The sequence below is a fragment of the Callorhinchus milii genome, unplaced genomic scaffold (assembly GCF_018977255.1).
Source record: "Callorhinchus milii isolate IMCB2004 unplaced genomic scaffold, IMCB_Cmil_1.0 Scaffold18, whole genome shotgun sequence".
NCBI lineage: Eukaryota > Metazoa > Chordata > Chondrichthyes > Chimaeriformes > Callorhinchidae > Callorhinchus > Callorhinchus milii.
In genome coordinates this window covers 9,760,897-9,863,044 of record NW_024704759.1, presented here as the reverse complement: position 1 = coordinate 9,863,044, position 102,148 = coordinate 9,760,897, and the positions used below count along the sequence as shown (strand labels likewise).

General features: G+C 43.5%; 2 protein-coding genes across 3 annotated transcripts; both read right to left on the bottom strand.

Annotated features, from left to right (window-relative positions):
• Positions 1 to 6,718: 6,718 nt before the first annotated feature.
• On the bottom strand, positions 6,719 to 55,016 carry LOC103191032 (probable phospholipid-transporting ATPase IIA). 2 transcript variants are annotated; one of them, XM_007911969.2, is made up of 26 exons: positions 54,910 to 55,016; positions 49,742 to 49,850; positions 45,470 to 45,528; positions 44,630 to 44,681; positions 43,904 to 43,998; positions 42,954 to 43,034; positions 42,616 to 42,691; positions 40,191 to 40,267; positions 38,455 to 38,615; positions 36,992 to 37,134; positions 35,796 to 35,908; positions 33,711 to 33,926; positions 24,261 to 24,422; positions 23,089 to 23,181; positions 22,022 to 22,105; positions 21,174 to 21,344; positions 20,675 to 20,773; positions 20,030 to 20,119; positions 18,666 to 18,810; positions 16,310 to 16,374; positions 14,463 to 14,618; positions 12,952 to 13,016; positions 12,624 to 12,732; positions 11,855 to 11,912; positions 10,817 to 11,020; positions 6,719 to 8,011 (listed from the first exon to the last, which is right to left on the bottom strand). In XM_007911969.2, the coding sequence occupies exons 1-26, from the start codon at positions 54,967 to 54,969 to the stop codon at positions 7,875 to 7,877; spliced, it is 2,880 nt and encodes a 959-aa protein (XP_007910160.2). In that variant the 5' UTR covers positions 54,970 to 55,016; the 3' UTR covers positions 6,719 to 7,874. The 2 variants fall into 2 exon arrangements, with proteins under 2 accessions (XP_007910160.2, XP_042197796.1); XM_042341862.1 differs by lacking the exons at positions 6,719 to 8,011; positions 10,817 to 11,020; positions 11,855 to 11,912; ... (1 more) ...; positions 12,952 to 13,016; positions 14,463 to 14,618 and adding an exon at positions 15,724 to 16,060.
• Positions 55,017 to 68,897: 13,881 nt separating this feature from the next.
• sall4 (spalt-like transcription factor 4) lies at positions 68,898 to 77,409 on the bottom strand. The gene is made up of 4 exons (XM_042341949.1): positions 77,310 to 77,409; positions 74,081 to 76,729; positions 70,900 to 71,213; positions 68,898 to 69,705 (listed from the first exon to the last, which is right to left on the bottom strand). Exons 1-4 carry the CDS (start codon positions 77,407 to 77,409, stop codon positions 69,280 to 69,282), a joined length of 3,489 nt encoding a protein of 1,162 aa, XP_042197883.1. The 3' UTR covers positions 68,898 to 69,279.
• Between the last annotated feature and the right edge of the window lie 24,739 nt (positions 77,410 to 102,148).

Below are 102,148 nucleotides of genomic sequence, written 5' to 3'. Positions count from 1 at the left end.
TTTCCCAATCTATATGGCTGAACTAATCACTCAATACATTCACTGAGCCAGCCATCAGGGGAGTCACCCTCCCTCTATCCCATTGAATTTGCGCTTTTCCCATAAAACCTGGCTGTGTTGGGAGCAGGGCTGGCAGTGGGGCAGTGGTATAGAGTTCATAGTCATTATTCAGCTCCCTGGTGACACTGAAAACATTGGGATAAATAAATTACTCAAGCTGAATTGATACTAGGAAAATAAATGATCAGCTATGGACTCATAACATTATTTCATATACGAAAGGGTCATAAAACCCATAAATGTTGAATGTAGAAACAGTTACCGAATCTTTTCCCCAAATAGTCTGGATTCAGTCCCCCATCTCTAGATTTATAACAATCCTTACATTTGATATAATGCCTCATTCTGTCGTCGAAACATTTCAAAGTGCTTCACAGGATTTACTCTAAAATGTAGTGACTGTACTTTGTAGTTGAATCCTGCAGCCAATTTATACACAGCATTGCCCTACACACAGCCGTGAAGCCAGCAACCAATTTTACTTGGGGGATCCACAAAATTGGATCAAAGGGCTTTTAAGAGACCATTTTTGAGCAGAGGTTAAATTAATTTTCGCTGGTCCCATTTATTTTGCAGCATTGTAAATCCATGTCAACAACTACGACAACAACTTGGATTTATGTAGTGCCCTCCACGCCAGGCGGCGTCTCAGAGCGCTTGTCATCTGATGCATGCAAGTATCTCAGTCAATCCCTGCAGGTGGACACCAAAATGAATCTGCACACTTCAAACCTCTTTTTATCCAGTGCTTTTTGCAGCTATAGAAGCATTCAAATGGTATCTGTAAGCTCGCTTACCTGTGAACCTATTTCAGATTGAAAGGCAATATAATAATAATAATCCTTGCATTTGATACAGAGCTTTTCACATCTTCCAGACATCTCAAAACGCTTCACAGAATATAAAGTGAATTGACAGTATCGAAACGCGGCAGCCAATTGCACACAACAGTGTCCCACAAACAATTGTGGATTGAGTGAACAAATTATTATTGTTTTTTTTTCTTGAGTGATTATTATCCCCGGAAAGCGATCCGCCAATCGACTAACAACTGGGTTCCTACTTGCTGCTAGGTAAACAGAGGCGTGTGGAGTAAGGAAACTTGCCCAACATTGTGCCCTGCCGGGAATCAAACCCATATCTCATGTTTGCAAGGTGAGTGTTCTAACCACTGAGCTACGGGACTCCATTGTGTAAGGAGGTTGCTCGGAAAGCTTATTTATATTTTCTTTATGTTACCATGTGATGTGGTGAAGAGGCAGAGCAGACGCTGGAGGTGACATCGAAAAGGATAACGTCCAAATAATTTTAGAGAATACCCCAATAGGAAAATGGTTAAATTCAAAGTATAACAGGGTTATTTACGCTAAAAGGTTTAATGCATTTCATGTTTTGCATGGTCAAGCAAGTGGCATTGTCCTTAAACAGCTAATAACACATACAACGTTATATATTAGGATGTTCCAAAGTTCAGCTCCATCTACTGGACTTGTGCGTAATAACCTGCAAAGCCAAAGCAGAAAGATTATAGAATCAATGAATTCACCATCTGTAACCCTATTATACTGTGATCTGGATTAAATCCCAGTAAACTCCTCCAACTGAGATAAAGACAACTGGGGTTAACCAGTGGTCTTTACGTGCGTTAAGTGGACAATAGTGTTATTAAATCTGGTCCTGCGCCCCAAGAGTCTCTCTGTACATCACTGGAGATTAATGCAAATAGACAAAATAGTGCAACAACACACAATGCACCCATATCCCTTCCCCACACCAAATGTACCTCTCTGTGTATCTGAGCGAGTGTTTTTCCATATCCCCCCGTCCTGTTATGAAGCTGGTGACTCATGCTCGGGTAGAGTTTCCCAGGTATTGGCAGTCCTCCACTAGCCTCGCCTCAAGTGGCCATTTTCCATGTATGAGCATAGACAGTGAGTGAGTTAGTGAGTGTTGGCAAGCAATTTAACCACGAGAGAGTGGGAAGGAGAAAGGCAACAGCCGTTGTGCCTAATCCTGTCCTCACCGGATAGTCAGAACTATGAACTTTTCAGCAAGGAATCAGTGGATAATAATTAGGAGTGGGAACCCCAGTTGACTTTTGCACCTTTGCAGTACAGGGATAGAGAGACTAATACAGTAAAAGCACATCCAACACATATCTGGCCAGCATGTCTTGAAGACGTGATAACGTGCTTTATTAAATGCAAGAATTATTATTATTAGAAAACTCAGCACGGACCATGGCTTGAACCTGCCTGGTCTTTGTAACTCACGACTACTGATCCACGACTCTTTTTTAAAGAAGAGGTGAGGCTCATCATCGAGCATGGGTCACTGGCAACATGCAACATTACAGATTATATTTAACACGTCACATAAATTTTTTAAACCCAGGATATTAATGTATTGGGAAACATGCAACAGCTTGTTCTTAAAAGTCTGCAAAACCAACTTGTTTGTGTTGTCCAGCTGTTGCTATTTGGTTCAGCTTTGCACCTTCAATTATCAATCATCTTGTTGGAGTGCGTCAACCTTCAAACGCTTTGGTTTCCTTTCGCACAGTTACTCTCCATCCTCACATCTTAACGCCACCCTGCTCTGGCAGCAACAATGTGCCTTATCACAGCACAGTTCCCGTGCCACCATATCTGATGTTGTTAAAACTAACGCATGACCTAACCAAACTACAGGAAGTCAGATTCTCACCCAACAAATACCAAAGAAATTGGCCATACAACTTGGACTGAAACTTAAGATACGTAAGCAGGTACTTAAACTTGCATTTCAAAAATAAAAATATGCCCTTGATTGTGTAAACTTCTTCTTTTTAATTGAGCAGGCGCGAGACGCCACCTAGCGGTGATTGACGGTTTCAACAACAACAACAACAACAACAACAAGATTCCATTTATAGAGCGCCTTTCACGTCAGGAGGACGTCCCAAGGCGCTGCACAGTTGGGTCATGACCCGAGCAGGGGGGAAATGGTCAGGGTGAGGGGAGGGAAGGGAGGGAGAGAGGAGGGGGAAATGGTCAGGGTGAGGGGAGGGAAGGGAGGGAGCGAGGAGGAGGAAGAGAGTCGAGAGGGGAGCTGAAGGCTCGGTCAAAGAGAAAGGTTTTGAGACCGGCCTTGAAGGAGGAAAGGGAGGAAGCGGCGAAGGCACTGGGGGATGGAGTTCCAGAGCCTCGGGGCTGAGAGGCTGAAGGCCCGACCACCGATAGTAGGGCGGTTGGGCCGGGGGACGTGGAGCAGACCGGAGCCAGAGGAACGGAGGGTACGGGCAGGTAGGTAGGGGGATAGTAGGTTGGAGAGGTAGGAGGGAGCAAGGCCGTGAATGGCCTTGTAGGTGAGGATGAGGATCTTGAAATCAATCCTCTGGGGGATGGGGAGCCAGTGGAGGCGAGCGAGGGTGGGAGTGATGTGGTCCCGAAGCCTGGTGCGGGACAGTACACGAGCTGCAGAGTTCTGAATGACCTGCAGCTTGTGGAGGGAGGTGGCGGGAAGGCCGGCGAGGAGAGAGTTCCCATAGTCCAGCCTTGAGGTGACAAAGGCGTGAACCAGGGTTTCAGCAGCGTGAGGGGTGAGGTAGTGCCGTAATCTGGCGATATTCCGGAGGTGATGGAAGGCGGTGCCAGTTGTGGTGCGGATGTGAGGGAGAAAGGACAGCTCAGGGTCGAACAAAACGCCGAGGTTCCTGACTGGCTTTGAGAGGTGGAGAGTGCAGCCTTGGATGCTGATGGTGTCAGCGCCTGAGGTGCGGAGGCGCTGACGTGAGCCAATCAGGAGGGCCTCGGTTTTTCGCACGTTGAGCTGAAGAAAGTTGTCTCTCGTCCAGGACTCGATGTCGGACAGGCAGGCTGTCAGGACATCGGTGGTCGTGGAGTTGAGAGTAGAGGAGGAAAGGTAGAGTTGGGTGTCATCCGCATACATGTGGAAGTTAACCCCATGTTTGCGGATGATGTCACCGAGGGGGAGCATATAGAGGGTGAAGAGGAGGGGACCGAGGACAGAGCCCTGAGGGACACCACATGAGACAGTACGGGGGGTGGAGGAGAAGCCATTCGTTGAGACGAAGTGAAGACGGTGGGAAAGGTAAGAGCTAAACCATTCAAGGACAGTGCCTTGAAGGTTGAGGTGGGAGGACAAGCGGTGGAGTAGGATAGCGTGGTCGACCGTATCGAATGCTGCCGATAGGTCGAGGAGGACGAGGAGACAGAGGGAGCCCTGGTCACAGATAGTCAGGATATCATTGGTGACCTTGACCAGGGCAGTTTCTGTGCTATGAGCAGCACGGAAACCTGACTGAAGGGGTTCAAAAAGAGAATGGGTGGAGAGGAAAGAGCGCAGTTGGGAGGCGACAACTCTTTCCAAGACCTTGGAGAGAAAGGGGAGGTTGGAGATGGGCCGGTAGCTTGATAGCTGCGACGCATCAAGGGAGGGTTTTTTCAGGGTGGGCGTGATGATGGCAGTTTTTAATGGAATGGGGACAGAGCCAGAGGAGAGGGACAGGTTTATGATGTCAGTGATGTGTGGGGCAAGAAAATGGAGCTGGGAGATAAGGAGTGGAGTGGGGATGGGGTCAAGGGAGCAGGTGGTTGGTTTTAGGGATAGGATGAGTTCAGTGACAGAGGGTGGGGAAACGGGTACGAAGGTGTGTAGGGGAGGATGGGTAGGAGTCGGAGTGTGGGAGGGCAGGGGTAGGTGGTGGGTGGAAGTTGGAGGGGAAGTGACCGCGGAGCGGATTCCCTTGATGATTTCATAGAATCATACAGCACAAAAAGAGGCCATTCGGCCCATCGAGTCTATAATAGTAATAATAATAATCCTTGCATTTGATATAGCGCTTTTCACGTCGGGAGGACGTCCCAAAGCGCTTCACAGAACACACTGTAAAGTGAATTGACTGTATATTTGTGGGCGAACGCGGCAGCCAATTGCGCACAGCAATGTCCCACAAACAGTCGTAGATTGAAAATGACCAATTTGTTATTGTTTTTGGTTTTGGAGGGATTATTATTAGGCTCTGTGTGGAGTAAGGAAACTTGCCCAAGGTTTCGCCCTCTGCCTGGAATTGAACTCAGGTCTCTCACTTGCAAAGCAAGTGCTCTAACCACTGAGCTACAGGATTCCAGTCTGTGCCGGCTCTTTGAAAAGAGCAATGGAGACCCCTGGTTGAGGCTGACGCTTCAGGGCAGTGTTGGGGGAGACAGCTCTGTGTAAGGTGCCATCCTCAAATGAAATGTTAAGTACCTTTTCACTCTTCAGACGGATGTTAACAGTCCCATGGCACTATTTGAAAAGAGAAGGTAGTTTCTCCTGGTGTTCCGATCAATGATCCTCCAAGTTTAGAAAAATTAGTCATTTTAGCATGAAAAGGTGCTGTGTAAAGGTAAGCAATATTAGATTATCTATCAAGTCAGGGAAAATCAGCGCAGCTCCTAAAATGACACCATTAACCACAGCAATCAGCCAGACAGGTTGCAGTCTCTAACTCAGATCCTCTTGAATTTTCAAAGAAAACACCTTATTCACTACACACCATTCAGATGAAGGCAAAGAGTTTATCCTTGACATAGGAATATATTGCAAATACAATTACTGGACTTACAGTATTCACACTCGGTTGTCCAAATTCACAAAAGCTACAAAAGGTGTCAGCATCACAATAAATACAGTTAGTTATACCTGTATCAGACACGCCAATGGTACACGTTATTCAAAAGGCATACATATACATTGCCCACATTAGGCAACAATAAATACATGTAAACTGTATTGGGCTTTCGGAGAAACGGGTTCCAGGGATTGTGGTACTGGGAAGGTCCAGCTAGGACATCAGAAATTCGTGCTTACACAACAGACACCGCAAAGCTGAGAAAGACATTCACGATCCAGCATTTGCTGCTCAGAAGGCAGCCAGTTTAGCTCTCTTACAGAAAATATGTTTATTTTGTTTTAAAAAGAAAGAAATGGAATGAAATCGAGCAATGTTGATCACACATGTGCACGCGAAAGAAAAATCACGCTTTAGAAAAATGCCCTTAATGTTCCATGAATAATTTTTTAAAAAGAGCAGATAATGTACACATTCCCAAGATGTCTTCAGTTTCACGGAACAGCTAGTCAGTATTCAGTGCCCAGTAAAATGGTCATCCAGTCATGGCATGTAAATAGTTATGCTCTCGGGAGTCTGATTTGTGCCAATTTCCGATGGGATTCCTTTTTTATAAATTCTTTCTGATTTAATTGGAAAAACATCAGTCACACCTTGCCGACTCACAGGAACATCGCTCAGGAAGCACATTCTGTCAGAGCGCACTTGGCACAAGTCAGCTTTATGCAATTAATCCTTCCAAAAACATAATAATAATAATAATGTGGTCACTCAATCCACGACTGTTTGTGGGACACTGCTGGGTGCAATTGGTTGCCACTTTTCACCCACAAAATACACAGTCCACTACACTTCACAGTATATTCTGTGAAGTGCTTTGAGATGTCTCAACGATGTGAGAAGGCGCAATATCAAATGCAAGGATTATTATTTTTATTACTTCCTGGTTTCCTTTTTTGCGGAATTCCATTGGAAATTTTCACCTCCACGACCACATTGTCTTCCAAGGTCATAACTACTTGTTCTCTTTCCCCACCCTCTTACCAGCTGAAAACCAGATGCAACTTTACCCAAGTTAGAATTAAAAACATGTTTTTTTCTACATTATTATCTAAGTAAACTCAAACCTCTTTGCACAAACCTCTTCTTTATTCCAGTTCTGCCTGATCCCAAATCAGGTACGTTTTAAAAAGAACGTTCACAGGACATGATTATTAATACCATCTCATCCCACTAAAAGCAGTTTGAAAAGAACAAGATTTTGCATTTAGCGCCAATGAGAGGTTCAATCTTACTTAGATCATGTTAATAGCATCAGCTATTTCGGTCATCAAAAGCATTAGGTTCCAGATTAAGACAAGCTGCTCCCCCTCAACAAAATGCTTCGAAACACTGATTAAGAAGGACTGAAAACAAACTGCTACTTTGGAAATTTTAGAGCACTGCATCTTTAAAAACCTGTGAATATAAAGTGTCTATGCGCATTGTGTGTTACTCAATCTCCCCCCTCCTCCCCACTTTTAATTTTATGGGCCAATTCCCCTGCTCCCCACACAAATAACACGCACATATAGTAGAAGAAGATACCGCCTGATTAAACACATCAGTTTCAAGAACAAGAGCTTCTGAAGAACTTGCCCCACACCGTAATCCACATTGAAATGGATCTCAGCCACATGGAAGAAACCGGGGTGACGAAGCATCCAAGATGAATCAGGGGCAATAAAGGGAATATTTTAAAGCTTAAAACAAATATGCTGCTAAGTGACAAATGTAAGGTAGGAGGGTAGTGGTTGTGGGGGGAGAGAAGAAGCTAACAGCTGAGACATGGGGCAATAGAGGCAGCTGAGGGAACAGATTACAAAGAAATAAATAGATGATGCCGTGGTCAAACCATTCTGTTTCGTCAAGTGGTCGATTGGCCCCATTTTCCAACGTGAATCAGTCTCCTGCCTACCCTCCTAGTTTTGATCAGCGCTGCCATTCCCTTTTTGTTAAATCCTATTATTCTACAGCAGCCGCCTCTCTCTGTCGTCCCCCCGATGGTCACTTTAAGCCAGTTATTATGCGAGTTCTCAGTAGTTGGCCGCGACTGGCGACTGTTACAGTACCAGTTTAGTCCCGTCAGTAGTGCTTGCAAATTGTCAGTTGAATACCACAAAGCGACTCCCTTGAGGAGCTATTGTCCGTGTTGCGGGGTTTACGAGGTAAGCTTGGAGTAACTTGGTGGAGAGAATCTCCTTCTGAGGTACTTCAATATGTACAGCGGAAGGCAGCTGACAAGAGTGATGACTGTCACCTTCCACAGGAAGGACAAAGTGATGATAAAGTAGACATCTGTAACAGAAAGAACGTGGTGCATCAGTCACAACTTTTATTAGTGTCCGTCCCAAGGGTTTTGTCCCTGTCGATGCAAGCAGATCAAGGTGAGCTACACCACAATGACTGAATACTGGATAAGAAAAAAGTTATATTGTGTTGCTCCTTCTGTGCTCTCTCAAGATGTGGTCACTCAATCCACGACTGTCTGTGGGACACTGCTGTGCACAATTGGCTGCTGCGTTTCGCCCACAGAAACACACAGTCAATCCACTTTACAATGTATTCTGTGAAGAGCATTGAGCTGAGATAAGGTACTGTGTCAAATGCAAGTATTATTATTAAAAAAATGTGTCGAAGGCATCAGCCTGGACATGTCGACAGTGTGACTGACTACTAATATTTATGGTCTGATCAATGGCTGATTAGCTAACTGCCGTTCAGTACATCAGTCAGAAGGAAAATGTCAAATAAAAATAGAAGACAGAATAGGAGGAAAAACAATATTCGAGCGCGAGTAAAAAATGTTTGAAAACCAACATTTGTAATTAATACTGCAACAACAAAGGTGGTGCCCCTCACTGAACACCCACACCTTTCAAGCACACTCCAAAAGACACCTGCAATGAATGTGACACTCAGAATCGCCCACACCTCTCGCTTTCACGCTCACAGTGAGGGATGGGGTGGGGGGGGGGGGGAAGAGAGCACTCTCAGAAGCACCCCAAGCTACAGTTTACCGTTTATTCAGGTATTAATAATAATCCTTGCATTTGATATGTGTATATATAGAGAGAGCCTTATTATGTCTTCGAGACGTCTCAAAGCTCTTCACAGAATATAAAGTGAATTGACTGCATATTTTGTGGGTAGAGAGAATGTTGCTTATCCTGGTAGGCTGTCCTGGTTAATGACCAGTTTAATTGGTTATTCACCTCAACGTTATATGTGGGTCGCTGTGGCTACTCCATTTGGCTACAGTTTACGAAAATAAACATCCTCTTCCTGAGAGGAGGAGTGGAACCTTACTCATTTCAGAACTGCCTTGTGGAAGTGGTGAGGCTGTCAGCTCCCTGCACACCTTCCCACTCTCAAGGCAAATGCATTTCAGCTTAAATCTTCTCGGTCAAATCGCTGCCATTTGTCAAAGATACCGGGCGCACACCTTGATTTTTAATATAATAAATTTCACCCCCAACCGTAACCCGTGATGTAAGCTTCGATTTCCCCGGCGAGACAACAGATCATCACATTTCTCGGCTTGCTTTGCCAGTAAAGCGTGAGAAACAAAACCGCTTCCACTTATGCGAAGAAACAACAAGTGAATGTTTCTGCGAAGTGAAGGGAAATTTCCATTTGTCGCCGTTATTTTGGTTCCCGCAAACACGGCAGTTTTTGACTGCGTGAATAAGCACACAAGCTCTCAGTGCATGCAGTTTATGTTTGCTCCCTATTGCTTTCTGCAGGGCCAGCCTTCTCTTTCCTTTCCCTTGACCTTTGCTGCACTGCTGATGCTATTAACATGACCCGCAAACAAACTGTGCTCGTGAAGGATATTGAACTATCACCCTGTCACAAGTGTGAGTGTCAAAAGGTTAAGAGGCTTTGCACGTTCTACTCTTACACACACTTTGCGACTTGAGGGGCAACAATTGACCATAAATGCAGAATTAAGCTTCCATTTGGCAATCTTGGGGCAAAATAGAAATGCACATTTAGCTTACAGAGGGCACATTGCAGAGTAATCATAGTGGTGCAGTCTCCTCCAGCACTGTGGTATATCACCCCGTCAATGTATTTAATTAACTTGATAAATGTAAAGGCAATAGAGGGGCAATAAGGGTATAGGAGAGGGGAATATGTGAGGTTAGGGGCTGGTGGCCATTGGTTGTGGCCAGTTTCCGTGCAGTATCACAGAAGAGTAAAAGGCCATCTCTGGGTTCACCCACAAAATACACAGTCAATCCACTTTACTGTATACTGTGTGAAGCGATTTGAGACGTATCAATAAGGCGTTATATCAAATTAAAGTATTATTATTATCATCATCATTATTATTATGTAACTCTATGGAACCCAGATATGGCCAAAGGCCACTTCCCCAGAACTTTGGCAACACCATCTGCCTTTGGTCGCTGTGGTCCAAGCTCTCGCCACAACTAATCAGCGATGAGTTGTACCTGTTGGTTGATTGTGCAGACTTTCCACTGTGACCAGGAGAGAGAAGGTCCTCAGCCAGAAATAAAGCATCTCAATTCACAAATTCAATGCGAAAGTGCAATCACCTTGGTTCTGTGAAACTTCCCTCCTTCCCACCGTGTAAATGAAGCAAACATAACAGAGTGTCTCCCGGGATATTAATTTCTATTACAAGCCACTGAGCAATGCAAGCAGAGACCATAAAATAAGTTTATGACTCAGTTTACGGTGTGGCTCATCAAACCAGCCTCTGCTTTATGATATGAGTCACTCTGAACTTAGCCTCTCTTCTTCCACTGGCTGCTGTCTTAAACCAGAAAAGGCGCAAACTTTCTGCGTCCGAAGGCAGGCTGCGTTGTGTGGTTTCGAGTCGATTCTGGTCTTAGGTTTAAAAACAGAGTTTGCTAAACATTAGAAATCTCTTCAGGAGATTGTACAACTGCAGGACACCCACTATCTTCAATGACATGAACTGCCAAGACTTCAAATGCAAGGCAAGTTGTCCACCACCACCACCACCAGGACAACAACTTCCATTTATGTATGAAAAAAAACGGCTCACACCTCAGAAAGATGTCCTAAGGCTCTGGGTCTAAATCAGCAGCCCGCGTTTCCAAAACTTACCTATAAACTCATGCAAGAAGACGAGAGAGGCGATGTAGGAGCTGAGGCTGAGAAGCTCTGCAACCACCATAAGCCAGTGCCATGTCTGGATTGTGAGCGCTACCATCAGTAACTCAGTGAGAATGAGCGAGGTGAAGGAAATGGCCACCACATGTACAAACTCCGAGTCGAACAGCAGCAGGGCTCCGTACATTATAATGCCACCTGGAGGAGCGAAGCAGAAAAGGATGGAGTTACAGGATATCCATGTTGTACAGGAAAAGAGATTCCCAGGTCCTGGCGGATTCCCCGCCAGCCTTTGAAATGAGGGCGAAGCAAATCAGCCTCTGGATCAAGGCATCGCTTTGGTCGAGGGATTGGCATGAGCCTATGAACCCTGGTGGGGAGAGGCGCGAGTGTGTTAACACAACTCACAGCTCTTCCCCTTCCCCCTTTCCCCTTATGAAAGAGTCTCTCTTTCCCCCTCCCTTCCTCTCCCCCACCATATGGAACAGCCGCCACGTGAGCCTGTACAGTGAGGCTCCCACGGGAAGAAATACAACAGGTTGAGGTGGTGGAGCATTTTAATGAGCTGCAATGGTGGAATACCTTCAGCTGCTCCTCAGCATAAGTTTTTGGAAAGAGAAGGAAACACAGGAGTAAACTGTTTAGGACAAAGTTCTGCTAAAATTGTTTTTGATTGCTTTGGGAGGCAGTAAATTCTGCTTGGTGAAGCAGGTGACCGAAATCACACAGTCTTCTACATAGGTGTAAGCCAACCTGGAATCAAAATTGCCTTCCAGTCATCAATCCTTAAAGATTGAATTATATGGACAGGGCATCAACTATTATTTTGAAACATATCAAAATCAATCTGCTCCTGCTCCTTACTCAGACCTGGGGTGGTGTGTGATCTGTGTGCTAGCATTCCTTCGACCGTTATGAAGGCATCTCACGTATTTGTACCCAATATATGGGTCCTCGGCCACCCCCACTTTTGCTCCCCTCTCTACCCACAGGCTCCGATATTCAACAGCGTAAAATACGCAATTTCCATACCTTGGTATATGCTAATTAAAACCCATATCAAAAAGGTTTTGAAGCAGAGTGGTCGACCCTGAAAGAAAGAAAAGGACAAGGTCACAAGCCTGAAAATTCTATAAGTTGCCTCGGTTCAGTTTAGAGAAGACCTCCTATGATTCAACTTGGGGTCAATTTGCACCATTTGCAAAGTTCCTGCTTGAATTGCGATTTACGGGAATCGACTGTATTTGAGGGTTCCCGATCCGGAAAGCAATAAAGGCTTTTTTATTCTCCGATCTTTTGACGAGCTTTCAGATCTTTTCTCAGCCTGCACACAACCTGAAAACAAAACACTGTCCTCGCGAGTTTTAGCCCAACACAAGATGCAATCACCACAATAAGGTGTCACGCTGTCCACTCCCTGAATTGGTATCAGTTTGTCCGTCTGCAGCAGAACACAGTTTTCTGGGATTAATCCTTCAGCAATTACCAGCAATGATTAGTCTTGCAACCTTATAGCTGTTTTAAATAATCAAATGCAAATGGTAGCCCCATTGAAAAAAATGAGCAAGAAAATTTCTGCACTTGGACAGTGCTTTAATCAGAATTTCACCAAGATACTTGTCTACCACGAAAACACCCTATCTACTGTCCAATCTCAGAAAAACTATGATGAACAGTCCTGATAGTCTGGTAAAGCACCCGTGTGCACAGGTCTGTAAAAGGATGTTCTTCAACAACATGAAACTGTATATTTGATCTTAGCGCAGATTAATTGCAGGATGGTCGCTTCCTCTCTGTGTACCTTAGTAAGATCTTTGTAGAGTTCTGGATACAGCATTGCCACTTCAGACTTGACATCCTTGTCCAGCACCAGAGAGAAGACTGGGAACATTGTATAAATGGTGGAATAGCTGGAAAGATGCAAACAAAACATTAGCTTCCATTTGTCCATCGCACTTTTCTCTGTTAGCGCTCTATCTGCCCTTGGGATGCACTGGATAATTAAGTTTCTAGGAGTAAATCTTAGTCGCTCTTTACTCTTTAACGAACAGCATCTTTACAGTGGATCTGGGTAACTTTAATAAGGATTGAGAACATGCATCAAAACGTACTTAGCTAGACCTACTTACCCAATAACGAGGAATCCTTGGTACAGAGGAATGGATGCAAAATAAAATACTGAAGAGAAAACAGCCTGTGAAAAGATGAAGAGTCAGTCACTGAACTGAAAATAGGACAGTATCGGTTTCAGAGGCAGACTGTTACTCTGCTACTTGATGCAGGACTGCAGTTAGGTCATGTTAGACTGGTATTGGATCTGGACCAGCAACCGAAGGGATACCAGTCTAGGTCTATCGCCAATCATATAACAATACAGGCAATAGACTAGTGCATTGGTGTTTGTGCATTAAAGTTTGGGGCTATTCGATTCACCTATATGCAACACATCTGTCCGAACATATTTGGAGATTATGACTTTAATTCACTGTTAGGTGCGATTCTGATTGAAATATTCTGTGTAGGACTCAGTATATCAAGATCTCCTGCACTCGATGACTGCAATTGTTGCTCAGGATGTTTAAGCAGCACTAATCTGAGTGAACAGCATTTTTGCTCATCCTAAAAATTATACAAAATGTTCCCATAAGCAGCGGAAGGTGCTACCGTTCTATGACATCCAAGGAGCAAGCAGTAGGGGAAGTGTACAACAAAGGAAAGGGACAGCGTTGGCAACTTTTTCCAAAGTTTACATTAATAATCCCAACAGAAAGTGACACTTGTTTACAAAATTTTAAGTTTTTGTAGATAAAAGGTTACATATTTCTCACGATAAGTCAGATCCGATTCTTATATTCTCTGACAAAGGGCATAGAAAACAAAAGGCTGTCATCTGGAACTCAAATATTTGCCAGTGGCCTTTTTTTTAAAATACATACGAAATGTCACTCTGATTTCCTCTCTCACGTAGTGCACATTTGCTGAGTCGCTGCCAAATTTGCAATGAGCCTTGCACTGCCACGCATCTCGACTGTCAAAGGTCATCAATGCAATGATCTGCAGTATGGATTAGTCATGAGCTTTTTTATTGCTTTACACGCAGTAGAACCCAAACTGCCAAAGTGGAAGGAATTCAGAACAAACGCTTGGTACAATAAATCATTGTGCTTCCGTTGACAGTGGTTCCAAGCTAATGTGGGCCCGTTAAGAGCAGGCTCCTGGGTTTCCGAATATTAACCTCCACATGGTCAATTTTACGCTGTTTGGGAAATGCACTAACCTCCAACTCCTTACACATTTTTCCTGTTAGAAGCGCACCCTGTTAAAATGAGTACGTTTACATTTATTGACCGGCAACAAAAAAAAACACACCTCAAAATCCCCATATGAAATTTTTAGACAACCGCTTTTGAAGACAAGTTATTCAGAGCCAATCTGTGGAAAGAAACTAGTTTTTTTTTTGCTCTCTGCTCTAGATTCACTTCCTACGTGATTCTGCATTTTTAGAGATATCGCCTTGGTGTCCCTTGCATGACAAAGAGATGTTAAAGCCTTCTCTATGTGGAACATAAAATGCACCTACATACAGTACTTCACATCTGGTATCACAGGACAGGAACGAGATGCACAGAGCCTGGATTACCTGCATTGTGCTGATACACAGGCTTCTGTGAATCACAAACTGGCTGAGCGCAGCCGACCTCTTGTAGCTGTTGCGTCCATGAACCATCAGTAATCTGCCCAGGTGTTTGAACTGAGTGATGGAGAAATCTGACGCTAGGGAGGCCTGCTTTCCTTCCTGAATGAGAAAAGAGAGAGAGAGAGAGGTGGTAACATATTAATGCCACGTTTTACGGGAATGTCTCGATGTTTCACAATTGGTTCTACTGAACATTATTTCTAAAATGACTTTAGCCCAATTGGTATACAAATGAGGCATTCAAATAATAACGATTTACATAGCGTCGTTAAGAGGGGAGTTCCAAAGCATTTCGCACAGCTGACTGGGATCCTGAGCTGGGAGAGGGGAGGATTGGTGAAAAGTTGGAAAGAGTTTTGAAGGCGGACTTTAGGGGTGTGGAGAGGGGGGCGAGGAGGTCAAAGAATGATCCGTGACTCACTTGCAATGGGAAAGAATGCAAAAAAGTCTTATTGCAGCATTTATTGTCTGCCTCAGAAGAGATGTTAAGAACGACAGCATTCCATTACCCCCAGTGTTGGGAAGCACACACAAGCTGCATCGGATTTGCCCCTGAACAAACTTTACATCTTGGGACAAAAAACCCAAGTCTCACCCTTGTACATTTCTGGATTCTTTTCTGAAAACAAAAGCCATTCCGCCTTCCTTGTGCATAACGGAACATTCACATTTTCAATCACGTCAAACAGATATCTAAAATCTCTTGCAGTCGTTACAATGTCATGGGTTAAGTGCTATATTATTCCCCATGTATTGGACACACGACTTTTTAAAAGATAAAATGAGAAAGAAAAAGAATATACACAGGAGCAGATGATTAGAGGGTTTGTTTTAGTCCAAGGCAGAGACATAGGCAAGAACACAAAAAAACAGACAAGTGACAGCAAGAAGCCAGAGACAACAAGAACAGGCTGCTTCATGTCCCATGTGTGCTCCACCCCACGCTTGATGGGTAAACCTTCAACCCCTCTATCCCCATTCTTTGCAAATTCATCCCCAGAGTCGCCTTCAAACCACTCTCTTCTCCACAATTTGGCCACCTTTCACACACACACACACCTCTCCCCCTCCCCTCCCATATTCAGACTCTAAGTCAGTTGTGTGAAGCACTTTAAGACTTCGTCAACGTGAAAGCTGCTGTAGCTAAATGCTGAAATGCAGATTATAAGATCATCTATGTTTCCAATAAGCCAGTTTCACCCTCTACCATGCAAGCCGACTTGTATAATTGCTAATAAAAACAAAGCACTTCTCAAGATCGTTTGATCCGAGCAGTTTTATTTGAAATCTGTTCTTCGGTCTGTTTCCACAAAGCCTCAGAAGTGACAAAATAACGAAGCACTGAAATTGTTCCAAAGTGACCTTCCTTAGGGCTTTCCTTTGCTTACAAGCTCCTGCCAGGGGAACATTACGCACATCTCCTTTTCTCCTTGAAAAACCACCTTCCTCTGTCCCGGGTTCCTGTATCTTGTCACCCCTCAGCCTCTCTGGACAGTGGCCTTTATCTTTCAAAAACATTTGTCTCTCCTCTTGATTTCTTTCTGTGAAAAACCGGAGTCTCGTACGTGAGAATTGTATTGTGTTCGATCAACTGCATTTCTTGTCCAGCACCAACCATTCAAATTGACATTGGGAGTGAATCAAGTTCAAATCAGCTGGGTTGGATAGCGATTGCAGCTCAGGCTTAAAATTGTTTTCCAGTCAGTCCAGCTTTCACACAGCAGTGCGAACAGGCATTGGAATGTACTCAGAAATGGAACATGCCATCGAGATAATTCCAACACTCCTACCTTGCCTTCAATCCCCACTCCGCAATCAGCCGCCTGGATCATGCTGACGTCATTGCCTCCATCGCCTGCCGGCAAAAAAAAAAGACACACACCTGCGTCAGACCCGCAACTCTTTTTTAAACCCAAGTCATGTCGGTTACTGTACAAAAAGTTATGCGTTTTTCCAGTCTCTGGCAACCTGGCACGTGCTGAGCAAGACTGAATTAGTTTAATTGTCAATAGCAACCCGTCAGCATAACCTTTTACGCACTGCGTGCTCATTCTCAAATTGAACAAATAATTTACAGTGAAGACAGAACGAGCTTAGCGGTAACATCTGTACAATCAAAGACCCCACTGTCCAGGCTCGTGTGTAGAATAGCTGATTTGAGTTCATTTCTAGAGCACAGCCAAGTGCCTGAGGATCCAGTAAATTCAATCTGTGCATTAGAACACCACTGATTCTTGGCTAGCCCATACATCTTGCCCAATATAGCAGAGACACTGAGTGCTTGCTAGCTCAGACATCCTGTCCACTGTAGCAGAGTCACAGAGTAATGGCTAGACCATCCCATCTGCCAATAATTGAATAGTCACTAAATCCTGGCTAATTCGTACACTCTGCCCACCATGGCAGTCACTGAGTGCCAGCTAGCTCATTCATCCTGCCCCCACTATACCAGAGTCACCGAGTGCTGGCGAGACCATACACTTTGCCCATCGGCTGAATACATCTCGATCTCTTGGATACAAGTTGCGCAGAGAAGCAAACGCACACACACACACACACACGACAGAAGCACTTTACAAGCGGGTGACAATTCTTACAAGTGTTGCTCGAATGTTCAGGGTGAGGTTTAAGCCTGGGGGCAGTGGGAGCTAACCCGGCAGTTATAAGTGTTGCTATCTTTGCTCTGTCCGTCAACAACCCCAACATAGGCGAAGGCTATGATCGCTAGTCATACGGCGTGCAATGTTCAGCCTGAAGGGTGACATCGCCATCTAATGGTCGTTAAGAAAACTGTTTCAAAGCAGGCGAGCGATGAGTTTGCGTGCCAGTGCAAAATATTGATCCTAATAGTAGGGCTGTATTTACATGCGAGTGTTGACTAATGTCGGGGTGTGGTTGTGTGGATTGTGGTTGCTCTGTTAGCTGCTTGCCCAATTGCCAATTCACAACTGATCTTAAACACTGTGGAGTCGATCTCACTAAAAATAGTGGATTTTTGCTAAAGTCTTACAATGGAAAATCTCACGCATTAAGCTTGATCTTTTACGAGTTCTTTCTCTCTCTCTCCCCACCCCATCCGCTTCCTAAAGGCAATGATTCATGTAGGGTTACATTCCTCCATCCAGAAATATGGTTCCACCAATGCCAGTCACCATTCAGTATGAGTGACCGTTTCTCTCAAATTTCCTTATGAAGCATAGCAAGGTGTTTTTTTTTACCATGGGGGGGTGATCTCAGCAGAGTCCAATGATGTCCTGTACATGTTCTTTCAAAGAGAGATCGCTGGATGGCGATCAGGAGATGGAACTCCCAAACTACCACCTCTCTAGCACAGAAGCAGAGGTCAATTGTTGCTGACAAGACTGCTGGCCCAGCAGATGTCAGCTAACAGACAGGGCACGAAATCAGAGGAAAGGTCTGTGTAGCTCAGTCTCACACCAACCATTAGATTTACTAAACGATCATGAAGATGCATCTAGAGATGTCCCTCTGGAAACACTTCTGTTCGAACAATTAACAATAAGGTCTGAAATCTTCTGCTGCTCTTAAATGCACATTCACTGCACCGGATAACAACTCACACTTTTTTTTTAAAGAGTCGTTTCAGCATTAAAGTGTCTACCAGATGGAAGCTTAGATTTATTGTGCCCATAATGAGTTCAGTTTATGCCTTACAGTATCTCTTATGCGGTCTCCACAGAATAATAATAATAATAATAATCCTTGCATTTGATATAGCGCTTTTCACGTCGGGAGGACGTCCCAAAGCGCTTCACAGAACACACTGTAAACTGAATTGATTGTATATTTGTGGGCGAACACAATTGAAATTTCATAGCAATGACTGAAGACGCTAAAGTAACTTTGAAACCATCCTCAGAGGGTGTACTATTATTAGAGGTTGTAGCGTTTAGCGGGTTGTAATCTTTGACGAGCGACAAGATTGCCTCATTCCTACGAGGCTGTTTGACATAACCACTAATGCAGCACACAGCAAAACCATTGAACGTAAAGGAGAGAGAGAGAGAGAGAGAGACAGAGAAGCTATATGACTGAATGTTTTCTTATGGTCTGACATTCACTGTCTAAGCATCTAAGCCACAATGGAAAAAAAAGAACAACAGCAGGAGGTTTGTGGTTTCTTACCCACTGCACACGTCAGTTTGCGAGTCCTCTGCTGCAACAACCGAATGATCTGGGCTTTCTGGGTTGGAGCGCATCGACAACAAATGACCGCAGGACACTGGCAGGCCAACTCCATGAACTCGTACTCGTAGAACTTCAGGCACACCTGCAAGAACAAAAAAAAGCACAAGGGGTAAGGGAAGGAGAGGTGCTTACGACAGCAGCTATGACGGTATAGTGCATACCAAGGCTGTGATGCTTCCACACTCAGTCCAGGGCCCTCCTCGGCTTGGCTGGCCTCACTGGTTGAAACTGAAATGCAACCAATTATTTTGCAACAGCCGCGGTCTGTCCCCATTTCACACCCGCAGCCCCTAGCCCCACTTTCAGGTCTTGTACAAACGAACGCAGAGAGTAAGCGTGAAACCCTCCCCCCCCCCCCCCACCCCAAAAAAAAAATCAGACTCATTCTGCTATTCCGAGGGAGGTCCCTAAAAGAACGTATTGTTTGTTTTTAAGCTCTGACGCTTCTTGAGTTTACGCAACAGGGACCTCACCAGACCTCACCGGATCCAGGCGTTATTAACAGTCGATGGCTTAGTAGAACCACACCCCAAACCTCCAAACGCAAACCATCCGAGAGGAAAAAGTATCTCAGCTAAGCTCTCTCTCTCTCTCTCTTTCTCACTCTGCCACTCCACCTCTTCCACCTCAGCTCAGGCTTGGCTTGACATCAAGTTCGCTCCTTCCAGTCAACCACGTGGGCGAATGAACTGGTTCTCTCGCCTTAATTCCCAATAGGAAACAGCCGGGCACGAGATTTCCCAATCCCGGCTACACCTACTCCATGGAATTCAACCCCTGAACTCTCGATCCCAGATCTCTCCCGGTCACCGAGACACGGCTCACAGTTTTAGGTGTGTTTCGGCCTCGCAAGCTCAAATTCTGCTGAACTGAGGAACTGAATTATTAGCCAAAAATACAGTTTGTGAGTTTTGCTTAAAAAAAACCAAAATATACTGCAACGGCAGCAAAATCTCCTTTTAGAAATCTAGTGCAACCCTGTTAAAATACACTTTACTATATCAGTTATAACGAGGTTGGAACAAGGATCGCATTCACAATCCATACTCGCAGCAGGCCTGCTCTCTACCCATGCGCCAACTGGCTTTTCGCATTAAAATGGCCAAGTTCCTGGTCATTAGGTCACCTTTGATGTCACGTCCTGCTTTATTATGCATGCTCGAATCAAGCAAGTGCCATCTACGGCGATCGAATGATCCAGAAGTCGGCCAATCAATTTGAGGGCTTCGGGAACCTCACAGCAGAAGGTGAAGGACCAGTATTCAAACTGATATCTACTGGGAATTAAAACAAACACTCACCTCTAGCGAGTCTCCAGATATTACCAATGCACAATCGTGTTTCCTCCTGAAAGCGTTCAGTTCCAGGTGAGCTTCTCCTCGATTAGTAACCTAAAGTTTAAAGGCATTAACGGATAAATGACTGAACATTTCGTCAAATTAAAACGGCTGACACCAGCAGTTTAGCTCACAGTCAGATCTCGTAGCCTCCTGCTGGCTTCTCATCAACATAACCAGATGGAAGATCTGGTGGGACAGTCAATGGAACCTGTTAATTGAAGACCATTTTCTTTTATCAAATGGGCATCAACTCTCAAAAAAAAATGTTGTTTCGTTTTGCTGGTGACACACGAAGATTTCGGTCTAGAGAAACGGTACATTCCACCTTATAGAAGGCTGTCGGATGCCTTTGTTAATCCAGCTGTCATATCAAAAATCCATGCCAAGGAGAAATAGTGACAATAATGACCATTACACATTGACTATCGGAGGATATCTCAAAGCGCTTCACAGGATATACTGTCGAGTGGGGTGACAGTGTTTTTGTGGGCAAATGCAGCAGTCCACTTTCGCATAGTAATGTCCCGCAAACAGCCATGAAATGACTGAGCAATTTTATTTGCGGGATTGTGGGCCAGGAACGAGGCAATTACAAGCAATACTCACAGTCCGGAAGATGTGGATATCCTGATTCCTGGTCACAAGATGTGCATTCTTTGCCGTACAAGTTGCCGTTTCAAGTTTGTCCCCAGTGAGCATCCACACCTGGAAAGAATGATACATATATTATTTACACACATACACATATTGTGCCTTGATAGAAGACACATAAATGACACCCATCTTCTACATTAGTCTATTAACAGGGAACCGACCGACGCAGGGTGTTTGTGGATTGTGTTTGAACAGTTGGGAATGAGTCTTTAGCTCAACCCTCTTCACAACAACAAGAAATTACAGTTGTACAGCGCCCTTCACGTCAGGAGGACATCCCAAGGCGCTGGACAGTCAGGGCTCCGCACCTGAGCTGGTGGTTGGGATCAGGAGTGGTCGAGGGCGGGGAGGGGAGGGGGCAAGAAGGTGACCGAAGGCTCGGTCGAAGAGGAGGGTCTTGAAGGAGGCACAATGCACATTCTGACGGTCTCTCAGGGCCTGGTTATCCTACCTTTATCCCCGCGTTCCTCAGCATCTCCAGGGTGGGCCTGACGTCAGCCTGCAGCTGGTCCTCCACTCCAGTCAGACAAAGCAGCTCCATCTCCATCTCCAAACTCTCTATCACAGTCGCCACTTTCAACGAGCGGTCGTGTACGCTCAGCTTCGCCTGATTGTAACGGTTCTGGGGGAAAAACATCAAGGAGACTTTTGTTCTTAAGATTTTTTTTACATAGAAAAATCACAAAGCTGCTGGTAAATGGCCAAAAAAAAAACCCCCACCTGTTCGCAAGCACACCTCCACATAACCACGGGAATCGAAGCTCAGCGCAATTTGTTCCCTCCCATTCAACAACAACTTCCATGTATATAGCGTCCTTCACATCAGGAGGACGTCCCAAAGCCCTGGACAGTCAGGGATCTGCATCCGAGCTGGTGGTCGGGATCAGGAGGTGTGGAGGGAGGGAAAGGGGTGACTCAGGCTGGGGGGGGGATTGGGGGTGTGCTTCCACTGGTGCCAGCCGACAAGTCACCAGTTGCTTGTTCTTCAGGTGCAGTTCCAGATGGCCAGCAGGGCATTCGACCTCTGGAGTGGGGAACGGTAAATCACACCGGTCTCGGTGCTCAACACTGTCCGCATGTGCCCTTTACAGCAATGATCATTGGATAGTGGCCAAGCGAGGCACACCACAGCTGAGAGCAGTTAGGTCAAGCCAGAGCAGGAAATGAACCTTGACCTGACATCAGGCCCGCCCTAGGTATAGCTCGGTTTATACACAAAGTGCTGGACTCGTAACCAACCCACAAAGGGTCGTGTAACCCTGACTTCCTGACAGTGGATTCAAATGGAAGTGGAATTACCTCAAAATCCTGATACTGCTCCTCTGTCAGGGACTTCTTGGCCACCACTAGAACTCGGAGACCTTCTCTGGCCATGTTGCCGCACTGCAATCAAACATTAATCAGAAGATTAACGAGAAACTAGCTCTGTAGCGACACACTTTTAGAAACTGCGTACGTCAAAGATTTGCTTTTTGGTGCTGACTGGCCAGTTTCCACATGTGCAGGAAGTGTGACCGGCCACCACTTTTATTTCACTGTACGGAAAGTGTCCCCAATCTACCGAGGCTATCCATGAACTCACGCTATGCAGCAAGTCACATTGCAAGGGTTGAACTGTGCATTTTTTAAATTATAATAATGATATTAACAATAACCCTTACATTTGATACGGCGCCATTCACGTCAGGAGGACGTCTCAAAAGTGCTTCACAGGATATACTATAAAGTGGAGAGACTGTGTGTCTTGTGGGCAAATGTATTTATTTTATTGCTCATCACCCAACTCCATTGTTTCCACTGTGCCAGCAATTCTTGCAGTGAATACTTATCTGTGTGACTTGTGTGCTTAAGGCAGTAATTGATCTTGGTGGGATGACTCAAGATTTGCTACTACGATACAAGGCATTGGTAAAACCTTCAGCCTAATATATTGTCTTTATAGTACGATCACTCTACAGGAATATTACAGAGCAGCAGTTTTAGTAACAGCAGAGAAAGGCTCTTCCACATCCGTGCCATGATCAACTCTACCTTCGCCCACATCTTCTCAAACTTCTGGTATCAATATAGAAGCACTTCAGCAGAACACAAAACAGAAGTATCACGAACATTATGGAGAACGAGGTAGACCGGTAACTCAGCCCGACAAGTATTGGACTTTTTGTCTCTCTGGTTCTGTATTTTCATCACTTCAAGTCACTTTCGTACAGCCATCAGAGAACATAATTTTTTTAAAAAAATTCTGAGAAAAAGTACAGAGCATCATATTTCCAGGAATATTATTATTATTAATATACAAAGCTAAAACCTTGCTGCCGTCTTTGCGTCAATCTTTGTTACGACTAATAACAAATTAGGACACATACCTCTTCTTCAAGCCAGTCATTGTACTGAACAATTCCCATCATCACCACATCAGCTCCCTTCATGTAGAATGTAACCTCTCCCGTTGATTCATCCTAGTCAAGAAACAGGTACAATAACGATGAGGGTGAGGAACTTAGAACAGCCCCACCATTTTGCTCAAGACTGAATACCTCAGTTTCGCAACTTATTATATATAATATTTATATTTGATATAGTGCCTCATCACATCGGCGAGACATCTCAAAGTGTTTCATACAAATTAATGTAAAGTCTCGCGATTGGGATTTGTAGATGAACAAAAGTACTAATTTATTTCTGATTTTCAGATATTTATCTAATTGCCTCTTAAATGGTGATAGGGAATCTGCTTCAACTACAGTTCCAGCTAGGCACACTCCATGTCCTTACAAAAAATATTCTTCTAACCTCTCCCATCTGCTCTTTTGGTAATTGCCTTAAATCTACATGCCATCATGCCAGCTTCTGATAGTACTATAGTACTGTCCCTGTCTGTTGTTGCTAAGTAACAGAATCATTGGCGTGTGTGACTTTTATACCTCTTAAAATCACACCTTGCGCTGCCAAAATTTCACCAGATTGGGATTGGTGCATCGATTCATAGAACAGGTTTTGTAGAAGTTTGGCACAGTAAAAATTCACAGCAGGGAGAGGCATGTGAAAATTTGTCTGGAAGTTAAATAATTCAGCTGAAGTATCAAGTAAGGGCAGAATTATTCCAGTTTTGGTCCAATTACAGAACAGGAAGATAGTCTGTAGCTTGTGCTGAAGCATAGACCCTGCAAAGATTAGCAATCAAACAGCTCATCGGCTGGTTTTTTTTCCACACACCGCAAAGCAGCAATACAGGAAATGATATTGTTCTAAAAATATTAGCTGTATTATGTGAGTTCTGTAAACGTGTGTGTATAAGAGTCAATTACAGGTGCCCTAAAGTATGTAATTAATCAATGTAAAGGATTACAGGGACTTGACACTTGTAAACCTTTTAATTGGTTGTTAATTACACAATTAAGGGCACACAAAAGACAGACACATGGTCTCAAGAGGTGCAAATGTAATCAGCTGCTGTAATACCCTCATTTACGGACAAACAGTAACTGGTTAACCGAATCTGTACGAATTCAACGTTGAATCATTTTCCTTCGCTTACTTTGACAATAATCCCCATCCGCTTGCTCTCGTACGTAAACGGAAACACCTGCAGGATACTAAAATTCAGAATCTGGCCACCAGGCGTCCTCAGCTGCATGGAGGATTGGTCCCGGCCGACCAGAGTCAGGCCAATGCTCTCCGTCCACTGCACCAAGGCCACCTGAAACACACACGAGAGAGGCACAGATCAGCCAGGCGATCGGAATTCAGAGTTCGAAGGTTACTGAGCTGAGCGGGTGGGGGCAGCTCATTGGAAGTAAACGAGTCACCCAATAAACACCAATTGTAACCGGACAGTTCCTTGCAGGATGTCCCCGTATTGTGGGCAAACGGCCTCCCTCGCTCTAACACTGTAATTTCCTGAGGGTGATCTTGAGCCGCAAGTGCAGCCGTTAAACCATTTTCTTACAATTAGCTGCAGAGACGGAGCAGGGTATAGAGCGGCCGCACGTTCACGCGCACATTTTATGTCACTGCGTCCAGCCCGACCTGCTGCAAACAGTGAAAGTTTTTTACGCTTGAGGTTGCAGAGCGAACCGTGGGGAGATCAGAGTCTCAGTTCAATCGATCGTGCAGTAGCCAAACTCAACTCGCCCAACTCAAAAAAGCAAAACTCATAACACACTAATAATACAAATAATATTCCACACTCCAACAATGGAGAGAAGGGGTTCTGGTGAAGGGAATAAACCTCAGCATTATATTCTAAATGATAATTCCTGAGGTAGAATCGAATCTGAGGAATCGAGAAGATTTTAATATTCTATTTCCGCTTCACTGGAGCAGTGATAGCTTACGGCACCATCTTTTTACTGAAATAGTCCAAAGGGATATAGATAAACTGAACCTCACTGCAATTGGTTCTAAAGCAAACCACCGGGTTATAATAGGAAACGACAGCTTCACAAACTGAACGGGCTCCAAGCACAGAAGAGGGAAACAGTTCAACTGCAGCCGCTGTACACACAAAAATGTAAATGGAATGGAGTCAACATTAAAACAGGTACAAAATTATACTACATGTGCCATTTCATATTTTCTTCCATTTGCCAAGCCTCCATTGGCCAGGCAGACTACCAACAACGACAACAAGTTGCACTTATACAGAGCCCCTCACGCAGGGTAACGTCCCAGAGAACTTGACCGTGGCAGAGAATGACTTCTATCACAAGTAGAAGGCTGGGTAATCTGTCAGGTCCTAGACATCCTACAATGACAATAGATGCAGGAGAAGGCTTACATTCTCGAATTCCTTCCTTGTTGTTGGGCAGTGTCAACTCTCTAGATGCTGACAACATGACCATCCATGTACTATAAGCAGGGAGTTATGGGCTGCTATTCGCAAGTCCCAACTGCCCGCAACATATACGCAGTCCAGTTGCATCCATTCATGTTTATTTCCATTGCAATGTTCATCACACACCAAAATACCTCCGTTAAGCCATTTCAATAACGCCAAACTCCTTTCTCAACTTGAGCTTTCCATTCGTAACTGATAGAATGCTGTCAAACATCATGAACAAAGGAGAATGGTTTTGAAGCTAATTTACTAAGAATGGTCTTTGAAATCTGACCACAGCCATCTAAATAGTACCATATCCAGGTTTTCCCAATTGTACAGTAGCTCTGTAACACATGGTAGGAATCCTGAGTGTAGACCTGGAGTTCACGCCTCAGGGAAACTGATCAATCCAGCTTCCTGACCTCAAAGTTGGGTGCATTCTGTCACAGCTCACGACAGAATGGGTAGAGATTGAGATAGACTGACAGAGGGTCATGGACCCGAAACGTTGACCCCACTTTCCTTTCTCCATAGATGCTGCTTGATCTGCTGAGGGTTCCCAGCGATCTTTGTTTTTGTTTGAGATAGACTCGTTCCTTTCATGAAGAGGATACTCACATCGATTCTCTGAATCTCACTACTTCACCAGTGCAGAGCACCAATGAACCTGGTCAAACAGAGACCTGGACAACTTAGGCTACTCCGCGCAGAGAGAAATATTCGTAAAAAATTGTCAGCCGAATGTGCAGTCAACGTGAGCATCAGTCACAGCGTGACATTAATATGGAATAGTCTATACTATCCGGCATCTTCAGCAATTGATGACCACATCAAAGTTCTCTCCCACTCACCCTCTCTTCAAAACCATTTGCATTTGCACCACCCCTTAGGTTTCCAGATGGCAGAGTGAGGACCGTCACTGAAACTCTTAAAACTTCCTTTACTCAAATGAACAACCAGGGTCCAGTTACAGGTCACGGCCACTTTTGTTAATAAATAACATTAGCCCACTTTGCTTACATCTTTGACCTCTCGCCCTACAACCTGACATTTGCCTACCCCAAGATACTACAATGCAATGTCAAGTCAACAAAGGCCATCTTGAATGATTGCGCTGACAGATTAGGTTGCTTACTGGAAGTGTGACTTTAAATAGCAGCTCTCGCATGCAGTCAGCCATGCCTGGTGAATGGTACGTTTGTCTTTCCAACAAGTTGCTGGTCCGCTCTGATATCACTCGCCCAACTCCACGGTGCTTACTTACAGGTGCAAAAAAAACCACGAGTCCAACGAGGAATATTTAATATTATGGTCAACGTTATAGGTTTCAACAATGGAAATAGCCTCACATGGATATCCGCAAACTGTCTAAAGTTCTGAAAAGGTTTAGCACATGGTTTGCATTCTGCAGCAGACAGTTAAGAGTTTGTTAAAGTTGAGTGGGAGAAACACTGGGAGAAAAAGAGAGGGAGGGGGAGGGAATGAAACACTAAATTCTTGAACACACTAATTAAAGACCACATATTGAAAACCACATCCTTCAAAGAAACCATTAAGGAATAAGCGGTACACTGGAATTCAAAGAATCTTTACACGTTCAAAATAAAGTGATCGAACCTCTCAAAAGCTAGAACTGGGGTGCAATTAACCTTTCTTCTTCACTAATTTCCTTTTTTTAAAAAATTTTTGTGCTCAATAAAACGCTGCAGATCCATTCTCCAGCTAATGATAGTATTGAATTACCAAAGGTCAAGCATAGTCTGATGGTACGTACACTCTCCCCCCTCCCCTATTTGTACCACCCAGATTCATCCAAGCTCCAGCTATCGCACAGCTCTCTCTCTCTCTCTACTGTACACATCAGGCATGGTCATTAGTAATGGACCATAAAATGCTCTTTGAATAAGATGGGAAATATGGTAATTTGTGAATAGTTTTGTCCTGTGGATTCTAGATCATATTCAAGCCAAAACCACTGTGCTGGAGTGTTTAGAGTCTTTTTTCAAATCAACAACAACTTGAATTTATATAGCGCCATTCACGCAGAGTAGCGTCCTGGAATACTTGACAGTAGCGAAGTCTGAGCCTTCATTCAAGAGTCACTGCTTCCCTGAAACCCGACTCGGTTAGTAGAGCAAATGGGCCGACTTCCCTCGACAATCTCCCCTGCAGATCAGTAACATCTGTGGCTGAAACATGTCCAACACTGCAGCCGCCCGCCACCTGCATCTACTCAGGTCAGGAGAGTAGGGCAGCTTCTTCTCCCCACAGCCTTCAGCCACTTGCTGTAACCCCCAATGCTTTTTTGTTTGGTAACTATTCAGAGGGGGATGGATAAGGGAATGATTAAAACAAAATAATCTAACAGAAGAGTGTAAATAATGTGCTATCGTACCAAAATGGCTTGGCTCTGTCCATTTTTATTTGCACAAAATATACTTAACGAGTTTTGTGAGGGGTCGATTTATTTCGCTGTCAATTTGCTTTTCATTCCTGTTACCAAATGACGTGAGAGTTACATTCGGCGAAAATACTTGACTCAGTTGGTGAATGTAGGCTGCCTCCCCGTACAATAAATGGACATTATTATTACCAAAATCAAATCTGCAGGTGGTTGCCGGGAAGTAACACACTAGTTAGTAAATATCGGAAATCATGGATGAGTGGTAGAATCGTAGAATGAGTAGCTGCCATCAGTTGAAGAAATACAATCTCTTTAAATAAGAAAAGCCTGAATCATCTCTCCAGTTATAAACGACTAGTATTGCCACATATCAGAACTGTGCACTGTCCACACACTCATTCAGAACATGCTCTATACACAACACGGTGGATACTGCTGCAATACTGAAACAAGGATTGCAATAGGCTTTCAGGTCTTCAGCTCTTAAAATCTGGCCAAGAAAACAAACCCAGTCTCAGTCAGCTGGGCTTTCTTCAGCAGCATCTCGAGGTATTACCGATAAAGACATTAGGTAAGCGTTTAATCAGGAAGCCAAATCGCTTCTCGGAAACATGAAATCATCTCCACACACACTGGTCGCACATTCTGTGTTGCGTTAAATTTTTTCAGACGCTTTTAACTCCCGTTGAGCAAGCCTCCTACAAGATGAAGGACAATTCCATCTTATAAACTGTAGATCACGTCATTGTTCTACAACGATCACCTCGCAAACCCCTGGCCTTGTAGTTATCCTCCTGTTTGGTGTGATAAATACTCAATATCTTAGAAAGTGAGTGAAAGTAAAAATCGTAACAGTAATCTCAAAAGACTTCTTTCGCACACTTCTACTGGCTAATTTCAATGTCATTACAAATTTAGTAAGGTTGCCACCTGCTCATCTCCCTTGATTCGCCCACAAAAATATACAGTCAATTCACTTTGCAGCATACTTTGTGAAGAGTTTCAGACGTCTCAAAGGCGAGGATTATTATTAATATTGATTGGCAATAAGAGCATGGCATGGGATAAGACATCAAGGAGAAAGGGAAGAAAAATCTGAATACCTTGAAGAAGTTTCGCCTGCAAAGTTTCAACCAGAAAACGGATATGTTTTAAAACTCTCTCATCTTTAATATATATATATATATATAAACACACACACACACAGACACACGGGGCTACTTAGCTGGTTTAATGAAGGAGCTGCAAATGTGCTCATTACTGAGACTCATGCAAATCATGGCCTATACAATAATCTTGAATGTAGGTTTATCAGTTTTGCTTCCCGCACAGAAAATGGCCATCTTCTGGGATTAAATTATCATTAAAGATCAAACCCAGCCTTTCACCTTTGACCCTGCGGTGCCAAAGATTTGAAAAGGCACTGAACATTCAGATGACCTTTTACAGTCCAGTTCCTGACCTCTGCACTCCGCAGTCGACTTACACAACTGCTTCCTGCCCCGTCATCCATCACTGAAACCAGGGTATTGAAGCTTTCTCTCTAAATGCGACTCGTGTGTCAAGCAGGAATGGCATTATTATGATTTCACTGTAGTTTAGCCAGAACCCTGAGGAGATATCGTATTTCTGACCTCTGATACCGCCCGCTGATTTAACATGCAAAAGAGGCTCGTTCAGTCATCTCTTTAAACAATGTCATCATCGGTTGTCCATCCTAAAAAAAAAGATATGTACTAATGTCTCTTCTCGTCTTCCTAAACTAACTTACAGCCTCCTCTGACACCAAGCTATTTAAACTTTGTGAACAAATCGACAAAAGCCCCTGTATTTTCTTACGGGCCATTGATGCTACAGTTTGTCATGGCTCAAGGCCATTTTAGAGATCAGCAGATAGTTGTGCGAAACTGGACAGGTGAGATCAAATGGGCTAAGGGGTGATTTATCCAAATCGCTTGTAAAAAGGAGAGGCAGCCGATTAGGAAATGTGCAAAATGGAATACTGTCCAACTCTGAAGTATCCAATCGTTTTGTTATCTTCAGATTTGGGTTTCCACGCTCAATACTGCCAACCCCATACATATATTAATAATATAATAATGCACTTCTGTACACAAATGATTTAATCACCACCTTTAAGATCAAGATAAGAGGTTGATGATCGGAGACTGTCAATTTGTAGTTAATTCTGAAGAGTTTCAGGAGTTAAAGGCACATCACCATCAAAACACATCAGAATCCAGTCCCAATAACTGAAGTCAGGCTGATCACAGGAATTAAGACCAATTGCACTGCATTAACCCTTTGAGTACAGTGCTCATTTCAACCATTACAGTATAACTAAACTAAAAGTGGAACTCTGACCACGAAAAACTCTACGAAGCAGATGTTCTGCATTCGTCAAACGCTACGAACTACCAATCAGAATTAAGAAAGCATTCTCGCCAATATTGTTTTCCCTACAATTAAAAGTACAGTCAGTGGGTTAAAGGGGTTAAACCTGCGGCGTCCTTCAGGGGAAGATGAAAAGGCAGCTGGACCTCTGCACAAAGATTCAGCCGTTAAAACCTTTCAAGGACATGACTGCTATAAAAGGTCACGGTGGACTTTATTGCCATCTTTGATATGTAAATTGGTCAGTCACTTCACAAACACAAACTTCTGTCTTTTCATAAGGTGACTAATGTTGGGGAAGGGCCTCAAAGGGTTGCTAAACCCACCTCCAGTAAAAAGACTCTCTACATAATGGCACAGGGAGTTTGTAGAAAGCCAGGTCTCCTTTAGATACCAAAATGGACTAAACAGATAGAATGGGAGTGTTGCGTTTGCAGAGCTATTGACAACTCCCGATAGAAAATCACAGAAATCCTTCTATCTATCAAATCTGGTGCAAGCACACAAATACAATGCATCTGTGCTAGGAACAGCAGGTTGGGATGTTCCCCCTCTGATTGCAGCTTCCCCTCCCTCTCTGGTCCTTCCGTCTCCTTTCATTTGTTTCTTACAATCTTAACCCCACTGTTAATAAAGTTTCAGCTACGAAGCTGCCAACAGAGGACTCCAGACATGTCACAGCTTGACCACCGGGGACTGCTCCTCAAGTAAGCATACGTTTCATTTGTTGCAATGCACACCGAGATAACATTTTCAGTCCACCCCTACAGTGAAGGTGCTGTTTACAGCAGTGTTATTTATTGAATAATTGCTTCTCTTCTTGTCAAAGTGAGGGTCTGCCAGTCAAAGCAGCGAAGGCTCACTCGATTTGGCCTCCAGCCACCACAGTGGTGCCCCATTTTCATACAGGGACGTAATCCACGTGTATATGACCGGCCACAAGCAGTAACTCTTATTCTTTGAATTAAAAAAAAGTCAAAAATAGAACGGTGATTTTGCCTGTGAATGTGCTGCATCTATTTCAACCATTTGGCCATTGCCAAAGGTTCTGGAAATGTTCCACTGTTCTGACACTAACTTATCTGCACATGGAGGGTGGGGGAGGAATTAAAATCAGACAACAGATGCTCCCATTTCCCACAACCGAAAAGTATTTGTGTCTGAAACGTCCAAGACTCAACAATGCATTCAAGCCAATGTAAAAACACCAGATGATAGAGCTTCAAATGGATTCCCACAGACACACCTTATTAAGTGGGGTCAGGACTCCTTATTAAGTAGAGTTTCCTTTCAGGAATCGGAAGCACATCAAGCAGGAACTCCACTCTAGATAGCTAATGTGGGAGCAGAGTTGCAGTGGATCAGAGTGACCCACTTCTGCTTTCCCCATTAAGGAATTCCGTTACAGACATTTTCGCATGTTGCTCCTCACGGACTCGAGACATGAAATCACCGCCGTACAGTAACAGGAGCAAAAGCTTTTTTTTAAAAAAACAAGTGAAATTATCTTTGAACAAAAAATATGATGTCAATTCTGTTACCTCCACCAGCTGTTTAGATTTGCAGTTCAAAAGAGTTTCTCAAACCTCTTTTCAGTGCATCTAATTTGCTTCGCATTTCTTTTGGAAACGCACTGTGCAGTGTACCAAAAACAAGGTCGTTCACTAGACTCTTAAACCGCATAGTCCATGAATATTTACCACTTTGCTCCATCTTTTATAGTTTAAGAGGTCTGTGCAATGCGCTGAAGTTTACTGGCGTGGCTGTAAATAGCCATTATATGGGCTCTGTCTGTGTAAGCCTGTTTTCTGTGGGTGACATGGGAGGCCACACAGGCAGATTGCTTCCAACATTCAAAAGTTGGCGGCTGGAACAAAAAAAACGCCTGGTTTAAAAACAGGAACTGTAATCAATTATATTTCAGCCCCGTAATTAAAATCAGCATTTCACCGTAGTCTATCGGTTATACACCACCTCATAGAAGTGTGGATCGATTGCATTCACTTAAACAGAACGCTAGTGGCAAGAGACACAGGAACAAGCAGAGGCTGAGTGAGTATTTAACATCTGGCTTTAGAGATATTTAAAAAAAAACAAATAATCTGCACATGTCTGGATTACTTTGTTCTCCTCCATCTCATCAATGCAAATCAATACACTTAGGTTTGAACAATAAGTCTCCAGAGGGGGTGTGGCACTAAGCTGCCTACCAGAACTCACAGTAACTGGTGTCAGCAAAGTACTTTCAAAGGCTGACAGACAAAGTCGTGCACAGCTCGGGATTGCTGTGTTTGCGAAAAAAAAACATCTGCACTATCCGAACGCAACTGCATCAATTATAGCCTTTGTATTGGCTTGTGGGAGGAGGCTTTGCACTCAAAAGAGCGTGACTTGTGTGCACAGGGTTTGTACTCAGTTCACCTACAAAATATACACTCGTCACGCTTTACAACCATCTCTTGTGAAGTGATTCGAGACCTCATCTCGGCATGACAGGCACTATACCAAATGCAGAGATTACGATTTTATTTTCCTCCTGCTGTTGGTATCAAACACTCTCTGGTAAGGCGGTACACTGAACGAGATACAGAGAGATTGAGCCTCCTGTTACATCGGAAAATCAGATGCCTCGGCTCAGAACAGTGCCCCCTTACTGCAACGTAGAACTATAAAGAACACAAAGAGGCCATTCGATCCATCCCTGCCCTCTCTCTCTCTCTCTCTCTCTCTCTCTCGAAGTAATCCATTCAGTCCCACTTTTATCCCAAACCCTTTTGTGTCAAAGAATTCGTCCAATTTCATAGATGTTGCGACAATTCATAGCAAAATAAAGTCCACGGCTTCCACCTCGAGAACAGGGTCATTATCCTCAAAAATTCTAGAGCACATTTCCTTCTAGAGAAGCTGCAAACTGATAATAATAATAATAATAATAATCCTTGCATTTGATATAGCGCTTTTCACGATAAACGAAAGAGATGACTTCGAACAATGAAGGAAAAGGCCTAGATACAAGATCACCACCAACAACAAATTACATTTCTACAGTGCCTTTCACGTCAGGAGGACGTCCCAAGCTGCTGGACAGTCAGGGATCTGCACCCGAGCTGGTGGTTGGGATCAGGAGAGGTGGAGGGCGGGGATGGTAAGGGTAGGATGGTGACCGAAGGCACGGTCGAAGAGAACGGTCTTGAAACGGGTCTTGAAGGAGGCAAGTGAGGGGGCGAGGCAGAGGGACTGTGGGATGCAGCTCCAGAGGGTGGGGGCACAAACAGAACTTGGTGTCAAGACTTGAGAGGGATAAACTGCATAAGGAAATCTCTCTCTCGCACACACACACACACACAGTTAGGTGAAGGAGAACATACCTCATCAGGACTAGCTGCTTGGTAAATACGACAGGCATCTTCGTAGTTTTGTTCAGCTTCAGCTTGGTCGGTGCACTCAGGTCCGTGGGACTCGTAGACGGGGGTGACATTGTGGCAGAGTGCGATGGCTTTCACTGCCTCGTGAACACGCACGCTCACCGTTTTACGGATCTTCGGAGCTGCCGAGGGGGCCTTATCCTGCGATGACACAGGTGGCTGCAAGACCAGAGAAAATTTGTTTTGTCACGTAAACGTAAAGTGTACCATTGCGGCTCACCTCTCTCCTCCTGAGGAGGCTGCAGTTTCACAGGCTCTGCTACCCTGCTCCCAAGCAACTACTGGTCATGTGTTAGCCTTGGCCGCCAGTGTTGGCAGGAGATTGATCGAGCAGAAGGAATTACAGCCAAGCCTGACCTCTCCCCACTTGACTGCCACCCACAAGCACTCCCAGTAGAGGGCGCTTTAGAGGGACCAGAAACAGATACTCTGGTTGGCTTCCCTCTCCCCAACTCCAGCTCCACGTCTCATTAAGCCTCAGCAAACTCAGCATAAACCATCAAGCTCCTGGTCTGTGAGCTGAAGTCTGTATCCACTAACAGTATCAGAGCTATATCACTGCTCTCAAAGGTTCTGGTTTTATTTGACACTGTTTCTATCAACAGGTCATACGACACTAAATAGGAATTCAATTGGATCCCAGATACAACAGCAATCATTACGGTTTCAACAGATGCACAGACCACCTAAGAAAACTAAAATGCAAACAGGTGCCATTCTGTTTCCGAGAGTGGTGTAATACACTGAAAAACGCACATGTAAATAGAGAAAGTTAAAAACCACTTGCTCTGGTTCCCATTTTACTCTGATCTGGGGTACAACGACATGCACACTTCAGTTCATAGAGGTGCAGTCATTTTTGCTTGTTGACCATAGTTTGGTCAAAGTTCTCTGCATAATAAAGAGGTTGAATGCAGTTGAATATCGGGGAACTCTATAGTCATGGAACTGGAACTTCCCAGGGTCTGTTTGGCAGTTTCGCTCTGAGCAGCGGGTTTAAACAAATGAGCCATCAGAAGAGCTGGAAATACCTTTTCCTTATACATAATATAAAAGTAAACTTTCAACACAAATGATGCAGACATTAGAGAAACGATCAGCTAAAGGATTTTTTTCCCCACAAATGCTTTTCGTTTGTTAAAGCCACAGCTTAAGAGTATTGAGGCTTGATCTGCAAACTATGCTTCCTGTCAAATGTGCAGCCATCAGAACCGATATAGACAGCAAATTGGGCAAAAGTTATGAGAGATTGTACCAAGGGCACTGAGTAAACAAGGATCAAATCCGTCTGACTAGCTCAGCAGCTCTCAATTTACAGCATTGTGGCTTGGTACCCTGCAGTATAGTTAACCTGGCAGTAATAGCCGTGGAATCGATTGTTCGGTTTTTATTATACATAAATGTTTTATTCTCTGAGGACGTCATCAATCTGCCCAACAGATGGTGGTGGAGCTCACAGCTGAGGAAAGCTTTAGGCCAGTAAAATTAGAAATTTGCTGTCGGGTTAAGTCAGTCATGGCTAGGAACCTCCTGCACAAGCCACCACTATCCAAGGTGGGTGGGAGGAATGGGTGTGTAAAGATTCACAGTAAACACAAGGTAAACAGCTGATCCACAAACACAGCTGCTTCCTCTTACAGCAATTAGCCGTAATGGGAAATGAAAGCCACCAAACCAGAACTCGTATCTAATGATTGTTTTGATCAATTTAGAAATCAGCTACAGAAACGGAGCCAAGGAGATCTCGCCCAGATGGTGAGTATTGTAGGAATCCTCACAGGGACGTCTGAGCTTGTCGACCCCTGACCAGAGATCATTGGATAGTGATGTCTAAGACGATTCTCCTTCCTTGTCCAGTTATCGTCCACCCCTGCCACGCGAGCGAGTATAAGCAAAAACTGATTCTGGGACCTTCATGCTCTATGTAGTCACAAACCTACACAGTACTTTCCAAGACTGTTTTGAGGTTTGTTGACCCCTTGCAATGCGACAATTTTAACCACAAACCATTCATTAACAAGTTCTCACCTGTGTGTACGCACTAAAAATGTGGCTTTGCACCTCGTCCATGGAGTCCATCCCGTAGGATACGGTGCCGAGGTGAAGCCGCCTGAACACCATCTCATTCTGGGTAAGAGTTCCTGGAGGAACGGAAGAAACTACAGTTAGACTTTCAGCCAACTTTCCCCCACCCATCACCCGGTGAAGCGCTTAGGAGGTGTCTTCCCAATGCAAAAGACATTTCATGATGAAATGCTGTAAATTGTTGTAGAGTGAAATGGAAACGAGTGGATTTTATACCCCGTTTATACTTTAGCACTTCCATCGAGAATCTACTGTTGCAACTCCACTTCAAAACAGCAGAGCTTTCACACTGGTTCCATTCCTCTAAATCTTCAGCAATCCTGCAACCTTTCCTTGTCCCCTCTTATAAAAAAAGCACCTCTTTAGTAGAATATTTTACCCCTGATGTATTTGCTACAAGTGGAAGGGTTTGTTTTTGATTTGCTCATGGCTGGCCTGTTTCCCCCTCAATTGGGAGAGCTCTGGTGAAATGACCCTCTGCACAGTTTGAGTTTTTTTTTAAAAAGTTTAAAAAGCATCGGTTATTAGAACACAGTTTTGGTGATGAAAAGGTTTGTGAATAGAAACCTCTGGAGCCTAGTCTCTCCAGATATTCATCTGCATGCCAAATGCATTCAAGATAAGGCTGTGTGGAATCATATCAGTCAGCACCATTCATACTGCTCTTTCCTTGGGAAATCAGTAATGCGGGTTCTTTCACACAACTGTTCAGTATTGTTTATCTGAACAATAAAGGGCTGGCATCGCAGATCGGGATTTACACACCATTGCACAAACGTATCCTTTTGGTTTTTCGGGGGCACAGAATAATGCTTCAGGGTAACAGGAAGAATGATCCATTCCCTCCCCTACAAATTATTTCCCAAACATAGTACCCACACAATATAATATAATATAATAATCCTCGCATTTGATGCGAATTGACTGTATATTTGTGGGCGAACGCGGCAGCCAATTGCGCACAGCAATGTCCCACAAACAGTCATCGATTGAGTGACTATATTATTTTTTTTTGGGTGGGGAAATAAGCGTATAGAACTCTAGAATGAACGAGTCCTTGGAGAATGGATTCGTTTCCTGAAAGAAAAAAAAATCAAATGTTTTACGGGTGCCATCTCCGAATCCCGAGCCAACATTACCCGTCTTGTCTGTTAGAACATAGGAAATTCTCCCAAGCTGCTCTGGGATGGTGCTGGCACGGACCACTGTGCCAGGAATCTTAGAGTCTCTCCGAATCATCCAACTGTACACCATCTTTCCCATGTCCAGGTTGACACGAATACTGCAGGGGGTCGGGAAGAAATAGAGAAAAATATGGATTAAAAAAAATTGAAAAAAAAGAAAAACATGGACTTCAACTTGGTCATGTAAACAACGGAATGAGCTGAACACAGTCTGGTCACTCGAAATAACATCTGCACCATGTTTCTCTCCAAAGATAATCAAGGGAAGGATTGTTGTAGCACAGTGGAGGAGTGAGATTCTTATTATTTTCATCTCAAAAACCTTTGAGATCGCTCCAACGACAATAAATTAGCAGGATTTATTTGTCCTGATAAATACAAACCCCCTAACTCATCTGCGAGCAAACAATTTTTGGAGCTCAATGGAAGTCCACTCATCACGTCTTTGTGTCCTAACAGAACGTATTTTGCATCTAAATATTTGGACAGCCTGGCTGGGCATGTGAGAGCGACGTGGAGAGAAACCCAAATGAGTCAAGAGTTCTACAGATGTTATTGCAGATGTGCCCAAATGTTTTGATAGATGTATTTAGACTTAATGGAGATTTCTCTAAATATTAAACTGCAAAATGAGTGCAGCTGCCCTGCTCTGCCCTGCCAAAGTCAAATGGCTGGTGACAAAACTGAACCCCTGAACTGATCGCTGGCAATTCATGATCGGTAAATGCAAACATATTTCTGAAACGCTCCTTTAAAGCTTGTAACATTTTAAAATACGCGGAAGAATTTCCTCTCGATGATAAAGGCGTTGAAGGTCTTGCTTGTGCAGACCAGAACGTTCGAAGCAGTTTCGAAAGCCAGCCTGAGAAGAATTGAGGTGATCTCAGCTGGAACACTGAAACACTACAGTGCACTGGGTTGGGAAGAGGGTATGTGAAAAAAAAACAGCCTTGGTTTCCACTCTTTACGAGTGCACTTGTGCAGACAGTGGGTGAAGGCAGCAGGACCGAAGCTGTGATGCTCATCACAGGTGGACAATCTGCCCACAACTGAGGAGTTAGCTCGTGTGTCCGTAGTGCATCTGGCAAATGGGAGCAGAATCATGAATGTGCTGCAATCCTGATGCGTGTACAATTTTACTGAGGTCTGAGCCACCAGAGCCCCTGTTGTACACGTCCCAACACTGGCTCCGAGAACAGCATCGGCACAAACCCTGAGCGAGTTGCCTTGCCGACCTTTTTAATCTTGGCAAACCTTTTGTTTGGCAAAGCTGCCGGGCAGAGGGGGCTGAGGAAGGGAGAGGGGAGGGGGGAAGAGGGGAGCTGGGGAACGGAAGTGGGGAGAGAGAAAGACTTGGGAGGAGGTTATAAAAATCACCTCCACTCGGCACACTGACTGATTTCTGGGAGCCTCCCTACCTGATGGGGACGATATGGGAAAGCAGAAGGATGAAGCGACACAAATGGAGATACCAACGACCCCGGAAATGCTGCAGGGCAACCATTACAAGGGACAGCACCACCAGAGCCACAAACAGGATCTTCATCAAACAGTTCACCTCCAGGTCAAACAGCCCCATCTAGAGAGAGGGGCAAACAAACAAACAAAATAAAATCTCTCTCTGCATTTTACGTCCATGGACTTAAAAGTCAGACACGTCTTATTCATGAAAACGATGGAAATATAACTTAGATTAACGGTTTGGGGGTTTAATGTGTACATAAGCTTCTTACAGCTGTTGGGGATACTTAATAAGACTACACAAGGACTCCCAAGGTAAAGTAATTGAGCACAGGTCACCAGTGAGCCCAAGACATTCCTGGGCTGTGCGTCTCAGACTCCAGGGGATCAATTTACCCATCGGGCGATGGGGGAGCTGTACTGTTCCTTACAAGCAACACCTGCTGTTACCAATAGCAATGTCAAGTTGTATTCAAGACGGAAAGTCAATGGAGTCAGTCATGCACTTCACTGAATGCCTGATTCAAACCCTTCGTCAATAGAATCTTTCTAAAGTGATTTCTACAGGAGGCTTCACTGTTTCAATACATCAAAAATAGCATCGCTGCTCCATGGATGGTTTACCTCAGGAATTTTTGGCTTGCTCGGCAAGAAATTGTACCTATTTAAACTCTAAATCAGAAGTGAGCTATTATTTTCTCATCGCGTACATTATGGGAAGACTCTGAAATATGTGAAATACACTCGGTTAACTTCGCAGTCCTAAACCTAGAATTTTTAAGCCCTTTTTCCAATAGCCCAACATGGAGACAATACTGGCACGCTGCTTTTGTGGCGGATCTTAAATTCCTCTTTAATAATTCCTCTTTCATAAAGTTAAGTGATTGACATATTTGCAGCATTCAGTACACAATGCAGTAACTGATCCAAGATTTGAACCTTGAACCATTAGCTTGGTCACAAATCTCACCAGCTGAGCACAATGGGTTGTTAACTCATGCTCTGTGAAATAACATCGACCTCAATACAGGGAAACATCACTATACAACCAATATCCCACAGACCGCGTTGTTAGTGAGGTGCGCAGGAAGCTGAGGCATTATACGCAGGATGTGCCACTAGAGTCATTTCCTGTCCACTTGTTCACGTATGCTACGCGCAGAAAGTACCACTGACAGCGCTTCCCTCAAAAAATGTGCAGGAAATGATGTCAGCAGTAACCTGACAACCTGAAGTTGGCTTTATTTTAAAAAAAGTGTGGGAAGACAGTGAATCAGCACCGGAAGCCGGGGCACCATGTTTCTGTCGGTAGTGTGGGTCCACAGTAGAGGCAGCAATACATTGAGGGACAAAACAGGATCCCCCTGTAGTTTTATTTCAATAGAGCAATTGCTTAGATTAGCCGTTGCGAAAGTATAATTACATAATTGAAAATGGATCTACGATAGCATGGTAATGAAGCTTTACAGCCCATTATAGCAACATTGAATTTCACCAGCACTGGAATAATGAAGCTATTATTATGGAATAATAATGAACAAAGGTACTGGAACTCATTCCTTTTGAAATTGTACAACAGGGATTGAAGTTCAAAAACACGAGCAAAATTAACTAACTGTTCAAAGGAGTGAGAATTGGGGGTTAAATGCTCATTCCTGGTCGATCGTGTTATCAGATGGGATGAGTATCGTACCTTATTCTTTGGGTTGGAGGTATTCATCACACTCCTCATCTCTTTTCCTGTGTAAATGACAACTCCCACAGCGGTACCTTGGAGAGAGAGAGAGAGAGAGAGAGAAAACACACAAAATGTTAGGGTCAGTGACAGAAAAAAAAATTGAGCATTTGATTTGGGCTTACAAACATCAAGTGAAAAAAATTCAACATACGTAGAATTAAACAAAGTAAATCTCATTATCACCAGGGGCAGCATTTAACTTCCAAGGGTTCGGTTTGAGGGGGCCCTACATTTCAATTATACGATGAGACTAAATACTACCGACTTAATCTGGTGTCAAATCCACATACTTACAAGTGTGAAAGGCATGTTTGCAATAGGTAATATAAAAATAATTGACAAAATAATAACCACAAGAGTAAATGACATCAAACGATAATAAAGGTCTTGAAACACAGATGTTATTTCAGTACATCAGGAAAATCTAAAATCCTTGAACTTATCACCGGATTCGCTCAGGGCCCCTAACGGCGCCCTTGATTATCCCAAATGTTTACAATGCTGTAGCCCCAAATGGCTTAGTGGGTAAAAACCTGCATCTTGTATTTGAAATTGAGCTGGAAAAAGACCTGGAAGGTACAGGTTCAATCTGTGCTGAATTAGTCAGAATGTTACAAGCTTTCCTTTTGCCTTGAGGTAGAGTCCCCATTCCTGATCACTTTCCAGCCACACACACACACACACACAGCACTTAAGACAGAGCTTTCAGGAATGGCTACCGACCTTATTAGTGTATACATGAGAACACTTTGCAACAGACAGGAGAAGGTTTCACATGTGAATGCAGTAATAATAATAAATAATAATAATCCTTGCATTTGATATAGCGCTTTTCACGTCTTCTAGACGTCTCAAAGCGCTTCACAGAATATACTATGAAATGAATTGACTGTATACTTGTGGGCGAAACACGGCAGCCAATTGCACACAGCAGTGTCCCACAAACAGTCGTGGATTGAAGTAATCAATTTATTATTTTTTTCTCTCTTGAAAGATTATTATCTGGCGTGTGTGTGGAGTAAGGAAACTTGCCCAAGGTTTCGCTCTGCCGGGAATCAAACCCAGATCTCTCACTTGTGAGGCGAGTGCTCTAACCACTGAGCTACAGGACTGTAATTTGTGTAACTTCTTTTGTTATTTCCACAAAATCCCACCACGAAACACAGCATTTGCCCAGCAGTGAGTGGTATCAGTGTTGCCCGATACAGAGAAAGATCACAGTTTGTATTTGACCCGATTAACTTTCAGCAAACAAGCATATCAAACTAAAAGGGTATACCGCGATGACTTAGATCATAAAAATAACAATCGGCCAATAAGCCATCAATTTATTCACTTAAATATTTATAACTCAACTAATTCCGTTTATACGATTTTTCCCCCAAAAATTATGAAGCCTCATTCCTCATTGAGCCGCATTGTAACTCACAGTGAGCAGCGAGAGAGGCATCTATAAACAACTGGGAGAAGAGCCAGAGGAAACATGGTAAAATACGTGCTGCAGTATAACTATTTAGATTTAGGGGATCATGATCCTGGCACCACATGTAAACTGGGGAAGGATAACAAATCAGAGAAGATTATGTGTAAAAGTGCACTGAGGTTTAGTGATGCGTAAATAGCTCGAGGTTCTGGAATATGACAAGTGAATAAAGGAAGTTGGAGGCAGGGGAGTTGTCCTTGGGGGGTTCCCATTAGTGCTCGATTTGAGTTTTTTTTTCAGAAAACCCTTTTGACAGTTGACAATTCGCCAAGGAACTCTGAAACCCATATTTGCTGAAGTACTTTGAATTACTAGGGTTTCAGGCATTCAGGAGTGCAAAACTGTTCAAAAAAGTGTTTATTGACGAGGAGATTGAAGTGAACAATGAGATCTAAACCCAGGTCCTCTCGCTTGCGAGGTGAATACTCCAACCAATGGACGAAAGAGCCCGCTGATATTCACTGGGTCTAATAATAATAATCCTTGCATTTGATATAACGCCTTATCACATCTTCGAGACGTCTCAAAGCTCTTCACAGAATATACTGCAAAATGAATTGACTGCATATTTGTGGGTGAAACACGGCAGCCAATTGCGCACAGCAGCGTCCCACAAAACAGTCGTGGATTGAAGTGACCAAATTATTAGTATTTTTTTGAAGGAATTATTACCCCCAGAAAAGCGATCCGCCAATCGACTAACAACTGGGTTCCCACTTACTGCTAGTGTGGAGGCGTATGGAGTAAGGAAACTTGCCCAACATTTCACCCTGCCGGGAATTGAACCTGTCTCTCACTTGCGAAGCGAGTGCTCTAACCACTGAGCGACAGGACTCCATTTTGCGAATCAGTTTTTTTTTGTTAGTTGTTGAGTGAGAAAAGACAGCCTCGTCTTACCAGAAGCAACAACCGTGCTGGCCCAGAGAGTGTTTTCAATGCTTAAGCTCTCATTAACAGGTGGGTCACTGTCCTCCTGACGGAAAAACACAGAAAAATAATTATTCTTCCAAGCAGAATGGAATCACTCGTTCCTGACCACTTGCCGTAGCCCACATCCCAGGCCGCCCATTCCCATTCCCATTCCCTGCTCTTTATTTTGAGTAAAAAAAGAAAACGGTAGCTCACAATCAATCCCTTTAAGACGTACTGATTAAGTACAATGTCTGAACCATTACAGAATTCTAAAGGGAACACATTAACCACATTACATAAGAGTGTATCCAAACCCAACTCACCCGAGTGAAGGTTCCCACAAACCCATGGATATCCAGACTCGGTTCTTCTGCGTAAATGTAAGATCGGATTTGTAGAAGGTCCTGGAGATCAAAATGAGAAGCGAATAAGAAAAGCTGCCAACACTGAGCTCTGCAGAACATCTGGTTTGCAAGCCATAGCCTGAAGCATACTATCAATTGACCACCAAATGTGCAATGTAAAATCGAACCATTCTCCTGACCACACCTGGAGTTGGTTTTCAGGCAGAGAGAGCTTTGCACCTGTGCTGTATAAATGTTCAATTGTAAACTGTACAGGGGCTTGTGGTCATTTGAAAGTTGTCAGCCTAATTGACAGCCAAGAACATTTCACAGGAACAATTTATTTTATTATTATTGCAGAATTACCCACAATTCTCAAATACAATTTTACAGAAGGAACACACAACTTTGGGTGTTCTTTATTCCTCCAACGCCAACCCTTGCTAACAGCTTCTGGCACCAGTAATGGTAAAACTCTCGAGTCAGAAGGTCGTGGGTTCAATCCGCAAGTCGGGATTTTGAACTAACAGACTGGGCTGACACTCCAGTGCAGTGCTGGGGGAACACTGAATTATCGTCAATACACTTCACAGTAAAATTCTGTGAAGGACGTTGAGATGCCTCAACATGATAAGGAGCTGTATCAAACGCAAGAATTATTATTATAGTATTATTATTCTTTATACAGTAAATCTCACACAAGTCTGATCTGTATAAATGATATAATCACCTATGTCTCATGCAAGAGTTTATATTCTATGCAAGTTTGACATAACTCATACTTTGCATAAGTCATATTAAATGGATGGTTCCAACTGATATGATTTATGTGAAGTTTACTGCAGTAATAATAATAATAAAAGTCAAAATATGTCAGCGCATTTTGTGTATCAGAATTTATGAGGCTTATTGCCTCGTGTGGTACTTACTCCCATGATGGGCAATCTCTGTGTACAGCCCACAGGCAGTCGCATCTTCCAGTCAGTCTCTCCATCTAACTGATCTGTGCGGATAAAACAGGAACCTGCAAAACAGGAGGCGTTCATAGAGATAAGAGGTGAAGGCAAAGTTCACAGCTGTGTTAATGCCGTGGCTTGGAATTCAGAAGAAACGCAGCAAGTGCATTTCAAATGCTATATCAAATGCCAGGATGATTATAATAATCCAGTTGTGGAGCTCTGCTTGCACATCTCCTGATGACCTCCTGACAAACCATCTCACCATGTTGGAATTCGTTTTAATTCTCTTCTTACTGCTAGTTTTATAAAATTATCCTTCTCTGGGAAAAACGTATTTCACTGGTAATCGCATGCTTATGTGGCCACATCCAAAATATGGAGATTTTGTTTGTTGCCTTTAATTTGGAATCGTTACCATCTCCACTCTAATATTCAGCAATATTCAAATACACAAAATGTCATCAAATGTCTGAACACAGAGATATTCAACCCAGAAATGGATCATCTTAAACATCACCCAATGGTTACTGCTAGGGTTTAGCTGCTCTGCCCCAGCCCAGTTGGTATCAGAAATACGATGGATGAGACAATTGGCATTAAAATAAAGCATTTCTGTTGGCTTGGACTGTTTATGGTGGGAGGCATTTAGGAGGGAAGCTCCATCAGTTTATGTGAACCACTAGGTGTGTCGCTTACCACTTTTGTCAGATGTTCGGAGGAAGATCATGTCAGCAGGAACCCGCTGGTTCTATGGAAAATAAAATAAAATCACGAAGCCAAGTTGCACAAAAGAACATAAGAACATAAGAATTAGGAGCAGGAGTAGGCCATTCGGCCCCTCGAGCCTGCCCCGCCATTCGATAAGATCATGGCTGATCTTCAGACCTAACTCTAATTACCTGCCCCATCTCCATATCCCCTAATCCCTCTGTTTTTAAAGTAAGCTTCATTGATAACTAGTTTGTCCCTCTGAAAACAAAGCAGTAGAGCAATGCAGAAGATGGATTAATAATTCCTATTACTCATCAAATTGGCCAGGGACTGAAAAATGTTGGGTACAGGCACGTCAGGCATCTTTGTTATTCCAGGGCCGGCTGGTCAGACCACTGGCATTTTTATAACATTAACAAATGGTGCCTTAAACTCACTTGGGACGTCCAAGAACAAAGACCAAATAGATCTACGGCACTGCAGTCAATTTACTATTGAAACTACTTCCTCAGGTTGGTTCTCGGCAGCTGTGCTCCAGGACAACGTACGTTTACACTATGCTGTTCAGCTCCAATCTGTTGTGCTTCCTGCAGCTCACTGATGATCACTAAACCAACTAGTTGTGCAGGAAATTAAATTTGTAAATACATCATCACACTGGATTCATTCTTGAGAAGCACTCTATGAGATTCTAAATCGAGCAAGTTATTTCAACTAACTAGTTGCACGCTTATCTCGATTCCACTTGAAATGTATTTTTAGGTACGCAATTTTCTCACAGGTAGCTCTTATAAAAAGGTTTAAATACAGACATAAGATACAAACCTTATCGACTATAATGAGATCCCCCACTTGAATGTTTGAGCTCTTCACAATCGCAGTACCTGCAGTCACAAAATAAGAAGCATTACCACTATACGTAAGATGCAAATCTAAAACCCAATTTATCCTGGAGTTGCCTGAGCTGTAACCATGTCTCACCTGACACCCACACACAAGGGTTCCTGGACAGCAACCAATACAGCCCCTTACTAGTAAAAAAAAGCCATGAGACTGATTGTACCACTCACACTCTCACCATCTTCATGTTGTGAATGGCTCAGTGATGGATCCAACATGACCACAAGAGGAGCACAAGAATCAACACAAGAGAGTAAAGCTGAATCAATGGAAGGTTACCTGGCACAGTTCAATAGCTACACTACAACTGCTCGGCACATTATTTACATGAACCATCTGCAAAACTACTAAATCTTTCTTCCTCCCTTTTCTCAGTGAACCTGGCAATTTTTGTATGAGCCCCATACAGTGAGTGTTGGCAGACTGTTTAACAGCTTAATACTCCTCAGGTCTCTAAACAGCATCTGCGCACATATGTGCTTGCCAGCAGAAATCACTGGATAGCCACGTTAAGCAGCCAAATAATTTAGATGTAAATAATTTAATAGGACGGCTATGGTGCAACGATTGAACTGCACCAGTAAATCTTCCATTGTGACAGGCTAAATTTCTTTTACTCCCCTTGTCTCATCCAATAGGGCCAAACTTCCAGGTAGCATTTAACCACTGAATTACCAGGAGAGCTCTCACTACAAAACACCTACATCCAGTTGCCAAGATACAGCAAACTGATCCAGGAGAGTGGACATGGAACCATGATGTAGAAATTTAAACACAGGGAAGACATCAAATTGAGAAAGGTGCTGGCCTGAAAACACACTTCCATGGAATCTGTTCTGCACAATATCCTGGAAATGGGCAAATCAATCAGTTAATTACAACCAGATCTTTATTGCAAAGAACAGCTGCCCCAATACAGGCCGTGCAAGGAACGCAATTGGGAATTAACCGGAATCTGCATATACAGTATTTGGATACGACGGTCTTTGCAGATACGTGAATTTGAACGGGAATTGGTCCTTTAAATAATCTTAGCATTAGACGCTAAGGGGGTGCTAATCGTCAGCTAAAAGCATTCTTCATATTAAAGAGGTGCCACATGCTGTAGCAATAGGATGCATCGCGAGAGGACTGGAACTGAAGACTAAAGTCTCCCTCAATGCGGGAGCTTTTATTGGCTCTGTTGCCCTCCGGGTGGATGGACAAGCTAAATGAAAGGAGCACACGCACGATCACTTTAATCCCACAGAGAGGAACATCTGATATTTTTGACAAGCAGCTTTACGGTGCATTTTGATTGGAAGGAACATTGTGCAAGATGCCATGGAGTGGAACCTGAGAGACCAGCTGCAACAGTAATGTGCAATGGATTACATTTATTGCCAGGCGTGCAGCCAGTTCAAGGAGGAAATTAGCAGAAACCACAAGGATCATATTGATTTTATTACTTCAAACACATCATTTACATCTCTTGCAGGATGCAGTTCACGTCACTGCTTCAGATCAACGGTAACCAGTCCATTTCCTTGACAATCCAACAAGTTGCAGCAATTTCCCAACAATTGTGCTTTTTTTATGGTTGGTGTTTTAACAAGGACTCATTATGCCAAATACAGCATCCAAATGCATGGACGAAGAAATTCACACGTCCAGAGAATACACCTTCTCTCTCTAACCACTCCTACCCACGCAACAAATTTATACTTTGAACCTTAACACTTTGTGCTAGCCTTGTCCCTCCGCCCCCACCCCACAGAATCACTACCGAATGGCTCAATTAGTAAAACCACAGTCTAGTGTAAGGTTATCTACAGGGCAGCTCTCTTAGAACTCTTCGCTCAGCGATTGTAAGTCTATTATACGAGAAGCGCTTTATATCTGGCTTCCAGCACCGACTAGCTGCCCTCCCACGCTAATATTCGGCCAATTTCTGAGTGATGTCTCCCTCAGCCGGTTAGCAGAGTACGCTAACTTTGCTGAGGTACCACAGACTCAATTCTCCAGAACGAGTCAGCTCCTTTTGGGGGGGAGGGGGGGGTGGGGGGGGGCCGGAAGAAGTACGGGGCAAACTGGCCAATGAAACTGATCTTTCAATAGACTGAGTAAATAATAATAATAATCCTTGCACCCCTGTATTCAAGTCCTTGCACTCCTCTGCACCCCCCAACCTCTCTGACCTCCTCTCTCCTCCGCACAGTACCCGTTGCCTTCGTTCCTCCGGGTCTGGTCTCCTCCTTGTCCCCGAGTCCTCCGCTCCACCCTCGGCGGCCGTGCCTTCAGCCACTGTGCCCTCAGGCTCTGGAACTGCCTTCCTCACTGCCTTCGTCTCGCTCCCTCCCTTCCCATTTTCAGGTCTCTGCTGAAGAACTTTCTTTTCGACCGCTATATAAATCCAAGTTGTTTCATAAAGCGCTTTTCACGTCTTTCGAGACATCTTGAAGCGCTTCACACAGTATACTGTAAAGTGAATTGACTGTATATTTGTGGGTGAAACAGGGCAGCCAATTGCGCACAGCAGCGTCCCACAAACAGTCATGAATTGAGTGACCAAATATTTTTTTCTAAATTTGATTTTTTGGGTGATTATCCCCGGAAAAGCGATTCGCCAATCGACTAACAACTGGGTTCCTAGTCACTGCTAGGTACACTGAGGCGTGTGGAGTAAGGAAACTTGCTCAACATTTTGGCCTGCCAGGAATCGAACCCAGGTCTCTCGCTTGTGAGGCTAGTGCTCTAACCACTGAGCTACAGGACTCCACATCTATGTGAAATCCCTTCTATGTGAATACATGGAACCATTCAAAGTACGCAGCCTCAACAATTTTCAACTCACACTCCACAAGATTTAAAATACCAACCACAGGACTGACCAAAACTTGAATGTTTTACCAATCCTGGCCTGGACACTGAAGTCAATCTCAGGGACAGAACAGATTCTCTGGAAATGTGCCGACTTTCCTACTAAAACCTGATACCGAGTAAAAATCAGGTAGTTAGAAACATCTTGGTGAAATCGGAGTGCAAAGTCTCACTGCCGGGAACTCCAGGAGACATTATTATTCCAACTAGCAGCACAGTTTGTGTGTGTGTGTGTGTTAATACATGCTTAAATCTCCTTCTTTGTAACACTAGGCTGCTTCACCATTGACAGCATCAGCACCATGCATTTTATTAGCAAAGGTTTAGTGACAAAGGGCCCAATCACATGGGCCTTGGGTTCAAAAACTTTCAGGGTAGAAATGCACCGAAGACCTCAAAGGGATGAATGCAAATTAGTAAAAGCAGATTGCGCTCAGTCCTCTAACGCAACCTTGCACTGCATTTCAGATTGGATTAGTTCCACTACATTGAGATTTCATGCCACTATTATGGCCATCAGTCAGGGTTAAACACAGCAGTCATTCAGCTTATAAAAAGAGAGGTCAGTTCTGAGCCCCGTCAGCACTGTATAATCTTTCAACCCGTTTGGCCATTTGTTCGGATCCCTAAATATCTCTGCAGGTGTCCTCAATCCATTCTGTTCGTTACAGGAAGCGAATGGGGGGGCTTCAGTGAGTGAGGTTTACCAAAGCAATGCAAGATTGGGGGCCTTTTACAATCAGAAATAGGGGGGAGGGGAAATAAAAAAATTCTCTGACCAAAGAGGATCTCTGCAAAGACGAACACATGAATCATCCAATTTTTATAACGCTCCAACCAAGTAACATACGCTTCAAATTCATTTGGCGTGTACAATTTTGCATTTGCTATTAATACACATATTCCTCCTTTACTCCATATTGATCCCAATTCTGAGAATTATTTTTATAGGTTTGTGACCGATGTACCAGAATCTCAACCTGACCTGCGCTTAATTGGGAGTGGGGTGGGGGGGGATGGGAAGATTCTACATTCACTTAACTCGCTTCCGTTAAGGAGACATGAAGCAATAAACCTAAACTAAACTCCGGCCTTTAGCCACAGTCTTCCTCTTTCGGTGACACTTTAGCTATGCAAATGGCAAGACGCATCATAAATCTCCAGGAGTGTTCCAAATGGGCCTCGGATCAGAGCCTGTGTAACATTGCACAAGCTACACATATGCTCTCCATGGTGCACAGCCTTTGATTTTAAATGTTGTTCAATTTAGTTAAACCCTACTGTTTTAGCAGCTGGCAACAGGATATAAGAAGCAGGAGCGAGGCCCTAGGTACTGACCTCTAGCTGTGAGCTTGCTGTAGATCTGCGAGTTTACTTCTTTGTCTCGAACATAACATCTGATCTCCTCCACAGCCTCTCGGATGACTGTGACCCCCAAGACAAATCCCTGCAAGTCAAAAAAAGAAAATCAATGCTTTTCACACATCAATAAAACTAAAATACACAGTCACTACGCTTTGCTGTGAAGTGCCTTGAGACGTCTCGAAGACATGATAAGGCACTATCTCAAATGCAAGGATTATTATTATTACTTCATACCTGCAGTGTCCGAACACGGGGAGAAGTTATACATGTTAGATGAAAATATTCTTTGGGAGGGGGGAGGTGCGGGGGGGGGGGGGGGCGCACGTTGAGTTGACCATAATTCTCTTAGTACATCCTGACCATATTCGCTGCAGACTGCGGAGAGCGTGTGTGTCCATGTCTGTTTGTGTAGCTTTAGTAACCTGACTGCACCTGACCTAAGCTTTCAATGCTTATTCTTTTTTCCCCCCTTTTCTCCCCTCCTGAAGGCAGGTACTCTTCCTGGGGTGCAGATCAACAGGAGCTGCCTGCCCTCCCATATCTAGTGCCAACTTATCATTTTTCACGTATATTGAGTCGAGACAGTGAAAGCCAACCGTGTGTTCAATCATAGGGGATGTCACAGCTGAGCCAGTCTTGTCCTGTCCCGATCTGTGAACATGCCCAGGGCTTACTGGGTAGCTATCAAGAGCAGAAACCCAGGCTTATTATCTCCCCTTCTTTGCTTGCTCAGGTGAATTGTAACCCCCCACACCCCCCAACCCAGACCAGACATGTCCACGCAGATTACAACCTGCAACCTCCTCGTCTACGTTACTTGTTGTGACAACAGGTGGTGTCTTTATCTGTTTGGCCATCAGGGGAGCTCCCATTCATTCCTTTTACAGCCACTCAAGCTGGATGAAGACCTCAATGACATATTCATCTTTCAGAAGCCAAGAGGAACCCACCCATCTTAAATTAAAGGGTAAAAAATGTAACCTTCTTGCGACATCTTGATATTGGGAATTTTCTCCTTTAATCAGCATCAAATGGTCTTCTTGAACTTTGCCTGGAGATGCAGTGGTGTTTCTTAAATGTTTTGCACCCTTCCTGGATTATTCCGAGTGATCCTAAGTCAATACTAATACGACCCATTACTTGTCAGTAAGATAGAAGCACTGCTCGCACAGCCTAATGAGGCATTTAGCTGGAATAGTTTTTAGAGCAACTTGCATTTAATAGAGTCCTTCACATGGGACAACTTCTCGGAGCGCTTAGCAGTGGCAGAGCCTGACGCTGAGCTGGGGGGAGGGAGGTGGTGACTGTCAGCATGGATGAAGAGAAAGGTCTTCAGTCATGCTTTAAAAGAGAAGGGGGCAAGGCGGAGGGATTGGGGGAGGGAGTTCCAAAGCTTCGGGGCTTAGTGGCTGAAAACACGGCCATCGACGGTGCAGAGGAGGTAACGAGAGCAAGCAGGAGGCCAGAGCCAGCCGAGCAGAAGCAGCAGGTAGTGGAATGGGGAGAAAGCGGGTCAGAAAGATAGGGAGACGCCAGGGCATGAAGGGATTTGTAGGACAGCAATTAATAAGTGACTGGAAGTTACATTGAAACTCCAATTGTTTGCGATTATTGTGATGACAGATAATCAGCTTGCCTTCCCAGCTATGCTTCCTGTGCGATGTTTCCTGCTCTCTGTGCTATGCATTAGTGCTTTTCATTAACTGCAGTCTCATGCATTTCACACCAAACTAACTCAAACAAATGCACTTCCCCGCAAGACTCACTAAAACTATAAAGAATACATCTTTATTTTAAAAGAAACACAGTAACGCTTCTGGAACCAAAGTGTCCGAAACAAATATTGACGTTTATCCACAAGTAATTAGAAACGTTATTTAAAGGGTATCAATATGTTGCTTGTTGAACAAATTGCATTACAAATCAATGTTGCATTTTACAATCCTCAGTGCAAAGAGTGACGGTTACAAAATGATTCCAATTCCTCCTCACCGACCTGACTCAGTTGTTTCTCAGTGTTGCATTCCCCTGGAGTCAACAGCACGTGGGTTCAGTAAATCTTTTGCCTCTGTCAATTATCCACTGGAGTGAGGGAGGGCAGGGAGAAAGACTACTTCCTCTCCATTGTACCAGGTAATTGACATTACATCATTTCATTGTCCCCACATCCTGATCACATGCACCTTTAATGGCGTTCAATTATAATTCCATAAAACAGTTAAACAGTAATAAAAATACATTTATGAATTTATCATATTATTTATTTATCGTGGAGTCCTGTAGCTCAGTGGTTAGAGCACTCGCTTTGCAAGCGAGAGACCTGAATTCAATTCCAGGCAGAGGGCGAAACCTTGGGCAAGTTTCCTTACTCCACACAGAGCCTAATAATAATCCCTCCAAAACCAAAAACAATAATAAATTGGTCATTTTCAATCTACGACTGTTTGTGGGACATTGCTGTGCGCAATTGGCTGCCGCGTTCGCCCACAAATATACAGTCAATTCACTTTACAGTGTGTTCTGTGAAGCGCTTTGGGACGTCCTCCCGACGTGAAAAGCGCTATATCAAATGCAAGGATTATTATTATTATCGACTCTCTTAGTTGGTGTCGGTGTCTGATAAATAGCAGCGTGCCAATAATTCCATCTATTTTGAATGCTTTAACGCCTGGAATCCTAAAACCTCCCATTATATTCTTACACACCAGTTATATGAAAATAACCCAGAGGAGTTTTTTTTCCTAAAACAAAATTCTCGTCTGGCTCTTTCGGTTCCCACAACCACTTAGTAGTATTCCTCGGGTCTCAAGGAAATGGGCAAGTATCCTGGCACCAGATCTCATAGTAAAAGGGCAGGGAACTGGTACACTGAACTGACTCCATGGCTGACTTGCTGTCAAGTTTTCCATCCCAATATGGAAATGCATGACCTGCATTTTCTCGCAGAACAAGGTCCCAACCTGAGGCTGTGTAGTTCAGGAAAATGTAAGCATGCACCCACAGCTTTCTCGTTCCATGACAAAGCACTTCATCCACAATACCACCCACAAAATACACAATCAATTAACTTTACGGTATATTCTGTGAAGCCCTTTGAGACGTCTCGAAGAGGTGATAAGGTGCTATATCAAATGCAAGGATTATCGTCTGAACCAATGCAATTTCCTATTGTAGACACTCAGCAAAAAAGCCTGCTATATCTAGCAATTAGTTAAGTTAGTCCATCATGTCCAGGTTCATAAACGATAAATAATCACATAGGCAAACACGCATGGGGCTATCGGCTTCCATGTTTGTTCCAGGATACAATGCAAAATTACATTTGTAAAGCAGCTTTCACGCCTGGAGTGTGCATCCATAGATGCTGACGCTGCCAGTGGCTAAGGTGTGTACGCACTGGCGTGAGCCAATCTGGGGAGCCTCAGTCTTGCTGAAGTTCAACTGTAAAAAGTTGGCTCTCATCCAGACAGTCTGTCAGGACAGCAGTGGTCTTGGGGTCAAGGGTGGAGGCAGAGAGATAGAGTTGGGTGTCATCCGTCAAGAAGTTGACCCCATGTCTTTGGATGATGTACAGGTTGAAGAGGAGAGGACCAAGGACAGAGCCTTGAGAAACACTGCACGAGCGGATTAATTCTACCAAATGCTAATTCAAGCTATGTCCCCTCCGAGATGAGCTTCTTTACTCTTCTTCACTCCCTTAGGTTCTTCCTGAATCTTTGCCAGTTTTCTGCCTCTCTTCTGACAGGGAACCACCCCACTTTGATAAATAATTGAAGAGGAAGATGTATCATAGAATCATACAATTCAGAAGGAGGCCATTCGGCCCATCATGTCTGTGCCAGCTCTTTAAAAAGAGCTACCCAAATCAATCCCACACCCCTGACTCTCTTCCCATAGCTCTGCAAACTCATCCTCCCCAAATAATTATCTTCTTCTCTCTTAAAAGTTGTTATCGAATCAGCTTCCATCATCCTTCCAGGCAATGCATTCCAGATCCGAACAACTCGCTGCGTGAAAACATTTCTCCTCACCTCCCCTCTGTTTCTTTTAACAACTATTTTAAAATCGGTGTCCTCGGGTTACCGACCCACCCGCCAGTGGAAATAGTTTCTCCTTGTTCACCCTATCGAATCCCCTCATAATTTTGAAAATTTCTATTAAGATTCAATTAATTAATATTTTAAAATGTAATATTTCTATTGAAAACTTCTCCTCTTAATCTCTGCTCCATGGAAAATAATTCTAGCTTCTCCCGATAACTGAAGTTCCTCATTCCTGGTAAATCTCCTTTGCACCCTCTCCAATGCCTTGACAGCCTTCCTAAAGTGTGGTGCCCAGAACTGAACACAGTCTCTAGCTGAGGCCTAACCAATGTTTTATAAAGGTTCATCATAACTTCCTGACTTTTGTATTCTATGCCCCTATTTATAAAGCCTTGTATCTCGTATGCTTTTTTAAAAAAAAACAGCTTTATCTACCCGTTCTGCCACCTTAATTGCGCTCAGCAATTATTCTGATCCACGTCCCAGTGAAAACATTTGAATTACAAGCTGGGGGATCTAAAACAACTCAAAGCATAATAATAATAACAATAATCCTTGCATTTGATATATGTAGTACCTGATCACGCCATTGAGACGTCTCAAAGCGCTTCACAAAATATATTGTAAAGTGGATTGACTGTGTATTTTGTCGCCGAAACCTGTGAATAAACCATTTACTACCCCCCCACCCCATTTGGAAAATAAATATTAAAAGTAAAAATGAATTCTGAGTGCCTGACTCCAACCGCCGCCCTTCAATTAAGTTATTTTTAGCTAAACAGGAAGCCTTTAGCAAACAACCTGGAAGCCAGAGACCAGCTGTCCCCTGTAAAGAACAACACCCTAAGCTGTTTGATATACGCAAGCAGCAAATCTTACAAACAGATTAGTTTTAGTGCTTTAGGGCTGCAACCTTACATTTTACATGACAGACTGATTACTTTTATTCAGAGCGTGGATAAATGCAATGCAATACATTGCTTAGGTGTAACATTAGGAGCCTGTTGCATACACAGTGATCAATATCCAGCTTCGAAAAACTGTGTCACAAAGGTCTAGGACGTTACATGATAGTTAGATGACTATTACTATACTCACCAGGGTGCCCAATAGGTGTACAGAGCTCCCAGCCTCAACTCTGGTACAAACTGAGAGCATGCCAGCAGCAGGAAGTACAGGTTGAAGAAGTATTTAAACTGGTTAAACAGTACCTGGAGAACAAGGTGGAGGAAAGAATACATTAAATTGTAACTACAGGAATCCTGCTCAGCACACACAAGAAAGATGAGGTCATTTTAGAGCAGTGGAAAATTGACAGAATTTTTTTAAAGCCAGTTTTCAACCGATAAAATAATCTTTGCATTTGATTTTGCATCTTTCATGCCTGGAACACGTCTCAAAGCGCTTTGCAGGATAAATTGCAAAGTGCAGTGACTGTGAGTTTTGGAAGCAAACACAGCAGCCAACTTGCACACAGCAATGGTCACAAACAGCCATGCAGTGAATGGCTTTTATTTAGGGGGATTGTTAGCCAGGACACCGGGAGACACATTCTTCTTTTTTTGAATAGCGCCATGGCAAAAAAAAAAGCCTCTACAGTACACTTTGAATAATTCTAACGTATATAAATAGAATTAAGGTGAGAATCACTCTCAGATTATTATAGATATAAAGTTTAGCACATTACTGGGCAACGAGATGACACTGCCTGTAGCAGCCCTGACAAGCTGTTGCAAAATAACAGAATGGATACCAGTGCCTCACCCAGAAAAGGATCAATAATTTGGTGGGGGAGGGGGAAGGAAATAAAACTTGCAAAACCTTGTTTCACATAGTGTAACGCTGCTTCTAATCCCTGTTATAAGAGAAGCAGAAATTGTGTAGGAAACGGTATTAGGAGATGCAAGAGTAATGGCAGAAACTGCACCAGGGAATATTTTATTATTTAATGTATGGGAGATACAGACAAATTTCGAGAAAGCTGAACCAGCCGAAGCCAACCTATCAACAGCACAAATAACACACTATGGGCTTTAACTTTACTGGTTTTTCTAAATGGGCTTCCATAGTGAGGATTACAGTAAATAGGAATTCAGCTGTTAATCGATTGGCGGGATTGCTTTTCCGGGGCTAATAATTCCTTTTTAAACAAATAATATGGTGATTCAATCCACCACTTTTTTGGGGCACTGCTTTGTGCAATTGGCTGCCGAGTTTCCCGACAAAATATGCAGTCAATTCACTTTACGGTATATCCTGTGAAGCACTTTGAGACTTCTCAAAGATGTGATAAGACCCTACATCAAATGCAAGGATTATTGTTATTTTTATTATAAATTAAACCGCATTATCCCCTGAAAAATGAAGATGTAGTACCCAATGCTCAATTGTGTTGTTGAAATCGGTCTTTAGCAACCAATTTAAATTATTAAAAAAAAACTAGATTATTCATGTCCATGGGATTTCTTGAACACTTACTCCAGGAAGAAAGGAGAAGAAGTTGTATTTCTGATTGTTGATAACATTGCGGGGATATTTCTGCTCTCGTTTCTCCGGGTGTCCAAGCCACACAGTCCGAGGTTTGAAATCCCTTCCTCCACAGCACCACCCACAGCAGCTGCAGAAAAGAAAGATGCACCATATGTTAAGTACTGATACTAGGAAGACAAGTCTTTATTTCCCTTGTCAAAACCACTTTCAAGCCACGTCCTGTTGGTATCAGCATTACTCGTGTTGTAACAGTTGGCGCCCCTATTCCCAAGAAATGCCCTGCCTGCCGTATAGATAGTGTACACGTGAAGACGCCATCAACTAATTAATAGTGCTCTTTTGCTCGTGCAATTTTGATTGCATTGGCCTGAGGAAGAAACTGTCGAGCGTCAGACAATGGGAACCAAACAATACAATACCAGCTACAATAAATGACTGTGTACTTCAGTGATTGTAGCCGTTTAATTCTCCCCTCTTCCCCTCCACCCCCACTCTTGTAGAAACGGACACATTACTGGAGTAAGATTCTTCAGTTCCTTGCCCCATTTAACCATTCAGTGATGGGTTTTGGCAGGTTGATGCACCCCACGTTGAAGGGAGCTATATAAATGCAAATTGTCGTATTTGGGGCATCAGAGTCAAGGTAGACAATAACAACAACTTGCATTTATATAGCGCCCTTCGCGCATTGTAGCAGCCCGGAGAGTTTCACAGCGGCGGAGTCTGACAACGAGCCGGGGGAGAGGGAGGTGAAAGTAAGCACGATCAAAACGGTAGGTCTTCAGGCGGGATTTGAAGGTGGGGAGGGAGGGGGCAAAGGCAGAGAGATCAATGGAGAGTTCCAGAGTTTTGGTGCGTAGTGGCTGAATGCACGGCCACCGATGGGGGAGAGGAGGGGGCGATGGATGAACAGGAGGCCGGAGCCAACTGAACGGAGGCAGCGGATGGTGGAGTGGGGGGTAAGCAGATCGGATACAGCCCTCCAGATACTACAGGTCACTGAGGACAATTGTAGTGCCCCTATCGCATCCCAGGTTCAATCTGACCCTGGTCTGTGCTGAGTTAACCAATCTCAGCCAGGATGGCTCTGAACCAAATCAATGCAAGGATTATTATTATTATTATTCTCACATACTGTATCAGGGCGTAAATGACTGAAAAGGCATTTCACTGTAACATGTATACAGTTATTTTTAACATTATTTCTACTGTGGTTGAACTGGGTATTAAAATCCAGAAGTATAGGAACATTTTGTAACCTTGCACATCTGACAGTTTGTTTATTATTTTTTTTAAAAACGTTTCCTTTTATAGTTTCTTTTCGGACAAGTCGGTTACCTTGTATTCCTGAACGTTATTGACTCGAGCGTGGGAACAGATACAAATGAAGGTTTTTATAAAACGAGTCTTGTTTTGGCGTTTTCTAAAAGCTTTCAGAGCTGTCAACTTTCTTTTAAAAACTGAAATGTCTTTCTGCTACATTTCTTGTTGCGTTCATTCATTCCTGGCTGTTGTTAACCCTGGTCTATCTCAGTGGCACTGGCTTAGGGTGAACGCAGCTGCCTGGATTTGTTCAGCGGAAATAATCTACCCAACAAACTCCATTGCACCTCCGCATAAATAATAAATATACAGTAAAAATGAAAATGTATAAGTTAGGAGGAAAGTGATTTGCCAAGCGAGAATAAATAAACATGTAGCCTCGGCATAAATGCTAGTATCTATTGGCCACACTAGTATCCTAACCAGAGTAAGAGTTCCGTGTTTGCCATCTACACATGGATATCTGAAACGGAAGAGCATAAAGGCACTATACAAGTGTAATTCTGTATTGTGTAACCCAAACAAAGTGCAGCATTAAAAAAAACTGTACTGAAAACCGATCCCAGGAATCAACATGGAGTTACTTGTGCTGAATCTTTGAAGCAGAAATCTGCAGCTTTGTGGTGTGGCCATTCTTCTAAAGCCGCAGTTCGTATTGACTGAGCAAGTGTGCTTATATCTGTCCAGATCCTGCTGTAAGGACACGAGGATCGATGCCAAATGGGAACACGATCAGGCTTAGCTGTGTTGACCAACCAGTTGATTAGCCCTCAAGCACTAACTGCTCACTCATACATGAAGAACGGTCACATGAGCAAGTTACCAGAGAGCCATTTCTGCCCTTTGAGCTCCAACCCATTGTGTCTTTAGAATATAACAGTCAGGATGTGGGAGGGAGAGAGAAGGGGGGAGGCATCTCCTCATTTGCTCCGCAGAGAGACTACACACTCCAGAACTGGTAAATAGAAACTCTGCTTCTGAGAGTTCTCGGTAGCTGGAACTGGAGGTCCTCTTGTGCACAATAAAAGGCTTTCATTCACGACTGGAGTGTTGCAGTTGCCTCAGTACGCCCCCCAACACCCCCCCCCCCCCCCCTCCCCGGTGGGAAAAAAGTAGTCAAGGTTCCCATTCCTGATCACTATGTGAGAAAATGTGTCTGTTTAGACAGGATCTGTCTAAACAATTAGCTGCCTCATTTCGCCCACAAACATACAGTCAATTCACTTTACAGTATATTCTGTGAAGCTCTTTGAGACGTCGCAAAGCCGCGATAAGGCGCCATATCAAATGCAAAGGTTATTATTATCTGGCTTAATGTGTCGCAAAATACAAAGTAAAAATGTTCAAGGTAAATTCAACTGAAGAACCTGGATCAGACAGGTGGAAAATATTCTACGAGTTGAAAAGCATTGCCTCAAACTTACAAGATGGATGCTTTCAGAACTGGGTACTGGGACGCTGACCACATTGTTCTATTAGAAAATAGCCATCTACGTAAATGGCATTTGCGTGTTGCTATTTGACAGGACTAATGTTATTGTGCCTAATAGCTTTCACTCATGCCAAACAATTTCAGGTCAGTGATACATTTCTGCACTGTATCGCTGCTCAGGGATACATTTCTGCACTGAAAGCATTCGAAGACCGTGCCAACTCATTCGGAATGGCAGCCCTTGACGGTGTGATTTGCACCAGTCATTCAGAATCTGCGCGCCAGAGCCAATCCGAAATGCAAGTTAAAAGAGTTGAGGATGCAGAAGTGAGCCACAACTCATATTGGGAATCCAGAGGAAGGCAGATAGCTTAACAACAATTTGAGGTTTCTTAATGCTCGCAAATATGAAAGCTACTCATGCTATTTGCACCTGGGAGCGGACGGTGAAGTGATGTATGGTCCCCTCTCCTAGATTAAAATGGGCAACATCATCTTCGAGTGTCATGTATCAAAATGTCTTGGGACATCCTACCAATCTGAGAGGCGCTACATAAAATGTAAATTTGCATTGTACTGCATTGTAAAACAATTGTCAAACAGGATATTGTCGAAGTCAACAGCATCAGTTCCTCATGATCCAAACTTACCGAATAACTAGATGGAGGACCCACATTCAGCTATTTTTGTGTTGATTCACTTATTTCTGTCTTTGCCATTTTTCTTATGGTATTCGCAGCTCTTAACAACGCACCTCCCCTACATTCCTTACAATTTGCTTGCCCCTAACTTACTCTCTGCATTCCTGCCACCTGTAACTCAGAGATGAAGAGGGTGATGCTGCAAAGTAGCTGCTGAAATGTTAATAGCAAAGAAGTGCTCCTTTTCGAAATTCCCACCAACAGTCAAGAAAATGTCAATGAAACAAAACACAAAATACTGCAGATGCTGGCAATCTGAAAGCAAAAACAGAAGTCGCTGGGAACATTCAGCAGGTCAGGGGGCATCTATGGAGAAAGGAGAGTAAGTCAATGTTTCGAGTCCACCACCTTTCAAAATGTTGACTCACTTTCCTTTCTCCACAGATGCTACCTGACCTGCTGAGGGTTCCCAAGAAAATGTCCAAGATCAGCTCCTTCACATTTGCCTTCCCCATACCTGCGCTTTCACACGAGTGCGTACAGAACTCTTAACACTGACGCCTAAGCAATTGATACGGGAAGTTCTCACACTGAACTGCGTTGACCGTGTTATTTTATATTGAACAAATGTTAGTTCGGCATTTAAAGGGAAAATGAACCTCAGCAAGTTTCCTTGAGATTATCAAGAATAATTTAAACCACAAACAACAGGACATACAATCTACTGAAAGATGATAACAACAACTTGGATTTATATAGTGCCCTTCAAGTGGCGTAGCGTCTCGGAGCATTTATAATCAACTATGGCTGAGCCAGCTGACCGTTCATATCCCTGCAAGTAATCATTATTGATCTGCAAGTGTCCGCAGGCTAAGTAACCATTGGCACAGAGAAGGTTATGTAAATAATGTAGCCAAGCCCAATCCTCTCCTTATCCAATGCGCAAGCACCTTCCAACAGGTATTACTGGGTAATGATGAAGGGCGGGACACACAGCTCATTTTCTCTGCCCTGATCTGTGCAGCTAAAGCTAATTTTAGTGGCTGTGCTATTTCCCAGCTACCATAGAGCCCTGGCTGAAATTCAACAATGTAGGCAGAGATGTGGAGTCATCCTATATGCTAATTCATGGTGTGACTCCCATCACTGCAAAGCACAATCTGGAAACCACAATCTGAATGGCGTGAGGTGGAGCTGACATGCCCAGCGGTAAGCAGAACGCAGGACTCCCTTTGGCTCCACTTCGCCATTGCTTTTTGGAGTCCGCAGACGTAAACTGAACAAGCTCCACCTCTAGACAAGATCGGAAGTGCATCAATTGTTCAGCAGAGGATGGCAGCAAGTCATCTGCTATTATTATTATGAATGGTAACATTTGATACAGCGCCTTATCACGCCTTCAAGACGTCTCAAAGCGTTTCACAGAATATACTAAACGTGAACTGACTGTACCTTTTGTGGGCGAAACGCGGCAGCCAATTGTGCGCAGCAGTGTCCCGCAAACAGTCATGGGTTGAGTGACCAAATTATTAGTATTTTTTAAAATTACATTTTATTTTGCAAGGTAGTATTATTCACCTATAAAACTTTTTTTTTGGGGGGGGGCGGTGGGGTGGGGGGAAGAGGGTTAAAAAATAAATGTGCATTTACCTTCTAGATCTTACAGAGAGTCAGTCCAGGAGTTAAATTTTTGACATTTTAGTCTGCTCCAAATCTATGATATTTTCACAACCCCCTTCTTGGCATTGTTGTGCATTATCCTGTAACCTCTTTCTCTCTCTCTCTCTGTGTGTGTCTCTCTTTCTCTTATCTCTCCACAGCTGAAAATCATCCTCCACCTCAGGTTTCAGATCATTAAACAACCAGCAAACAGAATTGCTCTCCTATTGATTGATCTAAGAAGTGTCTTTAGTTGTTTTTTTTTGTTTTTTTGGGGGGGAAACATGGGATTTTTGCTAATTTCCCAGGGCAAGAGATTTTCTGAATTGCTACAGTGTTTTAAAGGGTGTGTCTCTTGTCCAATGGAGTCAATCAGGAAGAACCTGCAAGGATTTCCTGGTTTTTCTTCACTTGCCACAACAGCACATCACACAAATAAACAAAATAAAACTCTGCTCTCAATCCCCCATCATCACAACTCAGTGTTAGGGGATCAAGTCACCTTTTACCCCCGGGTCTGACGTTACCACACTCTTCCAGAGCCCTGTTTTGATAAAGCAATTCAAATAATAATGATAATAATAAAAAAAAGCAAATCAATAAATATATCCAATCAATCAATCAATCAATCAATCAATCTATCTTTTTGGGGCTTGCTTTTAATTATGCCATTGCTGGCAGGGATTGGCATGGATAAAAGAGGGGATAGGAATGCAAGCTCCTGGCATTCCCAGTTAGTTCCCCAGGAATTGTTTCTGAGTGTGATATGAACACACACACACACTCACTCACTCACTCACACACTCACTCACACATTCACTCACACAACTGCTGTGTGTGTTACAGTGTGTCCCAGTTGTGGGGCTTTGCAATCCACAAGGGTTTCAGCCTTGTGTGATCCCAGTGTCTGTCTCTCTCTCTCTCTCACACACACACCTGTACTAATGGAGGCCTGAGAGAGAGAAGGAATCAGACTCACACAGAGAGAGAGAGAGAGAGAGAGAGACACTTGCAGACAATTGCCAATAAATGTCCCAGTTATTCCCCAGGGAACAGATACCTCGAAGCATCGGATCATTGCAAACATCGTTTTGAAACCAAACATCATTGCACGACCAGAGAGAGCAAAACACACAGTGAAAGCATAAAAAACATCTCTCATGCAAAGCCTCCCCCATTAACACACACACACACACACCACCAGCAGCAGCAGCAAATCCTTCTTTACTCTCAAAACAAATGATCTGAGGATCAAATAAAGCTGATCCCACAAGGCTGGGCTGCATTTATAGACCAGGGTCTGTTTCCCTGTGGCTGAATGGAAAAAAAAAAGATGCCTTACCCACTTCTCTGCTTGGAATCGTGTCGTTTCTTGTGTCTGACAGGCTGCAGAGGGATATTATCCGACATCTTTGCTGCTGTAATCCCTTTCTCCCAAGCAAGGGAGAGGCTGTGTCTGGCTGGGTGGTGCTCTCTACCCAGCAGCCTTCTCTCTGTCTGTCTTGTCTGTCTGTCTGTCTGTCTGGCAGGTCCTTTTAGAAAGGATCTGCCCACAAAAAAGGGTCAAAGGCAAATCATCCTCCAGGCAAAGCAGGTACTGTTGTCCCAAGCTTTTACAGTGGCCGGCACTTTGAATTCAGCCAAGCGATAGCGCGAGACGCTGACGCGACGCTTTACGGGTCGACAATCTGTCCGTTTGGGGGGCTCGCCGCGCGCGGTTCGTCTCTGCTGCAGGTTTATGTCTCCCAGACGCAGACTCCCCGAGGTGCAGGCCGTAGTGGTTAGCGAGCTCGCCTGGCGAAGCCGGAGGACCCGGGTTCGATTCCCGGGCAGGGACGAAACCCAGGGCAGGTTTCCTTGCTCCACGAGCTTCTGTTTACCCAGCAGTAAGTAGGAACGCGGTTGTTAGTCAATTGGTGGTTCGCTTTCCGGGGTTAATAATCCAATAATTCCTCCCCACCCCCCCAAAAAAAAAAATTGGTCACTCAATCCATAGCTGTTTGTGGGACACTGATTGGCTGCCACATTTCGCCCACAAGATACACAGTCAATTCACGTTGCAATATATTTTGTGAAGCGTTTGAGACGTCTCAACAAAGTGTTAAGGTACTTTATCAAATACAAGGATTATCATTAGAAGTACAAGGTTCTAATGGATGGTGTTAATATATATATATATATATACGCTTCATATACAGAAACACATGTGATCACACTTATGGTTGAAGACAGGAAGTGTTGCTGGCTATATGACTATCACTCTGAGAGACTGATCACAGTATAAAAATGCAAGTTGTTGTTGTTGTTGTCTCTAAGGGCATCATAGCCAAGGGTGACCATATGTCCCCGATTTCCAGGGACAATCCCCGGATGAGGTATTGTGTCTCCGTCCAAATTTGCCCCGTCTTGAGTTCAGCAACAAACTCAGCAAGAACACTAAAATTCTAAAACAGATCCACTCAGAGAAATACAGCCATTAACCCAACAAGCTTCTCCAGTACTGCCAGCATCAGGAATTGTGATGAGTCCTTTTTTTCCAAAAAAAAATATAAGGGTCCCTGGATTTGGTTGACAAAATATGGTCACCCAGTGAGATAGACCAGCCCTTTTTCTGAACTTCATCCAACAAATAGTTGGCTGGACTGCTCTCCATGATCGAAGTCTGCCTGTGTTCTTGGTTTGAAGTCTACCCTCTTGGGTGAGATATTGGGATGTGCCAAATGCCTAAATGCCTGTTGATCCCCACAAATAGACAGAGACTTCCATTCCTGATCCCGCATGGGATCATTATCAAAGACGTGATAAGGCACTATATCAAATGCAAGGATTATTATTATTATTATAGAGCATCACAGCCAATTCAGAGACTGGCAACACGAGCATTTTCAGCTGGAATGACTGGAGAATGATCAGGAGTGGGAACTCAAACCGATTCGTTCCCCTTTCCTAACGCAAGCTCTCTTAATCAGATGTAGGTTCTTCAGTTGTAAGCCCAGCCCCCCACCCCCCACCACCTCTGAAGTGTTACAGTGAAGGATGCTATATAAATGTGAGTTGCTGTTTTTAAAGAGATTCTCTTGTGTTCGACTGGCTGACATAACTAGGCACTGACCAGTGGTAAAATATGATACTTTTCTACTGTCCAAAGCTTGGTTACACACTGGTCAGTGACTTTACTATTTGAACCATCAGCAATCTGAAAATGCATTTTCCAGGACCGCAGGAGAAATTACCCTCTCTTTTCATACAGTGCCATGGAATCTTCAACATCGGCCTTAACCTCGGTTTAACGTTCATTCAAACGATAACACCTCCAACCACGCAGGACTCCCCTACCACTGCAATGGAGTGTCAGCCGATACAACAACAAGATTACATTTGTATAGCGCCTTTCATGTCGGGAGGACGTCCCAAGGCACTGGACGGTGTACAGCATCTTAGACCTGAGCTGGGGTCGGGGGGGAGGGGGGGGGGGGAGAAGGGAGGGGAGGGCAAGGTGGGTGGCCGATGGCATGGTTGAAGAGGAGGGTTCTGAGGCGGGACTTCAAGGAGGCTAAGGAGGGGGCGAGGTGCAGTGATTGGAGGATGGAATTCCAGAGGTTGGGGGCAGAGTGGCTGAAGGCTCTCCTGCCAATGGTGGGGCGGGTGGGTCGGGGGACATGGAGCAGGCCAGAGCCGGCTGAGAAGAGGGAGCGGACGGGTTGGTAGGAGGTTGCAGAGGTAGGGTGGGGCGAGGCCATGGAGGGTTTGTAGGTGAGGACCAGGATCTTGAACTGGATCCTTTGAATGATTGGGAAGGCCGACAAGCAGGGCGTTTGCATAGTCGAGCCTGAAGGTATGAACAAGAGTTTCAGCGGCCTGAGGGGTGAGGTAGTGGTGGAGTCGGGTGATGTTAGAGGTGAGGGAAGGCAGAGTGAGCCATGGCTTGGATGTGGGGAAGAAAAGACAGTTGAGGGTCAAACAAGACACCTAGGTTCCTGACTGGCTTGGTGAGTTGTGTGCAACCATGGAGGTTGATGCTGCCAGAGCCTGAGGTGCAGAGGCGCTGGCGCGAGCCATTCAGAAGGGCCTCAGTCTTGTTCACATTCAACTGTGGGAAATTTTCCCTCATACAGGACTTAATGTCCAACAGGCAGTCTGTCAGGACAGCAGTGGTCCTGGAGTTGAGGGCAACTACATGAGTTCAAAGTCCTAACATGGCACCTGAACCCACTAACATTTTGGTTCAGAGGCAAAAATGCTGCCAACTGAACCCAGCTGACACCTAACCCAAGATCGACTCCTGCCTAACGGATCCAATGAGCGATAACATGGCAAGAAAGGTGCTTGGTCCAATATGAATATTGTACACTAGGTGGGAACATGGCTAGCTCTAATGTTACTTCCCTCATTTATGTCTTAATTTATTATTGGCTTTCAATAACAAAGGCACAGCTTTTTTTAACAAAAGGTCCATTTTCCATGTAAACCATATAGGTTCTACGGATTCAGTCACTCTTGCATCAGTCCACGTACATGTCAAAGCACCATAAAAAAACATTGTGAACTGAAGTCAAAGATATTAGAGTGAGTATCCTGGAAGATTGAGATCAAATGGGCCAAAGTACATCAGAATCAATCCTATTGTACTATTAATCTCACTTTCCAGTTATTTCTTCAGACGACTAGTGTTTAAACACATGTATATATTTATCCACTTGCCTTTCATTTGCCTTCAATGGCAAGCTCAGGTTTTAGTTAACTAAACTCAAGCAGTACCAACACAAACCCCCACCCTCAAGCTTTGGTTCTTACCCATCTGCAGCTCATATTCCCTCGACAGTGCCCTCTGTACACTCACTCACAAGACAAGGGAAAGATTAGATCAATGAGAATTTGATTATATAAAAAAATACTGAATCAGGTTTTACTGGTTTTCCTGAAGTTGTTTGCTAGTTTACAACTATGGTTTCAGCAGCTCTCTAATAATAATCCTTGCATTTGATATAGCTCTTTTCACCTTTTCTAGACGTCTCAAAGCACTTCACAGAATGTACTGTGAAGTGAGTTGACTGTATATTTGTGGGCGAAACCCGCCAGCCAATTGCGCACAGCAGCGCCCCACAAACAGTCATGGATTGAAGTGACCAATTTATTATTGATTTTTTTCTTGAGCAATTATTATCAGGCGTGTGGAGTAAGGAAACTTTGTCCAAGGTTTCGCCCTGCCAGGAATCAAACCCAGGTCTTTCATTTGCGAGGCAAGTGCTCTAAGCACTAAGGCATAGGACTTTAGTGCTTCAACCAGATAATAGGTTAGAAACTGACACTCCATGTTAGCCCCTCATCCCAGAATTTCATGCTAGGCTGGACTTTAACCCAAGTCACAGTCAAAAGACTAGCCACTGTACTCCAGTGGAGTTGTGGGTGGAACTGTCCTTCAGAATAGACATTATATTGAGGTCCTGCTTGTCAGTTCAGCTGGAAGTTGATGAGGAAGGACCAAGCTCCTGAGAACCACCCAACCTATATAGTTCAAGACCACGTCATATAGTGAATTTACCAATTGAGAAATCTTGGTCCCTGTGCAGAACTTGCATTCATCTGCACAGCTGTGTAGATTGGCAAACCAGACGAGTAACACCTAGTTAAGTAGCTTCATTGAGCCTTGCATGTAAGAGGTTTGAAATAAAGGACAAAAGACGACAACGATTGACTGTAACAATGTCAACCTGCATTTATTCCCATATGCCAGAAAGAAAAAAAAATCAAGTTTACATTCAGTAGATGCACTAAAGAGAGCCACTAAAACATTCATGAAAGACAGCATACATAATCATGCCATTCAAGGCATCTTTGACATGATGTAACAAAAGATCCATTTTCCATGTAAACCATATAGGTTCTGCAGATTCACAGTTACCCCTGCATCAGTCCACTTGCATGTCAAAGCACCATGAAAAAACATTGTGAACTAAAGTCAAAGACAAGGCCGATGTGAAGCAGTAATCTCCGAGCATCAAACACTACTGCAAATGGTAGCTTGCTCTCAATTTGGCATTGAAACATCAGCCCAGCTACCGAAAGACCCAAAGTACTGTTAGTAAAGCAAGATGCGGTGTCCGTTTTGTTCAGCACTCCAGTTGTACATTCAGTGTTAAACTATAGCACTCAGAAAAAGAGTCGGAGAATGTGGAACAAAAGTCTATGTGAGGCTCCCAAATCCTTGCGTCAGCGAAACTCTCGATCCGCTACCTGATGCAACCGTCGTCCACCAAAAGCAAGAGAAATGACACCTTCCGACCACGCACGAGGTCAGTTCATGAACAAAAAATGGTCAATAGCCTGGGGGGGGGGGGGGGGGAGGGGAAGGAACCAGCACGACCAAACAACAAAAAAACACAAATGGCAATTTTTTTAAAAAAAAAGTGAGGTAGTTAAACAAAATTACTTCAAGTTCTGGGGCCCACCCTCCCCACTTCCCTCATATGCTACATGTGGGTCTCCTTTGGCCAAAGCACAAATGGTGCACCATCCAGAAATTAAACACATAACCCTGGTTTGAAATCAACCAGGGTGGGCACACGCTCATCAAGAATTCTCTCTTGTTTTTTTTTCTCCCCTGCCCGATGATTTTGCATTGAAAAAAAATGGAGTCAATTACCTCGTTTAAATGCTCTGATCAACTGGTTGCTCGCTCAATTAACTTATTTTTTTTTAAAAAAAATGAGCACTCATTCTCATTTAATTTCTTTTAAAAAGCACAGACCGTGTGCAAGGCACTAAGGTCTCTGTGATAAGAGCTTCCCACCCCACCCCCAAATAATTGGTGACCTAAGCCAAAGTCAAAAGGACAGATGAATCCACAACACAGGCTTTGCGAAGAAATTCCATCTGCGTCTAAATTTACTGTTTATCCAGCATTTCGCAAGTCCACAATTTGGAAAATACGGTCTTAAATTTGAAGCCCACTTTCTGTAAGTTCTTGTAAGACTTCAAAGTTAAGACTGAATTCAATAATTTGCCAAGTTCTGGAAGCTCCAAAACACAAGGGCCAGGTAAAAATTCTCCCCACTGCTGAGATGCTTGGAGCCTAAACACCCAGAAAACTAACAGCCTGATCAGAAATTATATCACAGCCAAATGCTTGGAACATCTGCATTAAAAATGAGTTGCTTTGGCCAAAAACACATTTCTACTGGCCTGGTCGAGGCCAGTTTGATACTTATTTCCATCCAAAATGCAGCTTTTTCTTTGAAGAGACATATAGTCCTACAAATAAATCATTTAACTAGGACTTTTTTTTCCCCATATAAAAAAAAACAAGAGTTCATTCAAGATTTAAGGAATGAATTGTCATCAAAATCTAAACGGATGGCACCAACTGACATTCTAGAATAGTTACCCGCATAAATGGTTTTAATGTATAAACAGTAAATACAAATACACACACATCTTCAAAGACAAAATCTCTATAGTAGTTATGGAAATGATTCATTTCAATTTCTACTAATTATTCCAAAATCTAGCACTCATTACAGAATAGGTTTCAATCTTTGGATTCATAACGATTTTTTGTAGTAAAAAAATTCATGAGAAAGAGGCTGTACACTTCAAAAATATTGTAAACTTAAGTCAACATTGTAAACGCTTCACTTTGCAAGACCCGCTTTATTTTTCTTCTTTAGATAATCCCAGAGTTTTATACACTAAATTTGCAAAGCATTGATTGTACTCGTAACTTAAATTTAGGAGATACCCAGCAATTTTGATATTTAGAGACACAGCTACAGTAAAAATCTATTTTACACTTTTGAGGTTTATTTGAAATTAGTAGCCCATAGTGAGGTTTGTAGTTGTACTTTTTTTCTTCTTCATTTAAAAAAACTAAAGACTAAAATCTAATCTAAACTGCACATTTGCTAAAGAACGTCTCGTTTTTTTTTAATTAACAGCTATTTTACTTTCCTCCACAAAATGGGGGAAGGTTGGTGTTACAATGCCTTCAGGGCTGGCTTTGTCTTCATCAGCCATCACTGGGCTAATAGCAGGTGGGGTTCCCTCAGCTTTGGAGACTGCGGCACTGTTACTCAACACAGAACTCCCCATGACACTAACAGTGAGGGGAGGAATGCCACCATTCTGAATCACGGAGATCTCGTTGGTTTTCATGACTAATCCATTGGTGAGTGAGGTGGTGTAGTGATTCCATAGCGTCGGCTCAACCTTCATCGCAGGAGCCACTAGATCTTTGGGGAACATCTCAGCGAACTTCTTTGGGTCATTGCCTATTAATACCATAGGACCGTCTAACGAAAGACGCCTCCCACGTCTGGCCGAGTTATTCCACATGTGAGTTCCAATATGCACCTACAATACAAAGCAAAATATTTTTTTTTAACATGATTAGTATTATTGTCGTTGAGGCTTCAAGCAAAGTCGCAGATACCAACTCGAGAGGATCACTACATATGCGATTGTCAGCTTCAAGCACTACCTGAACAGACAGTCTGAAGTCGCCACATTTATACTGCAGTGAAGTGGTCTACAGCAACATGAATAGAACGAAGCTGTTGCCTCAACAGGACAAAAACGGTACAACTATTCCCCTCCCTCACCTCTGGGTACAATTGCCACGGTGTTCCTCTCCCTGTGAGCAAGTTCATCTGCAGGCCAGCAATGTTGTTTGAGATTTCCCAGATTGAACCACCTTTGATGTACGCTGCTATGCGGTTTAATAGTTTCCAATGAAATACACCCTTCCAACTCCCAAAGAAATGCCCTTAACACAGACCATACAAGAGTATTTCCTCCACCACTTCCATCACAAACTGCTTCAGTTTACCACTGAAAGAACTCCTCACAACTTTAAAACTCTGAACACACGCCTAGACTGGAGAGTAAAAACACGGGAATAGAACAGTCATTATTGGGCAATCATCTCTGCCTTTGAGATCACAAGTCATGCAGGGGAAAATAACCTCTCCCCTTCCCTACCCCCCTACTCCAGATACCAACTGTATCCTTGGTACAGCTCCCCTTGATAGGATAGTGCTTCCACACAATGGTCATTATTTGCAGGAGAGTTTGGACAGCAAATAACAGCAGTGTGTTTAAATGTCTAGGTGTTGTATGTATGTGATGGAGAGAGAGAAGAAATGAGAGAAAGAAAATCTGCAACCACAAGACAAGCGTAATTTCAACAGCCATTGGACATTGATCATGAATAGGAATCCTGCCTCCATTTCCCCTTTCCCTCTCTCTCCATCACCTGGGACATGGACGTCAGTTGCAGATGCCTCTATTGAGATCAGCTAAATGAGCACAGACCAAGAATCAAACCTGGAAGCTTCCTGTCTGTACGGCTCAGTATCCTACAAGGCAACCAGAGTCGATAGAGAAGCTATCTAAGGCGCTTAGATCTAAGGCGCCAAGTAAAACAAGTCCGCTTCACTTGCAAGCTAGTTCTTATTGGAGCTATCTGTCATTGCTTTTTTAAAAAAAAATCAAAAGAATTTTAGACCAGTACACAACTGTAGTATTTTCTCAATCTGAACCAGTTACCTTGAGGTTTCCTTTGGTTGTAAAAGCTCTTCCACAGATGGTGCACGCAAATGGCTTTTCACCAGAGTGCGTGCGTTCATGAATCTGCAGAGCACTCGCGGAGGAGAAGGACTTTCCACAGGTAGGGCAGTTGTGTTGTTTAGGTGTGCGGCGGGGTGGAGGTGCCAAAATGGGTGGCAAGATTGGAGCCACGCTTGACGGGGAAAGAAATTGTGCAGTGGTGCTTACTGGACGTTCTCCATGGCCACTCGCTTCCACTTTAATCAGAGCGGGAGGAATCCTGGCAAAGGAACCTGCAGGAACTTGGACAGCACCTGAAAACATACAACAGTTTGACTGTTTAGTCTACCGTGGGCCACTCAAGGGACCCCTTCTTATAATGGGTTTTTGTTCACTCTACCAAATGTCGCTAATTCAGCAACCAAATGCAACAGATTTGCTAACTGCTCCGTGCAATCTGTCCCCAGATGCCTTTAAATGTACCTTAAAAGCAAAAGGCTCAACAATAAAGGACCACGTCTTTTCTTAATCATTTCTTTTGTACAACACAAGCCAATGCAAAATGCAATCTACGTTGAGAAAAATTGTGCTCACTGTCCTTACAGATCAACACCCTGCCTTTAAATTGATGTTATCTTCATTGTTACTCATCAAGCCAAGTAACAGACAATGAAACACATCCAGTCCTAGCATCATATCTCATCAAGCATCCAGCAAACCATAAATATCTCTACTCTGTCCAACCACAGACTTGAACGCAGTCTCAGAAAAGCCCCAACTGTATCAGTACGAGTTTTCCGTGTCTCATAACAGTCACCTTATAAACTGTAAGTGAGACTACCAAATTAGTGCTTGACGTGCTACATTAGACCAATTAGCTAAAGTGACCTGAACACATTTCGGTTCAGACCCTCATTCCAGAACTTCGCCCTTGACTGGACTTGAACCCAGATCCCAGAGTCAAAAGAACAGCTACTAACTTCTTCACCACAGCGCTGGACTGTTTGAAGTTTCCTGTGTAATTCTTATTAACCCTTGCTGCTTCCACATTCACTGATAGCCTCACGAGAAAAGACAACTGTATAGCACCAAGCTATCCTTTCTAGCCGGTCTTAAATTTAATTCCCAGTCTGTGCTGAGTCAACTGATCAATAGAGTACTAATGGGTAAGGATTAGGAGACTTAAAAAAAATAAGGTTCCATTGGTTTAGTTTAGGCGTGTGTGCACGTACTGTATATTGGCACTCATGGAAGCATACATAGAACTCAAGACATTTCAGCAGATGAAAATTAACAGAAACCCCCATTAAGAATTGTAATTTGACGGTATAAAGTCTACTCCTGCGGTTTCCCCTCCCCCCCCCCCCCGAAATCCAACAACAGCAGACAACACCCAAGCTTCCAACTGCTACCCTAGCTGAAGTGAACTAATTTAACACAACCCAAAGATCCACAGATCTCTCTGGCCAAGTTGGGGGGGAATCAGAGAGAGCACACAATGGGAATAATACAAGGCCAGTCTGACAAACCCCGAGCAAAGTTCTCTCACAACTATCTTTGCTCCGCAAGTCACTTCAAATATAGGTCTTACATAAGTACTACTTTCTGGTGGAGGTGATTTAACTGGTCAGAATACAGAACACTGCTGGGGTTGTGCAACAACAAGATATCTGCACGGTAATGGCAGTGTAGTAGTCTGTGGTGAGCGCATTGAGCATTGCAGGCTGTAAAGCAAGAGCAGAAGCAATGGCTGTGCAGTGTTAGCTGGTGTGAGCTGCAGTAGATGTGCAAGGTTTCCCTTTGGGAGCAGAAGAGAAGAAACAAAGAGAATTTTGGCTTCAAAGTTCATTTCATTTGCAGTTTCATCAGATAATATGTTGATCTGTCACGTGATTCATTTGTCTTCACCGGTCAGGAAACACTGAGAATCTGCTTGAATGAAGACAATCGGCCTGAAATTCCATCTCGCCTCAGTTTGTAAGACCATTTTGCGTTTAAAATTTAAGACTGCGCAGAAATTGTGGAAAAAACTCTTTACGTTCTTTATTTGGATTTAAGAACTGTGGAAAATCAGCTTTCAAATTAAGTCCTAATTGAAGAATTTTTCACAATTCTGCATCATCCTAAATTTCACACAAAAATAAACATGTGAGACACATGTAACTATTCCAGGTGCAATGTGTCTTACCAACTAATTGTGTTCAGTTTCTATTCTGTTACTCGGTTATAATCTTTCCACCCCACACCCACCCCCAACTTTTGTCATCTCACTTCGAGAGAGCAGAAATACACCCAGGTCTGTTGCCAATGTCACAAAGGGAGAATAAATTCACTTGGCTCATTTAAATATCGTTTGAGCTCAATGTTCACTGCAATGTAACAAGAGAGCAGCTTTCATCTTTGGGAGCTTGGTTTAAATCCAACCTGGACAGATGGCACGGCATTCTCTACCAGCCTGAAACACTACATAACATGTGGACACCTAACCCAGTTGACCACTGGCCAACCCGTATTTGCCCAGTATTCAGTAGCTCACACAGCAATGAGCAATTCACACCAGTGAGGTGGGGTAGGGAATATTCCTCATGGGGCAGAACAAGGCAGAACTCTGGATTTCATCTCTGCTGGAGCAGGCCGGGAGGGCTTGATGGGGCAAGGAATGCCAATTAGGAAAAGTGTCCCATTTCTCAACATTGGCTTCCTTCTCCTTGAAGGAAAGCTCAATCCATTGGGAATCGGATGGAGAACAAGGACTAAGGTATTCACAACTTGAAAAGAGCAAACAAATTCCTACCAGGAGGGCAAACACAGGCGACGTAGGAAATGGAATTTACTGCTAGACACAAATTCTACGTTTGGAGCCCAGTTTCTCAGCATTACAGAAGTGGTTTACATCACACCATTGATTTTAAGTTGCATCATTTATCTAATCCAAGCTCAAAGGAGATTGTCTTTCTATCTTGGTACCACACCCATCATCCCTTAAAATCTGGATCCATTTTATTTTTCAGGTAAAGAAATCTTAAACCAAAAAGTCTATCATCGCATCAGGGCCCATTTTAAGCAAGAGCAACACACCATTATTCTGGAGACTACAATGGAAAATTAAAATGGAATTAATCCATGTTGATGTGATCTGCCAGGAAGGAGTAAGTTGCAGTGGCTGCAATCTGTTACTTACTGCAGTCCCCATTTGTAAATGGAACGCTAGGTGCTTCTTCCTTAACTTTGCGATATATATTGCCAGAGGTTAAATCCAGTGCCCCGTCATTTGCCCCATCAGAGGTCTCGGCAGGCTCGGTGTTGGTTCTGGAAGCTTCACAGATGGTGAGGAATCCCGGCGACTTAGACTGGTGTTTGTCATTGTAGTTAACAGGAGATGAAGCGAGGACCAAAGCAGAGTCGGAGGCACTTGGGCTTCGTGCAATTGGATATTCCTGATCCCCAGCTGCCGAGAAGGAATCATTCGTCATAACTTCACTTTCTGGAGAACCGTTTTCACTCGATTTCAGACTGGACTTTCGCTGCAAATCCACATCCGAGTTGATCATTTTCATCTGACTCTCTAAAGCAGCAATACTTGAGAAGACCAACAAAGGGGAGTTGGATGGCAAGTCACTATAAGGCAAAACTGGTTTGGAATCCTCAGCCGGAGGCACCTTTGTACCCTTGTCGCCCTCCAACTCCGATTCATCCATGTTTTCGTCGGTGAAACTGCTGTCGAAATCAAGATTTTCGTCGAGCAGAAGAGGCTCTGGGTCAGAGCCGTCGTAATAGCCCTCGGGTAAAGGCGTGTTGGGGATCTGCCCTCCCATGTGCATTCGAATGTGTTGCTGAAGGACTACGGCATTGGTGAAGCGCTTATGGCAGATGGGGCATGAATGTTGCACTCGCAAAGGTGGCTTTGCCCTGTGAACCCCGTAGTGAGTCTTGAGGTTGCCTTTGGTCGAGAAAGCCCTGCCACAGATTTTACATTTGAACGGCCTTTCCCCAGTGTGGGTGCGGTAATGCATTTTGAGCGAGCTCTGGCAGCTCAGTATACGGTGGCACACGGCACATTCATTCGGGTCGTTTGTCATTTTGTCTATGTTCTCCACCAACTGCTGCAACTTGGAGGTCTCAGACGCTTGGCCGTTCTCGTCGAACACGTTACCAAGAGACGGCTTAGCCTTCAGTGATTCGGATGTGGATGCGGCCAGATTAAGGGCGTTGCCGTTTTCGGCGGTGGGCTTGCTGGGCTGGACATCCAGGTTAACCTCGTAGTTGCTGACATTGGACGACATGGAGGCAGATTCACTAACCGTCGGTGACTGTCGTTGCAGAAAGTCACTGACGGGAGCTTTGTCGGATGTTTCCTCAAAACCGCTGGATAGGTTCAACCCCACGGAATTCGACAATGTTTGCAAGACGGGCTTGGTGTCCACCCAATTTGCTGAACTCTCGGGCGGTATGGACATGCCGTAGGGAATGCCGCTGCTGGTGGGAACATTGTCCAGGTGTTCAGGAACGGGATAGGGGTTCATCCGGATGTGAGGGTACTTCTCCTTGTGGCGCTGGAAGTGGACCTTCAGGTTTCCTTTGGTGGTGAAGCGATTGCCACAGATGTTACATTTGTACGGTCTTTCCCCGGTGTGCGAGCGGATGTGAATCTGCAGAGCGCTGTCGTTTCCAAACACCTTGCCGCAAAACTTGCACTTGTGTTTGAAAAAGGACTCCTCGGAACTGGACTTGGTCTCAAACACGGCGACATTGGGAGGCTTACCTTTCTGGTTCCGGGCAGCGGACGCCGCCGACAGGCCCGACAGCGAGTTGTGGAACGACACGGCGTTTGGCGACTGAGGTAGCAGCGGGTTCGGGAATCGGATGGCCGAGCCGGGTTTCAGCCCCACTTCGGAGCGCGAGATGGGATCGGGCTTGGAGGTTAGCGAGGACAGCAGGCCGACAGTCTGCAGAGAGCCTGACTCGGACAGGTGCAAACCTTTGGCGAAAGGCGTTGGGATGACGCCAACCGAAGAACGAGGTAGTTGAACTGGTTTGAACCCTTCCAGGGTAAAGCTTTGGTTCCCGACTTTCTGCCCAATTAAAGCAGCGGCAGCAGAAAGCTGTTGCGACAGGTGGGTCCCCAGGGCTTTGAGCGGATCTGCGGCTGCCACAATCGAGGGGTGCAGGGAATGAGGAGCCATCATCGCCACTTGGATGCGGATTTGTTCAGTGAGCTGGATCTGCTGGAGCTGTTGCTGCTGCAAGCAGACCAGTTGCTCGAGCAGGATGGGAATGACGTTCACACTTCCGGTCGCGTTGGAATTGTTGGAAGGCACGTGGTCAGGAACGTGCTGAGTCACTGCCACGCTAGTGTTCTGAATGGTCTCTAATGTGACGTTAGTGTTGGGGATTTTGGATTGGGGCACGGTGCTCACGTCAGAGGACTGATGTAAACTGGCGGTGGCGGCAGCAGCATTTGAGGCACATGCGTTCTGAGATTCTACGTTATTATGATCAGTATCCATCTCAGCAGGTTCGCTCTCTTCGTCCATCCTCCCGTCAGAGCTACCACTGCTCTTGGACTGATCACTCGAGGTCTGACCTTCCATTTGGTTGCTGGTAAAGGTTTCCGGACAGGATTCTGGGCAGTCTTTTGGAGGCATTCCTCTCTCGCCTTCATTCATAATCAAAACGGGTGGGTTTTTAGTGCAATTTTTCCTGTGCTCGAGGAACTTGGACAGATCGAAGAACTCAGCACAGCATTTCTTACAGACGTTGGTGTCTTCGGTTCGACATTTCTTGGCGCTCACTTCATGATCTCCATCATCCTGGCATTCTCGAGAACCTCCTAACGGAACGAAAACGGGAAAAAAAAGTTATCCGTTTGTATGAAGAAGAACTCTCGTCATGCTCTTTGCAAAATAACTTCCAACGAATTACTGTACAAATCTCTTTGCTCCCCCATGTGGTTCTCTCCTGCAAGGCACCTTCCCAAACACAAAGCTGGTGCCAGGTTCCTAGTGTCGCGATTGTTAGGCTCTTAGTACGAATTAGCAATCGTATCATTGCGCTTAATTCCCCATAGGATGAGATGGTGTTAATAAGTCGCAGAGGTAGGGAGTAGCACAACTGTGGAGGGTTTTAAAGGTGAGGACGAGGATTTTAACCTAAAGAACAGTCAACAGCCATCATTCTCAAACTGATAGCTTTCTCCTCACCCCTCCTGAAGGCATTTGTGTAGCATCTTTCAAGTCGGGAGGACATTTCAAAGCGCAGGACAGTCAGGGATTGGGACAGCGAGTAGCATTCCACAGACCATCTCTGTGATCATTCTGGATACTGAGTGACTACATTTGACTACAAAAGCCCACAACGCACCCCTTTTCCAGGTCCCTGTCTAGAGGACAGTTAGCAGGACCCTCGCCAACCTTTCCTGACTAGCCCAGAGACACTGACAACAATTTGAGCAGTTCCATCACCATCCCAGCAAGCAGTGTTGATTAAACTGCCCTCATGGTTGTCTACCATAGCTTTAGAAGTCAGGCTGAAACAAACTGGGTCCCTTCCCTGCAGCCACGTTAAAAACACAAGCAGAGAAAGCTGAGGGAACAGCAGTAAAATTCTATTAAATGGCCGGTCGGGTCTCTGTCACTGTTAATTGAGGGCTTGGAACCCACCAAAATTGTAAGGACAGGAACTCTGCACTTAGTTTGCAATAAAGCCAACGTTATTTTCCATTTCAGCTGCCGTCTGCCACAATAAACGAGGCATCAAATGCCAGTCTGCAAGTCTCACACAGCCCCACACACTTACATGCTTGTTACGCAGGAGACACAACAGTACATTCCAGTGCCAACATTACGTCTGCTTTTTTTAAAAAAAATGCTCTCTCTCTCCTCGAAGTGCCAACCAATGCTGCGGAGTGCCCTCTGGTTACTTCACCCAACTGGTAATTTCACGTGCGTCTCAGCTGGCAGCACGTTAGTCAAACCTGTTCTGTTGGTCCAGCCACCCACACACCTTCCTTCGATCAAGGCTCCACTGGACAGTGATCAGCAGCAGGAAGCATGGCTGATTTGAACTTCCCCCAATTCAAGCCAACGAGATCGATTATAGCATTTGTACTATCAGGACACCAGCAAGCCACTCATGGACCGTACTTTAATCCAGAACCTCTAAAGCCGACTAAAATTCCCCTTCATCCCAGCTAAGATCATCCAACTGCACAAATTTCAGCAAAACCTGGGATCTTGTGGGTCTGTGCAATTCCATGCCATGGCAAGTAGCAGCAACTTAACCTAACCACTGACTGTTCATTGACAGCTTAAAAGGCATATACGATTGCACACATGCACTGGAAAACAATTTACAACTTATAACATCCAAATAAACGACAGTCAGTTTTATTAGTTACAAATTCCTAAATGTATATAATCTTGAGAGGGATTCCACAATTAAATCAAAGGTTTTACTAGCGGTGGCTGTTTCGAACTTTAACAACATGTTTGGAATGTTACCAAAGAAAAGACTGTGTGCCTTCAATGAAAGAAACATTTTTTTTAAAAATAAATGACAAACAGATCAGTTTAATTACTGCCAGTTAAGTCCATTAGGAAATGCCTGAAGGTATTGTCAGCAACACTAAATATTGCTAAACACACATGTGCATTTAAAACACCCTGGAATGGAGAATTAACAGTGCCCCTTAGACCTTCTCTCTCCGCCCCACCCCCGCACAGACACACACACAGATGCAGACACACACACACAAATTTCTTTCCCACAAATCCTACTTGCGGAAAAAAATTAACATTGAGAAACACTGATGAGATATTTTGTGCGACGTTTAAAAAGTTTTATAATCTTTGAAACTTTTAGTTCCTACACACACACTTCAGAAAAGTAGAGCTAAGGTCTGATGCTCATTCTCCCCCTCCACCCCCCACCCAACCCCTCTGTGCCAACATTGATGGCCGTGCCTTCAGCCACTACACCCCTAACCTCTGGAACTGCCTGCCTCAATTCCTCCACCTCTTTATCTATCTTTAAATCCCACCTTAAGACCCAGTCTCTTTGAACGTGCCAATGGTCCCATCCCCCTTTGCTCCGTGTCCAACTCTGCCACTGTACAGTGCTCAGATTCGCTTTACTGAGTAACAGAAGCTACGTAAATACAAGTCGTAGCTGTTATGTCAATATCAAAAGTTGTAAAAGTAGTGAACTGCAAAGAAAGTTGCACCCAAAAAGCGACATTTTGTACCCTCCCCTGCTCGGTCTCTCTCCCCTCTTCCAGTTCTAGCTCAAGGCAATTTATAATCATCTTGCAAGTGATATTGCTGGAGTTTTGTACAGCAAGGTTCCATGTTGGCCATATACTGTAGAGGGAGCTCTATACTCATTGGTTAAGCTGTGCTGCTGCTTAAAGCCCTCAACTTTTTTTTGTGGGAGTGGGGGTCATCTGGGTGTCTGACACATGCTTAAAGAGTATCCAAACCATTCCAGATGTACAGGTGCAGCACCCTATCTGTACATTTCTCCACGCCCCCCCCCCAACCATAATTTAACATGAACTAAGAGAAATGTCACAGCCAAACGATGCTTTGGTTAACCCAAATCAATATGAGTGATCTTACGGCAGGAGGCACTCAATAATGCTACGGCATCTTCCCTAAAAACACCACATCCGAGGCATGTGGACAGGAAACAGTACGTGTGGGAGTGGGTGGAGGAAGAAAGAGAAACACTTTCACTTGGATGTTTCATTGAGAAAACTCAGTGCTGGAGGACCACTGGCATCCGTGTAACATGCTGCACAAAATCACAGCCTGCAGGAGACGAGGGGGCAGGGAACAGGAAGGGAGAGAACCGAATGAGCAAACCACACAATGCTCTGCAATTTGAATATGGGTTCATGCTGCACAATTCTACAGGGAGAGGCCAGATATCCATCCTGGCCAACAAGCCCAACTAAAATTGGTCACTCCCGAAACATTGCTAAGCGCAATTGAGCTGCCACATCCCCCTACAAATACACAGTCACTAAACAGTATACCCTGTGAGGCACTGTGACAGGAACTCCTGACATGAAAGGCACGACAACAAGTGAAAGGCTGTACCAAATGCAAGGATTATGATGATTATTTTGATTGCATTTTTTGGAGAGCACATTCAAAGTACTGATTCACAATCATCTCCTTCCTTCTCGTTCCCCGCTCAATAGACCTGTAGTTCTCCTCTCCCTTTCCCTCCCCTCTGTAATTCCAAACATACCCCAAGGGCAAGTTTCATGTCTCCTGGAAGTATGCATGCCTTCAGGCATGTAAATAGGAATTTGAAATCCTATGCAGAGATTGTAAAACAAGGTAAAACAAGCATAGCATAACTCAAGGTTTTTTTTGCTAACCTTTCTATAACAAGCCTTCGTTTTAAGATAATCTGTGGTTATCAATCAGCTTGGATATAGTTAATCATTTTCTCCTCTTCAAGAAAATATTTCTGAAGAAGATACTGGAGATATTTTGTTTTTTCTGGAAGCTTACATGGGAGCAAAATAAAAATCTGTTGCTGGGACGAGTAAGGGACAAATTTAAAAGTGGCCACAAAAATATTAGAAGGCTAGAAGTATTGCCAGGTTCTTCGTATGTAGCAGTACAGTATCTTGAAAGCTACAAACTGACCCGATAATCGAACACTGCGTGGATGGTGATGGGATAGTTTCTGGGGATTGTTGTGTGTAGGAAGGCATCGAGAGGCATGTTCACGAGCAAGATCATCAACTTGGCTCTTGAGGAGTTGTTCCAGTTGAGCACTACCCTGCTCAAGCCAATGTCTTGAAGCTGCTAGAATGGTATGGGCCTCTGGAAGGTCACTGCTGCTGTGTCTTAATGGAGGGAAGAAGAAAGGCCCAGACCGTCAGTAAAGTTCAGGCCTCTCACTCCTAGTAGCTAGTCAGCGATGTGACGGGTGTGTCATAGATGCCCGGCAATCTGAAGGGATTGCTGGATTGGCAGAACATGGCCATCGAATGGTCCAGTTTTATTTTACATGAACTTACACGATCGGCCCAAGTTTCTATGGTCACACACGAAAAAAAAATCTAGAAATGAACGGAAGAAATGGATATTCATCCTTTCAAAAACCGAAGGGTTTGCTTATGAGTGTACAAGATGAACTAGGAACCACAGCAGGAGAATCAGTTCAGGTTTCCGTTTGCTTTTGAAAAATGTTTCACAAGAATATAATTTGATCAAATTATGCAAACACCAGTCGAGTCTTTTTTTTAAAAAAAGTCACCAAAAAGAATCAGATTTAAATTGTTTGCGCCTATCAGTTATAAAGACACATTTCCATATGATTAGGCGTATAAAAAGGGCTTTAGTTCTGCAAAACATCTCGTTCGACCCAACTTACCTCCGCCCCAACATGCTGCCATGCTATATGTCCATAGAGTTTCAAAATACTGCAATATTCAATCGAGAGCTTCCAGGAAGATTCCTTACAGCTCACACAGTGACACAATGTCTTGTGCAAATGCTGCACTGTGTGTGGGGGAAGCAGTGAGCTTCTGCGTATGTAGGGATCAAAGGTTTGACCAGTAGAAGTCATTGCACAATTGTGATTACATTCTTGAAAATAACTGTCGAACTTCTTAGGTATTACCACACACACATACTAGCAACACCTTCTCATCCAGGAGACGAACACACACAAGTCACCCACTTGCCACAATATGTATTTCAGGGGGAAGCTTCAGCAGAAGTCAGAATTAGCAGTGTTTCAGTTTAGCTCACAAGTCACCTTATTGTGTCATATCACAAAACATGTTAGTTACCACAGGCTGCACTGCAAGCCACTAAATTAACAGCTGAATGACAGCCACCTGCTAATCCAGTCACTAGAATACTGTACTTTACCACATTATTCAAAGCATTTGTTGAATGATTGGAAGGAGGGAAGAAAACAAACAGGGACTGCAATTGCTACCTCTGATTTTGTGCATCAGTTTTGACTATTCTGCCCTGCGCCTTCTGAATCATGACAGATTGTCTGATTTGCTGGTATCTGAATTCATTGTAACTGTTCAGGATGTGGTGAGGAGCAAGTGTGCTCGAACAGGTTACGAATGATCTTCCATTGAACTAATCAACACTTTCAGAACTTGCATTTTTATAGCACCTGACCACATCAAAAAGTCTCGAGGCGCTTTGCGGGAATACTAATGTGTAGGATCTGTATGGTAAGGGATAGGAACACTGGAAGGAGAGGCTTTGAGGTATATTGGGCATTCAGTTACAACGGCAACAGCATCTGATCATTTGGTTTGATTGTCAGGGGCGGGGCGGGAAAACAGCTTACAAATCTGTATCAAAGTGAGATGTACTGCAGAAAATAGAAGGAATAATAATAATCACAATCCTTGCATTTGATATAGCACTTTTTCACGTCTTCTAGATGTCTCAAAGTGCTTCACATAATATACTGTAAAGTGAATTTACTGTATATTTTGTGGGTGAAACGCGGCAGCCAATTGCGCACAGCAGTGTCCCACAAACAGTCGTGGATGGAAGTGACCAATCTATTATTGTTTGTTTTCTTGAGGGATTATTATCAGGTATATGGAGTAAGGAAACAAAAGGAAAGATTTTGCGCTGCTTGGAATCGAACCCAGGCCTCTCGCTTACAAGGCGAGTGCTCTAACCACTGAGCAACATAACTCCCACAGGAATCTTGTACTTCAGGAGTTTAAAGGTGAGCTGGATTAAATTCCACATTAAAGAAAAGAGCCTCTTTTTGGGTCATCGATCAGATATACAATAACCTGTAACTTTTGCTCACGTGTGAATATCATGAATGAGAAATTAGGAGGAGAAAAATAAGACGAATGCCTGAATTTGGCACGGTTTCTGCCAAATTTTTACCAAATAACCGTGCATTTTTAAAAAAAATAAAATAAAACAGATCCTAAATGCAAGGAGGAGGTGGCAGCTGCACATTCTCAGCCACTTGGCTTGAAGTAGTTTCTCCTTACAACATGCGGTGCAGTGACAGGACACTGCAGGCTAAAAGTAACATGCTTCTGGTAGCCTTGGGTGATTTGTTCATTATGGGGAGAGTACAACTCAATTTCTAAAATACAATCTGCCTTTCCAAAACCACATCCTTTCCGTTTTCTGCAAAGAGTTTGTTAATTTAATCCTAAAAGGGAACTTACACTTGCAGTCACATTATTTCTTTCCTTTTTGTGGATCAGTTTAGTTTTCAATAATAAGTAATAATCCTTGCATTTGATCTAGCGCCTTATCACGTCGTGGAGACGTCTCAACGCGCTTTAAAGGATATCCTGTAGAATGGATTGACATTGTATTTTGTGGGCGAAACATCCACAAGATACAGTCAATCCACTTAACAGGATCCACAAACAAATTCACACCTCCTGGAATCAAAAATATGGCTCAAGAGAAACAGGCAAGACTTTCTTCTGACCGAAAGTTTCAGTGCCACCAATTGTACTTTGAAATAACTTTTTGATATCCAGAAAAAAAGTCCAGATTGCATTTACACAGGAGGGCGCCCACAATGGACTAAAGTAAAGACTTGCATTTTTCCCACAAAATTTGCAGTCATATCACAGTATATTCTGTGAAGCGCTTTGAGACGTCTCGAAGACGTGATAAGCCACAATATCAAATGCAAGGATTATTATTTTTATTACATAGCGCCGTTCCATAGAGCAATGACGTACAGCACTAATGAGCTAATGTAAGTAACTAAAGAACACAGTTTAACTTCAGGCAGGAGACGGTACCTATTGCACCGATTTCACAAACCATAGCCTGAAAGATGAGCCAGCTGACACAGGTATTTAAGTAAAAGGTTCACACCTGACATGCGCTCCTTCTACTTTTAGAGGTTTTCTAGTTTTCAGCATCTGACTTTTTTTTTCTTTTTACCTCTGCTGTTAACAAAGAGGACTCCCAGTCTAAATGGTTAAGTCATGTCCTGCAGAGCATCAACACCATTCATAAGAATGGACTGTGCACCATCCATAGATAATAATAATCCTTGCATTTGATATAGCGCTTTTCATGTTTTCTAGACGTCCCAAAGCCCTTCAAAGAATATACTGTAAAGTGAATTGACTGCACATTTGTGGGCGAACGCGGCAGCCAAATGCACACAGCAGTGTCCCACAAACAATCGTAGATTGAAAATGACCAATTTATTATTGTTTTGTTTTGGAGGGATTATTATTAGGCTCTGTGTGGAGTAAGGAAACTTGCCCAAGGTTTCGCCCTCTGCCTGGAATTGAACTCAGGTCTCTCACTTGCAAAGGTTTATCATAATTTCCTGACTTTTGTATGCCCCTATTTATAAAGCCTAGTACCCCGTATGTTTTTTTTAACAGCTTTATCTCCCTGTCCTGCCACCTTCAAAGATTTACTTATATGAACCCCCAGGTCTCTCTGTTCCTTCACCCCTTTAAGATTGTACCATCAGCTTATATTGCCTCTCCTCATTCTTCCTCCCAAAGTGCATCACTTTGCATTTCTCCACATTAAACTTCATCTGCCACATGTCTGCCCATTTTACCAGTCTGTCTATGTCCTCTTGCAGACTGCTGCGATCCTCCTCGCTGTTTACTACTTTTTCCAGCTTAGCATCATCTGCAAACTTGGAAATTGTACTCCCTGTACCTAAGTCCAGGTTATTTATATAGATTAAAAACAGCAGCGTTATCAATACTGACCCCTGGGGGATACCTCCAATCAGACACCTTCCCTCCAGTCAGAAAAACAACCGTTCACCACCGCTCTCTTTCTCTACCCTCTCCTCCGATACTGTGGCATTGGCTGCATCCTCTTCTTTTGTGAAGACAGGTGTAAAGTACTCATTCTGTATACGTCAGCCATGCCCTCTACCTCCACAAGGAGATTTCCTCTTTGGTCCCTAATTGGACCCACCCTACCTGACTAACCTTTTATTCTTTATATGCTTATAAAATACCTTAGGGTTCCCTTTTATATTACCCGCTAATCTTTTCTCATACAATCTCTTTACCCCTCTTATTTCCTTCTTCAGTTCTCCTCTGTACCTTCTATGTTGTATTTGATTTCTTCTGTATTTTGAACCTGTCATTTATCATAAACCTCCTTTCTCTGTGTTATTCTAATCCCAATTTCCTTATTCATCCTTGGAGATTGGATGGCCTATCTTTCCCCTTTGTGGGAATGTATTTGTTCTGTCCCCAAACTATCTCTTGCTTGAAGGCTTCCCGGTGCTCGTTAGCTGTTTTAACTGCCAATCTTTCTTTCCAGTCTACGTTAGCTAGGTCCCTTTTCCCAGACATTATTTAAATATAGCTATTATATATTTTATAATTATACACCTCTTTCCCACTCTGCACCGAATTCCCGCTCTCACCAAAATTCCTTAACAGAATTCCCACTCTCACCAAATTCCTTAACAGAATTCTTACTCTGTTCCATCTCACTCAGTTCCCTCCTCATACTGCTGGGGTCTCTGCTCAAGTCTACATTTATATGTAAAATAATGCAGCTGCAACTATGCCAGCATTCCTTAACCTCTTTGACCCCTTCCCAATGTCTCCCAATATTGACAGAAGTGCTGCACCATTCAAGTTAACAAGAGAACTAGCCCATTGCTAGACACCCCCGCATTGCTGGACACCCCACTCTTATATGCACAGCAGAAGTTGCCCACCTCCCTTGAAATCTCCTGTAATAAGACAGTGTAGTTAGACCTTCAGCTCCCTGTATACTAACTGCTACACAAATAAGGAGTCAAAAGGAATGCAGTTGAACACTGTAAGCCAGTTAAAAGCCTGAGAAGAAACAGTTGTCTTTGCCTCATTAGTGAGGCTCTCTGGACTTCCTGTAGATTGCAATCAGTGTTTTACCCTCACTGAAGGCCACTGGTCATGTCCCTGTTGGCTCCGATTTCTCAGATAAGGTCAAATAAATTAAAGCAATTCATTGATTCGGAAACTGTTAAGTAGAACAGACAGATATTCTGGCTTGTACAGTAACTAGCAATCCACCACATGCAGTCACACAGATCGATTTATACTCACTAGACTAGAGTTTGAATTTAATAAAAAATAAATACCAATAATTTGGCCATTCAATCCACGACTGTTTGTGGGACACTGCTGTGCACAATTGGCTGCCGCATTTCACCCACAAAATATAGTCAATTCACTTTACAGTATATTCTGTGAAGTGCTTTTGAGACGTCTCAACAACGTGATAAGGCATTATTATTTTTATTATTCATTATTAGTTTTATTATTATTATAATAACTATTATTATAATAATCAAAACCCAAGTCAGTGCTGTGATCAAGATAAAACAAGGAAATGCTGCAATTTAAAAAAGAGTTGCTTATTTTTCATTAAAAAAATTGAAGTGAATAATTCAGAACACCAGTGCCCAAACAGAGTGGAAGGTAAACACTATTTAGCTTTTGTACAAATGATCTAACAAACAATATCTAAATTCCCACATTGGGTCACAGTCGCGAACAAGAGTAGCTGTGGAGCAACGGCTCAAGACTTAGAAAAAAATCCTTGGCGACATCTACCTATCTCATTCAAGCCAGCAATTAAAAATATCCCACAACTGGATGGAACACTCGGCGCAGTTATAAAAGGAGAGGTTTTGTATGATTGAGAACAGCAGAGACAGCACCCACTGATGAGTGTTTCATGCTCCGCCAAACACAAAGGTCAAACATCCTCTAATAATACAGGTTGCTTTCAGAAACTTGAAGAGCATACCTATCTTTAAACAATGAACCCACACTGCAGATTACTAACAATAAAGAAACACTTATGGTTTTAAGATCATTTTTTTTAAAAAAAACAGTGCTAAATCGGCCTATCTCACGCCAAAAGTGCTGAATCTGACCACATAAGGTAGAAACCACATGGTGACACTCCAAGTCATTGTTTTTGTTTAAAAAAACTTTTCAACCTCATTGTCTCCCTCCCCCCCCCATTCTTTTATCTAGATCCTAGAATTCCAAGAATGTAATCTCCAACCATCCTGTAATCCAATAAATGTTGAGAATGCACCCAGCTCAGCAGGGAATTGAGATCCAACTGTTGCCAAATGGTATTGAGACAAAAAAAAAGAAAGCATTACTGCTTTCAACGGGGGGAAATCACACAATGAGAAGGGGGAGGCATTACACTCGGTGGACTCACAAGACAATTAAAAATGATGTTCAAATCAACAGTGTTGAAACCCCTTGTGATAGCACAAACCTGCAATTTAAAAGAATTGGAGCAGAATGCACAAGAAAGTTGCCTTGGTATATCTTTGGGGGGAATGGGGGTGTGGGGGGGAGTTCAGAACAAAAGTGGGGTGTTGGGATAGCAAAAAAACACTATATAAAATGTACATAAATCAGACTTTTTAAATTTATCAATCAAATATTTTAATTAACGATGTTTAGTGCACAGATACTGACTCTCCCAAGTCTTTTGAGAACCGGTTAACATTGGAAACTGTACATTTACTGTGAGATACAGTATCACTCAGCATTATGATCATCTATGATTCAGAATTCTAACAAGATCAAGGAGGTTGTTAAGTAGTAAGATAATAAAGCAAAGTCAAAATCCCTTAACGGAACAGGGTTATATATTTGATGCATGAAAGCAGCTGCAATTCCCACTGAAACATGCCAGAAGAAAGCCATAGCCTCTCCCCCTCCCCCAATCTAAATAACCCATAACCTTTTGCTTTAGATTAGCTGGGTGGCAATTAACTGAACCCTAACCGCCTTATAAAAATAAAAAGACACTATTTCACCTCCCGTTCCATCACCCTAAACTTTACCTTTTAACACTAAAGATGGAATCAGCAGCTTGTCTCAGTGCAACTGTATTTCAAGTTGAAATTGAGGTAGGAATCAGTTTGTTTCTCTCATAAGCTGATAAAACTACTGAACCCAGTGATCATGTAGTCTGACAAGACTCACACTGGAACAATAGTCACTTCGTACCATACCTCTGTAGAGGGGGGGGGGGAGGGGAGCCAAACATCTTCAGAGAAGGAAAGAAGTTCCAGCACGGAGGGGGAGGGAATACAGCATGGAGATGGGTTGCTATGACACCTCATAAAACCTTTTCTTTCCACTTGCAATTGAACAAAAGCAATTGAAATTGAAGAGGAAAGTCACCCCCAAAAAACATACCAGTTAAAAAAATATTTGGGGTTTTATAGCCGTATCCTACGTAAAAAACAGGGTTTTAATAATATTGCATTAAAGACTGATTAGTGCAGCAGAGAGAAAGAGTGAATGGTCAGAGACCATTGGAAAAAAGCCAAGAGCCACTTCAGGCAAACTTAATATAAAATGTAAGGAACTTGAATCTGAAACCTTCACTCTGTTCACAATATCCTTTTACCTTGAAGTCGTCCCAATTCCATCCACAATATCTCTGGACTCAGAATGACAAGGAACAGTTCGTGCAAAACTGGTTAAACACTGAAGTACAGTGCCATTTAGTTTACAGATTATAAAATCATTGAATGTGCCACTTACCGAACCCGGTCCAGCGCGTAAAGCTGATTAATTACTAAAAATGGCCAAATCTTGCATTAAAAAAAATGTGATCATTAAATTGTAAGATGGTTAAAAATGTGGAAGCATGCTAACAAATAGCATGACTAAAATCCTCTTAAGCAGACAGACTGAATTACCTGCTGGGGGCAGAATGCTGAAAGCTATCATACTGATAAACATCTGTTTCATGGGAGTACCAGCTACGTAATGACTGCAACGAGAAAGATTAAACACAGGAGGGCACTCAAGTCAAGCGAACACCACAAAAGTGTTCACAGGTAAGGCAGGCACTGCCGATGTGGGAACAACACTCAAATCACACAAAAAAAGACACACACACAAAAAAATGAGGTACTACCCATAAAAATCTAAATTTGATACAGTGGTGCTTTGAGAAGGATGAAATAGTGCAAACGGAAGAATGAGGCTTCAAGTTAAAAAATAAGTTAGAAATGTGTTTGCACACCAGTTGCTGTTTTCACAAACCATTTGTACCATGGAGCTTATTCCTTTGAAAATATTTCTACCAGGGATTTACCAAAAAACAACTATTTCACTCACCACAACAAAAAAAGGAAACAAGAAACAAAATCCCTAAACTATTGTATTCCCACATACTCCAAGCACAGAAGTATAAGGTCATACGTACAAGCACTAATGTGCGGGAATGTTAAGAATACATACCACACCGTTAGACAAGTACAACACTTAATTCCCCCTCCCCCATTCCCTTCAACTTACAATAGTTCACATGAACGGCTGGAAGATGTATTTGGATTTCCTTCACAAGTGAAGTTAACAACACACATTTATCCAAGACTCAACGTGCAGTATCAGTTTGTATCTTAAGGTGTTTATTGGAAGTAAAACGGGTACTTGGCTGCTCATGTGTTGAAGCTAAAAACCTCAATGTTTTTGCAAAAGAATGGATTATCACACATACCACATGTAATACGATTCTAAAATATTGAGAAAACCTATCCAACCACATCCTTTTATCCCTAATATTCTGGAAAAGGCCTCAACAAAGCACATCTGATCTTTGCAAAGAAATATTCTACTACAGTCCTTGAGAGGTTAAAAATTAAAGTTGTTGCATTTCTCACACTTTTTAATCTTGGGGGGTAAGGTCTAAAACTCATCTCGCTCTTTGGTTGTCCTGTGCAGTTTGCATAATCCCAATTTAAACTATATGTCCTTGGTGCAAGTTAATGATACATCAGCAAAAATTACAATAATGCAGCTCATCTGTGCAAAACTCTTGATAGAGAGTTAGCTTTAAGAGCGAAGCTTGATGAAAACAACCAGCATTCTCTCTCAAGTCTACCAAGAACTAATGCCGAAAGAGGTTAAACAGCAGCCTAGAAAATGAAACTTCAAAAGGGAATCAGAGAGACAATGGAAGCCTTATACATTTCCCATTCTGGTCTTCCCAAGAAAAAGTACCCAAGGTTAATCCAACGACAGAAATTGCACACTAACGGGAAACACTGCCAGTGCCCATACACATCTTCTAATAAGCTTTGGTTGGTAAAACAGGCTACTCCAAGTCATGTTTAACACTACCTCGGTGTTAACAGTAAACTAAACAACGCAAAACCCTGCTGCCAAGGTCAATTGCTCGGGAGCCCTAATTGTTAGCTTGACATCAACTTGCCACCCAGCGGGCCCAAGAAGGCAAAGGTTACATCAGCAGTTTCATGACAACGTGAGTGCCCTGGCCAACACTGTGGAGGGGGTGGGGGTTGGGGCGGGGGCAGTGAAACAGTGGCAGTGGGTCAGAAACAAAAGCCAGTCAAGCAAGAAAATAAGGCAACCACATGGGAGGTTTTGCCTGGCGAGATTTTCTTGCAATACTGTAGATGCAAATCAAACAAATGCCAATGCAGTTTCACCCCATTAAACACTAGCTGGCGGGACTGGGCATTTACAGTTCAGACCAAGCTTAAGATCCAGGCCACATAAATATCTTTCAAAAGAAAGGTTTCCAGATCTTCTTTTGGGAATTTTCCAATTCCAACAATTGGAATTTACAGCTTTTGTCCCAATTAATGGACTATGTAATAATAATCCTTGCAATTGATACAGCGCCTTATCACGTCGTCGAGAACACATAAAATGTATGCAGGATGCATAAAAATATTCATGAAGCCCACATCAATTTTGCATTAAAATACAGAGAAAGCAACCGTCTTGAGGATTGTACAGTCAGCCAGTTTAGGAAAAAGTACCAAGTAAGGCAAACAGACACTGGATCAATCCATGCAGCTTCCTCCTTTCATCCGCAGAAGATCGATACAATGTTTTGCACGGTCAACAATTTAACATCTTGAAAACTGAGCTCTCTTGACTTTGAAAATACTGTAGTGCTCAATTCTTTTAAACACCCGCATTCACTACGGCTACAATCACACTGTTCGCTGATCCAATTAGGAAATCAAGGTTTTCTTGAGCTGTTTTACATGCAGCCCTCAAAAGTATAATAATACTTGCATTTGATATAGCGCCTTATCACATCTTCGAGACATCTCAAAGCATTCACAGAATATACTGTAAAGTGAATCGACTGTATATTTGTGGGTGAAACACGGCAGCCAATTGCGCACAGCAGTGTCCCACAAACAGTCGTGGATTGAGCGACCAATTTTTTTTTGAAGAGATTTCCATCTCTCAGAAAAGCAATCTGTCAATCGACTAACAACCAAGTTCCTACTTACTGCAAGTTAAACAGAGGAGTTTGGGGTAAGGAAATACGTTCAACATTTCTCCCTGCCCGGGAAACGAACCCAGGTCCTCTGACATGCGAGACGAGTGCTCTAACCACTGGGCTACAGGATTTCACGAGGAAGGTTGCGATGTGGAAAGCAGACCCGAGGAACCTTACATTAGGGGACAAAGAAAAATCATCCTCAACAAGACTGCTGGGGTATTCGATATAAATAAGAAATTAAGAACAGGAAATGCTGGATACTTATGAGTCAGCTCGCTCGCTGCTCTTGGAAGCTACTTCCTGCCAGTTACAAAGACGGCAATCACTGAGGAACACAGTAAATTTTACAACATGCACATACCATCCTCGGTCCAGCCCCGATGGTGTGATATTATTGAGCCCTGCAAAGCAGGACATTTCCCGTTCAATCTCGATCAGGTCAGTGTGTTAGTTAACCTCAAGAGTGGTAGAGAAAAAAAATCTGAATTCTTCCCCAGCTCAGTGCTGAGTGCGGGAGGGAAAAAAGAAAGAGAAACAACTGAGGTACCACTGATCACTACCCCGTTTATACTGCTTACAAGCTGGTGTGCCAATAGATTTGAGCTCAAATTGCCTGAGCAAGTCCGCACTTGCCCACGGCTACTTTAGTTGAGACACTGCAGGCCCATTTGCACCCTCGGACCATACACCAGCCCGAGTGAGCTCTTCAGCGGAGCAGGGTAGGAGAAATGTAAACATTTCATTCTAAATCTACATTAGAAATGTAATTTAGTTACCATCCCCTGCTAGGATGCTCTATTTGGTAACATAGTACCAGACACTGAAGCTTTACCACCATATAGAACAAGGCATGTACTTAATGTGGTTTTAATACACAACATGGTTTGGATTTGAGGCAAAAATTTAGTCCCAAGACACAGATAAACGCAAACCGTGGGGTTGGTTATTGCCATTGGAAACTTTACAAACCCAGGATCTTTTTAGAAAAACATTTGCACTTCACATTTCCCAGCATCTCTTCGTTTCACTGAACCAGTTAGAAGCGTGAAAGACTGAAATACAGTCTGTTTATAATCGTTCTTTATTCCCAACCACACCAGATTGCTAACAAATTTAACTGATCGGTTTCTTAAAAATTACAAATATCTATCAAAAATTTCCCAGATGCTCTTAGATATTTGTTCTCCACTGCTTTTTTTCAGAGATAGGACAAATGGTTTAAAAAAAAGTACAGGCGTCCTTCAGAAGTTAATTTGCACAGCATTAGAGAATTTCAAAGTAGATTTGGGTGTAATACAAGGGAAACCTTTTATTCAATCTAATCTTCTCGAGTTCTTCACTTCTCATAAGAAAGTCTAGGAGCTGACGTCAGATGTCAACGTGTTTTTTAAAAAAAGATTTACACTTAATCTGTTTACAGTTCCATGTTGTGGAATCTTTTACAATCATTTCGAATTCTTAAGACTTTCAAAGACTCAGGATAGCTTATACGTTGCTCTTTATCCCCGACCTCCAGAGAGATTCCCTTATTTTGCTTTTTAAAAAAAATGGGGTTTCATTCATGATGGTTTCGTAATTAAATAAGCCCTTGCCTGCACAGAGCAAGCACAAGGTTACAGGTTGAAACCCTATTCTAGGCTCAGTTAGTTAGCTGATCCCACCCAGGTCAGCAGTGGAGGGAAGTGGAAAAAGTTACAATTGTTTTAAGATTATCTAGGTTATACAGATTGGGGGGGCAGCTCGAGAGGTTTCTGCTCCTGTTCGCTACCCAGATATGCCTCCTGGAAAGGAACTTGGGGTTGGCAAGGGTGAGGCTCAGCTGTGATGCCCAACAATTAGAAGTGCCTGCCAACACACGCTCCTGACACCACACTGGCATATTACAGGACACATGGAACCATACTGCAGCCAAAACGGGAATGACACTAGCAAAAAAAAAAAATCAGCCATAATAATAATCCTTGCATTTGATACAGAGCCTTACCACGTCATTGAGACATCTCCAGACATTTCGCAGAATATATCGCAAAGTGGACTGACTGTGTATTTTGTGGGCGAAACGTTTAAAAATGTCTAACGTGTAATATAGGACTCGCTGCCTAACAACATCATTGTCATCCCCCCTTTGGTCACTGCAGAGCTGCTAATTGCCCTCCAGGTGAAAAAGGAATTGATTGCAAATAACATTGTGTTGTTGGGCGGGTCCACAAAATGCTTCTTTATACACATTACCTGCATAATCTGGAGAAACTGCTTCTTTTTTAAAAAAAGAATAGCACTGCATTGGAAATCAGAATTAACAAGAGGTCAAAAAGCACAATACAAATGAGGGGGAGGGGAGGGAGTGGTGTCATTACTGATAATCCCCCTTAAAAAAAAGACATCACCCTCTCATCACACGCCCATGAGAGCAAGTCAGTCACTAGTTTTGATGAAGTGATCGAAACTTGTAGGATGGATTTCCATTTTCAGTTTCAATTCTTTCTATTTTGAAGAATCTCTACTACTATTACTAATGTCTCAAGTCTATTTACTACACAGACAACTTAAACTAACAGTCGAGGTTAATAAAGTCATGGGTAAGCACAAAGCAATGTGTGACAGAGGGTCTGTAAACCAACAATGAGAATTTTTTTTAATAAATCAAGAGCAATCAAAAAGCAATGAAAAAATTCCTCCTCATCAAGTCTAACACATGCAGATCTTCAGTTATTCCACTTGCAGCATTTCAACGTTAGGCTGATGCTAAATAATAGCTTCAATATATTAAATGCAAAAGATTATTATTAACACAGAGCTGCATTATCAGAGGTGTCGGAGTTTGGTTAAGACGTTATGCCAAGGTCCAGTCTACTTGTTCGGGTGGATATTCAAAAATCCCAGGGTGTGAGTTGAAAGAGAGGGAAGTTTCTCCTGTTGACCTGGTTTTTTACATTCCCCAGATTTAAAAAAAATTGTCATTTACATACTGTTTATGCAACATTTCTGTGTTGAAACTCACTGCCAAATTTTCCTACAAATATAGTCGCTACACTTTCTCAATGAAACATTTTAACATGATAAGCCTCTATATCAAATGCAAGGATTATTCTAATCCTTAAATTACCAACGGATAGATTCACGTGCCTGGAAGAATAACTCCACGAGTGAATCATTGCCACAAGATCTGCTACTGAGTAGAGTATGCTCATTCAAAGCTTTAGTTTCCGAGTTGCAATGTGAAATTCACATCAGGAGCTGCCTGGCAGATCTACAATGCAGTCCTGTTAATGACTGTGCTTTTCACAAAGCACTATTTTTAGGAAGTAAAATATTTGGAAAATGAGAAAAAGTTCAGTAAAAGCTGTTCAAAGTCCAGAAAAGCTTTATTAGTTAAAGATCCATCATTGCAATGTTCGTAATTATTCCCCATCACAGTGCTTGAGCTGAAATTGAATTGAACCACAATATTTCTTGTGACCCATTAAAAGCCTGGAGAGAGTGGGGTAAGCGCCAGCAATTTGATCAAATGACAATAGCAAGAATCACATATGTACATAACTAATAAAATGCACATTATTGAGGTGTGCTATATGTGACTATAGTACTTTTGAGGTTACTTATGTTCTTTTCTTTCATAATTTCAATTACCCTATTTGGAATAAATGTAACTCTAGCAAATAAAATATTCATATTCAGTTTACTCACAAAATCCTCAACCAACAGCGACAGATCTCAATCCACAACTTGCAATTCATTTTTGTTTAAACCACTCAGCGGCAGTATTGAGTATTTTTAAGCAATTTTATGGGTTGAAATTCCATCTGTGTCTGGATTAACAGTAGCATTTCCGACTGTGCAGAGTTTGACAGCTTATTGAATTCAGTAATCATTTCAAAGCCCAGCCTATAGTCCTTCAAATAACTCAATTTTGAACTTACTAATTTGTATTTAAAAGGTTTGACAAATTTTGGACAAGTTGAAACGCTATGTCATTAAGAATAAATCTAGAGCCAAGTAGAATTTCTTCCTGCCAACGTCCAGTACTGAAGTCAAATGTCACAAATTTGTTCAAGTCAAATCTGCAGGTACCACAGCAGAAGTCTTTGATAAATTCTTTTGTGACCCAACTTTCCCTTCCCCTCCCCCCGCCCCCCCCCCCACCACCCCAAGCCCCCACCACCCTGGGGGCAAAGCACAGGGTGAGATGATTCCAGAATGAAAAAGAATCTGAACGTGCTAACATCTGGGAATGCCCAACAGTAAAACTGAGTCATGCATTTAAGCAATTTTTTTTCCCAAAAAAGCTACGGCTAAGATGGTAAAAGCAAAATGTTTAACAAGACACCACAGCTGTTACATTCACCTCACAAGTTGAGACCCTTGGGCAATGATGTAAAACTCAATTGAACTCAATTGAAATTGAAAGATTAACATTGTCGCAAGGATATGTTGCATCTTATAATGGTAAGAATCTACAGCGAACCTGCCCATAACTAGCGATGTTTTGGCATCAGCTGTTGTTTAAAAAAAACTTTCAGAGCAATGTTAAAATGTAGCAGTTCTGAGCAAGCCAAACTGGCCCCAGTGAAGTTGATATTCACCCCATTTGCACTAATAAAGACTTTCAAAGAAACTCGAGATAATCAGTTCAATCTGTGCTGCAAACCCCGATCCTCCAAATGAATAAATGGATTTTAAAGTAAACTTGGCAGAAGATCTCCAGGATGGGGGCTGTGTGATGCCCTTTCACGTCTAAATGTTGGCAGGTTCCTAACCCAACCCGAGATGAACCTCAGCTATGACAGTACACTAGTGACGCAGTATGTTGTCCAACGACTTGTGGCGTAAACCTCATCTTCCAAGTTTAATGTATTGGCACCCAGTTAGTCCATGTGTGTGTCTTAAGCAGGCTCTCTCTCACATTGCAGCCATTTTGAGAGCTGTGGCTACCATCTTTGTTAGATTGGCCACTGTAACTATACTCGAAGATCATTCGCGAGCACGGCAAATGGAAGTTGAACATCCAGCCAGGTTCAAAAAGGGGGGATTTTTTCCTCCAGGTAGTCGTCACAATGACTACCTGCCAACGATCCAAAACCAAACACCTCCTGCTGTAAATGCAATGTAACTGACCCAGCTTTAAAAGCCTCCAGATCACAGTGTCATTCAAGGAACGCTTACAAAGAAACTACACCAGGTAATTGTGAAAAGGGGAATGAACCATCGGCATTAGAATTTTTTTCTGAAACCTGCAAGCTTTGATTTATCTTGCCCTCCCTCAATACATTTCAAAAAGTCTTGTAATCCACCGGAAGGATGAGTTTTGTTGGCTCACATTTTGGGAGTTTTCTTGACCGCGGTTTTGATCTTAAGATTGTAAATGTCAATCGGTTGCAAACAAGATATAAATTTGCATATTTCAAAAAAATTAATCAAATATAAACCACAAGCATTTACCAGGGGAGAGGCAGCAAAAGGTGTAGTAAATCACCTGAACAAGAAGCTTATGCCAATTTTTCCTTGATTTGCATTGAAAGGATACTCGTTCTTACATTGAAACAGTAATCTCCTCCCCCAAAAGTTCTGTACAGTACGAAAGAGTATCCGGCCAGCTATGTGCAGCAAGTGATGTATTTCCATTTTTTCGTAACTCGCATGTGAGTAAACACGTTTCTTTCAAACACGATGATCCTCAGCACACATTGAAGTACAGGCGCTTTAGCCTATGATAAAAATAATCCTTGCATTTGACACAGCGCCTTGTCGCATTTTCGAGACGTCTCAAAGCGCTTTACGGCATGCGCTAGAAAGTGAATTGCGTGTAGATTTTGCGGGCGAAACAGCTTGCACAAGACAGCAATGTTACAACATGGAGGAACGGTCCTTTCGAGAGTATGTGTGTGTGTGAGGGGGTTGTGGTGTGTGTGTGGTGTGTGGGGGTTGTGTGGTGTGTGGTGTGTGTGTGTGTGTGAGGGGGTTGTGGGGTGTGGGGGGTTGGTTGGTGTGGTTGGTTGGGTGGTGTGTGTGTGTGTGTGTGAGGGGGTTGTGGTTGGTTGGTTGGTTGGGTGTGTGTGTGTGTGTGTGAGGGGGGGGTTGGTTGGTTGGTGTGTGTGTGGGGTGTGTGTGTGGGGGTTGGTTGGATGGGGTGTGTGTGTGTGTGTGTGGTGGTGGGTTGGTTGGTTGGGTGTGTGTGTGAGGGGTTGGGTGTGTGTGTGTGTGTGTGTGAGGGGGTGGGTTGGTTGGTTGGGTGTGTGTGTGAGGGGTTGGGTGTGTGTGTGTGAGGGGGTGTGTGAGGGGGGTGTGGTTGGTTGGTTGGGTGTGTGTGTGTGTGGGGGGGTTGGTTGGTTGGGTGTGTGTGTGTGGGGGGTTGGTTGGTTGGTTGGGTGGTGTGTGTGTGTGTGTGTGAGGGGGTTGTGGTGTGGTTGGTTGGTTGGTTGGGTGTGTGTGTGTGTGGGGGGGTTGGTTGGTTGGTTGGTTGGTTGGGGACAGGGAGATGCTCCCAACGTGTGTGCGACGAGTGGTGGTTTGGCTGTGTTTTTTAAAAAAAAGGGGCCACTGGACTGAGTGCAGTGCAGTGCAGTGCAGTGTCCAGTGACTACAGTGCCCGCCCCTCCCCGCACTGCCCCGCCCCGCCCTGCACTGCCCCGCCCCTCCCCGCACTGCCCTGGTCAGGGGAGGATGTGATGGGTGATGGTGATGGTAATGATGGGTGTTTCCCCCCTCTCCCCCCCCCCCCCCCCCCCATGTCAGCTGATTTGAATACGGTGAGGGAAGGATCTTGGCTGAGGGCCAATGGGCAGTCAGGGGTGGGGGCTGTGGGTGGGGGGTGTGGGTGGGGGGGTGGGGGCTATGGGTGGGGGGTGGGGGGGGCGATGATAAATCGCAATGCATTATTGATAATCATAATTACCATCACACATGCGCACTCCACTCCCCGCAGTAATTTGGCAACTCCACCAGAATTTGTTTGAAATTTTTTTTTTTGGGGGGTTTTATTTGTTACTGATGCATCTGCCATGTCGCGTCGCAAGCAGCCGAACCCCCAGCACATCCACTCCGAGCAGCAGCTAAAAGTGGCGAACGGTGAGCAAGTGAGAGAGAGAGAGGGGAGAGGGAGTGAGTGAGGGAGAGTGTGTGAGTGAGGGAGAGACGGAGAGTGTGAGAGAGAGTGTGAGAGTGAGTGAGAGACAGAGAGTGTGAGAGAGAGTGTGTGCGAGTGAGAGTGAGTGAGAGACAGAGAGTGTGAGAGAGAGTGTGTGCGAGTGAGAGTGAGAGAGAGACAGAGAGTGGTGGGAGAGAGAGTGTGTGAGTGAGAGTGAGAGAGAGACACAGAGAGTGGGAGAGAGAGTGTGTGTGAGTGAGGGAGTGAGAGAGAGACAGAGAGTGTGAGAGAGAGTGTGTGCGAGTGAGTGAGAGAGAGACAGAGAGTGTGAGAGAGAGACGCAGAGAGTGGGAGAGAGAGACACAGAGTGTGTGAGAGAGAGACACAGAGAGTGGGAGAGAGTGTGTGCGAGTGAGAGTGAGACACAGAGAGTGTGAGAGAGAGACACAGAGAGTGTGAGAGAGAGAGACGCAGAGAGTGTGAGAGGGAGTGTGAGAGAGACAGAGTGTGAGAGAGAGACACAGAGAGTGGGAGAGAGAGTGTGTGAGTGAGAGTGAGAGAGAGACACAGAGTGTGAGAGAGTGTGTGCGAGTGAGAGAGAGAGAGACAGAGAGTGTGAGAGAGAGACGCAGAGAGTGTGAGAGGGAGTGTGAGAGACAGAGAGTGTGAGAGAGTCTGTGAGTGAGAGTGAGAGAGAGTGTGTGAGAGAGAGACACAGAGAGTGTGAGAGAGTGTGTGTGAGTGAGTCTTGTGTCTCTCTCTACTCTTTCTCTCCCTTCCCAACGTTGCTTTTTTTTGTTAAATAACATTGCTGTTGTGGGTAGTTGTGTGTGTGTGTGTTTTTTTTGGGGGGGTGGGGGTTGTGGGGGTTATGGGTTTGATTGATCTAATAGTTCCAGAGGAGGAGTGTGGGGTGGTGGGGTGCATGTGCATGGGGGGGGGTAGAGAGAGAGAGAGACGATAAAGTGATTTAATTAAACTGGTGTGAGTGTGAGAGAGAGTGTGTTAGACTTTGCTGTAGATTGTAACCTCTTTTGAACTGACCATCAGAGAAAGAGATAGAGAGAGAGAGAGAGTTAGAGATAGAGAGAGAGACACACACACACACACAACCCAGGAGGGGTGGAGAGCAATATCTCAAAAAGAGATGGCGTTGGTTTACTTTAAAAGAGAAATTGTTTCTGAAGGTATTATCTTGAAGATGAACATTTCTTTTGAAGGAAAAGGAGTGAGAAGGAAGGGGGGGGAGAGAGAGAAGGGAGGGAGGGGGTGGGTGGGAGGGGGGAACTGATGTGGATCAATTTTGTTTGAATGGTAAAAGTTGTGGGGGGGAGAGTGAGAGAGAGAGTGTGTGTGGGGAGAAGGTGGAAGGAAGGAAGGAAGGAAAGAAAGAAAGAGAGAAGAAAAATGACCCAAGGCTCAAGCGCTTGTAATGTCCTTGTGGTGGTCAGAGAAAGAGAGGGGAGAGAGCAAGACCTGAGCTATTGACCACTGCCCTCTCTCTCTCTCTCTCTATATATATATATAGATATAAATATAAAATATATATATATATTTTTAAAAAAAAACCTCGAATGAAAGCAAATCACCGGCTCTAAATGATACCCCGTGTTCACGATCGATGCTCTCTGGTGTTTTCTGCCAAACTTCGATTTTGTGGTGGTTTTGTGGGGGTTACATTTGGGCTGAAAAAGCAGAGGAAAAGGGGAGAGCTGGAGGAGCGCACGTTTCAGAGCCTAAATCTCTCTCTCTCTCTCCCTCTCCTCTCTCCCCCTTTTTTTATTGATCGAGAGTGTCGGTATAAATAGTTTGCAACATGTCACACAAAGAAAGAATTATCTCTCTCTTTTTTATATATATATATCTGTGCCACACGCTCTGCGCTGTGTTCGCACTGTGTATTTCAGCTCTGGTCTCTGGGGGTTTTTTTTTTAACCTGTTTTTCGCGATGCATTCGCAGAGGAGCAAAGCTTTGGGGGGTGGGGGGTAATCTTTTTTAAAAATATATGTATTTGTATCTCTCTTTTATCTCTCTCTCTCTCTCCTGTATCTCTCTACTTTAGTTGATGTTCCAACTTGTGTATGTGTGTGTGTGTGTGTGTGTCCAAAAAATGTGTGTGTGGGGGGAGTGAGTGTGTTTGGCAATAAAAATGTGTGTTTTTTTGTCCCAAGTTTTGTTTTGTTGGTAAACAAGTCGAAAAAAAACACTTGACCCCCTTTTGCATCCCTGGGTGTGGGGGTGTGTGTGGTGGGGGGGGGGGGGAGAGAAGAGAGAGAGAGAGGGAGAGAAAAGTTTTTCCATCTCATGTTTTTATTTGGACCACTTTTTTTTTGGTGGTGGGGGGGGGGGGAGAGAGAGAGGAAAGGTTTCTGTGGTTGTTGTCTTTCCTTTTATTTGGAAGGTGCTGTTGTGTGTTGCCTTATTGTGTGTGTGTGTGTGTGTGTGGAGCTGAGAGAGGGCGAGATGCTGATCCCCTGTACCCCTGAAGCCATGACCTCCAGCCATCTTTGATTTCCTACTTCCTACAGCCACTCACTCAATGGTCGCAGTTGTTCTTTATATACACACACACACATATATAATATATAGTATAATATATTGGGTCTTTTACATATATTAGGTATATTTTCTCTCCTTTCCCCACCAGCCCCTTCCTCCTCTTTTTCTTCCCCTTTTTTTCCCCTCTCTCTCTCTCTCTCTCTCTCTCTCTCTCCTTTTTAAAAACACATATCGAAATTTCTTCTCCTCCAACTTGCAGTTGCCAAAAGGGGGGAAAAAAAAGCAGTTCCCTCTTATCCGTTCGATTCATCTGAGAGAGAATGCGAGAGAGAGAGAGAGAGAAAGAAAAGAGGAGAAAAAAAAGTCTGTGTGATCAGCAAATTGCAGTGCAGTATTGGGAAGTTTAATTCCCCCCCTCCACCACCACCAATAAATAATAATAATAATAATAATTCCCTCCCTCCCTCTTATACAATCGATATTGGAAGCAGATCAAACTGCAGTGAACAGCTATTTAGTGATTCCCTCACCAACAGCTTTTTTTTAATATAGATGTGTGTGTGTGTGTGTATATATATATATATATATTTAAAGCAATCTCAATTGTTTTGGACCTCTTTCAGCACCAAAACTAACGAGGTCATCGTGCAATTCATCACCGATGATTTAATATTGATCAAACGTGTTTTGCATTAGCATTTACAGAAATCGTAACTGCAGATTTATCTTTTTTGGGGGAAAAAGAATGGGTTGCATCACAATTCATGAATGATTGATGGGGAGGGGATGGGAGTGTGTGTGTGTGTGTGTGGGGGGGGGGTCTAATATGAAGCACGTGGTAGTACTTGTATTACTAGATATCTTGAGCATTAAACCCTTTTGCCCACGTTTAACATTAATTATCTGAATGGCACCACTCTGGTGGTGAAGTGTTCACAGACAGCTTCTCTCTCTTCCCCTCCTCCACCCCATTGCCCATCCCCTTCCAAATCCCCACAGGATCAGGTTGCATCTTAGTTGATTCCCCCTCCTCCTTTATCAGCTGAAGATTTTTGTGTTGCCTCCCTCTCTCCTACAGCAAGGGGGGTATTTATATCTGTAATGTATTGCAGCTGGTGCCCATTAGTGTAGCAGTTAATTGCAGTTGAGTGCAAGAAGTGAGGATGGCCAGAATCGTCAACACTTTTATCATTTGCTTGTAAAATGAAATTCACCAGGGTTACTTGCACACCAGTTTGGGCTTGGCTGGTAGGAGCTCCTACACCCCCCCCCCCCCCCCCCCAACAACATTTGTTGTTCTTGCAGTGCATGACTATCTTGCATCCTACCCATTGTTTGCAATGGCGAATGCCTCAAAGAACTATTTATTGAATGTTAACA

What these genes read in the sequence shown, in the direction of transcription:
- sall4 (XM_042341949.1), bottom strand. Translation starts at nt 77,409, where the DNA reads ATGGTAGACAACCATGAGGGCAGTTTAATCAACACTGCTTGCTGGGAT. An exon ending in CTCTGGGCTAGTCAGGAAAG is followed by an intron (nt 76,730 to 77,309) that starts GTTGGCGAGGGT and finishes TCGTTCCGTTAG; the next exon opens with GAGGTTCTCGAGAATGCCAG. An exon ending in ATTTACAAATGGGGACTGCA is followed by an intron (nt 71,214 to 74,080) that starts GTAAGTAACAGA and finishes GTATGTTTTCAG; the next exon opens with GTGCTGTCCAAGTTCCTGCA.
- LOC103191032 (XM_007911969.2), bottom strand. Translation starts at nt 54,969, where the DNA reads ATGCTCTCAGTTTGTACCAGAGTTGAGGCTGGGAGCTCTGTACACCTA. An exon ending in ATGACTGGCTTGAAGAAGAG is followed by an intron (nt 22,106 to 23,088) that starts GTATGTGTCCTA and finishes GTTTGATTGCAG; the next exon opens with TGCGGCAACATGGCCAGAGA. An exon ending in TGTGTATCAGCACAATGCAG is followed by an intron (nt 13,017 to 14,462) that starts GTAATCCAGGCT and finishes ATCTTTTCACAG; the next exon opens with GCTGTTTTCTCTTCAGTATT.